This window comes from Camarhynchus parvulus, chromosome 11 (genome assembly GCF_901933205.1).
Source record: "Camarhynchus parvulus chromosome 11, STF_HiC, whole genome shotgun sequence".
NCBI lineage: Eukaryota > Metazoa > Chordata > Aves > Passeriformes > Thraupidae > Camarhynchus > Camarhynchus parvulus.
The window spans coordinates 12,082,620-12,226,798 of record NC_044581.1 but is presented as its reverse complement, the minus strand read 5'-3'; the positions used below and the strand labels follow the sequence as shown (position 1 = coordinate 12,226,798).

At 40.9% G+C, this 144,179-nt stretch overlaps 1 protein-coding gene across 1 annotated transcript; it reads left to right on the top strand.

Annotated features, from left to right (window-relative positions):
- Positions 1–24,464: 24,464 nt before the first annotated feature.
- NKD1 (NKD inhibitor of WNT signaling pathway 1) lies at positions 24,465–133,584 on the top strand. Its single transcript, XM_030956198.1, has 10 exons — positions 24,465–24,927; positions 25,068–25,100; positions 25,350–25,507; positions 92,304–92,361; positions 110,687–110,793; positions 113,284–113,379; positions 120,693–120,840; positions 121,851–121,935; positions 125,677–125,807; positions 126,554–133,584. The coding sequence occupies exons 1-10, from the start codon at positions 24,903–24,905 to the stop codon at positions 127,126–127,128; spliced, it is 1,416 nt and encodes a 471-aa protein (XP_030812058.1). The 5' UTR covers positions 24,465–24,902; the 3' UTR covers positions 127,129–133,584.
- The last annotated feature ends 10,595 nt before the right edge of the window (positions 133,585–144,179 follow it).

The window sequence follows — 144,179 nt, the reverse complement described above, 5'->3', positions numbered from 1 at the left end:
TATACAAAGGGCAGTTTGCTGCTACAAAGGGACTTAAATAGAATGACTCAACACTGAAACAAAAGCGGTGGGTAGGGATCACAGTAGTGAGCTTTAAAGGCATTTATTGGAAAGTCTACAGAAGGAAAAATTGAAAAAGCTGCAAAGAGACAGTTCAGCACCACCATGAACAGTCAGTACAGACTCTTTTTTTCTGGAATATACTAAGCTGGTATTACACCTGGTATTTCAACTAAGGTCTAATTATTGTTCTTTCACTGTAACTATACTTGAACTCTTGGAAAGCAATGGACAGATGGTATCAGACTGGAGGGAGGGCAACCACAGCATAAGTAAAGCATCATTTTAAGAGGAGAGTTTTTCAATTTTCAGGTTCAGCATTCTGACCAGTAGTGCTTTCAACATAAATATAGAAGAAACCATAGAAGATTTTAAAGTGATTAGTGGTTTGGACTGACACAGTTATGTTTTTCTTGATAATAGCTTTGCAATTTGCCTTTGATCTTACAAGTGGGCAAGAGCTTGTCCTTTAGGGGAAAAATAAATCTCTATTTCCAAATTTGTTTCTTTCTTTGTACTGTTGCAGTCAGTCTTTATGTACATGTATAGATTTACCAGTCAATCTACAATATATTGTGATATCTATATTACTGCAAATCCTGGATGAGCTGGCCTATTTTGGAGAGCCTTAACATGAGAAATTACACTACTAGAAGTCTAGAGGAAAAACTTCATTGTGATAATCCTGATGGTAAACTTTATTATGCAGAGAAATTCTCAGAGGGTGTTAACATTTGCTATCTCAACAGTTTCCCCAAAGTCTAAAGTTTGAAAACATCCTTGAGATCCATTGCCACTGAAATTGCATAAATCATCCAGAGAAGCCATGCATCTTAGTCTCATTTGCTTCCAATAAAATATTGCTAAAACTGGGAGAGCTCGATTTGCTTCACTTCAAGTGAAGAAAGCACTTTTTCATAATTTACAAGTCAACTGCAGTGTTTTCCACCATGCAATTTTGTGGAAACCAAATAGATTCCAGAAATCTATACCTAATTAAGCACCACTGCTGGGCTGCAGACTTGGGCTAAATTTCCACTAGCTGGAATCAGGAAGGATGATGGAGTTAATCTGTGCATGCCTTGTTCTTCCCTTAGCAGCTTGTAGTTCATAGAAACATGACACTGAATCATTCACTTGACAAAGTGTTGCAGGCCCTAAATACTCATGAGACTCTTCTTGGAGATGCACAGTGAAAGGCTGTGGTCACAATTTGCACCAAAGTAAATTATGAACAGATAGAAAAGTTACAGAGGTTTGGACTAGATGATCTCAAGAGTTCCTTCCAATCAAGATTAATAAACAAACCTGTGATTATCAGACAGCAAGGAACTTGGCAGTATGTCCAAATCACTGCTATTGCAGGAACTATCCCCCTTCTGTCCCTTCAGTGTCTTGCACAAGCTGATGAAATTCCTTCTTTAAAGAAGTTGTTAGGGTCAGTGAAAAATAAAAAATAAAAAATCTAGGGAGTTTTCCAGCTTCAGCTTCTGTGCACTGCTCTATTCCTCCCTGGGGTTAGATCCAGACTTTGTAATTGAGATGGCAGTTACATCTCCTGGTTTTCCTTTTTGCACAGGGCTCAGGATCATCAATCCAGAGCCTGTGTCCTTTGACCCACACAGCTGGGGATCCCCCAGCTGAGGAGACGTCTCTCTGCCCTCCAGTAACTTATGAGTAATAACAGTTTATGACACTGTATAAATCAAGTGATATCTAACTACATATATTTGCAAAAATAAGACTTCAGTAAGCCTACCAGAAAGAGACTGGGATCTTTTCATTAGTTTCCTTGCTTTTTCGCTTCATAAACATTGAAAGTAAATTCCTTTTCCATTCACTATGCCTTCTCTTCCTTGACTACCAAACTGAGGAGCCTGTCCTGCCTGCCAATCCTCCATCCCAGCACTCACTCTTACCTCATTAGGCAGCTGGATGAACTCTGCTTTGCTGAGAGACAACCCCAAAGCTACTCAAGGTTCTGCAAAAATGCAGATCTCAAAACGTATTTCTCCATGGGGAAAAACCCCATCAAATAAATGGTATTTTTTGTTTGTTTGTTTTTAGTCTTAAAGCTGCAGTGTGGTTTGCAGAACCCAAAATGTTCCCTTAATATTTTTCACCCCTGAAATATTTTACTTTCGAATTATATTTTTTTTCAATTGTCTTTATTCAAGCATGTATAACCTAGGATTATTATAGAGGTGTTTACTTGAAAGGAATGTTTCATTTCAATACAGTCTAAATGTTAGAATTTTTTTTTCTTTTACATGGCTCACCACCTTATTGTAGTTCACAAAATACAGAAATCTATTTGCAGTACTTTAGTTCATAAACTTTTTCTTTTGAAAGTCTTAGATATTGCAATCTGTACTTAAATCACGAGAACAACACCATCAGTCTTAATGTTCTACATCTGCCCTGTCCGTCATTGCTGATTTCTGGTTGATTTAATTCTCTTTCCAACAAGCAATTGATCCCTTTGTCCCTCATTTCCTGTGTGACAAGTGACTCCAGTAATGCCCACCCTCCCTGCCCAGCCTGGCAGAGCTCCCTGCCCGTGCTGTGCACAGCTTCTCTCTCACAGGAATTTGCTGTGCACAACTTCTCTCTCACAGAAATTTGCCTTCACAGGAATTTCTCTTATAACCAACACTGGTTGCAAGAGAACAGACTGGGCTCTCCCCTGTGGGTATGGAGCCACTAGTTTTATTTTGATTTGTTGTTTGGGTTTTTTTGCATGTCTGTGTTCTACATATTTGGCCTTGTCAACTGTGTTTACTCTAGAGTAGAAAAAGAGAAGCTGGTCAGAAAATGACACAGCTGAGCAGTTGTTGAACTGCTGGTTGTATCCTTAACTGGGTTATCAGCTCACATTCACAAAGCTGAAACTTGACATTCCTACTTTAGAGGCACAAGGAGAACTTCTGGTTTGAAGTGTATGCTCTCCATATCAAAGTATTTATTTGCGATATGCATCTTGAGATTTCAAGAGGAGGGTTAAACTGGAGTTTTATTTTATAGCTGGCTTTAGGCTTTATGTGTGCTGTGCACACTCACCATGGCATGGACCTTTCCTGTACCAGGGAAGCTCTGAGCTCTTCCACAGCCCATGGTGCCAACTCCAGCTTTCAGGACTCGTTGTCAGAGTGCACCAGCACTTCTGCCTTCTCTGCCTCTATCATGTATATTCTCTTTTCTCATGTGTGGAAGTTAGTCACTCAGAGAAGGCTGCCAGAGAGTGAGGGACATCGAAATAGGAAAAATACCGCTCTGAAAATATCATCTTAATGTTGTGTCCTAGTGTTAAAATTCATGTAAGTAGCTGTCAGTGTGTGCAGAGCTGGAGCTAAAGCTGTTTGTGTGCTGTGTAACATAGCAGGGGAGCCTTTTGATTTGCTGAGCAGCTTTGTCTAGATCCATAGCTGCTCCTTTGCATGCTTAATATTATCTTTACAGTTCTAAGAACAGATAAGCTGTTCTGACCCTCAACAGGATCATCAGATAAATCTTCTTAACAGCTATTATACTGATTATTTTTTAAATAGCAAATGAACTCACAATTTCGCATTAACATTGGGATTATTTTCAAGATACAAACACCCTCAGAAGAGCCTTCAGAGTAAATAGAGCTATTTTCCCAATTTGTTAACTTTATATCATTAAATATAATCTGGCAATAAGTTTATTTGCTCTATCATCCTCTCAAGATCAGTTATTATGCCCCCACAGTTATGGGCTATCATTGGCTGGGTACACCAGACTCGTCTGGAGTGCTTTGTGGGTATCAGCATTTTGCATACTTGCTGCAATGCTGTCAAGCCTGGGGAGTGTCCAGCAATGACAGATGGGTAATTTGTGATTTTATGGAAGCATTTCTATGGTTAACACTTCAGGTAAGCATGACTAACTTATTTCCCATCACCCATTTATTGTCCTATGTGAGGAGCCTTATAAACCAGAGATCTCTCTCTGTTATGAAAGTATATGCTATCTGATCATGAGCTAACATTTTCCATTTGTTCAATACCCCTACTCTGACATGTGACCCTCATGATAAACACCTGATTCCAATCAGCATTACTGCTGTGGATCTGTTCATTGCTTCATCCCAAGCATGTCATACCTGAATCCAGTAGAGAACCTTCCCCTCAACCCATTCTAGGCTCTTAACTAGCTTAGGCAACTCCAACAATCCCTTCCACATAATTTCAGAATTTGTTTAGACCTGCTTCTGAGTAAGACTGTGGCATAGTCAACTAAGATTATTTTACAGCACAGTTCATTAGTATAGATGACTGTTTTTTACCATTTACCTCCAACTGGTTTTCCTTTTCTTTCCATCATGCTCTATGGAAAGATGAGCTCATGCTCTATATTTTGCTAGCTGAAGTTATTTGGAATAACTATAAGCCATTCTTTAAGATTAATATATGTTTTTAAGGAATAGAGTAAATGTAGGCAGGGCAAGATGGTATTGTAGCAGGAAAATGAACATTGCATGGGTAGTGTGAATTATTTTAAAAGGATGTGTTAGGCTTTAATTAGGCTTAGCATGTGGGGTATTTTCCTGTGATGAAAACAGGACCTAAGAATTGTATTTCTGAATCACCATATGGCTAAAACTTTCGGGAAGGTTTTGAAAAAAACAAGGAAATGGAGGAGGAAATGGAGGTTACTTGTCTGTAAAGCAAGTGAGGTGTTAGCCCCTTGACAGAGGCCCCATATTATAGCAACTTTTTCATCTCTGAACTGTGTGAGTGCTTGTCTTAAAGATACAAAACTGTTCAAGTGTCCTAGAAATGTTTGTTTTAGATATGGGACTAGCAAATCAGGTGCATTTCCACTCTACATTTGTTTGTAGAGGTTCAGAGCTGATATCTGCTTTCCTTTGTGAAAGGACACCTTACCTTATATTTGCTGTAGGTCTGTCTTCGTTTCGTAATCACACAATAGAATGAACAAATGGTTTAAAAAAAAAAGATTGCATGAAATATTAATTGTTGGTCATTTAGAAAAACCCATGAACAGGGCTGTGTAAACTAAGACACAACATGGATATTTGTCAGCTTGCAGCTTAGAGACTCATAATAGCAACAGCTTCAGCCAGAGTACTTCTGTCTCAAAAGGCCCAGTAGTAACTTGTACATTGTTCCATATCCCACATATTTATTTCAATTTGAACTACCAGGATTTTCTTCTGTGATGGAAAAAGCATTAAGCATGGTTATCTGAAGAAGAACTGCATGCTGGAGTGGAGTGCTTCATTTACCAGATGATTTCACTGTGACATTCTGTTCCAATGCAGCATCCCTCTTAGGTAAGTATTTCAGCACCCTGTAGGCTATTACAGAAAGAACAAATCCATTGTTCCAGTCAATGAAGTGGGAACTTTGTCAGTTGTATAAATTCTGGGTGTACTCATGGTTTTGATGAACCAGTTCTTTCAGGTATATTAACAGGAGTTAACAGAGGCACAAGGGGCCATCTGGTTTTTGTCTTATGTAGTTTTGTTTGGATGTCTTTACCTGGTAGTTGCTCTGGTTGGGAGAGCATTTGCTGATTTTTCAGTACAGTAATAATGGACAAAGCATTATTGCCATCCCTATATGTAAGCCTGTTTGCATCAAATCTATAAAGCTACGGCAGCAATACATGGTTTCCCCAGATCACAAATTTGTTCTTCTGAAAATTTAAGTAGAAATGTCCTACTGAGCTAAAATCTACAGCCAGGGGGTAGAGTACTATGGAACATGAGCACTCCCTGTTCCAAAGCACCACTCATAGTTCTGTTACAGGCTCAGCCTCCATCACTGGGCTCTGGGCTCACTCTGTAAAAACTTAACTCATGGGCAGACTAGAAAGGGAGCAGTCCTTGTGTATGCATTATCTTGTGTGTATGGAAGGGATGAATGAACTCCTACAAGTGCCCAATTACAGTTTGCTGACCACTATAAGGGTTCCTCCTTCTCATCCAACCTATGCTGAAGTTTTCACCTTCTGGCAAACTCACAAATCAGCTTCCTACACTCTTTAAACTTCTGTGTGATCATCTGGGGACTTGGCCAGTTCTTTTTAGGGGAAAGTTTTTCATGCCAGCAGGTTTAATGACTTAATTTAATATTTCAGTGTTTCCCCTTTACTCTTTTTCTACCAACTGAATTGATTGTTGTAGAAATTGCACAGAAACATCTCAAAGTACCTCAGACTTCTGCTTTCCCAGGATCAGGCTCCCAGTTGTCCTGTCTCAGCTCACAGCAATCAGCTGGCATCTTTTTCAGCTCCAGTTGCCTTCCCATGAAGTTCACTGCTGGGGGGAAAAGGGAAAGGGTCAAGTTCTATCAGCAAATCCACAGCCTCCTGGAATGATTGTTGCTTCTTTTCTCCCCTGATCTTGATCTGCAAGTCCAGATGCATCTGAGTATGTATAAACTTGTTCCTTGCCTGTTTATCCTGGAAGACCTTACGAGTTCTTGAATATGCCAAAAATACAAATTTCCTCGTGTCCTTTGCCAGTTCAAGTGGGGTCTTTTTAGTCCCTCCTGACTTGTACATCTTAGTGATGCTGTGGCCCGTTATGGCCCATGCTGGTTGATTCCAGCATATCAAGGGCTGGTCCTGGATTGGAATGACTGGCGGGGAAAGGATTTGGGACCATCACTGGTGCTAGATCAGACTAGGTGATTGCTAAACCCTCCTGCCCTTTCTGACTGTCCTGTGAGCCATTCATTTGAGTTTGACATTGAACTGAAAAAATACCAGAGCTTGCACTTTGGCTGAGCAGGAACAGCAACTTGAAATTTCTCTGCTTTCACTTCAGATCTCATTGCTAACACCACTAATCTCTTTTTGACCTAAGGGGCTTGCCAATTTTAGCTTGTTTCTATTAGGAGGAGAAGTTGGCTATGGAGTGAATTGTTTCTCTGGGACAAATCTGTTTGGTCACAAGGAATATGCACTGAGCCCTGTTTCCCTGAGCATAGCTGGGATTAATAACAGCACCTACAGACCCAGGCCTTTGTCCATCCAGCCCTCTACCCTAAAACTCTTTTTCTTATCTCTTCTCAGATCATGTTGTCTGCTTGCCTTGGGTTTCTTTTCACTGTCTTCATTTGTTCTTTCACTGCTTCTTTCACGTGTTTGAAAATGCAGCACAAAAATTCAGTGCAAACTCCTCTGTGATTGCATTTTTGATTGAAACCACTTCAACTTCTGCCTGCAAGGATCATCTTATTCCAAAATTTTCCCAGCACTTCTTTTCTTTCAACTGTCACTTAACCAGAGGAAAACTAATGGAAATTATCTCATATTCAGGAGAATTACTTATTTGTCTGATACCAACCAGGGAATTTTGGAACGAGTTCTCCATTGAAATTCACTAGAGAAAACAGACAACAAAAAGTGCCACATTTTTGTGGGCATGTCCTGGAAGCTGGTGTGTCCCCAGAAATATATCCATTCGGGAATTAACTGTGATTTTGGTTTTATTGAGACAAAAATCACAGACAAATGCCTGGCAGGGGAAGGAGTATGAATGCATCACTTCTGTTCACCTCCCAGGAGAGGACTTGCCTCAGAAATGGGTGCCTGTGACACTGAGCTGGGGGTGCCTCACTCCTCACTCTCTGTTTCTGTGCTGGTTTCAGCTGGGGTAGAGTTAATTTTCTTCAGAGAGGCTGGTACAGGCCTGTGTTTTGAATTTGTGCTGAAGAAACTACAGTTTCTTGGCTATCTTTGGGGAAGAAGGTGGAGGAGGATGTTCTTAACAGAGGATGTTGTGTCAAAGATTATGTCCTGCTTTTTTGCATCAGCTGAATTGCAAGTACAAAGTGAGGATGAGCACTGGATTTTCAGCTGTAGTGGATAACCTCTAAAAAGTGGTAGAAAAGAAAATCCTGTGTCTGTTCAACCTACAACTCTGGTCATCTTTAGTTAACTTGCAAACTAATCAAATACTTTGTTTGTCTTTATTAATAATTTAAAATAATTTTTGGTGATTTCACACCAGAGAAAGCAACAGGTAGTGGCATCAAGAGCACAATACAATGGTGCTATTTTAGTGGTTGAAATCATATTTCATTTGACTTCTCAGTGTGAGCAGTGCTTGTCCTTCCCTCAGTGTAGGCACTTTCTGGTTCCCATGGTCAAGAGCTGGAGCTGGCACCTGCCAGGCAGCTTCTCTGTGCCTGACCAAACACAGACTGTCTCACATTCAAATATTACATTTTTATCTTGTCATGCACAACTGGGTCCATTCGAAATGCCCATTTTGGGGAGCTCATAGGAAAGTCAAGGTTCTGCCCATGGTAATTCAGCAATGTTGGGACCCTTAGTAGCTACTAGTATAGAAGAAAAAGAATACTCCAGAAAAAACATGTTCAGTGAGTAAAAACAATAATAAAGAGTTTAACTGTAGAAACAACAGGAAATGTGCTTTTGATCCTCAGAGACAATCAATGGAAGGTGAAAAGAGAAAGAATTCTCAGACAAAACTCCATTTTCTCCAGTTTTGTGCTCATATTTTCTAAGCTCTTGACATTTCTCTACAATGAAAATTTAATTTAGGTTGAAATGATCGTGGGTTTTACTCTCTGAAAGATGATTTGTTTCACTAAGAAGGTTGAATAACAAGTGTCAGCCAGCCTCATTTAATATTTTACATATGTAGCTGTGACCTAGGTTGGTCATATTCAGCATACATCATGTTTCTGATGCAACCCTAGACTTTTCAAGGATTTAAATAACTCATTTATTAAAAAAAAAGGAAAATTAAACCTATTTTCTCCTGGGCATGCTGTTGCTATTTAAAAATCAAACTGAGAAGTAGCACACACATTACTTGGGAAGGAGGGAATCTTTCAAGGTGTTTAGGGTTTGGAATAGGCTCACCAGGATGTACCAAAGAAGTGCTGTTTGAAAAGTGGTATGAACAAAGGAACAGTTTTTGATGGTCCCTATGATTATTTATTTCAGTACTGTTTCTCACTCAGCACTACTTCCCCTGGACTTCTATGTTCTTAATAAACATAAAGCCACTCCTATTTTGGGTAGCAGTATGCTTTTGGCAATCGTTATAAAATGTCTGTCAAATTGGTTGGAGAGAGACCTTATTTGAATTAAAATTTAAATTAAAATTTTAAAATAAAATTTGTGGGGTACCTTTTAAATATTTGATCTGTCCAGCAAGACCAAGGCACACAGCTTTAACCAAATACTGCTTGGGATGCTTTGAATAAGGATATTCAGATTGTAAATCATAATGGAGCTCATTGTCTTTCACCTTGTCAGTAAAGTGATTAGAATCTACATGAGTAAATAAAGAAAACAAAAGGCAAATATGTTGGGGGAACACAATCCTGTCATCTGGAATCCATCCAAATATCAGAAGTACCTGTCCCCTCACTCCTCCTGAGAGACATTCAGACTTTATCACTGTTTCAGACCTTTGTGAAAACAACCATAAATACATGTATTTGGGTGACAATCATAAATATGTGAAATGTACTGCCTACTTTGAAGTCTGTAGTTCAGTCTCTGGAAAAAAAAAAGCTACATGGAAAGAGTTTATAGAAATGTAACAGCAAGGGAAGGAATTTGTGCTGAAGTCAAAATCTCCAACTCCATAAATGTCTGACCATTTAAACTAGGAGAATCACTGTAAGTGCTTCATGCTCCCACACACATCCATTCTCATATTGGATGATTTCTGTAGCCCTTTATACCCATTGTGGCGAATTGCCAGAAAAAGGCATATTTTAGCTGCTCCTTATTAAGAACAGCATCTGAGGAAAATTTCAGAGAACTAGACTTTTAGCTGCATTTCTTCTACATTTTCATGTTCTTAAAAAAGAATTTTTATTGCTGCCAAAGGATCTTCAGCACAAATATCTCCAGGTTTGAAAGCAAGAATGGAGAGCATTGTTTACTGATAATTTGTAAAGTTTTGTGAGAATTTTAGAGCACGTTTTCTGTACAGAGAATGTGCACATCTGCCAGCAGAATAAGGGCTCGTGTCTGAACTGCCAACAGCAATAGACTGCGCATGTATCAGGAAGGGTTTGTCAACTGCTCCCTTCTTTTAATTTGCACGGTTAGTGCTGTGAGGTTTATGCAAGGCAGCTCTCAGGGGAGGGGACTGAAAGTTCTTTGAAGTCCTTTGTGGTGGCTGTCTAATCTGGAGAAGAGGATTACTTTCTTTCTGCCAGAAGCACATGACAGTTTGGTAATTAATGAGCATCATAAAGTTCTCTTTTTCTATTAGATACCCATTAGTAAACCTGGGATGGTTGTCATTTTGGACAAAACCATGCATATCCTCATTTTATCCCAACATCAAAGGGGATCTCCTACTGTCTGATGCTGAATGCTCTAATTGTGTTTGTGTTTGGTGGAGTTGGTGCAGAATGCATCTGAAACAAGCCTTGACATAAACTGTAGGTCCTGTGATTGGACACACAGCCTGAGCCTTCCCAGAGCTAACAGCTTAAATGAGTGGTGGGTTTCTCTATTATTTTAAACATACTGCTCTCTTCCTCTCCTGTCTGCCTGTTTATGCTATTTGTTTTCCTTTGAGAATACGGGAATTAACATACTTTCCACATCCATATCATGCTGAAAAAAGGAAAGCACTGTGTTGGGCTATTTCCCTTTCCCCTTTTGATATAGTATTACAAAAAGTCTTTCTTTAGGATTTAAGAGCATTTCAGGTATTAAAGCTCTCTTGGGTTGTCTTTTTCACATTATTCTGAAAGTACAGAATGGTTTCCTGTTCTTTATATTTGGCTCTTTTATACTGAAAGAGTTGAAAAGTCCTAGTCTGTGGACTTTTTCTTTCTGAGAAAATGTCACCCTTTCTTCCAAAGGGTCCAGTTTCTGAATGCAGTGTAGTTTCTTCAACTGCATTTAATCTCCTTTAGAAAGAAGAAGAATGGCTAAGCAGCCTGTTTTATATATTCTGAATTTAAGATTTTTTTAAAGGTCAGATGCTCATCCTATACTCAAAATCTGTGCCGAATGCAGGCTGGAAAGAACTCAAGGATATGCAGCTGCCTTTTCTATGCACAGGGCTGGACCAGAAAGCTCCACTGTAAAGAAATGTGATGGCTTCAGAGGGACTGCTCAGTTGTGAAGCCTAAAGAGGAATATACATACTTAAGATTCCTTTTGCTTTGTTTTCTCTTATATTATTTTATCTTTTTAATAGGATTATGTCTGTACTATTTGGAATATCTGACAGGCCCAGAATTCTTGTTCAGGGTCAGGCTGGATGCTGTACGTTGTGACTGTTAACTCAGGATTAGCAAAACAAAGTATTATTAATTTTTGCATCTCATGTGGTGAAAAAGCCCTGGTGTCCTAACAAAGGAAATGTAAAAATCCGCAGTATAAAAACACATAAAATAAAGCTAACTGGCTTTAACTGGCCCAAATGTTTAGCATAATCAGAGGCACCCTGCAGTATGGCAGTAAAGGAAACTGACAGAAATAAATGTTCTTCCTTTACAGCAAAACTGAAATAGAGACACTGAATTTCTGAAATGAAAGTGTACCTTCCACACTAAAATCCCTGGGAAGATGAACCTAGGTCAATAAAGAATCAGATTAATCAGAATTTGAAAATGTTTTTTTCAGATGATATCTTAAACCCTTAAAATAAGATTAAAAAATATATACAATCACTATATTTGTTATATTTAGGACCTGAATTTTTTGATCATGTTTTTCTGAGTCATCCTTGCTCTTAGAAGATGAAAGGGATAAGCAATACCATTGAAGATACAAAGCAACTTGTAAGCATAGTCTCTGTATTCTCTCACATTTCAAATTGGAACTGGTCAGAAAATTTATTGTGGACCTGCTCTTCATTGCAAAATGGCAATCAATAGAAATTCTTCACTTTTGACAATGCTCTATGTATTAAAATACTGGAGCAGAATACTTGAATAGACTTGAAACAGAAGTTCTTTATATTTTTGGAATAGAACATTATGACCTTGTAAAGTAGATTTTTAGCCCATTGTTTAAAATTAAGAAGACAAACTCTGTTGTAATAAGAAAAGTCTAAAAATCAGAACCATCAGTTTAAACCTAAAAAGAACTTTGAAAAATTTATGAAAATAAATAAAGAGTTTTTTCCTCACTTAGAATGAAAAAAGAAATTATGGAATTTCCAACATAGCAGAAAACCTACTTTCTGCACAGCTCTGGTCCCAGCTGTAACCATGACAAAGGCTTGGACCATTGTAGCAGTTTGAAACTCTTTTATTTGCTTGTAATATTTACTTTTGTCTAATTTTCTTTAAATGAACGCAGAGAATCACATCTGGATTCTTTTAATTGCTGAAGTGAAAATTATGGATGGCTGGGATAGTTTGGGCTCCTTGCAAAATCAGTCTCCTGCCAGTTTGTACACAAAAGACCATTCCATGTTTACTTGTGAGGCTGGTACATTGAATTTGAGATTGGCTCTAGACACAAACTTCAGTGTTCCACACTGCAAACTCCAGCATCCCAGGCAAATGTGAGGCTGGGGCTGGAAAAGTCAGAGCCCAGCTGGTGTCTAATTAGGCCAGGCCTGGGAAGGGCAACAGACAGGGCTTCTGCAAGAGTATCACAGGCAAAATGTGGGTCTGCTGCTGAGTGAGGAGGGGGCTTGGTGACAAAGGACACAGAGAAGGCCAAGGTGCTCACTGAGCTCTTCAGCTCCTTCTCTCCTGGTAAAACCAGCCTCCAGCTATCCCAGGTTCGTGGGGCCAGTGAGAAAGTCTGAAGCAGTGAAGACTCACCCTCAGTGAAAAATGTCAGGTTAGGGGGTGCTCCAAGAAGCTGGATGTACCAATCCATGGGAATTGATGGGATGCACTCATGGGGGAGCTGGCTGATATCTCTGTGAGGCCACTCTCAGCTATCATTGAAAGGTCACCACTATTGGGAAAGGCTTTTTGAAATAAAGCAAATGTGACACATATCTTCAAGGAGGACAAAAGGGAGAATCTGAGAGTTACAGACCAGAGCTTCATCCTGATCCCAGGGAAGGCAATGGAACAAATACCCTGGAACCCACTTCCAAGCCCACTTAGGACAGAAGGTGACTGGGAGTGCTCTGCAGTGATTATGAAGGGGGGAAATAATCCCTGGCAAACCTTTCTGTAAGAAAGGTGGATGTTGCAGAGGATATTGTTCATCTTGACTTCAGTAAAACTTCTGACAGTGTCTAACACAGTAGCATCCTTGCTGACAGAGGGATGGAGGAGCGTCTGGATGAAGGCACAGGCAGGTGGGCTGAACCTTGGCTGAACTGCTGGGCTTGGAGCCTTGTGATCAGCTGGAGGCAGCCCCAGTGCAGTACCCAAGGAACCAACACAGGAACCGACACTGCTAAACCTCCTCGTTCATGACCGCGGGGGCCTATGTCAGCTTTAGGCTGTTAGTCCTGTTTGGCCTGATTTAAGACTGATATATTTAAACTCCTTAACTATTTGTCAGGGTGCCATAATTCTGAGTATGATTCCATTGTGTGGAAGATGAGCTATTAAAATATTAGATGTTATAGTAAAGAGAATATAGAATTTATAAACAAAAGTTCTATTATCCGTCTCACTGGTTTGTGCTACAGAAAAGAATTTGTGGAGAACCATAGGGTATTCAACAATAATCCAACAGCAGGGAAGAGCTGAAGTATATTCTTTTTCCATAGAGATTTATGCTGATTTGTAGAATTTTAAATCCAGTTTTATTAATGCCTTCCCACTCTCAGTAGGAAATACTCAGAACATATGAGGAAACTGTCTTATGAAACAAGATTTTATTTTAATAATGTGGATATTATTGTACAGCTACTCAGACATGAAGAGACTGAATAGTACCTCATGGGTCTCTTGAAATCAGTATGGAGCCTCCAGACCAGCTCAGTGGCTTAGTTGAACTTGGTGCAAGAATTTTCTTCCTCTCTTCTATGGGGACTACACTAATTGAACTTCAGTTGGTCTGAAACACTCATGATCCACTTTATTTTTTTGTGGTAGGTAGATCAAGAATTGCTGAACAGGGCACTGGTCTCTAACAATGACCAAAAGCAGATGCCTGGGGAAGAATATAATAGGGTTAACATATCATGATACTTCCACTCAATCATCTCTCAGTCTCTCACAACTTGTTATTCGGGGAATTCTTGAGTCTGAAATTATTTCTCTGCATTTAGAAACTGTCACTGGATTTCCCTTATGTTGGTTTGCCCAAACTTTCCTTGAGCCTATGTAAGCTACAGTACTCCCACTGTTTAGTTGGCTAGGAGTACCAGAGGAGCAGAGATTGCAGAGCTGTTCTTGCATGTGTTTGTCTGCTTGAGCTTCATGGGAATGGCTGATTGGTCACAGCATTTTTCTGGACAGTATCTTTCTGCAAAAGAGGGCTGATTACAGCAAGCCCTAGGACTGGAGCAGTAAGAAACTTTTTGTGGTGACATTCTAACTCCTTGCAGAAACAGAAAACGCTCCTTGAAACATTCCACAGACCCCCAGCTACAACTACAAGAATGCCCTTAACACACCTGTAACTTACACAGTGACTGTGTGACAGATCTGAGATCTCTCACGCTTTTGTACATCCTAATTGAACCTTCTCCAGCATAGTAGCATTTTGTTCCCTCTGATCTCCTGAGTGTTTTACAGTGCATAGCAAGCAGGAGTAGTCTTTTTGTGTTTTAAAAAAAGGAAAGTCACCTCTCCCTTTGAGACCAGGAGGAAAAAGAACCTTAAAATCTTGCTCCATATGCACAAAGTGGAATGCATCTCAACTTTAGCTATCTACAATATCTTCACTTGATCTGGTCACCTGGTCTCCCCTTATAGCCAAGGGAGAGGAATAACCTGTTCATCTGACCTATTTTAAGTGTCTATATTAAGGTGAGACAAATCATGTCCTAATAGGTACTTTTAGAAGATGATTCATTTCAACTTCATAGAGACATATAAAATAGGTCACATGAATCACCCATTTCTCTCCATTGACTGTAGAGGAAGATAAATTCTATCTAGTATATGTTCAGGAATTTGTATTTTTTAAAATCTAAATTTGGATTAATAAATAAGACACTGTTCTCTTATTGTGTGAATGTGGTATTAGCAGCAGTGACCCAGCCCCAGTCCTATACCTGCCTCATGATACTGAAGGAGTCTTACAGGGAAAGATTCTCTTAAGCTATTGCAAGAACCTTCTGCAAGGGAGGCTGTGAGGAAGTGCAAGGTGTGTGGTTTATGTGCCTGAGTTCTTTCACTTGTCTGCCTTTTGGCTGCCAGAAGAGAGGCAAAAGGGAAAGCCTGCTATGATGCACCCTGCCTTGCAGGACGCTGCCAGAAATGCTGCCGTGGTTAGACGTGGTCTGGCATTAGTTCAAAACCACCATGGCAAAATTATGAATGCCAGCAGAAGAATTGAGGGCTTGTTAGTTTTATGCAAATCCCAGAATTCCTGTAGCTTCTGTCATGTATTTGAAAATGCACAATATAAAAGGACACAGAAAGTAGAACAGAGCAGCAAAGTGGATCTCCATGGGTTATCTTCATTCAAACTAATGCAGCCTATCTGAATGCAATAATTATGTCATTAATGCCATAACAAAATGTTGCAGAGGTCATGTATTGAGAACCCAAATTAAATCAATGTGCAGTGTGTTTGGTAGCGTCTTGTAACACTGATAGTTAATGATAAATGAAAAGCCAAGAAGTGTAAATTAAATGTTCAGAGTTTACTTGCTCGTTTTGTGTCTGTCCATCTGCCAGTCCTTCAGAAGTTCCCCTGTAGAAGTGGACTTTCATTTTAAGCTCATTTAAGATAGTGTCTTATCTATATGAGTCAGTTTTGTGGTCCCTTTGGATGCACCTTGTAAGAAAAAAACTTAAGTAAATTTTGAAATCAGAGCTGTTTTCCACAGCAAAGTTTAGAGAATATAGGTAAGCAGCAAGGACAATTTAAATCAAGTTGTGTGTGCTGTGCTGGTGGCCTCAATACAGTTGAACTGCTTTAGTGATTTCTGTTTTCCTGATAAGGAATTCCTTGCACACGGGGTTCTGTCCATGTCTCGTCACCCGGAGCGTGCGTGTGCTGTGCTGGGCAGTGCTGACACGCTCTGTGCTCCTGCTGTGTGCCTGCATCTCCCTGGGGCTGGGCCTGAAACGAGTCTGCTTCTGATTCAACAGCCTTGGTAAGCTGCACAAAGGCTGAGCACTGAGCCAGGACTGTGCTCAGCAGCTCACTGTTTGGATCTTTCTGTTGTACTCTGGGTAATTCATCCCCAAGACTGTCTGTGGGCTACAGGCAGCTGGGCTCTGCTGGGTACTGCAGAGCAGAAACTCACACAGGGAAATGCAGAAGGGCAGTTTCTGTGCCTCAGCCCCTCACCTGTGTCAGCCTCTGTATTCCTGCTGCATCACAGGCTTTGCACCAACACCACTCCTGGGTGTGCACAGGGTACCTGAGGGGAAAAACATTAGTAACATGATATGTCATTCTCAATGCATAAACAACATGTAAAAAACCTGATTGCTTATTCTGCTGACTCTTAATGTTCAAAAGAAGGCATTCTTTTATAGCCAAGTTTCTCTTAGAGTGACAAAATACTTGTGGCAAGTTACTGGAGCCAGATATGTACAGTGACATGGTGGTCCAGGCAGAGTTTTTGAGGAAAGTTTTCTTTCCTAGTACAATATGGTTATAAGTGTTTGCCAAAACACTTTGGAATTGTTGTAATTCACGCAGAGCTTAAAAGGTAGTTTTATTAACATTTTTCATCCTTTTCAGATATTTATTAAGTTAACACTTCTTACACTTATTTGTAAGCACAGCACCAACCCTGTTTACTATAGCAACAGAACTTCAATAAATTTTATTTAAAAAAAAAAACAGCAAAACTAACATAGAAGTGCTGTGCTGAACCAGCATACATTGAATTCAAGCCTTTCACGTTTCATGAGAGTTTTGCAAATGCTATCATATTGGAAATCAGGCCTGGGTGACTGACAATGTCTGTAGTTTCAAATATGCTGAAAATACTCCAGAGGGGGAACCTAAATACAAAATATAGGTGCAGATCCTCATTCTTACATTTTCTTCCCAAAGATCATGGATTTGTCAACATGTGACAGTATAAGACTTTACCACCCCATAGTTGTAAATAATGAGACAGTGATCAAGCAACTTTCTCCTTCCTCCACCCCTTGCTGTGGGTTGCCACTTTGTCAGAAGTGACTTTTACACAAGCAGCGTGCTTTGTGTGTAAGGTCTGACTGGTCGTACTTTGTTCCCATGCCAATTGTTTTTCCAGCAATAATTTTTTCCTTTTTCAGAAAGAAAAGAACCAGTGAGTTACAAAATGAAAAATGAAAATAGAAATCCAGCTTCTTACAGTTTAAAAAACCTCAACAACATTGAGCAAGTAGCAGCAGAGTGGAGGAGCTCAGCTGGCTTATCTGACAGTAGCCATTTGCTTTAATGCAAGACATGTTTCTTTTGTCCATGTGCAGTGAGTATCCCCTAGAATGGATATGAAAAGTAATAGGGAATTATATGATTTAATGGTGACCCTCGGTGCCATGCTTTGAACAGACCTGTGATGTCTGTGTTGTCAGCTGTGGAGTGGGGCTCTCTTCAGTCATCAAAGCATTTCAGTGCAGTTTACAGTCTGTTGTTTACGTTATTGGCCAGTGCTTTACTCTCCTGAATACAGTTTAACTATTCCACCGCCCCTGTGATGAGTATTCTTTTCGGCAGCAGCAGTCCTCACAGCCTTGGAACATTGTTTTTGGACACAAACATACACAAGTTATTAGAACACAAGATCAAAGGAGGTGTCCCACTGTCTTCCTTTCAATGCTCCCATTGTGTTTGTATGCTGAAGCCTGCTAGAGAGTTAGAACCAGAGAAGGGGGAGAGGGGGGAAGGAAACCTTTGTACAAAGGTACTTGTCACTGAGAGAAGCCCATAAAAGATGATGTGAGAAAAGACACCAGGTGGAGTATAAACCACCCTTATTGTTAAGAAATGCAAATAAAAATCCTCTCCTATATTAAAACTTTCTTACTTGTCATTTCTTAGATGCTAAAGGAAAGATTCTGATTATTGAAGTCATGGCAGTACTTTCTACTTTGCTTTTTTTTCTTTTTATGTGTAGTACACTATACATGATGTGGAAAAAAAGTTTTTTTTCCTGTTTCTCTGCATATTGTTACAATAGTTAGCAAATTTCATCTCAGCAAAATATCCACTGGAAAAAGAAAACTCAGGAAAATCACACTTTAAAATATCTGAAGGATTCCCTTCTATAGGGAACATCCATAGTTTTTGATTAGCAAATAAACTGCAAGTTCATTTTATTTAGATAGAACAGAATTTCCTTGGGGAAATGATGACAGAAAAAATCCTGCTAATTTTGTATGATCTTGGAATTTCTTCTGGAGAATCTGCAATCAGATTCCAAGAAAACAGATTCTAGGTCCAGCACCCACTAAAATATACTGAAAAAGCCAATTGTTTGTAAATTGCTGGGAAAGCCCTGGCCTGGCTTCCACAGCTATAGAGAGATATATGGTAGAAGGAGTCTCACTAGTTTTAGGCAGCATCAACTGACTTTTTCACCCTTCTACTTTTGTGGTGAGCTGAAATCTGGATTACTGAGTTAGCTATGCAAAGGTCTTTGAGAGAGAACTTGCAGGACATAACAGGTGACAATTAGGAATTCACAAATCAAAGCATTTCTTAACTCAGGCCTTCACTGAAGGCAGTTGCTGATGAGGACCTTCAGAGTAATAGAGGGAGAAAACAAAGATTAACCCGGCAGGAGCCTTTATACTCATCATCATGGATTCTTCTGTTTTAGGACTTCTAAAACTCATTTTCCTGAATACAATGGAAAGAAGAGGTGATAACACCTGAAAAGGAATATTTTAGTGGGGGCAGTACAAAGGACAACTGGGTGTCTACTGGTGGTTGTGGAAAACAACTCATCTACCAAATCAGCACTTGTCACCCTGAACTACCAGCCCTTAAACTCAACATCCATCTCTAGCTGATGGGTTTTCTTGGCTGTGAAGAGAAGTGAAAGGGAAAATACTTTAATCATGGAAACTATATCCACTGGAGTATGGAGACACGGTGGTCTTACAGTCTGGGACTACAAAGCTTGCCAGGGTTTTCTCCAATCTTCATAGGCTCTCAGAAGATTTATAGGAGAAATCTCGAAGAAGGCCTGGAAAAATTTCTCATGGTACCTGAGCATGTGCAATATCTGGCAGATGATGTAGTGAATGTGCTCATTTGTGATAGACATCTTTCTGCTGCACAGACACTGTCTGAACTTGCTGATCAGTCTTCCTTCCCCCTCTAGGGTCAGAGCAGTTGCTGACATCCAAGAAAAACCCAAGGAAAACCTGTGAAGCAAGTATGTTTGGAGTTGAAAGGATGCCACAGTGCAGACTCATGCCAAAGCTTTGAGGCAATAAGCTAAGGCTGCAAAGTTGCTAAAGCCAGGAGGTGCTAACATGCCTGATTGCAAAAATGCTTAAGGCAAAAGTGCTGCAAAAACTGCCAAGACCAGAGGTACAAGGACAAATGCCCAAAAGCTAAAACAGTGTCTTGTGACAGGCATCCCATTTATGTGTTGGGAATGAGCAGTTCAAAGCACTCATGTGGTCACCAAACCAAAATTTAAATGTTCAGAAAACGGTTTGTGGCCCTAAATGCATCATCAGGGTAGTGATTGAGGCAACTGTTGGAGAGGTATCATTGCTGTGGGCAATTATTTGCTGATGGAGTAAAAGGGGTTTGGTTGGAACGTGCTTGAAATGGAGGCTGAGTGTGGTTTGTGACCATCTGTGATTCCGAGAGTGATGAGGTTAAAAATTCTGTATCAGCTGGATCCTGGAAATATTAAGAGCTTACATATGATCCACTGTACCTGTCAATGCTGCTGAGAGCATATATATGTTTTTCCTTCACAACTGAGCAACATTTTCTTAAAACAATTCTGTTCAATATGGACTTAGATTGTTTAACGCAGAGGAGGAACCACACAGTTTCCACTTTACTGTTTCTGTGTATCTTTTTTTTTTTAATAATAACATGGGGCTTTTCAACTTTAAAAAATACATATCAACCCTCACTTATTCTGCAGGTGGTGTAGCATGACCAGCATGCCACTTCCAGGTGGAAGAGAACAGCACCCACCTGAGACTGTGGGAGGCCAATACCAGCCTTCTTTCATCTCCAGCTGGAGGGATCATGGCAGGAGAGCGCAAGAAAAGGAAGGAGATAAAGCAGAAGAACTGGAAAGCAGTATCTTACCACTACCCAGACAGGAAAAGCAGTGTGGTGCTTTCATCTATCAGGTAACTCTTGCTATTGCAACTCTTGTCATTAATTTTGCTAAGCTATTGAATATTGAGAATTAATTCCTAGAATGGTCTTATTCACTTGCTCCTTTGCTAAGAAGCATTTGACATCATCAACTGCTTTATAGTATAGCAAGGTTCAAAAGGGTTTTCCATCTTCTGAGGAAATTGAGTGTGGTCAGCCCTAATGAAAGGGCAATGAATAATACTCTATCTCATAGCTTTCAAACTTTAAGAATTCCACTGAGGTCACTGGGTTGGAGATCCTTTAATCATTAGTACTGTTCTGTGAATGGCGTACTTGACTCTCATATTTTACTAGACGTCACCACTTAACACACTTCTGGCCCCATGGAAGGAAAACCAAAAATCTTTGTATGCCTTGAAGTCCCTGTAGTTTGAGGATCATTACATACCTCACGGCTAACCGTCCAGTTACCAACTGTGAGACGCGCTGCCATCAAACAGCCAAGCGAGTGACCTGTAGGTGTGAAACAGTGGGCTACAACACCGCCCCCCGCCCCCCAAAAAAAAAAAAAAAAAAATACCATTAACACCACTATTTAACCCACCTATACAAACCAAACAAACCAAGAATGGCCTTATCAACACCTGGGCCAGGGAACATGGCATTGAATGGATATATCATATCCCCTATCATGCACCAGCTGCCGGGAAAGTTGAACGGTGCAATGGACTACTTAAAACTACCCTGAAAGCACTCGGGGGGGGGACTTTTAGAAATTGGGAAATGAACCTAGCAAAGGCCACCTGGATGGTCAACACCAGAGGGTCCATAAATCGAGCTGGTCCTGCCCAGTCTGAACCACTGCACACAGTGGATGGAGATAAAGTCCCTGTTGTACACATGAAAGGTATTTTAGGAAAGACTGTTTGGATTACTCCCACCTCAGGCAAAGATAAACCCATCCGTGGAATTGTTTTTGCTCAAGGACCTGGTTGCACTTGGTGGGTAATGCAGAAAGATGGAGAAAGCCGTTGTGTACCACAGGGGAAACCTAGTCTTAAGTGAGGACTGTGTGTAAGGTTTGGGTTTTTGTTTGTTTGGTTTTTTGTGATACAGATGGAAATAGGAAAAGGGGTGGATAATGTTGAAGATTGCATGCAAGATGTTTTCCATTACCATCTGTATGGCTGATTACCTTGTCAAGTGAGCAGTTTGCCTTATCTCTCTCTTTGAATGACCACATTCACACCTTCCTCGGGAGGGGGCCTCCGCTGATAACAGACTATTGAATATCGGTGCATGACTGATAAGAACTATAACATCCCATTGTGAGATGCTCCGCCCAGAGGGAGGAGCCAAGCACTGCTACCCCATACACTCCAAGATCCTGAAATTGCAGTTTCAGTTTATTTTTCTCCACGAGATTCCCCAGAGGAACAGCAGCTACCTTTTCCTCCTGGATCTTCAGAGGAAGACTACATCCTTCTCTACAGAACCCCCTTGCTCCAACAGAACCACACCTGATACTTCAGAGGACTGCAGCCACATTTTCAATCGGACTGCCACTAGCACCCTGACCAACAGGGTGTCAGGTTGGGTTCTGACTCTGTCAGTGTTGTTCCAGTGGACTGTATTGTTTATTTTACTTTTTATTTCTTCCCTATTAAAGAACTGTTATTGCCTGCTCCCATATCTTTGCCTGAGAGCCCCTTAATTTAAAATTGTAGCAATTCGGAGGGGTGGGGAGGGTTTACATTCTCCGTTTCAGGGGAGGCTCCTGCCTTCCTTAGCAGACTCCTGTCTTTCCAAACCAAGACACCGAGTCAAATCTTGAGGTTCCTGTTTAGTTGTTATACCATGCTAAATTCTCCTGAAATCAACCGGAATTTGATGTCTGAGCAAAACCATGCTAAGAATGCAAGATTTGTCACTTTGAGAGTAGCTAAAACTTTCTCCCAGGTGGAGGAAGAATTAGCTGCAGTTGTGATTCATACCCAGAATAACGTCACCAGCTTGTCATTGTGTTACTCCTGTGCCCAAGCAAGTCATGAATCCATTGTACATGGAGTCGGTTACTGACATTTGGGATTCTTTTGTCAGATTTGCTCTCCTGTGTTGGTTCTGCAGGGTAAGTCAATGACTGTAATGAGAAAGGGCTTGCTCTAAACTCTAACAAATGTTGTGTATGTGAAGGCAGTTGTGCACAAGAGTGGCTGTGTTCTGAATGCAAGTTCCTCAACACAAGTAGACCTCTGTAATCTGCTGTGAAAGAAAGCCAGGGCTTCTTCCCCTGCCCACTTCAGCAGACCTGCTGAACTTGAGACATTTCTAAGGCCTTGTTTTATTCCCAAGAGCTGAATGTGACCACCATCTCGCAAGATAAATGGATACGCCCATCCCATTTGGGTTCACTTATGCTAAGCTGTTCTCTATTTCTCATAAACAGTGAAGATAAGTGATATTCCAAATAAAATATTTGCTGATGAAGTTTTAAATGGTACTTGTGTATGTGCCAACCTGAGGTATTAGGATTTAGAATTTCTTCATATGGATCAGAAAATTTTTACAAGTTTTCCCAGTCGAAGTGAAGCTCATGCTCCAATGAACCGGCTTCATCTAAATAATTTTCTTCCCCTCTTTGACCTCCCCAAAACAAGAGACAATCTTCAAAGGAACAAATATATCACCTTAAATACACAATATAAAAAATGGGCCAAACAAATTATTAAAATACAGAAAAAAGAAATTCACAAAAGATGCATGTTATTAGCTAGTTGACAAGCAATGATGCTGTTGCAATGGCTGCATTTCACAACGCAAGGGCTTTCTTTGCTAGACAGATAAATAGTTGGAATAATGTGAGAAATGACTTTGCAATCATCCAAAGAACAATTTGGGTTGAAACGGTTCATTTAATGGCATTGCATTGGCTGTGCTGTGCAGTTGTTTCATACCAGACCTTCACCACATCCATGTGCTTTGGAATTCCTTCTAAAAATGAGCTCCAAGCCTGACCCTCCTCTCCCGGTCCCAATTCCCTGCAGAAGTGTTACTACATATGCTTTGAATCTTTTTTTCAGATGAGCTCCCAAGTCTAACTCCTTCCTCCCTGTGCTTGAAACATATGGATTTGAAAGCACAGATGTGGCCTTGAAGTTTTTTGGACCAGGCCCATCTGGGTCAAAACCTACATAGTTTGACTAGTAGTTTCTTGAGTGAAATTCTCAGAAGTCTTCATTTTTTCTTGTTCTGAATCTACTATGTACTCCCTTTTATCTCTCCTAGTTGAACTACAAGGATCTCCAGGGAGATGTGATTTTCATAAACAGAAATATAATGACCAGCCAGAGGAAGAAAGCAAATTTTTAATGACTGTGAGAACTATCTTTATGAAACAGCAAGTTTCCTTTTAGTTTATGCTCTATGTAAAAAATACACCATTCATAATTTGGAGAAGTAGGGGAGATTCCTTGTAAATCTCATCTACTTAACTAATAATGAAAAAAAGCTGAGAGAGACTTTGTCCTCCTGCTGCCAACATTTTGAATCACTGAGAAAGGGTTCCGGACCTGACCCTGAGAACTGCATTTTGGCATTAACAGTGACTTCATTAGGACCACTTGAGTGCGAAGGGATGCCCGTGAAAAACAATTTGCACGACTAAGTCAGCAGAACAACTGCTTTTCCAGACACGCTGGCTTCCTCCGCGATCCAGATACCGCGGAGCGGGGACCGGAGGGGCTCAGCAGCGCACAGGGCTGCGGGAGGCGGCGTGCGGGGCGCCCGGAGCCCCGAGGGCGGCGGTGCGGCCCGCGGCGGAGCCCGGGGCCGGCCCGTGCGGGGACGCGGTGGCTGCAGCGGGGGCGCGGCCCGCGGGGTTCCGGCGGCTGCGGAGGGCGGCGCTGGCGGCGGCGGGGCCGGGCCGGGCCGAGCCGAGCCGGGCCGGGCCGGGGGCAGCGGGCGCCTTGTCCGCCCGGCGCTCCTGGGGCTGCGCGGAGCGGAGCCGGCCCCGCCGCCCGTGCCTGGCTGGAAGTGAAACGCGCCCCGGCTGCTCCTTTTTCTTTTTTCTTCTTCTTCTTCTTTTTTTTTTTTTTTTTTTTCCTTTTTTCCTTTTTGAGCCTCCAAAAGGCTCACTCGCCCCTTTCATCTGCCGCCGCGGCCCAATGGGAAGGCGGAGGCTGCCTGCAAGTGGTCTAATCTCAATGAGGTGTCAATCATGTTCCCCGGTGGGTGAAGTAAGGTCTTTTGTAACCGCCTCTGTCTTTGGGAAAGAGAGGAGAGAGGAGGAAGGCTGGAGCGGAGAGGGGGACGCCGGACCGTGCTGCAGGAGAGGAGCTGAGATTTGAGCTCGCTCGTGTGTTAGCAGGGAGAAGCGGAGCACATGGATTTCTAAACACGCTGGGATTTTATATATCTACAAATAATAACAACAAGCGAACCTGACCCTACTGAAAACAGTCAAATGAATCGTAATTGCAGATCAATGCAGAGAGATGGGGAAACTTCATTCGAAACATGGTTAGTTCCTTTCACTTGCTACTTCCTTAGCCCCTTCCCTTTATTCGGATTTTACTCGGTTTGTTGCTGTGATTTTATTCTGGTGTCTAACGATCTTCCTTTATTATTTCCCTCACACACTTTCCTCCGGATCTGCCTAGCTGCCGTTTGTAAACCCAGAGAAAGTCCAGAAGGTAGGGATGGCTCCTCACTGTTAGTAACTTTGAACGCCTTCCCCCGGTCCGGCCGGCTGCCCCCGGCCCCCTGCCCTCTCCCCTCAACTTTCCGCCGCGCTTTGCTCTCTGCGCGGCCGCCCCGGTGCCAGCCCCGGTGCCAGCCCCGGTCCCGGCTCCAGCCCCAGCCCGGCCGGGCGCGGGGATGGCCGCGGGGGTCGGGCGGGCTCTGCGGGCGGCTCAGCGGCGGCATTGTCTCCTCTTTTCTAGGTGATAGTTTTGCGGTGAACGCCTCTCTGGCTCGCAGAGGGCTGGAGGACTGGATGGTGAAGCAGAAATACTCCGGGGGCAGCAGCAGCGGCGGCAGCAGCTCGGGACTCCAGCACGGCTGCCAGCACCGCGCCGTGTGCAGGCTCTCCAGCGCCAGGGTATGTCAGCTTCCTCGCTGCCCCCCCGCCCCTTCCCTTTGAAATAGTGAAAGGCAAAAGCTCTTTGTACATCCCTCTTTCCCTCCCAAGGGGCGGTTGTGCAAAGGAAGGTTTTCTTTGCCCTAATGTTGCTCCGAGGCGCTGCCCCGTGGGTGGTTTCCTTCAGTCCTTTGATGAAGTTAGAAGCTGCAGAGCAAACTTGGTGAGGGTACAAAAGCCAGAGGAGTAAGGGAACCTGACTGCTGGTGTCTGGGCAGTACGATTAGAACAAAACCTTTCACAAACAGGAACAAACAATCTCGGGGGAAAGCCCAGCACCCAGCCAGTGTGCGATAGCTTGTGAGCCCTGATTAGTGCACAAGTTTGCCTGTGACATTTTTGCAGTCAAGGAGAAGTCCCCGAAGAGTTACTGTTATTTATTTGCTCTTTGCTAATAACGTGAGGCTGACTTTCTCCACCAGAGTTACTGTGCCAGTTGATTGTCCTGGCTGTTTCACTGGTCACTTACCACCCCTTCTCTTCCCTTCAGTCCTCCATGTAAAGCTGGGCTGGAGGAAACGTTTCAATTGCCGTTTTCTTTTATTTATTTTTAATGTTGTCTCTTTAAACAAAGAGGCATGATGGGAGGTAAACAGACTTAACATTACTTAGATACGGTCCTCATAGTGTTTCAGGGTGTGATCCAGAGCTTATTGATGTTTACTGAAAGACTCCCATTGACTTTGGATCAAGCCTTGAAAGTTTCATCACTGGAAAGGTAACCTGAGAGATGGGGAGATTGGAATCTGTGCTTCCCAGCAAGCAGTGTGGCTTTGAAAGCACAAGCAGAGCCAGGGCCACCAAACCTCCTGCAGGCTCTTTGCTTTGTCAGCTACCAGTTGTATTGTCAGAAGCCTGGACTTCTTGTGTCTCAAGAAAAATTCACTTGCAAGTCGAGAATGCTTCATTTTAGGTGGGATGTGTAAGTGAGTAGAAGATGTGTAGTATGGGAAAAGCTAATGATGACATTTCATATTCCACCAGTATTGTATTTTGAGGAGCATAAATTGTGTGAGAGTCACTGGAAGTAAAGACAAAGGGGGTAAGGTATTGATTTGTTGTAACTGATGAATATAATCACCTTCAACTTGCAGGTACGATTGGTTGAAGTTATTTATTGTGCTTTACTACGAAACAATATGTTCAAAGAAAGAAGTTCTCATTAACAATAGTACATGCTATGATACAGAGGCAAAGAGTAAGAACACCTGTTTTTAATTATTTTCTAATTATCCCAGTTTTTGTAAGTCACGTTTTTTACACATGTTCTACCTTTCACATGTATGTTTTCTGGAAAAGAAGCTCAACTCATCAAACTAAACATAGATTTAATATACAAGAGTTAAAGGTGAAAACTCTGACTTTAGTTTGTGAAATGTATTTTCTTCCACAAAGTTGGTTTGCTTTCTGAAAAGAAGGAGAAAATATCTTTTGTCAAAGGTCCTTTCTATTCACAACCCCCTTCAGTTGGTGAGGTCTGCTCAGCTAGAATGACAGTAGAACAGTATTTCCCCTCTTACTCAAGAGGAAGTCCTCCTCTTGATGGCTCAGCAATTAGCAAGCCATTAACTAAATATTAGTCTACAGTTTTAGTACATTATAAAACTGTAAATAGGTTTAAGTGTGTTTAAAAGCACTGTTCCCATGAGGCCTTTTACTGTCATCCTTATAGAGATGTTTCGGAATGTTCAAAAATATTTGCCATTTATTGCCTAATGTATTTGGTAGTATCTGTGTGCATGTATAGCCTGCTTGTTGATTTAGTTTAATTGTCATCCTGTCACAGGCACACTGTGACAGCTACATTAAAGTTCCTTTAAAATACGAACTTTTGGAATATGGAAGGATGCATTTCTAATCCTACATTGGAACCAGATGTGCCATATGTACAGTCATTTTGACAAGGATTACGGAGTCACAGCTATTGACTCCATAACTGAGACTGCATGGCTGCTTCTCTTCTGAGATCTCTTTGATCTTGTATAATTATACCAAGATACAAAGGGAATTGTAGCGTAACCTCTTGATTCTTTGGTCTCCTCAAGATGTAGAAATAGCAGTTTCTTCTGCTAATGGTTAGTCATGGGGTTGTGTGGGACAGTGGTGTAGTCCCCAGTAGTGTACTAGTGTTGCACTTGAATTTACCTTACTGCCCTTGAATCTTCTCCTTACTGCTTCAAAATTCATCCTAAAATGTTCAATAAGCTTACAAGGCTCTGTGGAATGGTACAGTTTTATTGTGTCACAGGTGAAATTGTGACTTCTCAGTAAAACATAGTTTATCCCCCCAAAATAGATCCCAAGTTATGGTGTTTGTGACTTATGGCAGAAAGCTAGATCAGACACTGATGAAAATATCTGCATTCACAGAAACATACAGCCGTGTTAAAAAAATAATGGTCCTAGAAATAATTTTCCTAGTAGGAATCCTTAACCAGAGCTTTGTTGATGATGGTTTTGTTCGTATGTAGGGCCTATTTGGTGAAATTCAGTTTACTTCCAAAGACCTGTTGATGGGAGAGGAGAGCGCCTAGCCTGAAGAACTCCCAAGACTGAAAATTCAAAATTTGAATAATTTTGATTAAAACTTGGATGTGATAGTGCAGTTTGATTTATTTTACCGTCTACAAGCCAAAAAACCTGTCTTGGTTGTAGCTGGAAGGCTGTTTCTCTCAAGAACAGACAGTGAATTGTTCTGCTAAAGTCATCCAGGGGAGATGACACTGAAGTTCAGGCAATTCATACAGTATTTTACAAGAGGAATGAGTGACTAATACAGGAAAGCAGTAAAGTTTCATTTGTAGTCCTCTCTAGAATGCTTGAATTTACAATTGTTGTGGAGGGGAGGTCTTTACATCACTCCCACTCAAGGAGAGTTCCATTATACATTAGACACCTTTCCTTCTGAGTAGAAGTTCTGAGAGTTTCTCAGTTGGAGAAGATTTCCCTCAGCTGATGCGTTGTCCCTGTCGTGGCTTGTCCATCTGTCTCTCCCCTCCAGTTCACTGGAAGAACAGTAATTAGTGTGCAGCTGTTGCCAGAAGTGCTCCGGGAAGGCTCTGCTGGTGGGTGGTTGGGTGAAGGCGTGGGCCGGGGCAGGGAGGTGTCGCGGTGAGCGCTGTGCTGGGTGGGAGCTCCAGGCTCATTAAACCATTGTCACCCGCCCGGCAGGGGCTGCTCTGCTCCAAGGGTTTTAATGACTCCGCAGGCCCTGGCTGGCCCGCAGCTTCCACATCGTGGGGGATTAAAGGGAAAAGGAATTCTGTTGCATCCATGAAAAGTATGAGGTCCAGAGTCATCTTCTGGTTTCAAAGCTAATTGAAACCACTGAGGCTGTAAATCTGCTAGCAACTGAATACACTTCTTTTGCTGCTTTATGAATGAGTTAACTTGTATCCAGAAAGGTTTTTCTGATACTGTGGATTATCCTGTAAAATTCTTAAACTTAAATTTATTCAGTGTGTTTACTTTTACAAACTATTTTTGGAAATCGACATTGTTTGCAAATATTCATGTATTTATTTATTTAACTGAGAAATGGTTCTGTGCTAGAGGGGGGAATATTAAATATGACATTTGCTTAGTTCCATTTACTTTTATCTTCAAAGCCATAAGAAATTTTACTAGGTTCTTGTGCGTCTCATTGACATCTGTGCTTGGGAATGGAAAAAATATCCTATTTTTAATTAGATTTCAAACCAACTCTCAGTGAGCCACATTGTAGGTAATCATTTTAGGTAAAATAGAAATGACTTTAGCTTACCACTTCCACTGGGCTCGTTGGTACTACTGATCCTCATGTTCAACCCTAATTGATATTAATTAGAGTTGAGTATCTGGTTTGGGACTGACACAGTATGAAATTCTGAGGCGCATCAGTCCTTCAGAGGTGGGGCTTGTTCTCCATTTGTTCTGTGCCTGTAACTGCCAGTGACATTAATGGGCATTCCTTGCATGGCTGAGAGGAGACAACACCAGTGTCAACTTCACTGCTCCTCTAGTATGATCAATCTTAAATCAAAAAAGAAGCCCTTCCCAGTCCCCCACTGTTAAATAGTGTGTGTGTGTGCGCATATTAAAAATACATCACCTTACAGAAGACAGCTGTAGGTCATTCATCCAAAATGAAAACCCTAAACAGAAATGAGATTTTTTTAGTGTTATGTACATAGTACGGCTTAAAGGCTGTTGAAATGCAAGATTTAATTGTAGCACTACTTTGGGGTCATTTAATGGGTAAAGTAACATCTGAAAGACTGCCTTCTTACTGGTATGGTGACAAGAGCAATCAAAGTTTCCTTGGATGTTATCTTGTGTGATTGCTTGAAGTGATCTTTTTAACTGAAATATTTTCAAGTCCATTAATGTCAGTACTATATAAATAATTATTTTTATTGACTCTGAAGATTAAAATAAAGAACAGACCCAGCAGTTCTCGATATTGGTACGACTAAAAAGTATTTTAGTACACAAAAATATTGTCTATGGCACTTAAAATAAAATTACCAAACTTTGTATTGAGAGAGAGAAAAGCAGAATCTTATTTAGTGTTGAAATTTGGTGCCAACAAACCAAGGTAATTTAATTAGTGGTGTACATAGTATATCTTGACAGCTCTGGTTTGGGAAAATTATAATATGAATATTAACAATCAAAGAGTCTCTGAAAGTATTAGTGCCATGGTGATGAGATTAGTGAATTGGCCAATACTGTAGCAGAAAGCTGGATTCCAAGGGAATTATCCTTGAATGATACCAGTTGGTGCAATTAAAAGCCACAATTCAGTTGCCATATGGAAAGTGTTAGGCATCCTTATATGGTTTCAAAGCTGTGTGCCAGAGGTTAAATTGACATATGAAGAAAAGCATAAATTAAATATTTTGTGTTATGAAATTAAAAGTTGACTTTGCCTGAGCCATATGGAGGAGGTAGATGGAAGACTGTCTGTATTTCATCAGCGCTTGTTTTATAGGTGTTTCAGATTTAATGTGGTGCGCTTTTAATTTGGCATGTTGATTGGAAAGCCGAATGGCCCATGAAGTTTCTGCAAACAATCTCATTAAAGGAACTCTTTTTTTGATCTCTAACAACCCTCTTTCTCCCACCCCTGCCAAAGTGGAGTTACTTAGGTTGGTGTTTGTAAGAAGAAAACATATTCTCTGTAGTAGCTGGGTCAAGTCTTCATCTGTGTCTCTTGGGCTCCTGATAGTCCCTGTTGGCTTAGTGAAACTTTAATTCTTCTGATTGAGAAGGCCTTGGTTGTGGAGTGTATTCACTTCTGTAACCTGGGATGAAAAGCAACAACAATACGTTATATTCTTTAATATCTTAAATGTAAATAATGTAGTCCAGACTTCACACTAAAACTTTAGTTATAACAAAAAAGAGACGTTTATAGCGCATGATTGTCGACATAGGGGAATGTTCTTTACAGCAGCATTCATTAACAGAAGGGTTTTCTGTAGGTTTTGGGATCTGTAATAAGACCCAGGAGGAGCTCAGTAAGTAGCTATTTGTATGCACCCTTCAGAAGAAGATCTCAGTTGACTTTTATGGTTTCTTTTGAGTTGAGTTATGAACAGAGGAAAGAGAAGTCTCTTGAGTACTGAAACTTTGTAGGAGTTAGTTTTTCCAAAGTTGGGGAAATAATTGTTCGGTGATGATATTTAAATCAGAATGGAACATTGCTCCCAGTGCTGCAGATGTTGGCCTTTATAGAAATCCTTGCAGACGGATTTTGCGTCGTGAATGTCAGCATCAAACCTTGGTTGGAAAGGAAATGGTAGATGTTCAGACATACAAAATACTTGAAGTTGTTTTTTTTGCTTTTTTTTTAAATGGAACTACTTTTTCTTCATATACCACTTACTTTGAATACTTGTGAGTTATCTATAAATATCACATAGTTTGAAATCTTTTCATGGAAAATGAGGTAAAGTTTTAGTTAAAAAAATTAATGTGAAGGAAGGGTCAAATATACTTTCTCTGTGAATTTATTTAGTCATATCTGCCAACATTGGCAGCAAAACTAAGCCTGTATTTATTCCTACAGAGTAACTACAGCTATGGGAGACTGAGTTGGACTATATTGCATTCAAGAATTATTAACAAAGTTCCAAATGCAAAATCTTCATTGTGTCTGATTTCTGAGCCAGCAAAGCGTGTTTGTATTGCAATATCTCATGACATTTCTCATTGCAGTGATGGAAGGCCAGTAGTGTTAGCTGTGGTGGAAGGGCTGTGCTGGCTTTTAGTGTAAGCTAATAGAAAGGGGAAATGATTTGTGTACCTTCAACCACTGCTCCCCTGGTGTCTCTGCAAGGGGTACTGTTGTACAGGGCATTCACTTTCTGTAGGCCTCTGGATTTATTGTCATCCGAGAAATATGGCATGTTTTTTGTTGCCCTGTAACCTGATGTCCACTGTTTAATAAGGCGATCCATTGGCTTGCCATGGGACTTGGCTTTCCAACAGGCTTTTGTGTGTAAGCAAGTGTTCAGCTGGATTCCCTAATCTCTTTGTTTGTGTCTCACATCACCTGATAGGTGCCCATCGTACCTCAGGAGTACTTGTGGTTTAGCCATACAGAATTTAATTGTTTAAGGAGTGCTGCAGTGTCTTTTGGGGAGGTCCTGTAGCACTTTCAGAAAAGGTGGCTGAGAGGGGACCTCATCAATGTCTATCAGTATCTGGAGGGAGGGTGTCAAGAGGCTGGAGCCAGGCTCTGCTTGGTGGTGCTAAGTAATAGGAGAAGAAACAACTGGAAGAAACTGATGCACAGAAATTTCCACCTGAACATGAGGAAGAGCTTCCTTCTTGTGCAGTGACCAAGCACTGGAACAGGTTGTCCAAGAGGCTGTGGAGTCTCCCTTCACTGGAGAGATTCAAGAACTTTCTGGACACAATCCTATGGCCTGTGCCAGGGATGGCCCTGCTGGAGCAGGGAGCTTGGACCAGATGACCCAGATGATGTGGTTCCTTCCATCCTGAACCACACTGCAATTCTGTGGTTTGGCCTGTTGTATATTGTAGGACAATAAATGATCCCATTGTTTTGGTCTGTAAAACTTCTGCTGGTCTAAATCTTTTTGCTCCTCTGATGGCCAGACAGTGGCCACAGGAGACTGAAATGCTATCAGTGCCTGAGAAGCTCCTCAGTGGCCAAGAAGAGCCCTGTAAAAATACACCTAAAGGTCCCAGCAGACACCAACCCCTCAGCAGGGGGAGCAGAAGACCCTGTGGTTCCTTGGTTCAAACCAAGGTCCCTGCCAAACGTACACAGAAGGTAGTTGTTCCTTAAACCTAGGGCTATTGTTAATAAAGTGAACAAGACTTATCAGGCAAGCAGTTTTTCTGCTTTTTGTCAATGCTCCAATAATTTGGTAATTTTGTCCAATAACCCTCCTCAGTCTGAGAATTCAGTGGACTCTGAAACTCCTTGTTGAGTTGACTGATGGGGTGTGGGTGTCTCAATTACACCTTGAAAGGGGACAGCTACCAGCCTTGCTTTCAGTTTGAGTAGGTTTAGATTTAAATGCAGGCTCAGTGGCTCTTGTTTCTTATGTCATTTGCAATGAGAATGCCTTGAGAATGTGAGATCCTCCCTTAAATGTTCAGTTATGTTTTGAACAAAATCTGTGGCATAGGACATTTCAGGTGTCTGGAATTTTCAGCCATGTATCCTTGGACTTCTGACTAACAAATGCAGGCAGTGTATGTTGCTTTAGCTCAGAGGTGGATTGGTATGTGGTCAGAACAGTCTGTGCACTGTCCACCCAGAGAAATACTTTGTATTTTGCGATTAGGGTGGAATTTAATGCATTTGGGGGCATTACTGTGGCAGCTTTAAAAGGATTAAGTATATTGAGGTTCCTATTAAAGTATAACATTGTGATTCAAGATCTGTAAAAGAAAATCATGCATGGGTGTTTGATCTTGGGGTGCAGCCACACATGCTGTGAGGCATAAAATAAGGGGATAGACTCAGTAGGGAAGTGACAGAACAAAGTACCGTCTTGCAGGAGAAATGGGATTTGGGAGCAGCCTCGGATCTTTTGATCCACACTCTGATGCGGATGATGAGTGGTACGGAGGTGACAGATTTGTCTTGGGGGAGGAAGAAGAACGGTGGGTAGTGTGTCACATTGCCCTCGGAGATAGTTTGCTGTCTGATTCCCCAAAGATTTGATAGTGGTAGGTAAGGACTAAGCTGCTTCTTGTCCTATCTTAAACATCTTTCATACTTCCAGGACAGTTAGTTTCAAGAGAGTTAGGCAAAGAGGGTAGTAGCTGTAAGGCTAAGCCTTGTGCCTTGTGTGAATAGGAAGAACAAATGCCTGTTTGGGGGAGTGGGGATTTTCTCAGAGCAGAGTCCCAGCCCTGAGCTCACAGAATAACAAGCAGTCTCTGTATTGCATAAGATGCTGCGGTTAAGCCTATATCAGTGTTTCTGTAATAAACTGCTCTTTTTGAAACAATAAATAATAATTTTGCCTGTGAACTCTCCAAGTCTCTCTCTGTTCATGTAGTGTACGTGTGTATACACTACGGACACTCATTCCCCTGTAAAGAGAGAACATCACAGTCTAGCAAACAGAATATCTGTCATTCCAGCTGAGCAAAGGTCTAAGGCAATAACCCAAAATATCCTGGAAGAAATTCTAAAAAGCATTGAAGAAATCAATCGTCTGATCCTAGAGGAAGGTCTTTGATGTACTCCTGGTTAAGTTTATACTGGGAGCCTGCCTATTTATGGTCAGCCATAGACTTTCTATATGAAAAGTGGATCAAATAATTTCATAAGCTCCTGTAAAAAAAGATGGTTGATAATTTTCTAAAGCATACACACTGTTTAAATGTAGATTGTGGCTTTTAGCAGAAGGCCAGGTGGGGAGGAAAGGCTTTTCAAAACAAGTACCTACAGGAAAATAAATAATACTTTGATATTTTTTCCCATGGAAAAACTGTGCCTCATTTAGCCATCCTGAATATTTAATTTTATTTTGAGGATAAACTTCATAGGTTATCTCAGTTAAAGCCACTTTTATTTATGCAAAGCTTATGTGCAAGGTCTTGTTCCTGATGCAGATATATATGTAAAAGGAGTTTTTTCAAATCCCATAAATAAATTACATTTAAATGTATATTTTTAACTAACTCAGTGCAGTTAGGTAAGACTGTTTGTATAATTTTTAAAAATTCTGCATTATTTCTGTGATGCTTTGAGGCAAAAGTCCTGTTGTAATAGAAGGGAAGCTTCTCATTGGTTTTAGTGGTTTTGTATTGGGTTCTCTGCCACATCAGTGGAAGACGAGGGAAGGTTCAAGAGACTAATATTCTTTTACTCTGGCAGCTACATTGCTGGTGTAATGGCAGTGTATTTTCCTCTGCAGATGCAGTTTATCTGATCATTTTATGACAGGTTCACAAAAGTTTTTCCCAGCTGTACTGCCACTTAAATTCCCATTTGTAATTAGCAATGTAATTTCTCAGATAGGTTTAAAAAGCATGTTTTGAAAGAGGCTATTCCCACAGCACTGCTTAATACCCATTAAAATGCCACATTTTTATTGTATGAAGGTGTTTTTTTTATCTAATTAGGTTGGTTTGTTAAAGTATTGAACCACAGTCTCATTTTTTTTTCTTCTACTCTAAGGGTGTTTTCAATCATTTATTTATGACTAATAGGAAGCACACAAAATCTTTAACTGTGGACTAATGCACAGCATAAAGAAGTAAATGAGATCTCTTCCTGTGTAAGCTATTGTACAGGGCTTTACTTTGAAAGACAGTTGCTCTCTGACTGCTACGTGGTGATGTGTAACAGAAAAGAAAGAAAAAAAAACCGCTAGCATTTGGAAAGGAAGTATTGTCATTCATTGATGCTATATAGACTTCACTGGAATTTGGTCATCAGCCTTACCAGGGCACTCTTTTCCAGATGAGTGTTTGATTTTTTTAAAATGCCATATAGGAAAAAAAAAGTTGTGAGAACTCTGTACTGAAATTCAAAAGTAAGGCACACTGAAGTAGCTCTGTGTCCCTGGGCATTTGCTGCTATCCAGGAGGGACCAGCTAGACTGCAGCATGCAGGTGTTTGTGCTCATTCATTAAACATACATATGTTCAAATACAGAACAAACCTCTGCTAAAACAATCGGCCCTTAATCTATGGCCACCTCTGATTTTCTCCATTTTGGAAAGACAGAAACCAAAGGCACTGCAGTGGGAAGCCCCCTAGATTTGTCAGTAATTGAGTAACAGACAATGGGTAATGTCCTGTGGGAGAAGCCGAAAGGCTGTGAGGTCCCTTATTAGCTCTGCCAGAGTAATCTGACCCTCCTCATGTGTTTCTGATGGCAGCACTGGCAGTCCTGCCTCCTCAAAAATGAGGAGAATTTCACCACCACTGGGGAAAGTAGGAAAGCTTGTCAAACACAGGGGAGCAGAATGGTTAGATGAGAAAAATGCTAATGATGTGCCTTTAGGGGTATGTTTTAAGGAAGGAAAGAGTCCTGGCCTGGTGTGCAGTCGAGTGTCTCCTGATACCAGCAGGAACCCTGTCCAAAGGCAAGGTGAGGCTTGCTGCTTCCACAGTCTCAACTGACAGGGGCTCTAGTCAAGCTCATCTGCTACCGCACATCAATTCCAGTATCCAGCAGGGTGAGGATTGGGCAGCCACTGCTGCCTTCAGCTAGAGACTCTTCTGAGAGGCACTCCAGCCTGAGAGTGCCAGATCAGGGGGTGGATGTGCTTTAAATTGGGCTGGCACAGCTCACTGGTGCTAGGGGGCTGGGTGCTAACAGCTGATGGCAGAGCTGGGCAGAGGGAGCTGCCTTTGCTAGAAAAGTCTTCTGATGTTCAGTCTTACCTGTGTGTAGGTGGGAGAGGAAAAACCCCTTGTGTTACCTGGACTTAGCCTTCCACAGCCAAGGATCTTCCTTCTCCTGCCAAGGGCGATGAGCAGCATTCTGTGTCATGCCTGGCTGCATTCCTGACTCTGCTGTGCCTTGTGCAGCTTTGCAGGGTGATGCCTTCCCTCTGTGTCAGCACAGCTGTGGCCGGGGACAGTGGCCTTTCTTCTGCTGACCAAGGTCTGCTAGTGGCTGCCTTTCCCCAAACTTCACATGCTGGAACTGCCTGCCTGTGCTGTACAGAGAGGGAAAGGTGCATGCTTTGCCACGCAGTTTTGTGACTGTGCTGTTGATAGGAGGGATTTTGGAGTGAGTGATCTTGGTGGAGTACAAAGGGTTACGTTGTTGAAGTTGCCCAGGCGCCAATCCACTGGCACACCGCAGGTGATCTCGAGTGAATGTTGTTTAAAGCGCCTGTCCCACGGCTTCACAAATGTGCTCTGACCAGAGGATGTTTTTCTAACTTCAAAGGGCTTCTCAGGCTGGCTCGGTGCCTCACAGACTGAGTCCACAATTCCTCTCTGCTCATGATGTGTTCTAACCATGTGTGATTTTTTTGGTATGTGATGTTTTCTTAAAGAGGCATTGACCTGTGTTCAAGTGAAACTTGCTCTTAAGCTTGTAAACACAAACTTGTCGTGTGGGCAGTTTTCATCTTAACTTGATGTGTGTATTTTTATTTTTTTTCAAGAGCAAGAATAGATATCAAAAGGAGGGATAATTTATAGGGAAGAAAAAATAAAAAGAAATAAACTTGCAGCAGCCTTTTGAGTTGCACCATCCAGAGTATTTTCCTTGAAGATCAAAGTGTGTGTCCTTTGCTGGCCATAAGGAGAAGAGCGTGTTCCCACGTGGGCACTGTGAGTGTTACAGTGGCTGCTTTGTCTGAAATGTGCCTCTGCACAAGTGCAAGGGGGGAAAGCAGAAAGAGAACTTAGGACACTTGTGAATGACCTGATTTTTTTTCTTTTATTCTCTCCTTCTTTAACAATGTTATATTAAATTAAACTGTTAGGAGCATGTTTGTATGTTTTTAAATATTTAAGATTTCTTTTTCTTCTGCAGTACTTTGTAGTGGAGTTTTTGAGGGGGACCACATTTGCTTTTTAGCAGTGTGAATTAGAAATGGCTGAGATTTTGTAGGCCAAATCCTTTAACTGTTGAAGTTCAGTAACTCTCTGTTAATTCTGCTGAGAGCCGGATTAGGCTCTGAAATATCTTCTGAGGTACACTCTGCTACATTAGCTGTGGTTGTGGATCTGGGAAGGTTCAGTTAGTGTTCACCTAAGTTGCACTGGTGGACACTATTTTTTGCATTGTTTTTTGCTTTTAGTAAGTGTAGAAGAAGTAGTCTAGTTTGAGGTTTCAAAGTAATAATTCTTAGTTTACTGTTACTGCTATTATTGATGGGTCTGACTTATTAAAAAAACCCCAAAAACAACAACAACAACAAAAAAACGCAGCAGCAAAACAAACTCTTTCTTCAAAGAAACCAATACCTTGTAAGCCAGACCATAATACTTTCTGTTTGGCAAGGGATTAGGAAGTATCATCTGCTGTGGGAGTAAAACATCACACTGTGAATGGCATGCCGTGAACAATATATCTCAGCTGTGCCATGAAGGTTTGCTCCTCTTGAGTAACAGGACTGCAAACTAGCACTTAATAATTAATCCAGCTTTCAGATGCAGCTTGATCCCAAGGTCTTCATCCAGATGAAATCCTGGAGAAGTTAGTGATGTCTGGGACCTAAGCCCTGGCAGCAAATAACCTGTGCTGCCCTGCCATCCCATGGCTATCAACAGGAACCATCCCGCCACGTTTATTTTGGCTGGTTTTAAAGCAGGTGGCCAGAATGAGTTCCTAGTTTCAAAGTCACAGCTGCTGCTTTGAAATTGTGTAAGAAGGGCTTTGGTTTCTTAACACAAAATAACTGAGCTGCTGTTTAGTATTAGAGCATCATTATTCTGGGAAATGCACTCTTCGTTTTAAAAATATCTTCCCTATGGAAGTTGAAAGTTTATACCTCATGATTCTAAGGTCAAAGAGCTGAAATGGTTCCTAGTTTGACTGATGATTGTAAATACTTAAGAATTGCTCAGTGACTTGAAATGAGTGGAGGTAGTATTAAAATTGATAGCAGTATTAGAAACACAGAATTACTGCAGGGATCTCTTGTTCGCATTAAGTAAATTAAGGGAGGACTGTTTTGGGCAACTATAATTTAAGATTTTTCTCCTTTAACTAGAGGTCTTTGTGGGAGTTATCCCCAAAATATTATATGTTTATGATTAAATAAATTAAAAGACCAAATGGACTTTATACAATCACGGTAATGATGCTGTGATTAAGTAGAAGGAAATGTTCCATTACAAATCCCCATTTTGTCTCCTTGTAAAATTTTATTTTAAAATGAGCCATCTTGGGTGACTTTTTCAGTAGTGTCAGCAACAGTGTCAGCAGAATGGTGAATTTGTGTCGCTGGAAGTATAAAGAGAATTCATGAAGGAGTTTGTGTTAAGCATAGTTTTCTTTTTTATAAAAAAGGACTCTATTCACTGTGGGTTTTTTTCTTCTTTTGTATTCCTTGCCACCTTATGATAGTATAATGTTTTTTGCCTACTTTAAAAATTTCAAGATATATATTTATAAAAAATATATGTCATGTAAGCCTTTTTCTAGTGTAAGAGAAAGTACATTTTATGCAAGGTACACAGCATGGGGCTTTCTGGGCCTTCAATCTCATTTGATCCTGTCTCACAAGAAATGCATCAAACAGGAAAGAGCAAAATGCAATCCCTCAGGCTGGGTGAAAATGTTCTCCTAAGAAAGAACATGAGAGAGGGCTGGTGAGAGGAAAGGCTTGACCTCTCCTCTGAAAGGAGGCCTGAAAGAAGCAAGTGGACAGAGGAGGGAGTGCATCTTCAACTTATGTAAACAGGCTTGGTAAAGGATGGAAAGGGCAAAATCAGGGTTTTGGGGACACAGTCAAAGAAATTAGTTCAATTTGAATGCATCCATTATAACAAAATCATTGACTTGGTTGTTGAGGGGAAGAGGTGAGAATGGGCACATCAGGAGTACAGCCCGTACAAACTGGATATCTGGGATGTGCCCTTAATCGCTTTTTGTTTCAATCATAAAATAATGTTTTGTATTTTCTTGGGACTGAAATTTCTGGTAGCTCAGTCTGCTGGGAGCTGCATGTTCTAGTGCAGCACTTCTTAGAGTTATCCATTTGCACATGGTGCTGGACCATGTTTTATATTCAGGTGTGTGTGGCAGAAAGATCCCTGAGGTCAAAGCTGTCTGTGGTTCAGACACAGGCTCTGATAACAGCATGGGCCTCTCCTAACTGGGCTGCTGGTGATGCCCCTTGGGTCTCTGCTTAGTGGTTGGGATTTTCATGGCTAGGATGTCAGCCCTGTGGTACTTAAGGAGGTGGGGTAATAGGTTAAACACAGCTTTCTTAAACTCTCTGGATTGCAAGGCAGGTAGGCTTTGAAGTCATCTGAGATTAGCAGACTGGTCTGGGCTGGGATGTGGAGCTGGGAGGTGTTTGTGATGTGGGTGGCCAGGCATGGATAGCCACTGCTGTGGTGCTGTCTGAAACTCTGAATTTATGGCTTAAGAGTGAGATCCAGGAGCCATGCATTCTAGTCCAGATCCTAGCTTCAAGTGTCTGTCTTTTCTAAAGTTATTCATATCTTCACAGAGACCCAAAATAGCGAAACACTTGCCACTTGTTTAGTCTCATTTGTCTTCTCTTAGAACCTACTGGTTTTTTATCCACTTTTTCCCACCTTCTCCATCAGAGAAATATTTATAGTTCATTAAGAACTTCAATGTCAGCCGTACTCTTACTTCATTGGTATGTTTTTATGAACAAGCCAGGTATTTATCACCTACTTTCCTGAGCAAAGTAAGAATGAAAAAGGAAGTCTGAATTCTCCTTGAAGTTTATATAATCTCCCCTTGCAAAATAGCCCAACCTCTTACATTGTTTCTTTTGATCTACTGTAATCTTCCTAAAATGTTACTGAAAGGGGCCTTTCTGAACTGTCCAGCTCTTGTTACAATCCAGTGGCTCAAGAAGTCTAATTCTAAAGAGTTTTTCTTAATCAAAGCAGTTCTAACATACACAGAGAAAAGATATTTTACTTCTCAGTCGTGCTGATGAGACTTTGGACAAGGATGTAGAAGGTGGTGAGAGGGATGTGTCTTTCATGTATGAGCTGAATCTCCACTCTCATGGAGGCCTATCCAAGGATTTGTGCATTCAAGTGATGTGGGCTTCCTGCTCTTTGCTCTACCTTGCTCTTGGTGATGAAAGTCAGGGCAAGATGAACAGGAATGTAGGGACAGAGTGTATGGCTGGCATGTGTGTAAATCATACTAGGTATAAAATACAGCATGAGGAGAATGCCAGACTTCCATCACTGATAATAAAGGAAATGGATTACACCGACATAAATTGGGAAGGAAAAGGTTTGTTCAAATTCGACTCAAGACAAGCTCTGATGCACCAGTTAGACTGGAAGCTTTGCAAGGAGATGAAGTTTTTCTGGTGTTTGCTTGAATAATGAAATTACCCTCTCTTGAAGGTTATTCTCTGGAGCAGCAGAGTTTGTACATGAGTGAAATGCATGTCAAAATGTTTACAAAGAGCTGAAGTGGGGTGGTGAGTCAAAGCAGTAAGCTTTTCTTTGCCCTGGCTTTGTAATGGAGAGCCTTATAATGAGGGTGAACTATGCCTCCAATGCGCGGGCCTTTGTGCTATCTGGAGCACAAAGTGGGGCAGGTTTACAGGTTAATTAACACCTCTTCCCTCCTCATTTGGTGCTGTCTGTGGTGCATCACCCACGGTCATGTTTAAAAGGCCTGATGGCGACTGATGGTTAGTGACTGATGGTTAGTGATGGGTACTCCCAAGCTTTTTAGTTGGCCCTGCTAAATTCTCTGCTGCGAATGTCATTTGTTCTTTTAAACAATAGAGCACAGCTAAATATATGGTGCTGAAGAGGCACTTATTGTCCTGTCAGCCTGGCTGCAGTGAGCACACCCCCAGAGCTGCATGTTGCAGCCAGGCACATCCCAGTCTGTAGCTTCCTTGCTCTCACTCCTTGTAAATATGGAGAGAATTCAGGAATATTCTGCCTGTCTAAAGAGGATTTTATGCCCTATTATTATGTATTTAAGGATGATTTCTCTGAATATTGAATTGTAAGGATGGTTTTAATCTAGCAGCTCTGTGGTTTTGGAGTATTTGGTCAGTCTGGCTGGAATCAGGGTTCTTAGTCTGTGTGTTTTTATTGTTGTTTTCAGGGTTTTTTCCCCTCTCCCTTTGGACACGGAAAGCTGTCTTTGCCACCTATGGCTCGCAGATCACACTTTCTCAGTCCTTGCCCTGTGCTTCCTTTCCCTCCCAGTTCCTCAGGCTTCAAAATGTGTTAGATACTTCTATTTTAACAGCTGCTGCCTTTCCTCTAGCTTGATTTAAATGCTACATTCTTCAGAAACTAAGTCTTGGGGGAGAAACAAAGCCACGTGGTGGTCTAACTAGCAGGGAGTGCATTTGGTGTGGAACACCAGGAATCCTTTGCAATCATGTGGTGTCTAGCACACCAAACTAAGACTTGAGGCAGGTACACACCATATCTACTGAATAACCACACCTTGCTCTACCATAGCCACGGTACAGATGGCTAACATAAAACATGTGTAGCATGTGCATATTTCTGGAGCTTAAAGAATTTCTCCTCAAATCTCCTGCTTCCTTACTTGCCTGGTTTTGAGTGGAAAGGCAGTGGAGCATAGCCCAGCTCATGAGCAGAATCATTTAGGGAAGAGGACAGTGCAGAGGCAGTGCTGGCTGTGTTACTTGAGGCAGAGTGGAAATTGGAAAGGAAACTGTGATTCAGTGAATCACAGTCATCTCTCAGACAGCTCCAGGGCAGTGCAGCTCTCTGCTGCTGCCTTGCTCACAGTGGATTACAGGGTCATAATACAGCCCACTATGCTGAAGCAGAAAAGCAGTAAATTCATCCTCAGGAGCTGCTTTATGTTGTCTAGAAATGAGGAATTCCTCTGTGAGAATGTAATACTTTTTATCCAACTTCCCAATTCCCATGCTTCAGCAGTATATTTATCTTCACCATTTTCATGCTGTGAATAGAGGGAGGCCAAGAAACTTGTATAAAGGACTTCCTTTGCAGCCAGTGATATGTGCACTGTAGCATCCTATAAAGTTAACAGGGATTAAGGTGAATGACCATGTGAACAAGGGAGGCATCCCATCAGGAAATATGTCTATTTCTGTGTAGCAACTAAAGCAATACTATCTGCAGACTTTGAATCAAAGGTTTGGGCAGCTAAACAAAGCTAATCCCCCAAGATGTACCATTAAACTCATTTCCTGTGTATGGAACAAATATTGTAGGAGAGTCTAAAAGCATTTTCCAGCCATTGTTAAGAGAGGAGTTGGGGTGTGAGTTATAAAATTCAGATCTGCTTTCAGACTTGCACCATATTTGTGGTTTTTTGTTTGAGCCTGTGTCTAGTTAGCAGGGATATAAACATTAAAATTCACCCATGTGGCTTGAGAGATGTTCTCTGCTAGTAGTGCAAGTCTCATTTTTTTAGCATGTCTTTGTTTTAGAAAAGATTTCTTTCTGCTGCAGTCAGGTCCTTTCTTTTACTAGGCAAATTCTGAATATTCAGGCAAAAAAGGACAACTAGTCTAGTAGAGCAGAAAATGTACCATTAACTGTCTGTTAAAAATAATGTTTCTCTCATATATTCTCTTGAAGTGAAAACTTGTATGTTCTTACAGAGAAGAAAGTAAATGTCCTGTCATGCTGTCTTCTTAGGAAAGCTTTTCTTTCTTTGTTTCAGTTTGATAGCCCAATACATTTCATTACTTAAGTAATTGAAATTAGTTGTTAGATGGTAAAGGGTTAAACTAAACATGAATATCCTTGGTTTTGGAGACCTTCAAACAGGGAAGAGGCACAGTAAGAAACTCTCTAAGCTGCCTGCTCAGATCTGTTAAGCTGGATCTGATTCAGTGATGTGTTTGTAGAGGGGGAGGTTAGGAATTAAATCTGAATTCTCTTCAGAAGACAGTGAGAATCACGTACCCAAAAGTGAACAGGACAAATCAGCTGGGCACAGAAGATGCTTTCCCCGGGGCTGTCACCCATTGTGTCTGTAGCCTGGTGTGTGACACTCAGTGTAATTTCAGACTGGCCTCGCTCTGAGCAGAGGCTGATAATGTGTGAACACGTGTGATGGTGCTGGGATGGTGGACAGGGAGTCCATGGGCCACTGCAGGGTGTCTGCTTTCAGAGGGGGTTTAGTGCTGACTGCCTAGAGTCAGGCTCTGGCTGTTATAATCATGTAGCAGAGAATATTACAGAACCAGCGATCTCAAATGCTTGGCACTTTGTTGTAAATTTAATCTATTTACATATTTCCTGTGCCACTGTACAAACAAACCAGTGGGCAGAGTACTGAAACCATTTTCTCAGGCCAAGTTCCAATTGATACCAAAGAGGTCAGAATTGAAAGTAATTACTCGTTTAGAAGCATTTGAATGTGACCTTTGGAGAAATCATTTTCCTTTTGGAGACTTTTTGCACCCCTCATTAGGGAATTATTGAAAGTGAGTAGGAAATTTCAATGAGTGCAACCTACAACCCTGGCTGAGCTGTTACTTGCTGTTCCTTTTGGAGTATTGCAGAGGACATCACTTCTTCAGAAACCAGCATGGATCTAAAGTATTGTTCCTCTGCCCTCCCCCTTGATCTTTGTGGAGTTTGCAAATGCTCACCTTGGCCCTGTGAGATCTGTGGGTACCAGTGTGTGTGGGGATGCACACTGAGCTGCACTTCGGTGTGGATGCTGAGGCAGTCCAAGGCTGGTAGCGTGCGCAGGCAGTATGCAATATGTGATTGTCTGCCACCATTGCAATATCTTTTTGTTCCCAGAAAAAAACCAAAACCAAAAAGATAATGGGCAAGCTTGAAGAAGTTCACAGAAGACCTAAGGGTGGTTGAACCGAGAAGACTGAAAGGGCAGATTATTTACTGCTTGTTTATGTAGGGAAGCAGATAAGATCCTTTGTTATAGACATAGAATGAAAGAATGAAAAATGCTTTTATTTATCAGTAATTAATGTGCTTACTTGTGCAGACTTTTATTGTGATAGAGTGTTTGCAGAGCAGCTTTTCTAGAATACCTATTGCAATCTGTTTCCATATGTAAACACGCCAGTAAATACTGAATTAGAGACTGAATGAGAATTTAGTCTATACTGTTTGATGCCTGAAAAAAAGGTTACTCAGATCTGTGAAGGAGAATGATAAGGAATACCAGTGGGACTTGGGAAAAATTGGGTGTAAAGACATGGCAGTAGCAGTCTGTTTGAATGTGTAATAATTATTGGAAAGTGGAGCAGGTTTTAGTTCCACTCAGAATTGTTAAAGCTGCAGTTTACATCTCTTAACTTTCTCAAATATGTAATGGAAAAGGGTCTTCAAAGTTCTGTTCATTGAACTCTGTCCATTTCTCTTTCTTCTACTGAAACTACAGAATAACTGTGTGTATCTATGCCAGCAAAATTGAGATGTATGGGATTTTTCTCCTTTTCAATGAATATGTTTTACATGATACCATTTGACATAGAAGTGTTGTTACTTTAGGCATGGCTTTAGCAGTTTATGCTGACAGCAGTTAGTTATAACTCAGAGCTCTGTCCTTTATAAAGATTAATGATCCTTGAAATAATAAATATATTGGAAATGCCAACCCTGGAAGTTGTTTTCAGTTCATAAATAGAATTGTTTGTGTAGGAGCAGACATCTTCGCCTGCTATTTCCTATACTAGAGCAGTAAGGTTTCAGTATCTCAAAGGTGCTGTTGGAGAGAAAAGATCCCTTCATGAGGAATATATGTGTTGGGAAGGGCAGGAAGAGGGTGATGACAAGCCGTTTTGCAGTATCACATTTGCTTATGGCTTATGGGGAGTGCTGCAAAGAGCTTGAAGCTTTTAACACATCTGAGAATTGTTGACTTTTATTCTGGTTGCCATCATTCAGTAGGCAGAAAACAGCTCAGCGGGAACAGGGACCAACAGCTTGGTTTTTGTGGGTGGGCATTGTTTCGAGGGAGAACCAGTAACTTAAAAATAAGTTTGTTACAATATAGTTCTAACAGTAAATTAATCATGACATTAAGGGGGAGTGTATGCATAGACGTTACTTCACAGAGTTGTCATAAATTCTGCTCTTGCCATATTTTAATTTCCAAAGCTTTTGAATCTCAGACAAGGTGCTATAGATGTAGTTATTAAATTCTGCAGAAATATTTTTATTGGGTAAGACATTGCTTGATGATGTAGCTGTGAAAGGCAAATTCAGAGACTAGCAAAAGGTCCTTTATCCATGCATTTAGGAAGAAAAATACCATTTTGTAACACTCACTTATTATTGAAATACTTGTTTTAAATTTGCCTTCTTTTTCCTGAATGTGTGCATATATATGGAGTCACAGTCTTGACAATGTGGGGTTTATTCTCTTTGTTACTGGGTCATCAATAACATCGACACAATAACACACAAGTGAAAACACAGCTTTGGAAATAGTGAATTTTACTCCTGTGTTGCAGAAGACACTTCCTACTGTAGAGTCACCTGAGGAGATATTGCCCTTTTCTAGCTTTTTTGAATACTCTTGAGAGAAGACACTGGGTAGAATATAAAGGAAAGAAAATGTTTAAAAGTTTACACAGTGTATTTCTTTCAGTGCAGAAGTGAATGTAGGTGGAGGCTGAGTTAGACTAAATATTGCTGAGAAAACAATATTCAGTTCCCTGCTTTTCCAAGGTTCTTCCTTCGTGTGCCTTGAAAGGGAAGGCCATGTTCTCTGCACCCTTCTGTACCAAAACACATGTTGCTAATTATTTGGCTTCTCCTAGAGGCTGTTCTTTTGGATGGTGGTTTGCTATGCCCTTTAAGCCTATGGGGACAGCCAGCGTCAGAGGGACCTTTAAATAGGTTGTTTGCGCTGAAGATGTTTGGCAACCAGGCAAAGAACGGAATGGGGTGCTGGGAGAAGCGAAGCCCCCTCATCCCCTCTTATCCATGTAGCAAACTGTGCCTGGTTGGGGGGAGATCTCAGGACCAAGTGCTTTGGAGGCTGCTTTGAGAGCTTGGTTGCAGTTTTGGGCAGATGGTCTCTGTGTGAGTGAGGTGGTAGACACACCAATAACTGCCTGCTCCATGGAGTCCTGTCTGCATTCCCCTAGACCCCACAGTAAATACAAGGTAATTTGAGGCAGCTTATGCCTTTATTTACCCCAGTAGAAGTGTTGACACAAGCTATTACTGTGGAATGCCTGCCATGTAGCCATACTCTCAGATGTCCTAATGTTGAGAAACTAGCCTGAAGCACTTTGCTGAGGTTCATCCAGTAAAATTTCATAGCTTAGTCATTTGCTCCATAAACCATGATAGCAGAGCTGTATCAAATGGCAAGGTCCTACAGCTACTAGCTTCAAACAAAATTTAAGAGTTGTTTCGAGTTTAATTTGATGCAATAATAATTTATATAGTGTAAACACACTAGACATATCTCCTGTTGCTGGGATTAATCAGGCAAAACTCTTGTAAGTAAAATTCTCCTCTTTTAAAAACACAAGCTCTCTCATTTAACCAGTGCTGTTAAACAGGAGTTTAAATGAAGTCCTTTGCCACAAAACAGGTGTAAGCCACTGTCCTGCCCTGGCAGCACACCTTGGTCACAGCTTGGAGACCTAGGGCTTGACCTGTCTGCTCAAACTGCCAGTTGTGTGTTGCAGGCACTTAACAGAAACTGGAAGTGAAATCCCGATTTCATTCAACATTGGCCACCTGATGGATAATAGCTTTCAGCCACCATTAGACTGGACTGAATTTGGAACAGCAGCCTGTTATTGAAAGACACCATTTTCCTTTCTGATCTGCTGAGCCAGCTCGTCCTCCAGGAGCATTTGAAAAAATGTGAGGGGCGGGCAAGAACATGAAATTTTCCTCCCGCTTCAAATGGGTTTGCCTGTGTCTCGTTCTCACACAAGCTGTTTAAGTCTTCAGTTCACTGTTCAGCCTATAGCTCTCAGGTGCCATTTGGCTCCAATTTCTGTGTAAAGTTTTTGGAAATCAGAGATGATTTGGAAGGCGACAAAGCCCTGGAAGACCCTTCCTGAAGCAGGCAGAACATTTCCTTTCTTGTAAGGAGCAAGTGTGTGTTCAGAGAGCCAGCTTTGTTCCTCACTCCCTGCTCTCAACATGCACGATCCAGGACAATTCTGCCAAGAGTTTTACTTGCACTTATGTTAGTGGAAATATCCCTGATAAGAAGGAGTTGTTGTTGAAGTCTTGTGGCTTCAACTGTGAAGGATTTTAATTTTTTTTTTTGCATGGAGACCGCTGATCCATTTGTTGTTACATAAAAATGTGAGTGAAGGTTTATCTTTTCCTTTGAGATGTATGGCACTAGCTCTGGAATTGCTTCCAAGTTTACAAAATGAGTCTGTGGTTTAGACCTCTCTGATAAACATTTTTTTGTTGTTGCAAAGTTGGATCGGATTTTTGTTGTCATGGTGGTTGATGCACTTGGCAGCTTGCATTTTAAATAATTAGGAGATAAAATTGGACTGTACTGGAAATCCAGCATGTCTGGTATTTTTTTGCTTTACTTAGTGATGTTTTTAATCCCCCTTTTAACTTTGAAGACTAATGTTAGGCAGTTAAGAACTGAAGGTTGATAATTTTTTGGTAATTTTTGAAACCTAGATCCAAGCCAGCTTCTCTTGCAATATTTCAGCTTCAACCTCCCAGGACGCTTTGAGATACATCAGTGTCTTTATCAAAAGATGTACGACTTCTGTGGTGGTAGCAGTGTAACATTAAACATTCATTCTAATTTGCAGAGTTGAGACAAGTATTCTGAGGTTCCCAATAAAGTTTACTTTGGAATCTGAAGCTTTGAAAATATGCTGCTTGCTTAATTTCCATTACCAGTAGCCAGTGATGGAGCCTAATTCTCAGATGCATCGGAATTGAGGTGTTTTGAAAGGCATACATTGAGGTGTTGAAGGTTTGGTTTTTTTGTATTTTTTTCCTTTTAACCCTCTTCTTTTTGTTGCCCACAGTAGCATGGGAATGGTGAGGGAGGAAGCAAAAGATAAGGCTAAATTGGGAAACAAGTTTCCACCTTAGAGTCTTTGCTGTATGAAAAGTATACATTGAAAATGTCCTATAGAATTTTGAATTCACATTTAGGAAAAGGATGCTCACTTGCAATATTGTTCTGCACTTTTTAGGAGCTGTTTGTTCCAGTTCTGGCCTACAAGTGACTTCATCTTAGCAGCTGGAGAAGTAATTCTCTGTATCATTAGCATCACATTCTTAAAAAAACAAACAAACCCCCACAAACTTGGTATAACTGACCATAATTTCACAATTACACTCTGCATTCAACAGAGGATTAACAAGACAAAAGTTGTATGATATGGCTTAGGCCATATCTTGTTATTTCCAGGCTTGGTAAAGCAAGTGCAGTTTGGAATCAAGAAATACAGACTGCAAGCATCAGCCTAACTCATATGCAGATTTTTTTTTTTAATTATTGTCTTGATTTTTCTGAGTTAGCCTCTTCAGCCCAGAATAAATCATGTGAGGAAGGAGAACTAGAAGCTAGTCCAGGCTGCAAATACTTCCAAGAAAACATTTTTTGTTAACAGTCTGCCAGCTATGCCACAGGAGGACAATTGTGGCACCTGCTCTCATTTCAAATTCCTGTAGTCATCTTCAAACAGAAAGCACAGAAATTGAGGGACTTTGAATTCAACTTGTTTCCTTTGTAGTAGTGGTCCCTCAAGTACAGAATTGAACATGGTACCTTGCTCTTGTCTGAGCTGAGCCTGTTCAGAGGATAAATTGACTACTCAATCTGCTTTCTTTCAAAGGGTCTAAATTCACTTTATTGTTTTTACAGCTGATTTTCTGTAAAGATTAGGCTTCTCAGTTTTTTCCTTTGGGCAGCATATGGGAGGCCATCCAGATGCATGGGCAACTGGCAAAGCAATTTTATTCTGCTGCTGGTGGCCTTAATTAATTATGTCTAGATTAATTAGCTGATCCATTTGTGGATGCATGTTTGGGGAAGAAAGTAACTGGGAGCATTGTGAGCCAAGAGTTATGGCACTTTCTCAAATATGAGTAAGAAAACATATTCTAGCTGGTATTCTCAGGACAAGTGGGCTCCCTCTTCATGTTTCCTCTGCTTAGAAATACACAGTTTTTAATGGTGAAAATAGAAGCTTAAAAAAAACCTCACTGAAGTTTGAATGGTAAAACTATATACATAAAATCAAGCTGTTTCTTTGTGGAATGTGACTTATGGAGAGGAACACCCAAGTTTTAAACTTCCTCCTTCAAAATTTATGAAAGCCTTAGAAACTTTACTTTTTTTTTCTTTTTTTCCTCCTGTTTTTAATATGTCAGAATCTGTTTTAAGATTTAACTTTTTTTTTAAACACATATTCCAAAGTATGTTTCACAACTTGATTTAATGTAGCTTCCATGTGTATTGAATACAATAGTAACTTCTGAAACCAATATTTCTTTAGAGAGCAGTAAAGTTGTTTCTTCATGACACCAGTAAGTAGTTTTCTTGCCAAGAAGTATATTGTAAGATTTATTAGACTCTCCATTGCCCTCCCCCAAGTAACCCAGATTTTAGCTTCAAGTAAAGCAAACATGTTCAAAAAGTGCTCTTTAACTTTAGGCTAGGCGGATACAAAATAAAATCCTCCAGGGGTATATTACAACTAAAAGATTCACAAGCCCTCCAGGGGGTTTAACTTTTTAAGTAGGCATTTCACAAGTATTTGTTGCATAAACCATTATATGCTCCAGGCTGGGGTTCTTGTAGAATTTTATTTTTTAATTTATTTTTTTTTAATGTAAGGCATTCAGCAATAAATGTATTTTTGTGAAAAATTATCATCTCATCTTTGCTTAGAAGTGATGTTATGTTCTGTTCTTCAAAGCATGTGTTTGCTTCATTTTATATCAAATTCCTTGGACTGTCATTTTAGTCCATTCAGTACCTTGAGGTGCTGCTGAGTGGAAATGGGGATCATCCATTCCAGTTTACTCCCTTCACTCATTTTTCAAAATCAATTGCTTTTGGTCTGCTGCAACTCCATCTTTGGCAGTTGGAAAAACAGATTTTGGAGGCTGCAAAAGTCAGATGACAGCCATTTATATGTTGGTCTTTCATAATTGAATAGTTCAGATAGGCACAAGTGCCCTGGGAAGAGAATATCAGAGAGAGGATATGGGGAGCCCTTCAGTTCTTGGAGATCTGGCCTCTCTTTCTGTATCTTTCCGAGACTTCCTTGTAAGCTTGGGCAAGTCTTGTTTCTGTATTTTGCTTGTTCATCCTTCCCACAAAGATAATGATCCTTTCTTTGTTTCTTTCCATTTCTAACTCCTGGGGCAGAGCCCCTCTATTCCAGAGCTGTAATGTGCAAACCTCTTCTGATAGTTTTGTCAGGACCTCCGAGTGCTACTGAAGTGCAAATGACAAAGAAGTACATGAAGAATGGAAAGAAAGTAATGCAAGACACAGAAAGAGTCCTTTTAAGATTGTAACAGGAGCAATATAAGAAGTTTAATCCAACCTTGAGTCTTCTAGAAGTGAATGAGGAGCTTTAATTCAAAGAGATTTTGGAATAGAAGCCCTTGAGTATTGTAGGCTAGCAAGTGACAAGGAAATGTAGGAAAAGGAGTCTTGATTATCTTTTTAGACAACTTGTTAACTGAACTGTTGCATTTAAATCAGAACGATGATCAGTTCGGAGTCGAAAGAGTAACAGAAGCACTTGTAAGGAGGGAAATGATGTGTCTGTCAGAACAGTGAGATTCAAATATCAGACATGAAGGATAAAGACAGAATACCAAAAGCTTCAGAAAAACAGAAAGGGAATATAAATCCCAGCAAATTTCTTTCTTTCTAGATCAGAAGCCCTTACAGAAGAAAAAGGAGAGCCCTGACACCTGTAAGAATGTCTTCTTGAAAGAGGGGGCCCGATGTATTGTGTGCATCAGAGTTGAGAGTCATGTAACAGAAAGGCTTAGCTCCTTGATAGACTGGAGAGGGATGGGCAGACACTGTCATCTTGTATCCAGAGATATTCTGAGATCCACATGGAGCAGAATAATTGCTAGACATTACTGAATTGAAATAGTACTTGTCTTGAGACTTTAGTGTTGGCAAGGCACTTGAAAACACAAACTCTAAAGTGGTCACTCCCTATACCTCCATTTCCCAGAAAAGCCGAATTCTGCCTGGTTTTTGCAGGGGCATCCTTTTCTCCAACAGGAGCTCATCAAGCTCTGGCAAGAAGACAGATATGTTTGTTTCTGCCAACCACTGCTTTCAGAAATGTAATCCAAGTGCAAGCCTTGCTGCATAAAGTTCAGCACTGTATTGTCTGATTGCCCAAGGACTCTGCTTATGCTTTGCCTCACACAGGAATCTGAAAACTGTTCATGAGAGGGCAGATATGCTCAATTATTGATTCATTCCACATGCTGTGTGATTTTTAAGTCATATTTTGTATAAAAGCACTTGGCTATCACAATCACAGGGACATCAGTAGTTAAACTACCTGGCATCATACCCTTCTGGATTTGTGCACAGCATAAATAAACTGCTCCTGGTGAGGGCATGTGCTGGTTAGGGAGGAAAGAGGTGGGAGTAGAAAGTTACTAGTAACTGGTTTTGGGGTTTTCTTTTGTAAACAGAGGCATGCTACTTGTGATAAATCTCCTTTTTTCCCCCCATCCTGACTTCCGTATTCTATTTTACCTTTCCTGCACTGGAGGAACTAATTATATTAACAGGCTTGTCCTCATCTATTTTCAAGTGTGTTTCTCTGTAATTTCTCTAAGTATTTTGATGTCTATTGCAGATCCTCTTTGAGGTTTTAGTGTTCTGTCTCTGTCATTTCCATTTGTATTCTTGCATTTGGACCTGACAAATTATATCCATTTCTGTTGTGGTTTTAGCTGATGCTGGTTTTCCATTCTATGGGCCAAATAAGCTTCTTGGATTCATATGTGCAGTCCTCATTTACTTCAATCATCTATATATTTTATTTATAGTAATTTTTTTTTTCTCCCAGATGCTCAAGATTTCAGCATGAGAGTAGTATCCAAATGTTGCCACCTCCTGGTCTTGTGTGGCCTAAATAAAGTGAAAATGTGCCAAATATTTTTTCATGTTTATACTTTGAGAGTGAATGTGTGAAAAGGAGAGATTTGTTTCAATGTGCCTGAGGCCTTTATGCCTCATCCTTGTTCATACAACTTGTGCAATTTTTGCAAACTCTAGTTGCATTAATTATGAAGCAAATATGGTTATTAGGAAGCAGTGCCGCTAGTCAAATAATGTGCAGGAATAAGATAGTTGGCAATAAGAACTGGTATTGTTTGAACCCTGTCTCATTGAAAATAACTAAAGTGAAGTCAAATTGTACAAATAAAACTGCTACAGGGTCTTTGAGGGCATCATTGTTACAGAGCAGCTCATACATCGTTCACCTGGGATGGACAGGAATACTTGAATTTGAGAGGATTCTATAATTGAACCTGTCTTGCTTCACAAGTAGAACTAAAGCCCAGTGACTGTTCTGCATGTTTAGATATGCATTTCTAGTCTTAATGAGCCTCTAAGAATTTTGTTGGTTTGTTTTTTGTTTGTTTGGTTTTTTTTCCCAGATGCTTACTAGAAATAAAAGTCCCTGATAAATTCACATTGCAATTTAATTTGTTCATGACAGTCTACAGAGAAAACAGTTCTACAAACTGGAGATTTAGGTTACAAGATCAGATTTTTTCCATCTGTGGGAAATTAATTGCAAACTTAACATGGAAAGAGGAAAACTACCTTAGGTGTCTTTGTGGTCAATGTCTTCATTTCTGTGAATTACTTTCTGAAACAGAAGGAAGCCAGGGTACATTTGCAGCCAGAGAGGTGCCTGGATGCTGCCCCAGCTTGGGCTCCTGAGAGCTCTGCTCTGCAGAGTGCCCTCTTGGCTGCGACAGGCTGTCCTGACAGTCCATGGAAAATCTAACCCAATTTGAGATTGCATTATCTCTCCTTGGGGACTCAGGAAGATTTGGAAGGGAGGCAGGATGATGAACCTCATGAGTTTTCTTTCTCCATGGGTTTCTCTTGCTGGCTATGTGACATGAAGCATTTCCTTACAACTGCAGAGCAGCAGTCACTGCTGTGGCTGCAATGGAAACTCATATTTGTGTTGCAGATCCAGCTAGACTCCTCTCTACATTGACTTACAGGAGGAAGGGGGAAGATTAACCTCATTTCCCTGCCAACCTATTACCTTGAACAGTCTGGACTGAAATCTGAACAGTGGCTGTGGCTGAATTCTTTCTGGCTGATTTCTATGGAAAGCATGGATGTCTCATTTTAAATTTTTCTTCATTTAAAAAAAAAATTCTCCTTGATTCTTCTTTTTTTAGTCACTTGAAATAGGGAATGTAACTTGAAACTGGAAGTAAAAAATTTGCTTTGAGAGATCAAGAGTCTTTTTAAGCAGCTTACTGGATCAGCAGTTGCAAAGTTATCATGAGGCCTGAACTCTTTCTATGGGTTTAAGGGAGGCAGCACAGTGCAGGAGCAAACATCACAACTCTGTATCCTCAAGGGAAGACTTAGTGCTTTACACATACAAGCAGAACTAAATACTGTACTTTGATGTACTCCTCTCTCTTTTTTTATTTTGTTATTGGTTTCAACCTGTTGGGAGTAAGTTTTTCTGCACTCCTGGTTAAGATTTCCCTTGATGTTTTGTGGATCTCATGTACATTATATAAAGCTGAAAAGAAGGACACTTCATGTAGATAGTAAGCACCCTAATAGCTATTAGCTATGGATTTGTGTCAGTGTGAGTTTTATGCAGTCCCACATGTAAAACAGAGTCACCATGTGCCAGGACTGTTGCACTGTGTAATATTTGATGTTTGCCTGACGCTCTGAGCAGTGTTTGGTGGAAGCAGAATGGATGCCCAGTGTCCACTCCACTGGGGTGGGTGAGATGTTGTTCCATGTGTTGAGTAGACCCAAAGGGTCTCTGGTCAGGTCCAGTACCAGGGCCCAGTTTTCAGACCTGCGTGTGGGTTTCCACACTGTGCTTTGTCCCTAGTCCAAGTTTGCTAGTTTGTGTTATCTGTCAAATCTGGGTGCTGGCAGTGATCTCTCCAGCAGAAGAAGATTTTTAGAACTCAGAGTTGTGTGCTGTCTGAGGGTGGGAGCACAGCAAAGACAAGGTGCTGTACAAGCAGCTTCAGCTGTGACTGAGGGTTGGCCACACAAGGTCAGCACCAGCTCTGTCTGGTGGCTCTGTCTGGTTTGCCATATTTTTAAAATCCTTCAGTCTCTATCTTGAGTGTCACATGTGCATTAGAAAAAATGAGGCAAAGGGCTGGAGTAATCCTCTGGGTTCTCCAGGTTATCCCCTGTGGTTACAGCCAGCCATATAAGCACATTTATAAACTGACCAAGATCCATTAAAATAAAATAACCCAATAATGCTGCAGGGGTTTTGATTGCTTTGGGGGGCAGGGAAAGAGAAGATTTCCCAGTTTTCCTGTTGGAAAGGTTCCTCTTAACCATTGGGTCGCAAACTATGTCTAATTTTAGCCTAAGTTACCTTGAAAGGTAGAAACACACCTTTTTAGCAGGAAAAATAAGGCCTCAGAGAAAGAAAACTAATGATTGGTTGTTAGAAGCATCAGGTTTCAACCATTGAAATGCCCTGGCACAAGAGATCCAAATCCTGGCAATGTCTCTGTTTGTCCTTCAAAGGTAAATAAATTAAGCACTGTGGATTTCACTGGCTGGAAATCTGTCACGGGAGTGTAAAATTTCCTTCTGTTCTTTTTCTTTAAGACTGTAGGATAGTCTCCTAGGTTAATAAATACAAATTGCCCTGATGTCCCTAAATTAAATTTTCTCTTTCCCATTCTCCACTGTGTAAGGCATGTTGAAAACTTCCATGATGTGGAAATGGTAACAGCTGAAATACAGATGTGTATGTGAAACACAACATAACAAAAAGGTATTTTAACCTTTTTCCGGGTTAGTTTCAAAGGGAAATTTTACAGTAAAAAAACTCTGTATCTATTCCTTGTGAGGTTCTGCAATACCTACAGTACTTCTTCATATGCCAAAATCTGGACTTAACCAAATTTTCTATTGAAATCAGCAATCTTGCTTAAATAATGTCATTAAAGAGAGTGGGATAACCCAGAACTGATTTGGGATCCTGTGGTGACAATGTATTCTATCAAAACAGACAGACTGTGTCACCAAAATGATTTAAAAAAAATATGACATTTTAGTCAAAATTGCTGAAACATCAGACTTTTACATACTTGAAATAAATCTTTACTTCTCATGTTTTTATCCTTCTTTAAGATGTAATTTTTCTGAAGTTTTGAAAATTCTTGTCCAGCTGTTCAAGTTTTTTGGCTCACATTCCTGTAGGTAAGTTGTGGGATCATCACAGAATGGTTTGGGCTTTAAGGGTCTTTAATGACAGTCCAGTTCCAACCCTCTGCCACAGGCAGGGACACCTTCCATTAGACCAGGTTGCTCACAGCCCATGTTTAAAGTTTGCTTTGATCTTTCCTGGTGTATAGGACTGTATGCTATGAACATTTTATAGTTTGTTTGTTACCCAGAGTAATTGGGACCTGCAGTGCCTGTGTGTGCAGCAGCACTGTAGTGGAACAATGCTGAACTTCCCATGTGCAGCACAAATGTTGCCTCAGATCCAAGGGCTCACGTGACAGCTCCTCAGGAAGGTTTAGCTGTACTTGGCTTTAAAGGGTGTCTTAGCTAATTAGTGTATTAGAACTCATGGGCCACGGCTTGTGAGTTCAGAGCTTCTGCTAATTAAGTTTTGAATGTAATTTTAGTTAAACTATTAAAGCTTTGTCCCAGGGCTGTTCTCATTAAGCAGAACTCCAGCTCTCCTGGATTTTCTTTGTTCAGAGCTCTCTTTGCAAGTGCGTGGAGGCACATCTGGTATTGGCTATGGCATTCACATGGGTCTAAAACTGCTGCAAAAGAAACAATGCAATGAAATTTATCTGGGAAAACAGTGAGATCACAGCATAACATTTCCCTGGAGAAAAGCCTGAACCTTTTTTATGATCTGTCTTAGTACTTAGTACAGCACTTTTAACCATCAAACTTCAGGGTGTATGAAATCCCAAAGGGTGGAAATGGAAATATTTTTTTGTTTAGTGAAGGCTAAGTATACCAAGATAATTATTTCATCTCCTCTTCCAGGAAACATTTAGGGGCACTAAGCTCCAGAGTGTAACATATACAAAAAAGTACAGTAGGTAGTTACTGCAAAGGGGTTCATGGACTGTGAGCCACCTGTGACTTGAGTTTCATTGAAATCTCTCAAAACTGTTATATTTCTGGTGTCATAATATCACTTTGTTTACCAGCTTTGGGCTTTTAATTAAATTTTACAGGATACTTGCCCACAATATTGATTAGGCCCATTATGCTACTTGGGGAGAAAAAAAATACTATCAAGCACAAGGCTTTAAATTTGGCAGCTGCTCAAATTTATTTTTTCTAAGCCTTAATAGGCATGTCCAAATGAACATGGCAATTTCTTTAGAATAGAAATGAATACACTGTTTTGTTGTATCTGAGGTTTGTGTAATGGGCTGTGACAGTTCCTGCTGTGATACCAGGTGAAAACCCCTCTGCAGGGCCAGCCCTGGCCATTCCCACTGGAGGCAGCCGCTCCCTGCAGCACCCAGGGGTGCAGGTGGCTGAACCCCACACACACAGGGAGACAGAAAACTGCCTGGCACAGACAGGGAGACAGAAAACCGACACAGGAACTTGGAAGCTGATGTGCTGTGGAGGTGAAGGGAAATGGTTAATTCTAATTAGAGGCAAACTTTCCCCCTTTTTTTCTCTATGGAGAGCCCTGTGTAGCAAAACATACTTGCTGTTTGTCTTCCTTTTCAGCTCTTGTGTACTCTAAGGTTTTCATCCCACTCTGTGCCTTCTGAACTTGTTTTCTTTCCTTGCTGTTGTGCAGTAGGTCTTATTCCTGATCATTATTTTTGTTCCCTCTGTATCTGCCTTTCCCCAGATCATTCTTTTCCCCTCTACTTCTCATTTCCTTTGTCATCTTTCTGTTTGCCTGTGGAGCAAGAAGCTGCTGCAGTGGCAGCACAGGGATTGGGTGGCTCTGCTGGGGCTGCAGCTGCTGGTCATGCAGTGGTTCACCACCTGCAGGGAGCTGGAGGCAGGCTTCCAGATGGGAAGTGGACAGGGAAGAGCAGAACCTCACTTGGTTTGCCACACCAAATGTGTGGTAGCAAATGGTGCCCAGCCCCTCTGTGTGGTGATCCCACCCTGGGAGATGCTGAGAGGCCATTGCCTGTCCTGGGGTGTTCACCTGTGTTTCTGTGTGTGTGATGAGTGAGCTTTCTCTCTATTGCTGAATTTGGCTTTGAGTTCCTGGACTGGTGGGAAATGAACTTTAGAAGCTGCTCTCCTAGGAAACCATAGCCATGGCCTTGTTTTATCTAAACAGTGGCAACTCAGACTGTTCAGCTCTTGAAGACCTTTGGTCATGTCCAGTGATGATATGTGACTTTACAGCTGGCTCAAGGACCTGTCCTGTTCACTTCCCTCCATGTGAGTAACAGTCCTACCAGTTCTTCCTGAGGCAAGAACTCAGCCCAAGCACCAGCAGCATTTCAGATTCCAGCTCTTTCTTTGTGTTGTTTCTGACAGCACTTGTTGGGACTGTGGCATGTTCTACTCAAATTTTTGGTTTTCTTTTTACCAAGGAGAAACCACACCATTCCCTCAGCTGGCTTGGCAGACTACCCCAGGGAGTTAGCAGTCTGATGCTCTTTGAGGCTTCTGTTACTGCCCAGATTTTGAACCCTTTCATTTATTATGTGTCAGGGAATAGTTGTTGCTTCTGAGACTGCAGAAAGATAGCTCTCATCCTGTGAGCTGACTGTCTGGTTTTGCATGTTTGCTTCATCTAAAGTGGCAATATTGAGAAACAATATTGCATATAAGGTTTAACTATTTCACCTTGCATTGTTTTTTCTCTTCACATACCCCAAGTTAAACAAAAAAAAGAAGATAACGTCTTGTGGGTTTAATTTGTTGTGTAGTAAGTCTGATCTTTACTTACATCTTTGCTCTTAATAATATATGATACTTTTTTGAGGGCAAACAGGTTTTAAGGATTAATAGAATTTGGTTAATGTGAGATCAAACACAAAGACAGCACTTGTCCTCTGACAAAAGAGATGTTTGCTTAACAGAGGTATTGGTGTATTTATTGGATGCTGCCTTGGGGATGAGAATGCAGCTCTTGGAGGCAATAAACCATTCCTCATGTCCTGTCAAAGACGAGCACCTGATGGGTAGGAAAAGCAAATGAATCAGCAGATCTATGTTTGGTGTAAAATCTGGTTATTGAATGCTTTACTTTCTCTAATTGTTGATGCTAAGGTGTGTGATGTTCATGTTGAGGCAAAACCTCACATTAATTTGGTGTGAGATTATTACTACTAATAATAATTGTGTCTAAGTGTTATTTGACATGATAGCCTGAAACTGAGTGGTGTGGATGATTAGAATGGTGTGGATGATTAGAATGGTGTGGGTGATTAGAATGGTACTGTTGGCAAAGAAGATATTCTTTGAATGGTTATAATTGTGCTCAGAGCAGGTCAGTGTACACCATCAGACTGAGGGGAGCCGCCACTTCCATGGAGAGAGAATGAACTGGAGCTGGGCCTGCGTCCCCAGGCTTTTCATGCTCCTGTTCCTTCCCTGCCCTGCAGTGAGACACTGCCTCCAGCAGTGTGTCCAGGTGTGCTTAGTTTCTGGGAGCCTCCTCATTCCTGACTGCTCAATGCAGCCTGGGGTATTGGCATGTCACTGATCAATGTGCAAAAGGAAAGGAGAAGCTTCCCTGGTGTTCTCTTGAGAGCCCAGTATTAAGAAGAGCTCTCTTAAAGCCATGGACTAATATTTTGCTTTTGTTTAGCCATATTAGGTCTTTTAACCAATATTTTCATTTTCTGCCTCTTGTCACTGTCTAAATCTTTTTTCCATCTCAGCCTCTAACCTCATCTTGTCTTGGACATTCCTTTTTCTCTTCCTCTTCCATGTCTGTTCTTTCTCTCCATGCTGGGTCTCTGAAAAACAGCAAAATTTCTTCTGTGTCCTAGGGCAAAATTTTACCATAAGAGGTTTTTGCTCCAGCACACCAAAGCTGCACCTGAGTCTGCCTTTTCTCACTCCTCCTTAGAGGCATGAACTATCCAATATAGAGATGTGGGAAAGAATAAAAATTTAACTTTTCTTTGCATACTGCTAAAACTGCCTGGCATTGTGTCTGTGTCAATTCAAGAAGGATGACAAAGCAAGTATTACATGGAACATTTTATTATACTTCTGTAATTATGTACAGCCTCAGGGACATCATTCAGGAGATGGGATGGAAGGACTTCTACACTATTTTCAATTCTCTATTGAATCCTTCTGTGACTGGAAATAAGTAGTTTAATTTCCTTTGGATCTTTTTCTCCAGTACAGTGTTTACTTTAATGTCCCTCACCTCCTAAGACTGTGTATGGCAGAATAAATCTTCCACTTGTGTTTATGAGTGGGAATACTTGGATTTTTGGACATTTCCAAAATGCAACTGATAATTTCAAAGTTTGCCTAATTGTCTAATCGACTGCATTACTATGGTCATAAAGTTCTCTGGTTTTGGTCATTACAGCTATTCTCAAATCTATCATAGGCTCCATTTTAGAGGAAGTAGGCTTCCTTTTGTATATATCAGATTTGTTTAGTGGAATTAACCATCCTCCCTACCAGAATTATTTTGATGACTTAATCTCTGTGGAATTTGTTAGAAAATGTAATCTTGTTCTTGCATGTGGCACTTTAGTTATGATCTGCACAGCTGTGAACTGGGGTTCCCTTTTTCCTGTTTTACTTCCCCTGCCTCTGCTAATACTAATTTGGCCAAGTGTGGTTTACAGTTCAATTTCATGCTCATTACAGTGTGACATGAATTGGTAGCTGGCTGAAATGGGCATTCAGAGACTTGAGAGTAGGGAGGCTTGCTAGTGCATTCAAAAAATAAACACTGTGAGGATGTTTCTTCATTAGATAGACCTGGGAACTATAAACCCTGGGAATTTGAGAATTATCTATGTACATATCTGAGCACTTAGAGCTAAACCAGGGAAGGTGTGAGATTTCAGCTAAGTCATACCTGTCAAGGGTTAATGGGAGTTGAAGCTGGGCTACTTCCTTTGCAGCAGTATCCTTTTACACACATGCTTTTAAAAACCTGCTAACCAAATACAAGCTGGCCCTCGCTTAAAAACCCATTCTCACTTTCCTGAGGTTTAACTGGAGGTGACTGTCCAAACCTGCTCTTGTGCCATCTGATATCACATGAAAGAATCACAACTACCAGTGCAAGAGGCCACACATTTATCCAAAGGGCAAAGTTTTCCAAGAGTCCATCTCCTAAATGATACCCGAGCTGAGAGCTCAGGATTGTACCTACTTCAGTTTCCCTTAAATTTGACACTTGTATACAAAGTTGCCCCACATTTTATAAATACATGAGAAAAATATTTTCTTTGGTGTTTTTCAGAATTTGCCTTTAACATATATGTTGCTCTCCTTATTAATTTTTTAAAGAGGTCATGTGATGGCTTGAATGATTGACATAAAGAAAGAAAAACGAACAACTTCAAAAGCACCCAAGTTGACAAAAAATGGCTTTTTAATGATTTTGAGTTAAAAAGAACTTCTGCCAAATAGAGGTGTAGGTTTGCCTGTTACAGCCTTCTCCCATGACCAAATTTGTCAGAGGAAACTGTTCTCTTTTAAATCAGATCCATGAATGAGTATCATGAATGTTAAGGAGAGCTGTCAGCCAGAAGAAATTTGGGCTGAAAGAGTTCCACAGGCTACCAGATGTGTGTGAGTTCACCTTCACTTGAAAATTCACAGTTTTTAATCCTTTCCCTGGGACTGGTATAAATGACTGCTCAGATCAGTTTGAGGGATGGATGGGAAAGCCTGTTTAGTTTTAGTTTTTATAGGACATGGTGAATGGTGGGGAAGCCTCTAAAGTCTGTTATCCTACTGCAAGCCCAGCATGTTGCAGAAAACATGTAGTGTCTGAATATGTTTCTTACCAGATAGGGGTAAGAGTTATTTTATTTTATTTTATTTTCTTCTATTATTTTTTTTCTTCCTAAATTATATAATAAATTTTGAATAATCTAGTTAGCTCCAAAAATGGCTCAGTGTTTGTGAAACAGTGAGAGAGTTTGACTCTTGCCTTTAATTTAAGCACAGCACAGGCTGCTAACAATACTCTGCTTCCCAATGAAGTAATTCACCTTGAAGATGAGAAGTGGAAGCACATTGTTTAAACAGCTGACTGGATTGCTCAGAAATGAGGCTGACCAAAATGACTTGATGACTTGTATCTGAGGACTAGATTATTAAACAAGCTAAGCATACAATAATATCAGCAAGAGCTGTCTGGGGGAATCAGCCCTCATTGCAATGGGGATGTTATGAGCATTTTTAAAGCAAATAAGCATATTGAATCAAGCAGTAGTGAAAGTAGTGCTGTGATTTGCCTTCAAAATTGCCATTAAAGGTTAGGAATGGAAATGAATGGGAAAAACAGCAGAGCAAAGAAAGAGGGTACTGAGGGCATGAGTGATGTCTTCAAATGAGAAAAATAAATGTGCTGCATATGACACAATACAGAAAAGTGTTCTGGATTTGCTACTGACTTGAGCTATGAAGAGTTTTGTGGCTTTTAACTAAGCTGGAAAAGTTTCAAATCTCAACTCAGTGAAGCTGCAGTCAAAATCTGCAGTACCTACTCAGCTAAATTGCCATGGTTTTCTTTATTCTAAGACTTTCAGCTTCTACAGATAGGATCTCCATGTCTAATTTGACAATGGTTTTGTCATCTCATTTAAATAAAATGGGCACAGGAAGATGTCCAGATTTTATAGTACTCCCATGCAGAACCTGTGTTTGATCCCTGGTTGCCCTTTGTCTTTACCAGCACCCCTCATCACAGCTGCTGAGGCGCTGTGCAGTGCCCTGTACTCCTTGTCATGTCTGGAGCTCAGTTCAGCTCAGCTAACTTTAGATGTCTACAAGGTAAATGTTGACATCTGAGCCAGCCATGCTGTCTCCTTTCATCAGTGGCGAGCGGCAGAAGCTGCAGTGAGGTCAGTTTGGAGGCTGGGGCTGTTTCTGGGAAGCCGCGTGAGCAGGGCTGTGTGATGTGCCGGCTGCGCTCCGGCCGCTGCTCTGGGTGCTGCTGTATTTATAGACCTGGGGTGAGAATTTTCTTAGAGCATGGAGAACGCTGTTATTTTTGAATATATAGCAGGAGGTAAGTAAGGTAGGATTAGCTGCTCAGTGTCTAGCTGCTTTGAAATTTTACAGTTAGTTGTGCTATTTTAACCAGAGGAGATAGATCAGGTTTCCATGGGTAGACTCATGCCCACTCTGTGTCCTGCAAGTCACTGTCCAAAACTGTCACTGTCTCTCAGGGGAAAAGAAAACCCAACCATGTCCAATGGCCGAGAAGGGAGAAATTTAACAAAAGCAATGCTGTGGTAAAAATCTGGGGGAGGACATGTATATGTATGAATGGACAAGAGCAGATGACAAAAAGAGGAGGAAGGAAAGCTGCTGATTGTCCTTTCTTTATTCATTGCTTTAAGGAAGACCTTTAAGCTGGAGAGCAAATTGGAATGTCAGCAGGCTGACACAAAAACATTAATCTCATCTATCTGAAAAGGGGTAGATTTAGGAACCTTTGCCTGTGAAGCTTGGCCTCTGTTGCACTTTGTTAAGTGTGGTGTTTAAGGGACAGTGTGTTTGTGTGTACACATGTCAGAGGGAGAGAAAACAGAGGACCAAGGACTTATCTTTGCAGAAGCAGAACATGACACCCATTATCAACAGTGGGTGCATCTTTTCTGCAGATAGGGGGGCTTTGTCCATTGATCATTGTGTTCTCTATGTTTTCAGTGTTTGCCTCTGTGTCACAGAACTGGATAAGCACTTGCAGTACTTCTCAACTTTGTGTTAAACTCTGACCTATCCCATATCTCTTTGTATCTGCCTTTTACATTGAACAGACAGAAAATCCTTGCATTTTCCCCAGCAGCACAGCTCAGAATAACAGTTCCACTGTATTAGAAGTGAGACGTGTGTATCTGTGTAAATAATAACAAGCTGTTTTGGTTTGTGGTTTTTTGTTTAGGGTTTGTTTTGGTTTTTTTGTTTAGTTCTCAGAATGGTTGAAAATATTGGATTTTTTTTCACCATATGTATAATTAGCATAAGGAAGAAGTAATAACCCTGTCATTTTGTTGTGGAAGGATTATTTTCTGAAGGTTACAAAGTAGGTGAGGGTATAAGAAATCCTGGGTTCTCTCATTGGTTCACTCAAATTCTTTAACTTCTGCATGACATACTTTATCTCTCTTGAAAATACCTTAAAGTTTTTTAAACCCCCTCGCATCCTGTACCGACCTATCACTTGCCATCACTGCTCATACCATAGCTACTTCTCATGTTTGTCTTAGAAGGTTCTCCCAATGTGTGTAAAGCAGTTTGTAGTTACTTTCAGTCATGGATCTCAATACTTTCTTAGTATCCTCTTGGTGGCAAGGTATTTAGGGACAAAATTTTGTCTGTTGAATAATTTTCCATTTGAGAGTGAGTAATACCAGTGCTAGAGACTTTCTTGAACAAAAGATGATGTCAGCCTCTTGCAGGAAGGAAGAAGCCTTGCCTGTATTTCAGTGGCAGAGATAAGGGGAGGGGAAAAGAATTCCTTCCTTGAATAGTTGTGCTTGAAGTAGGAGGAGCTCCTGTCAGTCAGATCTTGAGTTGCTTTATTGTAGCCTGCTCTTCCTCTTTGATGCCTTTTTTTCCTTTAGAGCCCTGTAGTTAATTAACTCACTTGATTAAAAGCAGAATGTCCAAACTCATGGGTTGCCACACTTGGGAAGTTTAGATGTCCTGTTTAAAAATAGGCATCAGCACCTGATATGCCTTTTGAAGACAGCAGGAGCCAGTCCTGCATGAGCTGGCTAAATATAGTGGCAGCCCCAGCACTTGCCAGAGAGATTAATAAAGGGAAGAAATTCCACTTGGGCAGGTAGGGTGCAGCGGGTCCAGATCTCCCTGCTGCACTGTCTGGTGGTGTGGGCTCTTAGTTAAGAGAATTGCTTTGATTTTTAGTTTTTCAGTATAGCAGTGTAGAGAAACTTGTTCTGTCAGATGTTGTCAAATTGTGATCAAGAAGGGGTTTATATCTCTTTTACTCAGTTATTACTTGGACAGAGCAGAAATACTTGAAAATTGCTTTTTTACTTCACAGCCACTTGCAGAGATCAGCCCTGTGCAACCTTCACTTAGTGAAAGAGAAAATTAAATGATCCTAATTGCACAGTGCACCATGACTCCATGTTTCATCTTTCTTTCCTTTTAGTCTTATTTTTCCTACCATTTCTCACAGACCTGTTTTTCATTTCACTTGTATTATTGCAAATTATTGGTATCAGCTGGAAGGGAGGGGTGATGAAGACGAAGTTAGAGCAACTGGTGTGGTAAATTACTTAAAGTTTAATTCTGCAAATTTATTTCTTGTGTTTCTTAGTTTAGGCACCTATTTTAAGTCTGTGAGGTTTGGCATGTAGTAATGTTTTGATGTGTGTTGACTCTTGTACATAAACACAAACTTCCCAACTGTCCAGAAAAAGAAAAGCTAATGTGGTCAAAAGGCTGAGATTTGAAATGAGAGATAGAAACATGGGGAAGAGCAGAAATGGGAAAGATTAGCCATAATAAAGATGCAGGAACTTCTAAAGGCTGACAATTTGGAGTTTTCACTAGGTAACCCATCCTTTGAATTCAAGCTAGAAAAATTTACCTTGCACCAGCCAACAAGAAGCCCTGAGTGAAGGGGTGGGGGGGTCCTACTGAGGAAGTTTTGATCTCTGTGATCAATATGAAGTTTCTTTGCCTGGCTGTACACTTAACCCAACCTTCCACTTCTGGACAGAGTGCTGCTGAGCAGGATGTCCTCACACCTGCCTTTGTCTGTAGGCAATACCAGAGCTTCTGGTAGCTTCCACAGCACTCTTACATTTCAGAAGTGTGAGCAGTTACTGTCCAGGACGGTTTGGAACAGCATCAAACAATCTCCTGCTGCTTAGGAAAAAATTGTAAATCATTCATGTGTCATGCAAGGTGTAAAATAAACTCATTGTTGGCCTGATTTCAACACAATGCTTTACAACAGTTCACTGTCATAACCCAAATTCATCAAAGATCAATCAAATGCAGCAAACAAATCCAACATAGGCCCTGAAAAACTGTCAGAGACAGTGCCCTTCTGTGAGTATGGCACCTTCAGCAACTGAGAAAGAGAAGGTTGATTATTTACCATAATATTATCTCTGTACAGATATAAAAATAAGTTGATATAATGACATTTGGCCCTATCATTGCATTTGGTGTATAGCAAACAGCATACGGGTGACGTGTACATAAAGCAAGTCCCTTGGGAAAGAGCTTTACCTGAAAAGAAAGTTTTAACCTTGATTTGTAGGGTTACTATTTGAAGTAAGTGATGTGAACAAATCTTTCACCTTTGCATTTGTAGATTATTTCATCTCCAAAAATCTGATATTTAGAAACACACCTACTTACTGTGTACAGATGTTCTGATCTGGACCCTCTTCAGGTGATAATTTGGCCTCTTTGAACTTAAAAGCTTTGATTTTCCCTACAGATCACTTGAAGCTGAAACAGATGCCTGCCTGACCAGGAGGGCATGCTGATGAACACCAGACTGTCTAAACACTAGTGAGAGAAGGAAAGAACAGTGATATGAAAGGGCGAGGGAAAACATACTTCAACAAATTTACTATGGCCTCTGGGTACATGGTCAGAATACACTGAGAATTAATTCAAACACCCATAACATAACGGGGGCACTCCTCTCAGTGAGCTGTGTCCTGTATTTCCTCCCAAGAGATGTATGATGCAGGCAGATCCAACCTTTCAGGTTGGGATTTCCTTTAATTTTTGGGCTCAGATTAATGAATATCAGTTTCTGATAGAAAGTGTTTACCAGTGCTGCCTTCTCATTCCATACTGAAATATGCCGTTGAAATAATCCCTGTCCAAGAATGAAAAAATAAAGACAATAGAGATATGGAACTACTAAAGATGGTTGGTTTCAGCAATTGCATGGGAGAGTTAGGATCCAGATGAGTACTGAAACCCCCTGTGATAATGTAGTGCAGTTGGGGCAGGGTGGTGCTGACTCCTGGGGGAAAGCTTTTCCTGTGGGATGCCAAGGAGTCCTTGCACAGGGACAGCCAGGAGCCTGGCCAGCACTCACAGGCTCAGTGCAGTGCTCAGAGTGAGGGGCTCCCTGTGTAGGCATGGCTGCAATGCCAGTAATTGTGGTTACTGGCCTGTCACATTTCAGGAGTGAGTAGACATGGAGGATAAAATGCCATATTAAATGGAGTTAGATGGAGGCAGGAAGGAAGAGCTTTATGGCCACTATTGAGGAGGGCAGCACATAAAGGATGTCAGGCTCATCTACTTTGAGGGGGTCTTCTTTGTGCAAAATATTCATACAGAAGTTAATTCTCTCTATAAAAGTCTTCTCATGTTGGAACCTCCTAGACTGTCTTCTTAGAAGTTTGACTTTTGGGAAGATTCAGTAGAGGAAAACTCCCTTTCTTTTGAGAGTATGTGCTGGTAACATCTTCTGAATACCCAGCTGCTTAGTTTTTTCTTTGTACTTACACCATTTTCCGTTTTGCAGAAGAAGATTAAATATTTTAAGTGTGTTGTATCAATTTTTTCTTAAAGAAAAAGAACATATGGTTGAAACTATGCAAATTTCAGGTTGACCTGGGTGGTGGTTGTTATTCTCCTGAGATGTTGACAGTATTTTTATGGTAGCTTCATTTTATACAGATATTATTGAAACATAGAAAACCTCAACTATTCTGAGTTTCTTCAAACTCACATTGTCTTTTTGCCTGTATTTTCCTTCAAAGTAGTCAACTCTAATGTCTCATGAAATTGCTGAAAGTAACTTTTTTCAAAAGACATTTGTTCTTAAAAAAATATTTTTTCCATTGTCTGTGTTCCTAAAACAGTAATTCCCTTTCTGAACTCTTGAGCTCCTTTTGCTTTTGTTGAAAAACTTGGCCAAATCAGATTTCAGGAAAAGAGAAAGAGGATAGAAGATCAAGAGAGATAGGAAGTATTTAATGGTGTGTTTTTAAAGAAAGTGTTGTATGAAGTGTTGTACAAGGATGCTGAAGTATCAGTCTGAGTTCCTGTGTAGTTTCTAAATGTGTGTGTTTCATGAGTTTTACGGTAAGGAAATTACATCTTTTAGCAGGAGTTGTTTCTTTGGAGCCTCTCCCAACTTTTCTTTGGGTCCCAAAGAAGGTGTAGAGAAGCTTTTGGAAATTTGCAGCATTCCCCTGTGCTAACTGTGGGACAGATAAGTAAATCCTGATAGACCAAGACAAATTACATTCACTTGCCTGTCTGTAAGAGACAGTAATATATTGGAAAAATATTTCTTTGCCAGCACCTTTCCCGCTTTGATTCATCTCGTTCCAGCAGCTTAATCATGGCCATTTAAATGTGCTATTGCAGATATTAATTCAGTTTGACGCATCTATTTTCCATATGCTTGGGAAGGAAATCTCTTTCTACTGGTTCCCTACTTCAAGACACAAAGCAAAACAAAATACAAAGGAACGTTATGTGATTGGTACCAGCACCGGATGCTCTATTTGTTTGTAAGTTCTTGTTCTTTTTGAAATAAGCTGCAGTGGCAAGAGAGGCCTTTAGACAATCTGGAGGGGATATAAAGAATGTGTTTTGTTTATACTGAGATAAAATAATTGAGCTTTTCTGTTGCTGCCTGAAAGCCATGTCTCCAGTTTCTGGGACCTGTTTACTGTGTACTGTGCAGAGCCTGCAGCCCTTCTGGAGCAGATCGGGACTCCCCTGGCCTGTCTGCTGCTTCCTTTTTTATGGCTGGGTTTTTGAGCAGCACTGGTATGCCCCAAACACCTGCCAGATTTGCATATCATTCTTGCTTGGCTTGAGCATCCACTGCAAAGTTGGCACATGAACTGTGGAGAAGCAGGGCTAGTGTTTTGATTGTACGCCAGAGCCTGATACTGAAATAGGCAGCGGGAAGGAATCCAGTAATTGTTGGCCTCTGATCAATGAAAACTGTCGTTAGGCCAGTAAATCGTCGGTATGTGGGCTTAGTTCTATATATCATCTCTGGGCTGGTGTCACCCTGACTCCAGGACGAGAACATTATCAACATGTCATCAAGTCTGCCGGGAGCTTTTTATTACTTTTTCTCCCTTTGATTTATATCCATTCTCAGATTTCACACAGGTCAGGTTTGACAACACACTGGAGGGACGTTGAAGGGATTGTTTCTTTGGCACAGAAATAGATTTGCCAGCCCCATCTAGCAGGAAGCCCCTCTCCCTCTTCCCTGTATAGTCCAAACTGGTCTTCCTCTGGACTGAAGAGCCTTCCTCCTCATTGCTAGCTGCTGTGGCAGGAAGCAGAGGTTACCATTATCTCTGCTCAGGCTGTTTGCTGAGATTGTGATGAGACAACACTTGATTAGCTTTGGCCTTGTCCATACACAACAACTTTAGTTTAAATAAACTGCTACTTTAATCTGGATTGAATGGTGAAAACTCTGTTGTGGGCATTAAGGATTCTGGCTATCTTTTTTATTTGGCTTTAAATGATTCAGAATCAATTAAGCCACATAAAAATAAACCACATGAAATAAATGTCCATGTGGCTTTTTGCACTTGAACTCTGTTTAAAACTAAGCCTCCTGTTTAAATCCAGCAGAGCTTCCTTTTTCAGACAAGCCCACAGTAGTGCTGTGGGAGTAAGGCCAAGCAGCCTCTCTGGAGTGTGCAGATGTACCTGCTCAGGAAAAACTTCCCCCTCTTCCCACAGGGAAAATTAAATCTGTACTGGCTATAAAAACTGCAGCTTCTGTGGCTTTGCTAATGTTTTTCTAAACAGCTAAATGGATGGTCATTGCTATGTGTGCGTGTGGGATAATGTAATTGATTCTTTAGATAACTTTCTGTGAAATAAAGGTGTTTTCTGCATTAACACCTGCAAGAAAGCGCTGTTAAAGCAATAGCAAAATAATAGTAATTGGGATAAAAACCTAAACCTGCTTTTAAATGAAATCTTGGGTATTCACAGTGTAAAATAAAGGCCTTATCTTTGAGTTGGAGATGAGGAAGTACATGGTATTTCTTCAGTAAATTTTTCCCTTATTCCTAGCAACATTCTGTATTTTCAAGGCCAAGTGAGGCTATTTCTCAGTTGCTGCTCTTGAGAAGGATTAGTGTTTAAAAGTATGTGGTATATACAATTAGAGCCTATTGTAGCATTAAGGTTTGAATTCAATTCCTTTTGCATGCAAGTAATGACTGAAATCTGGAAAAAATCATAACTGAAAAGAACTTGGCCAGAAAATACGGATGTTGCCTGTTGGATTACAGAAGCAAGGCGCAGCACATTCAGAGTTAAGGCTGAATGCCCTAATGCATTCAGTGTACCACCCTAATGCTGTGGTACACCAAGGGATTATGTGCTGCTGCCTTCTACATAGAGGCACAGCGAGTCCGGGTACAGCTAAGAGTCCAGGCTCTGATTTTTTCCCAGATTTAGCTGAACTTGAAATCTTCTGCTTAAAATAACTCTCTGTGGATTCCACCCTTGAATGAAGGATAGCTTTATTTAAAAGCAAAATTAGATAAAAAGTTGCTGGTGAAGGTGAATGGCTGGCTTTTAACAGGCTGAGTGGCTTTTCTGGATACCTTTTTTTTTCTAATGAGTAAATCCTCATTAAAAGACACTGTTTAAATCTGATCATGGCCCCATTTCAGCAAAGCACTTAGTGTTTCCTGAAGTATGTGGGAAGTCAGTGAGATTACTTACTTGCTTAAAGTTAAGCAAGTGCAGTACCAAATTGGGATGTGCATGAGCACAAGATTAGTTGCTACACAAATATAGACCTTATTACCCAAAGTTAAATATTTTGAATTCTTTTTTAATCTTCTTAATGGGAAAGTGAGTAGGCTGCCTTGAAACTCCTTTCTTGCCAAATTCCATTTCTTAAATCAAAGCTCACATTTGAATTACATGACCACAAAAAGCATTATAAACTAATAAACCTCTGAATTTGTTTACAGTTGTGTAAATTGAAAAACAGACAAACCAGCTTAAGATTTCTTTGTTCTTATTTTTCCTTTTTTTTTTTTTTTTTTTTTTTAGCATTTGCTCTCAGGCTCAGCCTTTGAACCGTGTTCTTTCCTTGGCTGTGTTTCACTCTTGCCTAGGTCGAGCAGGCAGGGAGGGCTGTGACAGCTGCCTGTGCTGAAGTGCAGAGCCAGCCTGGTTACCCTGCACACAGACTGCTCAAAGGAGCTGCAGTCTGCTGGCAGTGCAGTTTCACATGTCCAAGTGACAGACCTGCCTGCCCTGGGCTGTTAGCAGAAGGCTTGACTGCAGCCTTGGCCACAGAGTGTCCTGGTGTGGTGACCTGCTCTGTGTACAGTTGGGAAACTTCTCCTCAAATTCCCCTCCTGCTTCCATGAGATGAGCAGAATGCACACTGCAAGGGGAGCTAGGGCTCTGTGTGCAAGGGCATAACAAAAATAAACACAGTGACCAAAACCAAAAAAGAGCAGAGGTCTCTAAACAAGCTTTTGTGTGTTATCTCCAGCAAACGTGTAAGAGAATTCACAGCGTGAATCTGTGTAGGTATGTGATCAGTGGCATGTGGGCTTTAAAGTCTGGTGCAAATTGTATTTGTTAATATTGTCCCTTGTAAATTCTGTCCAGAAAGTGAGATTTTGAAGCTATGATAGTTTCCTGCTCCATTTATTTATTTATTCTTAAACTTTTGAGTTTGTTACTCTTTAATGGAAAAGACACTAAAGCAGAGGGGAAGGAGCTTTGCCTATCAAAACAGACCTATGGAAATATCCCTAGCTAAAATAAATGGAGCTTTATTGGGTACATTCAGGAATCAGTCAGGATGCAAAGGAGTACCCAACCCATAACAGGGTCAGAAGCTGCAAAGTTTTCTTTGCAGGTGTTGTGTAAGAGATTCACAAAATTAAGCTGTTAACAGTGATTCTGGTGCCACATTACAATGGATAAGTACAGGTTATGCAGAGTTATTTGCCATAAAAGCAGATGAACTTGAGCTAAAATGCTCTGGGTTTAGCAATTTTAATTTCAGTGTGAAATCCATATACTGCCAGCCTATGTGAAACACCTCAGCCCATCCTAGGGCAGAGGATTTTTAAACTGGTGTGCCAGAACTACCCCACAGACTGTGGTTTGTGATCTAAGACAGGTTGTGTTGAGGTTTCCCAAAGTCAAAAGCTTGTCACATATTAACAGTCCCCCCAAGGGCTTCCCAGCAGCATTTGAGTCTCCAGTATCTGTCAATTCAAATGGACCAGGAAATTGTGTAAAGTTCTGTTCCTGTGCCCTGCAAACCCTCTGTATCTTGTTTGCAGAGCCTGCAACAGGTGAAGTTTTAGGGACACTCCTCTAACTGAAGCTGCTGGGGTTTCTCCTTTGGCCCTGGAGAGCCTGGAAAGACTGTGGGTTTACCATAAACATCCTAGCAGTTCATTTTTCCATCAACTTGATTTGACTTTCAGGGCCTTTACTTCTATGATATGTGTTTTTCTAGCCTGTCTGTCTGTGCTTTTCCTACCTCTCAGGTCTTTCTTGTTTTCTAGCATCCCTGTTATGGATTATTATGTTTGAGCTGTGTCCCTGGAGACAGTTTCTGCTTTCTGCCCCACACACCACATTCAGGGGTGAGGTCTGTGCTGAAGCACTGATGTAAGAACAGCTCATTGAGGATCTTTGGGGATTGCTTTGACATGGGTGCTCAGGTACTGCTGACAGTGCAGGGCAGCCTGGGGGAGCTGGTGCTGGGTGAGGACCTGCACTGTCAGCTGCCCACGCTGCTCCAGCAGGGGGACAGAAATTGTTGGCAGAAGAAAGGTTGAAGAAGGGTTGGCAGAAATTTGTTCAGAGAAATTTGACAAAGAATTCATCTGCCTCTCTTTCCATAATGTAAGTTTCTGGAAGAGCTTTACTGAAAGACATCATCTGTGGAATTATTTTCTTCATATCGACTTTTTCCTTTTGAATTCTTGCTAAATTGTTTTGGTTTTGTTTTTGTTTAAAACAGTTCCATGTATGTACTAGGTGTTGATACCTAATCTATATTTTACATATACATGATCTGAGGAAATACCATTTACATGCCACAGAAATTTTTCTCACTAGGGCAGTGTTCTGAGTGCTTTCTGGTGTCAGCCAGCAGCCCATCTCATTTCTGTCAGATGAGTAGTATAATTTGTTCGTAATTTCTTGGAAATATTAGTCTCCACTGGATATCTGTCTCTGCATTGCACCACATTTTGTCACACTCCCAGCAGTTCATTCTCCCTTGGATAAGGCTGTGGCCGTTGGAACCCATATTGTAAGAAATTTGGAACTCAGAAATGGCTGTGAGCTAATGATCAAACCCTGCAGATGCTCATGTGTGTGCTCATTTTGAAGGGAAGCCCCTGCAACTCCAAATCTAGGAATACCCTTAAGAGTTAGACCCAGGTTGTTGAAATTCACAGTAATGGCCGTGGCTTTAGTCTTTTCATCAGGTGACAAATGTTTGCAGGTTGTGGCCCTGAATAAATCAGGAATAAATCATCTGGGCTTGTTCTTCATGTACATACATCCCATCTTCCTTCCTGCGGTAGTCCTTGCTGGTTTCCTTTTATTGCTTTAGTCTTTCTGATTATTCCTTTTTCACTGTATGTGCTATTCTATACACTGTGTATAGCCTTGTTTCTATCATCACTTTTAAATCTTGCCTATATTACCATTTAGGCTTCTTGTACCACTTTGAAGTTTGTTTTTAATGAGGGATGATTAACATTAGTATTAGTGTGATGCAGTACTGGTATTCTGATATCTTATATCTCTCTTTCATTTATTTTAAGCATTCATTTTAGATGATTGATCCAGCAAATTTAAATTTACTCCTTTAAGGAGTCAAGTTGGTTTCAAAAGAACTATTAATTTGAGTAAGCATGAGTGCCTGTGCAAAGGTTTCCATTACTGGGTGCATTTAATTTCTTCTCTGCATCTGTTTCCCAGTCTTCATGTGTCTTTAAGCCTTGCCTCTTAACTTCCTCCATCCTCAATGCCTATTGTGTTTTTAAAAATAGCAATAATTTTAAAAAACATTTAACTTCTCCTAGATTTCTTACTTTATCTTCTTCTGTTGTCATTATCCTGGGTCTGTGGGAAACTGCCCTGATCCTTCAAAAGCAGTCAGTTGGTAGTTTCCAGTAGTAACTGTAAGGTGATAGTTGAAGCAAATAAAGGCAGATTGACAGCAGTTCGTTTGGGATGAAAGACAATTGTAGTCTAAAGTGAGATCTGCAAGGCTTGACATATGGTCTAGTGCATTAACCTGCAGCTGGCCATGCAAAGCATTGGAAATAGGGTCTCCTTCCATGGAAATCAATTATAAAGCTTCCATTTACTTAAATGGGAGATGTTGCAAATCCTCAACGTGTATTTTGTATATTTGCACACATCAGAGTAGACCGACTCATACATTCAAATTTCTGTTCTAACATTTTCAGGAATTTTGTGTTTGCCAGTGCAATGCCCAGGTGAGTTAGTGTGGTAAGATTGTTGGTGTCTCATCTGGGAGAACGTGGAGGTGAGCTGTGAGGTTCCAAGCTATGCTCCTCATTTTCCAAAGTCCCCAATTGCCCTCTTACTCCACTCAGTCATTTCTCTTTTTCTCTCTCATAACTTTTTCTTTTAGAAGCAAGAGAGCAAGGCAGGCTTTTATACAAAGCAGGTAAATAGAGCAAAGTCTGTAGAATGCTTAAGGCTGGTTGAAGTGAAGAACACCACTTTTGATAGATAGTTCAGGTATTGTTCTCTGGTTTCTAGGACCTGGAAGTGGGATAGATCTAAGGAACAAAGCAGCTGGTTAGGGACAATTGTTGACCAGCCTTGCGTCAGTTATGTCTGTGAGCTCCAGAAAATTCTTCACACTTTGTGCAGCCATGTGCCCTCAAACCAAATTGTGCAACAGAAAACTTGGTAGAAATTGATAATGAAGTAAAAAGTCTGTCATGCAGTCAGAGCATCCTCAGACTGTATGGGAAGAATTAACCAGTCCTTGTTCTGGTTTTCCCAGAGAACACTGAAGGTTGTGCATTTGCAGTATTGAATCTTAAATTTTGTGTCAATCTGAATCAGATCTGCATTTAGTTGAAAATGGCAGCATATCCTAACTGGAGAACAATAACCTTTCTATAACTGTTGTTGGGATTTATGAGTGAATTTTTATCTTAAGGCAATACTTTGTTCAGCTATTGTACATGGCTACCGCTCTGGGCTGGGGCACTGTTAGCAGTAGTGCCTGGGACATCTGGAGTAAATTTTAATAGTATCAGGAGGACAGACTGATCAAGGTTTCAGGTCATTTGCAGCCTTGTGCTTCCTTCTTGTGTATAAGGAATTTCTTGCTCACTGCCCTCTTTCTTTTCTGTTGCAATACTTTTCTTTATGGTTGAAGAGGAACTGTAGCCTCCCAAGAGGTAAAGAAAAAATGAGGAAACTCTTCAGTGACTAACATGAGCAGACAACTGATTCAGTAATGAGGTTCATTAAATGTGGTGTAAATAGTGGTGCAAATGCCTTCGTCAGGCACGTGGCCCCTTAGAAGACTTTGGAGCCAGGATATCAGGATATTTCCTTTCATCATTAGGCCTTTGTCGAGGTGCACTGTTGATTAGGAGCACAAATGTCAGGTTGTCAGTGTGCTGAGTTGGGAAAGCATGTCTGAACAGACTGCCAGCAGGAAAATCACTGAGCTACACTTAACAGGTGAAATAAGGGAGGAACTGAGAGAGAAAACCACTGTTAATGGAAGGCAGCTGACTGGGGAAGAGTTGTTGCAAAAATCCTCATTATTATTATTTGTATTATGATAGATGTCATCCTCTCTCACTGTATAGTGTCTTCTGAGGAGAGACAGTGCACAGTAAACTGAAGGTTCCTTTTTGCACCGTCACTGAGGCTCTTCACCAGTCACTGTTGCAGACACTTGGGATGCTCTAAGAAAGATCTTTTGCAAGGTGCTTTTCCCCATTATATATTTAAAAGGTAGAATAACTGTCCTTGCAGACAGTAGGGACACTGCCTGGCTACTTACTGAACTTAGACATGAGGATAAGTCCAGAGCAGTACAAGGGAGTAGAACGTAAAAGCATTTTACAGTAAAGTCAGTAATTTAAAACCAAACCCCTGTTGTATGGCTTTTTGATTTCCACTGTATGTCAAAAGAGAGTGACCGACTATATTTCTTAAAAGATAAAACAGGTGACACAACTTTCCTAACACAGGGTTGTCACAACACAAACCTCAGCAGAGAGGCAAGATGGTGTGCCTGGTTTCCATGCAACCACTCCTGGTTCTGTTATGGTGTACTTAAATATTGTGAGGCTTATCTGCCCGTTGCTGGCAGGGCAGAGTCCCAGACCAATGCTCACCTATGCTGTCACATTCATGGGTTACTGTGTCATTTGGAAGTATTGGCTTGTGCCTAAAAGCATTTCTGTTCCCTGCAATGCAGTTAGAACCAAAATTTGTCCTTGCAGTTGAGTTAGAAATATAAGCTATTGCAGACCAGGCTACAGGCAAGTGTTGCTTGTACTCAGATTTTGAGACCTTTAATACAGATGTCTTAATCTCTGCTTGTTGCTTGTGACTTACTTGGTTGTGTTGGCCCCCATGGGCAGTTCTGGCCCTGTCAGTTATTGTATTTCCACAGAACAAAACCTCAGGTGCAGACAGCAATTGGCACCACTAGACCCTGTGTGTGGCAGGAGCATGGCAATGATCCGCTTGGAGTGGAGGTGGCTTTGGTGTCTTTGTAAGGTCCTGAGAGAGAATGTGATGCCTGAAAAATCCTTTTGGTTGAATCACCCTCCATGGTCTGTGACACACACATGGCAGTTGAGGTGCTTCCAATGGCTTCCTGCATCTTTCCAGTGTGTGTTCCTGCTTACATAGAGCCAGCAGCCCGTGCAGCAGAGTATCTGTGTCTGTGCTGTGCCTGTGCTGCTGACAGCTGGGGCACTGCTGGTAGGGTGGGCTGCTCCAGGGATGAGGGATTATACAGCAGCTTGGAGTGGGAGCAATGTAACCGTGTTGGCTTTGTGCATGGTTAATGGAACAACTTATTCACATGGCTCCTAGCCCTTATTTTAGTGATTTTTAAATAAAAGCTTTCCTTTTATAAAGGATGTTGCTGGTTCTTTTAATGCACCTATTTGCAGGAATGGTTTTCATTCTCATCTGCTTTCCTCCCTTTTTTTTGTTGTTGTATGGTTTGTTTCTTTGGGTTTTTTCATTTGTTTGTGCTGAGACCTTTTTTCCTTTGCAATTTGATTGATCTTCCTTCTTTCAATTTCACATTGGCTGCTGCATATGGAACCCCGCCTGGCTTTAGCTGAGACAAAATCGACTGCACACAATTTCCCTCTGACAGCTTGTACAAGAGCAAACATTTCCGAAGAGCTGAAAGTCTAGAAATTCAATCAGCGGAAAACCTACTGTGTGGAACAGCTTTGCTAGTGCTACAGCTCCCTGCTGGGTAGAAAAGCAATCCAGTTACAATAAATCCTTAAGAGTGGAGTCATTTGGGTAAAAGGAAAAACAAAAGCTGGTTTATACAAACTGATTGGAGTCAGACGTTTTGACTTCCCATTGAAAAAGGAGTCAAAGCCCAGGCTTGCTTGGTAATTTAAAGGGGAGATTGGCTCCTTTTATCTTTCTCTAGGCCAGAGTTCTTAATATTTTGCTTGTGGAAGAAATATGAAGAGTTTTCAATTTAAGTTAAAATATTTACATTGATGTCGATATTGATGCTATAACTGACTAGAAAACGAGTTGGTCTTTAATGTCCAGTGAAGGCACAATTTTATTTCCATCCACTCTGATTTTGTTCTGCTGCAGTTACAGAAATGTGAAACTAGGGCAAAACTGGGATCAAAATCAAGGTTTGCATGTCCTGCCAGGACAGCTTGGGCAACAGTTTGTGCTATGCTGCTGGTGTGTCATGAGCTCATTGAAGCTGTTGATGCAATCTGGGCTGCCTGACAGACTTTTCTGACTGAAATTAAGAGTTGTGCCTAGTGAGAAAGATTTGTGTTAATTATATTTCATTCTTTAAATACAATCTATTAAAAATTAGCAGCATTAAAAAGCATTTGGCATGAAAATAATGTCAACAGAAATGACTGTGATGGAATATTTCCCCTAATTTATACATAAAAATTTAAATGAAGGTAGCTTGGAGTAGTAAAGTCTCCTTGTTGTTTTCCTTTATTTTCATGATTATTTGCACCACTCCTCTTTTTGTGCCTTTCTTACTGGAGCATATTAAAAGCACCACCAGGCTTGAATTGAAACAGTCTTTCTAAAGTCAAAATGAACTCTCTGGAAATGCTGAGACTGTCTTCTTCCTTTAATGCCTTTCTGGTGTTTACATAAGACTAGGTAAAACTTTTCTGGGTAAATGTGAATTTTAAAATGTTGCTGTCCCTTTATTAGTGCAAGGGGCCAGTCAAACCTGCTGCTCTCCATGTAGTCTGCATTGGGTTGTCATCCTTCTCCCTCCCCTCCCAAATGTGTCTGGTCCTCATGGAAAACATTAAAAATTGTAAAAACATTGTAAAGGATTTCCACGGGCCTTTATGTTTAAATAAGATGTTATAAATCATAGCAAATGAGTACAAAACCTTGCCACAAAGATGGAGTTAAATTGGTTTAAAAAAGAAGGGTGGGATGGTAACCTGATGAGACTGTTTAAACTCCAGTTTCTGTCACAATCACGTGCTGAGGGCTCTGTGGATTGGTGATGAAACTGAAGTACCCTGAGTTTCTCTTTCAGCTTTTCCCACCCTCCATGGGAAGAGAAAATATCTGTTGTGATCCCAAGTGACTCCACTTTTGTCCAAGTGTTTTGTGCTAGAGGAGTGTTTCCTATACCACCTGTGTAAAGGGAGCTGTACCTTTCCAAGGGGGCCTCACTGACAATCTGCCAGCCCTGCTGATGTGCTCAGAGCATGGAAATGGTGCTCTCGTGGCTTTTGACAACATCCCATATCCTTGCTTTGACTGGCTTCTCACAGCACTGGCTTTGGCCTCTCCCATTGTGTGTGGGGTCTGATGCCAAGGCCAGCTTTTGTTAGGGACCCTCACTGTGTCTGAAATCACACATAACATTGTGCCTGGGGTCACACCCCTGTCACTGGGGGTTGATCTGGGAGTACCTGGGAGCCCTGGGCTGAATGACACAGCTTTGCTGCCCAAGACCTGAGCACGCACCTTTCTCTGGGCTTGGTCACTGCAAGAAGCTCAGTGGGATCTGCTCCACTGCAAGCACCTGTAGGTGGTAAAAAATAACCCCCCATGTGCCTTTGTGGGTGTGTTCCCCTGGGCTGGGGGGGCTTTGTGTGTCTGTAGCACCGTGAGGAACAGGCTGTGCTCCCTGCCAGGGTGTACTGCACAGGGGTAATGGCTGAGCAATACAGTACTGCTAAGTAATACAGTAATTCTTGTTAATGGAAATAGGAGAACAAGGCAAAAAAGCCTTTGAAAGAGGTCCTATAAATATTACCTCCCTCAGTGCTTCAGCAACCCAGGCTTGGCTGGGTCACTGCAAGTTCAGTTTCTTTGTTTGAGGACAAGAACTGTCCATATTTGTGAGGCTCCATTATGTTTTTCTATCAGTATTTCTTGAGATAAAACTTAGTATTTGGCAAAATTCATCTTTTTTCTGTTGTTACAATGCAACAAACAAAACCTGCACTCTCCAACACACACGATCAGAAAACCAGACATTTTCCCTGAAATGGTGAAAAACAGCCTCAAATGCCCTTCCAAGGTCTTTGGATGTGTCTGGGCATCATTCTGCCCAGCTCAGATGACAAAACCATAGCCACTAAAAGTAACAGATACTAAGTTTTTGGTTTGGGTGCGGTATTTTCCTTCTAATTATTAATTGCCATATTTTTCATCCTAAAGGCCAAATTATTTTGCTGTCACAAAATAGTCGTGATAGGGCTGAGCTGAAACTAAAACCAAGCCTGACCAGGAAAATGAAAACATAACATTTATGTTCTATTGTATATTTCACGATTCTTGGGGGTTTTTTTCCTCACTGCGTTCTGGTACACGTGGGACAGAAGGAGCATTTAATCAGCCCACACTGGAATATTCTGTTTGACAGGGGTGAAAGACACAGACAGTGCACACAGTGGAGTCCAAAGGCAGCTCCTGGCCCAGTGCTGCCCTGGTGGCTCAGAGCCCTGGCTTGGTGGGGCCACTGCCACCAGGCAGCCCCACAGCTGAGAGAGCTCCTGGTGGTCCCCACTGCTCAGCTGTCCCTCAGTCCAGAGAGGGTGGGGAGTTCTGAACAAACTTAGAACCCAGATCCTAAAGGTGCGTTATTTTGAGAGTTTGGTAAGGGTTTGAATTTATGGCATAGAATTCCAAATCTTCTGATTCCCTAAGGGCTCAGTAGTGTTTGGTATTTTTGTGCCATCCCCTGTCTTCTCCTGATGTTTTCCACCTTGGCCCCACTCAGTCACAGACTGGATTTGAGTTACCTGAGCAGCTCTGCTCCCTGCTCTCCTGCTGAAGCTTCCTCATGCTCTGCAATGGTGGATGACCTCAGTAATACAGTATTTAACTTACAAAGCCACAAGGCTTGAGGATGCCTTCCTTCTGACTCCCTAGAGGAAATGACCTATCCCCAAACACTGAGGCAGGAGAGATAATAAGGAATAATTTTACAAGGAACCACATTATATCCTCAACCAATCTGATAAAGGACTTTAGTTCTGGTTTTCCTAAGCTGTTTGCCAGTGTGTTTGAAGGATAATTATTTTGCAAAGATGATGTGAATGGGAGTAGCAGCAGCTAAACTGGGGAGACTATTGAGCTGCTACAAGGAAAATTTTCATGCAGATGTGAGTGGATGCAGTGGGGTGTTTGCAAGCGAGCAGCAGTGAAAAAGTAATGTTTCACATATTGTGCTTTTGTATTTGGTTCAGAAAGAGACCGTGGGTTGTTGCTGCTGCAGTAGGGCTGTCTTTGTTTCTCCTCTTCCAACTAAACCCCTGGAAGAAAAACAAGCAGTAGAATACACCTGCTTGTCTAAAACCTTTAAAACTCTTTGCTTTCTAGTTGTTAGATGAGAGATGTCAATGTATGCCTCCCCCTGATGTTTTCTTTCCCATTGTTACATGCTTTGTGTGAAATCTTCAGTACAGTGGCGGGAACTTTATACAGACTTATACAGTAACTGCAGTGGTGGATTTTTAGGAGTTTGTATATGAGAGGAGAAGGGATTTAACATTGGTGTTATATTCTTGTTTGTTGTGATTTGATATCCATCCCGATGGAGGGCAGAGAACCACTGAGAGAGGTGCTGCCAGGTGTGGCTTCCTACTGCTTTTTAATTCTGTGATCACAGAACACGTGATTCTGCAGTCCCCGCACAGACGAGTCTCCCACTGATTTCAATGGGAAATTTGCCTGCATCAGGGATAAAAGAGTGGGCCCCAAGTTGTGTACAATGATGCAATCTGATCCCCCTGCTGTGGAAATTGATGTAATCGTGTTCTCGCCCTCCCCCCTTTTCTCAACCCTTCTCCCTACCAACCCCTGGTGACTCCTGGGGGGCTTCTCACCAAACAGAGGGAGGATGCAGCTGTGTGCTGGAGCAGCAGAGGAGAGGAGGAGACCTGCTAGCAAAATTTATGGAGGGTTGTATCCTAGATGTAATCGTAGAAAACAGCTAAGAACCTGCCTGCCCTGAAAAACGCAATCACCTGCTTTTGCTAAATGAGGGGATATTTCTTGTTTTTAGTTGTGACATTCGCGACACATCCTCGTCATGTGTTTAAGGCTGATTTACAGTGCTCCATGAACTGAGCAATCTCGTTGCCATCTGCATTCATTCTGTGCAGAGGGACAGGGTTAGCTTTTTCTAGGGCTCTCTGTATTGTTATTGTTGACAGTCTCTGCTTTTCAGCGGTGCTTTTGTGCCCTGGCACAGTGCAGGTTGCTTGGGAATAGTGAGCCTTGAGAATGCTGCACTTTGTTGTTGGGCAAGCCGGGCGACCTCTCAGATGCTTCCTTGCTTTGCCATTTGTATGGGGTTTGGGCTTATTTTTTTCCTTTGGGAATTCTAGGCTCAGCTGAATTTGTTCTGTGTTTTGCGGAAGAAAGAGCTTGTTAAAGAATTCCCTGATGACTTTGAAGTGAACTATTTATTTTCTCTCAAGGCTTACTCAGTGTAGCCATTTGCCCCCTCTCCTCTGTTTTTTCACCCCAGTGTTTCCTGAGCTACAAGCATTCTTGGAATATATTAGTTGTAATGAGTTATGTGGGCATCAGAAGTTTTCTTTGAAACTATATGGCATCAACATCTGTTAGCTCTTAGAGAACAGAGACACAGACAAAGGGGCTGATGGGGGGAGGGAGGAAAAAGATATTAAATTCTGGAGTATGAAGTCTCGGTCTCAAAGACTCAGGGGGAGGGGAAGGGGAAATCTGCTAAACTCCGTGCTTTGATGTGGGCCGCTGGCCCTGCCATTCCATTTATGGGAATGTGCGTGGCAGACGGGCCTGCACAGCTGCCTGCCCGGCCTGCTTTGCCTGCCTGCTCTTACTGCCTGCTCTGCCCTGTCTGTTCTTACTGCCTGCCCTGCCTTCTCTGCCCTGCCTGCTCTGCCCTGCCTGCTTTGGGCTGCCTGCTCTGCCCTGGGCTGCCTGCTCTTACTGCCGGCTCTGTCCAGCCTGGTTTGCCCTGCCTGCTCTTATTGCCTGCCCTGCCTAATCTTTCTGCCTTCTCTTTCTGCCTGCTCTGCCCTGTCTGCTCTGCTGTGCCCTGCCTGCTGTGCCCTGCCTGCTCTTTCTGCCTTCTCTGCCTAATGTCCTGCCCTGCCATGCCTGCTGCCTTGCCCTGCCCCACCAGCCCAAGCACACTCTGTCACCTACCTGCCCAGCCTGCAGCCCAAATCCTGCCCCAGCCCTTGTTGCTACAGTAACATTTTCAAGGAAAATCCCATATGCTCAGTTTTTAGCAAGTGAGATAAAGAATTGGAATTTCTAATAATAGAGGCAACTCTTGAGTTAAAAATAAAATGTTTGGAAGGGAACTTTTTATTTGCTTGTAATTCTCCTGACATCTTTGTGAATCAGCATGCAATTGTTCATCTAAATCAAGGTTTTTAAACGGTGTGCATCTGTGGTTTTTTATTGCCTGTAATTAAAAAACATGTGTTTGTTTTCATGTATTCAGCGTCAGTCACCAGTCAGGCATGGTCACAGATGCTGGGCTGCTTACAGGAATCTGTGGAGATAGGTTCTGCTTTCTCTTTTGTCTTTTTATCCAGAGCCTCCGGTGCTTGTCCTACATGCCAGGCTGCAAAGGAGAAAAGAAACCTCCATGTCTGTCTTTTCCTCTTGTTGGCTCTGTTTTTAGCCTTAATGTTGAGGGCATTGTGCTTTGCTGGGACTTCCTGGCCCATTAAAACCACAACCAGTTATAAAATGATTAGTTGACATACCTGGGCTCTTGGGACAAAGAGGTGGTTTAAAAAGGAATGTGAACCATCTGTTTTGCCAGCACCTCCTGTTGACAGATTTATGGCTCAACATTAGCATATGTGTCCAGGGTCACACACCTGTGCTTCCTAACAAGGTAATATTATTTAGCAGGGAATGTTTTCATCCTGAGGATTCAGAGCTCTTTGCAAAGGTGGGCATCAAGAATTCCGCTTTACAGTTGAAAAATGAAGGCACAGAGAGATTTAAGTGATTTACCCTACACCACACAGTGAGTCTGTGGTGGAGCAGTTATTGAATCCAGGTTTCCTCCAGCTGCATAAATACACGTCATCCATTAGCAGGAAAAGCCTTAGAGCTATAAACATAATAGAGGACCATTGATTATCATTCTAGGGGAGCTTTAAGCCCTTATGCTGTATGAAAACTTGAGCCTTAGAGGAAGACACAGGCTATTCTCACAAGAAAGGCTCAGAATGCAGTATGGTAAAGCTGTAATGACCACTGAACTTGGTGATCACATCTTAAACCAGAAAGTTATTCTGTCCTCAAGCTCTGTAGCCATTTTCTACAAGCTTGCTTCCCAGTGCATGCCTGGATACAATCACCTCAGTGCACTTCAGTCTGTCTGTTAAAGAGTTTTTTGGTAACCAAATCTATCATGAAAGGAGGTTGAACAAAAAATCAGATTTATTACACAGCTACACCCATCTGTCTGCTGTGGTAAAAAAGCCTGAAATAAGCAATTCAGAGAAATCATTGAGCTTCTCCAGGCTGGAAGGGAGATGAAGATTTGTCTTCTTGCATTCATGTCCTTAGACATGTTCCTCAGTATAATCTATGTTGAAGATGAGATCTTGGGGACAATTGATTTTCCAATCAGCAAGGAGATTAGAGGATAGTCAGAATGAAGTAAGGTAAATAGCTGAATCTGTAGAGTGAGTTCATTTATTCTTCTGAAGTAGCTTCAAAGTGAATTTAAATATAGCAAAAAGCAGTCATTTCTTGTTTCAGCTCTATTTAATCTCAAAGACTGATGTTCTTTTTTAGTTGAAGATGGCTGGACCCTTCAGTAGGAAAGTAACTGCTGATTCTGTGCATCTGTTCTAACAGTTGCTCTCAATTATATGGTCTCTTATCTGGCAGAAGCCCTTGAAAAACTGTGTTTTATCCTATCACCTTAAAAATTAGAAGCCTTAATAGTTACAGAATTCCAATAATAATGTTAATGGAAGATGTCACTTTGCAAACACCTAGCAGGGGTTTATAAATATCCATAAAATCCAGCATTAAAACAGCATAAAAATAGTAATGTTCTGTCTTGAAACTAGAATGATAAATAAATAAAAGTGTACCCTAAATTGATCTTCTGAGTATCTACAGGTCTTAACATATATTGGATAAAAGTTTGTGGTGTTTTAAGCTATTATTTCTGGTCTTTTCTTTTCCTCTATATATTTTTATATAGTTAAAGGAATTAATGAGTTAAATGAGCAGGCAGGTAGCCTTTGTCGGGTGCAGGCTGCAGTGACTGACCTCTGAAAGAGGATGCTCATTTGTCCACTGCGGTAGAGGTGACAAACATACTTGCAAGAGCCTGTTCCATTGTTGTCACTACCTGATTTCCACAGGCTGGTGAAAAGAAATAGGTTAGAAATATGAAGAAAGGATTTGTGTTCCATCCTGTTTGAAAGCCTGGTCCGTGTTTGTTTTGGGCAAAAGAGGTTCAGCTGCGTGTTGCTGAACCTGGAACCTGGAACAAAAAGTACCATGTTTCCTTTCTCATTGGGGTGGCCACCATGAAGGCTTTTGTGCAAGTGTCCATCTGCTCTCCATGTTCACTTCCTCAACAGCCTCATGTTCATATTCCTGTGAATGGGCTCTCCTTGAAAGTGTATCATACAGGAACTGCTCCTGGTACCCATTTGAGGGCCTGTAACAGGGATATAAAGGTATTGGGGATGTTTTCTGCCTCATAAACCTCTAATAGTCTGTGATATTTGTGACTGGAGTTTAAGAGTGGGTATTTTTTGCCATCCTGTCTTTATCACCACAGTATTTTACCAGCAGCTGGAATTGCTCTACAGGTGACTTCTGTGAGATGAGACTGCAGGAGTGCCAATTCTGTCAAATTGGTGGACACAGATGTGTGATTTCAAGCAGTGTTGCCATGTTATTGTGGCTGGGAGTTACTGCTCCCAGAGAACAGAGGCAGCCAAACCGAAAGCATTTGTGTTTCACCATTTTATTTTTGGAGCTGGTAGATTAGTGTGATGTTTATGCTAAGGTCCCAAGGGATGAATTTTGGTATCACCCATTGTGTCCTGCTCTCTTTGTTAGGAGGACCGTAACTTTGGGCACAGAGGCCAACAAGGCAGATAAAGGCAGTAAAATCCTAAGCCACAGCAGTTAAACCCATCCAAGATCATCTGTCACAGATCTTAGAGGAAAAGTTTGTTTTCTTAAGAACTCTACCTGCTGTGATTATATGATGAAGAAATTTTATCTGAGAGATGCATGGTGGAGGAAGAAAAACCTCTCTGTAATGACAGAGCACAGGTTCTTATTTCAGAGAAAGAAAACATTATAGAAGTTGAGTTTGTTTCTTCTGCTGAACAATCTACATTTTTGCAGTTGCAGTGTGTATTTCAATGTGATCTAAAAAGTGGAATCACCTTGACTTCTTCAAATGTGAGCTGGTTTATGCATTCTCTACAGAATGTTGCATCCTGGTGAATTATCTTTATTATTAAATTATCAAGGATGGCAAACTTCAAAAAAGTAAGGCCTCATGACTGCAAAAGAAAAAGGGAAATATGCTGTAGAAGAATAATATTAGGCTTAAAACAAGGCATAAACATGTATTGCTCTCTAGTGGTTTTCTCTATGGAATATGTTTAATTCTTACATGGATTCACCTGGTTTCAATTTTCATTATAGTGAGGTTTGGCATATCTGCTTTTATCTGTGTAGGGCCCTGGGTTTATAGATTACTTATGAACAGAGAAGGAAAGGAAGCTCTTGTCCTAAATAGAGTGCTGTAATACAGGAGTGTGTGGTTTATTTGAAAAAGCTTATGAGGGGGATCTTCAAGCATTTTTGAAAGAGAATATTACAATGAAGTCTTCATTTCCAAATGCCAAGAGAGCCAGATGCATGCCCAAAGCACGTTCTTCTCTTTTGCCTGTAAGTAGTGATTGCACAAAATTGTGTCCATAAATACCTGCTTTCATGTATGTTTGACTGCATGGGTACCTGTGCATGGAAGCTGCTGGCCTGGCACAATGTCCTCTCCACACGTCTGACTATGAGCAGTTTATTTATTTATTTCCTTATTTATTTAATTTTCACGTTTTAGGCCTGGCTATAAACCTGTATTTAAAGAATGATAACCTCAGGATAACTGAGTATCTGCTTCCACATACATTAGATAAACAATAAAGTAGTAATAAAGAAACTACACCATTATTTGAGGTGTCAGTAGGCTTCCTAGTGTTGAGGGCTGGCTTGAGCTGATCATATTTACACTGGCTGTGTTTCCAGTCCATGGGAAATTTCAGATACCCAAAGGGGAAAAAGGTTCCTTCCTTAAACTGTTTTTTGAAAGTCTTTTCCCTCTTTCTGTTCAAGTCTGGACAAGACTAAAAATAAAGTACAACAATAATGTCTGCTTTGGGATTTGGATGGCTTTCCTGAAGCATCTTCAATAGATGAGGTTTTCACATTTTCACAGTCTGCTAAGGACTTGCTGTATGAAAATCAGACTTATTTTGGAAACTTGCTTCCTGCAAGTGAGACTGAAACTTTCAGAATGGTCACTGGGCGCCTGGCAGGCTCTCAGTGGTTTGGTTGAAAGGCCAAAGGGCATCCTCATTCTCTTGAGCCTCTATTTCTTGGGATTGTTTTTTCTACATCAAGAATTGAAGTTTGTGCAGAGGTGACACAGCATTCTTGTTGGCAATGACTTTAAAACCATTTAAAATCTGCACAACACATTAGAATTACCACACATATCTTGTCCCTTGCAGTCTTCTTGTGAAATGCATTTCTTCAACTTCGCTCATTTCAAAACTTTATTGCATCAATATGAGAATAAAGAGAGAAAAACCCATGTTTCAGTCAGATGGTTAAAAATAGGGAGGAAAGGTTTTTGGTTGATGATTTGTCATTCTGCATGTGTTGTACAAAAAAAAAGTATATATGATTCCTCAACAAAAACTAAATTAAGCAGGAAATATGTGCATATTTTCTGCCAAAAATGTGGAAAATTCAGTATCTTAAGGCTAAATCCAGGTATTTTAATGAGGTGTTTGGAGAGGGAGAGAGGTAAAGCGACTTGTTTCTACTTGAGAAGAGCAACACCTTTTAGAAAAATGTTAATTAATGCAATATTGACTTGAGATGTAATACAAGGAGAGGGGGGCCCAGGCTTTAAAAATATGCTTGTTATCATGATAACCCTCTTAAATCAAAGGTTATCCTTTGAAATATCTAATACATGTATGGATGTATCTGTCTGTACTTAACACTGGAGCAAAACTGTACTGAGCATTGTGTTAGGTCAGGCACAGGCTGCTGAAATACACATTGGTTCCTATCAGAGGCTTTGGCTCTTGTGTGCCATAAATGTGCTGGGTGTTGTGGGGGTGACATGGAAAGGCAGAGCCAGGGCAGGGAGGGGGTAACAGTGCAGAGCAAGGTTGGAGCAACCAGTGGATGTAGGGACTGGGAGGCAGGACTGGGGGATGTGACCACAAATAGACCTGTGCAGAGCCTGGAAGGTGCAGTCAAGCTCAGCCTCGAGGCAGAAGCAGCCAGCAAAGGTGAGGTAGGCAGAATGAAGGGTCAGTATTTGACATTTGCAGCATTTTCAGATGGCTGGTGAGAAGGAAGTCAATGGCTGGAAGCCCCAGAGTGAGGGCCTGGCCTTTGTCTCCAGAGACTTGTATCAGGAAGAAGACTGCACAGGGCAGGTAGGGCTGAAGTTGAAGTTAAAAAAATAAAATTTCTATTGAGTTAGAATTCATTGATGTCTGATTGCACAGCAAAGGTGGGAAGTCAGTGATGATTGCTGGACTTGTACCCAGCTGAATAAAAGCCCTGGGGTGTGGGAGCTTTTAAAGGTGTTTTTTCTCCTCATGTATGCAAGTCCTCCTTCTGAGGGAGTTGCACTAATTAACTCTTCTCTCCACCACCACACTCTTAAATCTGAGCTGAGTACAGCAGCACCTATCAAGAGTGGTGGGATGTGTGGGGCACAAGTTCCTTTCTAGCCAGGCCAGGCAGCTGTTCTGGGTTGAGAAGCACATGTTTGAATCTTAGTCATTCACTGTGAGCAGTGTGGATAGCCAACAATGGCCAACTTCTTTATCTGGGAAACTCCTCGTGAGGTAGAAACACTTACTCGAGATGGGTTCCTGTCCAGCAACCCATAGCCATGGCATGCTGGAATAATCCTTCTGTGTAAATGTTTCTTTTCTTTATTCTTTCAAGTGCTCGCTGACCTCATTTATGTAGTATTTCACAGGGTACATCTGGTTTTGGTTGTTTCATGACTCAGTGTTGCAGTTTGAAAAGGCAGTGCTGTGATTTAAAGCACTGTGTCAGGACAGTGATATACAGCTGCCTGTGACCCAAATGTTGTTGCTGTTTGGGCTCTGCTCCTGCCGTGGTGGGTGCTGAGGGCCCTGTGGCAGAGCCTGGCTGAATGCAAAGCTGTTCCTGACTTTTTCATCCCCTCGAGACTGTGTCCTCCTTGTGCTTGAACACACTTGTCCCCACTGTCAAATATTCCTGCCTGGCTGTAGTGATTGCCTCCCACTGGAACTTCTTGAGCTGTGAGTTCTGTTTTACCCATTGAGCCTTTTCTTTCACTCCAGCCCACTTTATGAATTTGTGTTGCTGGGAGTAGATGCACTGTTTTATCTCCTCCAAGGGAATTTGTGTGGGTCACTGGGAGAATATTATGCAGGAAGAGCTGCAGTCAGAATTGTTTTCCCTCATGATTGATCAGCTTTTATACTTTTCTGTTGTGTGAGTTCACATACACTGCCCAGTAACCTTTTCTCAGGCAGGTGCATTCTGGTATTTATCCAGGTTGCAACATCTATCTCAGTGGTGCTAAAAATACTCAGGTAACTCTCTTGCAGTTTATTTGACAGAAAAGTTAATGATGATAAGATGAATGAGAGAGAATATATTTTTCTCCTGCATTTTTTTCACTGCAAAATCTTAAGAGTTGCCCACACCCTTCTCAGATACATGTCTGTCTATCAAAGATAATACATGTCAGAATCTTCCACAGAGGAATACCTTTGAATGGGAGCTGAGGAAGTCTGCTTAAAGGTGTCACTAACTGTTCAAACGATACTCTCATCAGTTTCAGGATGGATTGTCAATTTATGTGCTGTCTAGCAGTTATATGATGGTTCAACAGCATGAAAAACACTTTTTAGAATGTGTTAATTTATAATAATTTGGTTTAAGGCAGAAACACTTAGTGGAAATTTGCTTGCATTAAGTTACTACTTTAACTTAAATAACTAGGAGCTAGAGAAGGAGTGAAACTAGACTGGAATATAAAACATATTTGCTTAAGACCCAAGTAATGATTAAAAGTGAGGAAATAAGGAAGCTAGTGTAATGAATATTAATGCTTCACTCTGCTGTTTTACACTCCCAGTCTTCCACTGTTTTCCTTTGAGTTACTTGATAGTGCATTTTTCATCAACAAATGTATGCTTGTTTTAAAGTGATGTCTTTTGACATATGAAAAATCACAACAATTAATGACTTGTGAGTTTTGTAGAGTGTGAGATTAATGACATTTTAACAGGCAATGTTTGATACCCAGATGCAATGCTTGCCTAGCTAAAATTTTAGGAGATGAAAGCTACCATCTGATTGTATTCTCAGAGATACACCACAAGTACCTACCCATTGCATAGCTGCTGATCAGAAATACAGAAAATAGGTTTTTTCCCCCAAGGAGAGTGGGAATTCCAACACAAGAAAACCCCAAATGAAACAATTATTCAATATTTGGCATTGTGGGAGAGCAGAGTCACTTCTATATATCATTATCTATGGGAGCAGGCAAGGTATGCTCTCACAGCTTAATGGAAAATTGTGACATGAGGGAATTTGATCAAACAAAGAAATGTGTACTAACTTTTAGGTGGTCCTAAAAAATCATCTTTTTGCAGCAATATGATGCGTCATGCCAACATTTTGTGTCTTCTTTTCGTTCTCTGTTTGTTCCTTCCATAATTTTTAGGGTAATGGTTGATATTAATCAGCGCATGCCCAGAAAAAGAGAGTTTTTTTACAGGAACAAAAGTAGGGGTTTTTGTGATGTTCTACCTGGAAAGATAAATCCAGAATGTCAGTTTTTATAGCATTATTGTGCTGTGCTGTATCCCAGCATTCAGGCCAGTTTGCCAGCCTTTCTCAGAAACATTTGTCCTGCAAGGTCTAACTTTACTTCAGGGGTGTGATTGTGAAGAGGCAATATTTTCATGATTCCTGGGCTAGGTATCCAGTATTGTTAGTGAAATCTAATTTTTAACATGCTGCTGCAGAAATTGATACTGAAGGATTCCTAAGATATGCTCTTGTGGCTTAGTTACTCTGTTATAACTGATCTCAAAGGATAACATTTGGGCATGTGGAAGATGAAGAACCTCTGCCAGCTTTTTCAAGAAAAAGAGATGAACTGCCTTTATCGTGATCAAATTCCTTAACAATAAAACTAATGAATACAACCAGACATTAATTTTCATAGGTTACTCCCTTATCCTTATCTTCTACTAAAAGCTCTCCAAGGTCAACTTCCAGCCCACAGGCTGATGCTGAGAGTTCTGGCTCTGTGCTGCTGGTCTGTTTTTGCAGATGCAGCTGGAATGGCTGTGAGTGCAGCACTCCAGTTTTTTGGGCCCATATCCTTCTTTGTCACCATAACTTTATCAGAGGCAGAGGGTGTTTGGGGAGAATCCAGGGAGCTGGACTGCAGTGTAAGGTCGGTGACACTGGTGCTGCCAAAGCTTGGGAATGGCTGAGAGCAGCCAGGAGATGAGGAGAGCTGCCATTGCTTGTGGTTCAGCTGGGCTGGGGTGATGGAGCTGGAAGGGTTTGTTAAGAAGAGAGTAAGAATGCTCCTCAGAGTATTTTAACTGAGATTAGCTCCACTTATGCTCTTTATAACTGCATCAGCACCACTGGAGAAATGTTTTTTGGGTCTGAGATAAGTTTGTCTGCATATCTATGGCATCTGCTTCTGTATTGTTCTAGACATACTGGGGTTGACAGAATTCCATTAATTTCAGAACTGAAGGCTCAGGCAGCTTGTCAGAATTTGTTATCTGCTTTTCTTGGGTGACCTCTGGCATATGGAAGTTTTCTGTTTGTTGGTGGAACCAAGTGATGACATTCCTCTGTGGGTAGTGAAGGGCTTATTTCTCCTTTATCATTTCCATTTGAAGTTTTTAAATCTTGCTTGATTGAAAGAACATTGAAAGACTAAATATTACTTTATAAAATTACTTAAATATGATCTTTTTTTTCTTTCCCCTGTATAGTCAATTCATCTTCACCAAATTTTTGTCCAGAAGTATGTCCAGAGCATTGTAAAATAGCAGCAAATGCATTGACTGCCTCTAATAAGGTGATTGACTTTCCTGGAAAACAGTTTCTGTGTTCTCATTCATGTTATAAATTAATTCTGGCAATAATAAATGCATATTGTTAACACCTCAACATTTTCTATGTAGTGTATTTGTAGTTAATCTATTTTGTTTTACTTTAAACAGGACTTATCTGGGGAAGGCTACAGAGACACTATTGGTGATGAACACTTTCATCTAGAAGGTATTTAAAAACAACATTTTTTGGTTAATATAAAGGAGTATTGGAATAAGTTAGTGAATAAATATGTGTGAGAATGTGTGTATTTAGAGTGCAGTTCTTGATCTACTGATGTGTCATTTGCCTGAAAAAACTGTTAAGATGGAAATAGGATATTATTTCTGTATCTGCTACTACTTGTGTTGGAAAAAGTCACCCAACTGAATCACAGGGACCAAGTGTTTTAATTCAGGGTCTCACCATTATCTCCAGGTATGTCTTCTGACATTGGTAGGAGTGATGGATGTCACTGTCCCTGGCAGAGGTGGAAAATGAGTGAAGCTGTAAGCTCTGGGTTGTGTGGGACACTGCACTCCCTTCTGGCTTGCACAAACCAGCCTTAGAAACTCCCATGTTAATTTCTAGTAAGGACTGGAGACTATTACTCAACACATTTTTCTTGAATATGAATGGAATCATTATTGCCTCCGACAGTTTCTCTTTCCATCTCATCTCCTCCTCTGTGATCAGTCAGTTGAGATGGAATCACTGTTGTGCTGGGAAGGACGTTGGTGCCTGTGAGTGTGGATGCTGCATTCTGCCAGAGAACACATCCAGGGTGCCTTGAGCTTCAGGGACAAGTGGGGGTTCTGAGTGCAGGAGATTAATTTGTTGCTCATTCCTTTCAAGGAAATGAGACTTCAGAAACTCTCTAGTATAACAAGAGGTTGCATGGGCTGTGTGCTGGATTTATATTACACACTAGTGGAAACAGTATGCCCAGTTTATTTAGAGCAATGAACCATGTCAAGCTTAACCTGGAAATTTCGATACTTTTATAATCCAATCATTTGTTTCTGGTATTAAAAGCTTTTGTACAACCAGAACATGAAAGATTCTGTTAAGGATGTCTGCCTTCCAGTTCCTTACCTGTGCAATGTGTTAATTCACTGTGAGTCTTGGATTACAAGTTTCTCTCCTCTCTGTAGTTTACAAAGACTGCATGTCTCATGTGTGCCATAACAGGAATTTTGGCTGGTGCTTGTAAGCTACTGTTAATCACAAAGGCAGACTATACTTGCCATGATGGAGACAGTGTTTGTTGAATGGTTTTGTATTTAACTTCACCACAGTTTTCCAATCTTCCCTTACTAGGACATAGGGTAGGATTTTAGTTTTAGAATTATAGGAGAAACTACTTCAGACAGGATATTAAATGTCAGCAAGGTGAATAATTTCATTTTCTTGGTCTCATTCTATCTTTTCTTGCCTCTAATTATTTTTCTTTGTTGTGTGGCATTATCTTGCATAGCAAACATAATGTTCAATATATAATATTTTCGAACTAGTCAGCAGCAAGATTCTTTTTATTAGAATGTAAAGCCTTTTAGGTGACTGTAATTTCAGTCTGTCAGCAGTTTCACATGATTGCTTCTGATGAGTCTCCTTTGTTATGAGGTAGCTGAGTAGTGAAGACCAGATTTAGATACCAGCAGTGGTCGATCCTTTGTGTGCTGTCACCATGGAAGAGCTGTTCTGTGGCATCTTTCCAGCTGGGAGGAAGATGACTGTTCCCACCCTGTGCTCAGGCAATGCATGCAAGTTGTCAAGGCTTGCTCCTCATCTCTTCTGCTCTCAGATCTCCAGGCTGTGCTTTCCATGCTGGCGACAGTGTTAACCACTTTCTATTTCATTCAGATATTGAAAATCTTATAATTATCAGAAAATACAACAATCATGGTGTTAAATCATCCTTTTTTTGTGTAACCTTTTACTTGCATCATACTTTAATGATTGTGCTAGTACTAGCACAAAACTGTGGTATTAGATAAAGTGAAGCTGAAACAGGATTTGAGATCTTTGATAGGGCACAGATTCAATTCTTAGGTACAAGATGGCAACTGTGGTACCTCTTCTTGCATAGAAATGTTTCTGTGGGAAAATTTAATTAATATGCTAGAACATAGATTGATCTTTTTATCTAAAATAGTTGTTCTGTCTCCATTTTGCTGTCTTGTGATCTTTACATATGTACTGGTATAACACATGTGCTGCATGAATATATGCTCATGTATCATGAGATAACATCAAAATCACCAACAGCTTTAGAGACAGGGATCTGTAACCCATGAAATGGTTGGTTAGACTAAGCTCAGAGAGGACCATGGCAAATACCATGCCCTACCAAATACCATGCATCAGTGAACTGTATTCTGTCTTCATAAATACATGGTAGGGATGAAGAAGAAACATTTCTCAGATTTGCAGAAAAAGCACAGCAAGTTCCACAGTTCTGGTTTAGGGGAATGTTAGAGCCTTCTTTCTCAGGAACTTTATTGGAAAATAAATCTGAGTTTTTAGAAGACTCTCACTGAAAAGGCAAAGTGGCAATAAGAGAAATAATTGAATTCCTTATTTTGTTTTACATAGCCAAGTTCATTACCTTTTTTTTCATTCCCTCTCTTTTCTTTTTCCCTCTCTTAGCTGTCTGAGCAGTACAGATAAAAAGAACTCTCTTTGCTGGATTTAACTTCTGTGTTGTTATGTAAAGCTTGATCAAATCCTTTCGTCTTAACAGACTTAACTGGCCAACAGCAAAAGGCTCGGGATTCTGGGATTAAGATTGTATTTGGTAAGAGGACTGGTGCATTAGTGCTTTCTTTTGAACTATACAAAGAACAAAGTAAACATCAAAAGCATTAAGCCATGAGAGCGGATTGTTGACTCAATGTTGCTGCATGACAAGAGGTTAGAACTCAATAGCAGCAACTCTGTTATTGAGTGCTGTGCAGAGAGAAACGGTTTGACCAGCATTGTCTGTTATAGCCACCACCTGCCTTTGATTCTGCTGCTGGGCAGGTCGCTAAATTGAAATTTCTGGATTTTCTCTTATGTGGTCAGTTGAGAGACTGATTCCTTAGATAAGAGACACCAATGGAAACCTCAGTCTCATATTGCTCTTGCTCTGTTTTCCTTCTTCCACTTTCATTAATAACACAACAATTGGGCGTGCTGGATATAGGTTCTTCAGTGGATTTGTTTGCATCTTGCATTCCGGGTGATTTCCCAGTGCATTTCAGAGCCTTCCACTTGGCAGACTTGGAGTACTTGTGCGATCTGCTGTGGCTGTGTAGGAGTGTCTCATGCTCAAAGTCCCTTGTCCCCCAGTTTATGCACAGGAAGGAGATGCTTCATCACCCTTCACATACAAAGGAGCTCCCATTTTCCCTCCCTGGTCCCTAGCTAGAATAATGGGTTACCAGAACTGAATGGCTGGGGGTGGCTCTGGAAGAAGTCACAAAAACTAGCACAGACATTAGGAGATATTTCCCAGTTTTTGTCGGTGGAGAAGCTAAAATGGCAGGCAGGAATTGAGTGCAGGATCAAATGGCAAGTCACTCTTCTGCCATGGAGACAAGCAGGTGGTTCAGAAAGACATCTGCTATTTGAGTGCTCAATAATGACATCCCACTTCTCCCTCAACTCTCCTAGGCATAAGTAAGCTTCTAATGAATTGTTGGAGAGTCCTGCTCTTGTTTTCCAGAACTTCTTTCACCTCCTTTCCCTTGACCCTTTTAGAAATTTTTGCAGCTATAATTTGTAGACCAGGAGAGCTTTCTTATCTTGACGCCTCCATGTCTCTCTGAAATGAACTGAGGTTTCTCCATCATGTCACTTGGGCATTTAAAAACTTCGGAAAGTTCAGCTCAGGAAGGAACTCCTGATGCAGTCCTCTGATGCAGACTGATTGTATAAAGGGGTGATTTCTTCTTGTCCCAGTACAAGCTCTTTGTAGCCCTCTGGGATACAGCTGCCTTTTGGAGTTCAGTGAAGTCTTGAGCTTCACCTTGATGCCTAAGCTATTGTCCCAACTATTTATGCAATAATGTGATTTCTCATGTCACTGTTCTCTTGAAAAGTATGACCTAAGTATTTCTATTAATCAGAAGTCTTGCATCTCTTGAGATCAATCTAGTCCTGTAGCTGTCAGAGGAGCTGCCTCTTACACTGATAGCAATCCGTTCCCTGTTTCATTTGTCAGCCAAGGGTGATGTCTTGATTATTATTCTCTCAACAGAAGACTGGAGAAGATCCAAGCCTTCCTGGTGCCTTATCTGAACATGATATCCAAAGCCCTGCTGAAAGTACTGACAGAGCTTGGCCTGAATCAACAAATCCAAGTTTTTATATATGTTTCCTAAGACAGATGTATCTAAAGCCCTACATGTAAGATGTTCCCTGTTCTGGTACCAGAAAGGACAAGTTTTTCAGATCATCTTCTTGCCCATTAATATTGGAAAGCCCTCCAACAGAGTTCAAAGCACATGTTGTTGCTTTAAAAAAATCTAGCAGATCTGTACAAGAGCTACTTGTTGCACTTTTCACATATTTACAAGCTGTTATGTAATTTTTAAACCTGCAATTAAAGCATTCTGTATTCAGCAAAGCAGGAAAGTTATTCATTATATTCCTAACATTGTTATATGTTTTCCAACATTTTACTGGTGTGTGCACTCTGTCCTTCACGTCTTCCTTCCCAGCATCTGTGGTTGAGTGGGAGCTGAGGTGTGGTTAAGCAGTGCTCCAGCATGAGGAGCTGTGTTAGTTTTGACTTTAATAAGAACTGATAAGCAAACAAGGGACCAATAACAAAGAATGAACTGGTGGTTTAAGGCTGCTGATCTTATGCCCAGCTCTGACAGCCTGCCTGACCCCCCAGCTGCACGTGCTTCCCCCTCCACACTGATCCCAGACATCCCAGGGTTGGGAGACGTTGACTTCCAGGGGGATGCTTCCCTTGGCTGGGGCTGCAGCAGCAGGGAGGGAGGCATGGGGGAGCATCCCTGCCCAGTGCACCCCACAGTGGGGCTGCTGCTGTATGAGGCTGCTGCCTTTCCTCTCTCTCCATTCAGGAAAGATTCAGTGAAGGCTTTAGTTCCTGGAGTTTTCTCTAAAATTAGTAATTGGAAGAATATTTGTTGGGTTGTCAGCTCAGAGGAAGGGTGATAAGGTATGGTACTTGGGCCCAAATTGTTTATAAACTTGTCAGGAAATGAAAACTTGAACAAGCATTTTAGCTAGTTTTAGCTAACCTTCTACTTGGCTGGGAGACACTTTTTACCATACTTTGTTAATCTCTTAACTCTAATAAATTAATGTATTGTTCTAAACTGAGCTGTGAGTAGGTAATAAAAGGCAGCTATTTCAAATGGCATTCCTCTCCCTAGTTAATGCTTTCAATTATAAGAGTTTTTATTTTTCTAATGCTTAAATATTTTTTGTATTTTATATACATGACATTCCAGTATATTTATAGAAAAGGCATAGATTGCATCTTGCACACAGGCACATTTTCTTTATGTTGGCACCACTGTTATTACCTGTGTGGTACCATTGATGCAGTCTTGGTGCTTTGCAGAAAACGATGGTCCCTTCTCTCTCAGGTTCTTAAACAGAATACCTATTTATCCCTGACATTGCAAATAGAGTGTTGATAATTCTACCTTAAAAGTGCTCTTGTGGTCAGCCTTCTGGGATGTTATATGGGAACTCTGCATTTTAAGGACTTGCTGTTAATGCTGTGCACTTACCATAGTTTTGCTGTGCATGAGTACATGCTATGTGATCACCTCAGGCTGCTGATCACTTGCTCACTGGCTGTATTTTCTTCAGCTCCCAAGAGGTTTCTGCTGTATCCTTTCCTACTACTCAATGTGACATGGAACAACTCTGAAAAATGTCTTTGGCCACGGGGTGACCCACTGGCAGCAGCCAGCAGTATGTGACAAGCAGCAGGTCCCTGCTGAGGCTGGCAGCTGATAAGCTGGGTACTGTGGGCTGGAAGGAGCAGCGAAGGACGTGAGGGTGTGGGGAGGAAGGAGCAGGGGAGAGTGCCAAGAGAAAACTGCTTAGTTTGGCAGTTAGAATAAAAGTCACCAAAGAACATGAGACTGGTAGGATTAGCAGAAGTTTTCCTGTGGTTGTGCACAGATCCAGGAAATTATAAGAAGCAGGTAGGCTGCTTGCCATGAGTGGGAGGAAAATCTTACGGCATGAGGCACTTAAAAAAAAATTAAAAAAATATAAAATTGTACAAGTGTTTCTTAACATTAGCTGTTCCAGTTGAGGGGGGTTGGTATTTGGATCAGAAGCTTTTACTTCTGGAGCTGCTGTTTCAAGTGCAGCCAGGTCAGTAGTGATGAAAGACTGCTGCCATCCAAGGGTTGCCCATGGCCTGTGTGTAATGAGTTAGTGGTCTCCAGGTGTTTCCAAATGAACCTTTACAGTGTGTCTAACAGCTCCCACCCATGTTGGCAAGCAGAGCACAGAAAGGCAGTGAAAAGTGGGCTGTTAGGACACCTCAGAGGGTGAGCTTTCCTCCTCACTGAGCTGCTGCTCTGTGGAGAGCATGTGCTCTCCTCCCTGTGTTCCCTGCACGGAGCATGTCACTCTCTTTAGCTGACACCCACCAGCTCCTACTGGTGCTGCCTAACAGGCTGTGATAGATGATGTGTTTTGTCCGTGGTTTGAGAGTGTTCTGGGTTAGAATCCTCGGCATTAGGCTGGGAAGATCATACCTGCTGTAAGTAGTAGTTTCACGTTAATCTCTGTGTTCAGATCATTCTACGCAGCTGGAAAGTTGTTACATTGAACACAGGCAAGTTGCATGTTTGGTTCAGGAGCAGGCTGAGAATGAAGCCTGGGATTTTCTGCAACCATGTCTGTCCCTTAGAATATGATAGAGAGAGAGTTACGAAGTACAGTACTCAAGAAAGCCTTCCAAACTTACAAGTGGTCTATATTCTTTATGATAGCTGAAGAAAGCCAAATGTTAATAGGGAAGTGAACAAGCCCCTCAGAAAAAGCAAAGAGTTGATCCTTAATGAATATCTTAAATATGGAAAGCTTTAAAATAATATTATGGGCATAGTATTTATAATAATATTGGTTTTCCATGTTCTTTCCATCTACCTAAGACTGGCAATTTTCCTTCTGCTGTGGAGAAGCTAATGATCTTCCTGAATGGTCATTTTAAAAAATAGTCAATTAACAATAAGAATATTGTTTTATTCTCAGCTCTGGGGTAGTCATGAAGTAGTTTGGTAGGAGGCAAAAAACTCACCTGTTGGTAAATCTACATCTACAGATCTCTCAAGCTGCTTCTCTCACAGCATGTGAGAGCCAGACCACCAGGATGCATGTGGGAAGCAGAAGAATGGAAGGCCAAAAGGGAGATCTCATAGAAGGCAGGAGGGCTCTTGGGTTTGCCTTTGGCATCCCAGAGGTGAAGGAGGCATCGTGGTGGGTGTTGGGCTGTCAGCTCCCAGCAGGCTGCTCACTCAGTGAGTGGAGCTCGAGGGAAGGTTCCCTGCAGCAGAACTGAGAAATGGTGCCAGGGCTGTGGGGCTTGTGGTGTGTCCATGCAGCTGGGAAGGGCTGGGTCAGTGCTCTGGGCTCACTGCCTGCTGGTTGGGCTGGGCTGGGTCACTGTCACACAGTGCGGGGTGAGGCAGGCTGGGCACAGCTCTGCTCCAGCTGTGGCACAGCTGGCAAGCCCTGCCCCTGCCCTGCCTGGGGCTGTCCTGCCCTCCTGCCTCAGCACTGCTGGGTGAGCTCAGCTGTGCCTGGGGAGAGGCTGCACCTGGAGAGAGGAGCCCCTGTCTGTGGGCTCATATAGAGCTGCATTACTGTACATGGCAGCAGTGTAATAATGTACTGCAGCTTTGCCCCAGGACATCCACCACCAAGAACAAAGAATGAAATATGGGAACAAGTCAGGAGTTTGAAAACAATCTCTCTGGAAACATGATGAATACCAGTGGTTTCATTTATTCTACTTGAACAAAGGTCCTTTTCTACTTTTAATTTCCCAGCAACGATTATTACCAGTTATTTTTCTTGTAGCTTTGACCACAGTTCATGGAGATTTTATTAAACATATTTTTGAAAAGTGATTCAAAATGCCATTCTTCTCTGACTCTCTTGTGACTCTCTCTTTTCTTTTCTTTTTTTATATTTTTTTTTTAATCCATGTGAAGCCAGTGCATATTTCCAGTCAGAGATTTTGGACTAGATAACACTCTCATGCTGGTGTTCCTAGAGTTATTCCAGTTTTTTGCCCTTATAAATGAAAGAAGTTTTGGCCTTTGATATTTCAGAAGACAACATATATGTTTCAGATCCCTTGCCTTTACATGAAACACTGCATTCATTTTTAAAAACATTGAACACTGCATTTAATAGGCAATATGTCCTGCTGCAACTCCCAAATATTCCTGATGTTGTAATTTTTCTTGTGTTTCACTGACCTGTGGCAGAGGCAGGCAACTGAGCTTGAGTGCTGCCTTTGCTGGGGTTTGGTAGCATTCTGCAGAGGGTTTTTGTTTAGATGCCTTGTGCATGATTCTGTCCAGGCCCTTCTGTCCTGCCCGTAGGGATTTCATGTCTTGGAGTGCCTCATGTGTGGACACACATTATGACAGGATTGAATGGTTCTTGCATTTCTGGGACTGAGTTTAGGAGCGGTTGTTTCATGCAGTTGGCCTGCCTGATGGATGCAGAGTTAGACAGAAGCCTGAGCCTTGTGCTGGGTAAGTTTAGCCCCAGCAATGCTCTGAGCCTGGCAAGCACTGGGGTGTGTGGATGCAGAGCTGTGGAGGCCATTTCCATGACAAGCATGTTGCTTTGCCAGTTGCTGTTCCAAATTCAAAGTGTGTATCAGGGTCCTTTTGGTGTTTCAACTCCACTTCTGCTGCAGTAGCTACAGAAACCCAAAGTTTTACCTCACCAGGCAGAACAAGTGCCCTTTGTTACCTAGACAGATTACAGGTTTTTCTAAAGTCTGCTCTTCATAAAAGCCCAGCTTGAACAGTGGAAATTCTGACTTGCCTCAGATACTGAGGAGACTTTTATAGTTTCAAGTAGCTCCAGGGTTATATTTTAAAAGTTGAATTTCATCACATGTTTCAAGTTTGGTGGAAAAAAAAAAGGCATGATATTTTTAGCAGAAAAAAGTCCCCCCACACCTTTTTTCTTAACAGATGTTTCATCTCAATCATATCCAAACCTCAAAGCACAAGTAGCAGTCAACCTTATTCTCCTGTGGAGAAAGAGATAAAATGTCATTTGTTTGGAAGACAAGCTTTTTTTTTGTAACCACAACTAGTTTGTGAGTAAAAGCAAATAATAAATGCAGCACTGTGGGGTTGTGGAAATGAACCTGAAGCAACATTTCTGCTCTTGAAAGAGCTTGGAGTCCAGCTGCTCTTGTTAGATGGAAAGTCCCAACCCCCAGTCTACAAAAAAAAACCAAAAAAAAATACCAACCCAAAACTACCAGCAATCAGTTTTTTCTTGCTTTATAAATCTGATCCAGCAATCCAGGTCCTTTTACCCATAAAATACGTCATCCAGAGTTCTCAACTTTGTACCAAAAAGGATTTAAAACTGTAAAGGTAACAGAAAGAGAGGAAAGGAATAGTAATTGTAGCCTGAAATATCCAGAAGTAAAAGAGCCACTACCCAAGGAATTTTGAGAGGGCCCTGGAGGAGTGGAGAGCATTTCTGTGCCTGGCAGCCAGGGCTGCACTCCGGGCTCTGTGCTGGCACGGGAGTTGCTGGGGGAAGCCAAGGCAGCCCTGGACTCTGTGCATGGAAGATATTTTTAGGAGGGAGTTACCGTCCATCCTAAGGATGTGGAGGCATAAAGCTGAAGTGTGGTGCTGCAGACCCTTGTTTTGGTATTTTGAGGAGCCTTTGAAGAGAGTGGAGCCATCCAGGTGTGGTAGGACATGGCTGGCAGAGTGGGATTCAGACCAATCCGCTCCCTGTGCTCCTGCAGGACCCCTGGGAGCTGCTCTGTGCCAGCTCCTGTGCCCTGCAGGGACAGCTGCCAGCCCCTCTAGCACATCTTACTGCTCCCCAGATTCCAAGATGCTACATCTGAAGGTAAATTCACAGTGACAGTGTCTAGGAGAATATCACAGATCTTCCACCAGAGGGTTAGCTCAGAGTGGGAAGCTGAATCTTGAGTTACAAAGATGTGAGCTCTCTGGAGCAACAGGAAGGGCTGGCTTCTCCTGAAAGGGTGTTCCAAATGATGTTCCAAACCATCTCCTTTTCTGTGTTTGAGCAGTATGTGGGCTTCCATCTCTGGCTGAGGTCCTTAGTCTCAATGGTGAGCAGACACCTGCCTTTGCTCTGTAGGAATTGTTTCTCTGATGAGATCCTGTGTACTCTTCAGACTTCAGGTGGTTGGGTCAAGCCTTGATAAAATTTATTTCTCTGCATGTTTAGCAGTATGTGATGTATTATCTCAGTACTATTCCTCACCCATGCAGAAATATGAAAAGAGACATATGTGCACATGTATATGCTGGACTTCTGATATTAATCACAATAATGCTTTCCTCCTGTTTGTGGATCATTCTCCATTCTCCTCCCCCCACCCCCCAGAGTAATATGGGAATGGCTGTGAGGATGGGAACACTGAACCTGCTACTAAATATTAACTATTAAAGAGTTGTCAGATCTGTAACAATTCATCACAGCCAAAATAGTGTTACAGCGTAGGTCGACAACATTGCTCTCTCTAACAGGTTAGTGCTGTGAGGGTCAGAGTGACATTCACCCTCATGGGAAGCAATTCTGATGAATTGAAAATTACAGTTCAGATACCTTTAGAGACCCTATTATCACAGCAAAGGTGGTGGAAGCACATTTTTCTTATTGAGGAACCAAGTTAGATGGGAGCGACTTAATATCAAAGACTGCATTATTAATAACATTACCTACTCAACCTTCATTTGAATAAAGGGTTATGCAGGGGCTGGGTTCTTTTCTTCTTTTCCTTTCCTTGTGAATCTCAGGGGGAAAAATCCAAAGAGACAAAGGCAAAGGAAATTTAAGATAGAAAATTCCATATGAGTGTGCATGTCTGCAACTTACACTGAGAATGGATTTTTAAAAAGCACAATTGTTACCAGTTCCTAACTAAAATCAGTGTAGGACCAGCTTTAGAGAAGAGAGATCTTTTTTCTTTTAAGTCACAAGTGATCAGTTGATGTCCCCATCTGTCCATGTTCAGTAGCTGAATTCAACACTTCAGAGGCCCATTCAGAGCCCTGGGACATACAGCACTGTAAGAAAGTGGTAAGTGGTCCATATGACACTGACAGTTTTCACTTAAGGAACACATACCAAGTTAAATGATACAACAGATGGCTTTCTGTTCATGTGGGTTTCGATATGTCCACTGATCAAACAAAAACCTTGTTTCTACAGGTATCATCCTGAGCTATTCTGACCAAAGCTAATGGAGATTCTTCCCTGCTTTCATCATCTTTTTTTTTTTTTTTTTAAACTAGGGGTGGGGAATGAGAAATTATCTTCTTTGATCTCCAATGGGGAAGGGAAAAAAAAGGACTGTTCTGTTCAGGCTTTTGGCTAACACAACAAACAGTGTTTAAAATTTAACTTTGCTTAATTAATTAGTAATTCTGTTTAGTGCTGTCTGATCTTCATCCAAAAGGTATTTTGAAGCTTGAGAACTGAACATGAAAGTGTTTTGGGTGAAGATGGTCAAGTAAAGCATTTAATCTGGCAGTTTCTGTTGATGAAATACAGCCAGTTGGGGAACTAATTGGAAAAGGAAATCATAATCTGGCAAAATTCAGCAAACTCCCTGCTTTTAGCAAACTCACTCCAGATAGAGTGTGGGAAATCTAGGTTTAGTGTTTATGCATGTATGAGTTACACCCTGGCTAGCAGAGAAAAACCATATCATCTTTTGTATCTGCATCTTTAGTACAAAACCTTCCTTGTAAGGAAATAGTAAAAAAATGCACCCCCCTCTTCCCAACATAATAGGAAAAAAAACCAAAAACAAAACCACCAAACGAAAAAAGCCAGACCTAGATAGAAACCTGTGAATCTGCATCAAAGTTTGGAAGTACTTCTACTTAGAAAAGTCAAATTATTGGGATTGGCAAAAGGAATTGAACCTTTAAGGGAGGTGATGTTGCACAGACTTGTGAGTTTGACTACATTTCATTTGGGTGAGAAACTGTTCTCTGAATTTCTGAGTGAATTTCAGTTTAGCTATTCCTCACTGTCCTAGTAGTGTCTTGTCAATTATAACCATGTCTGAATATTTAAAACATATTTTGGTTCTCTGTTTTTGTTGGGATTTGGTTTGGTTTGGTTGGGTTTTCTTGTTTTTTTTTTTTTTTTTTTTGCAAGCTGTCCCAAAGTCTGAGTCACCACCCCTCTGCTCTGTCTGCTCCTGGTCAGGTGCTGGCAGTAGATCTTGTGACATTGTGACTTCTTTTCCCCTATGGTTTGCAGTTGAGTCTTTAATTTGTGTTCTGTCAACAAGAAACCATGAAATAGAACATGGGTTCTCTCCACATTTTCAGGTTGAAATACCCATCCCAGATTGGTAGGAGGCACTGCTAGTACAGCTCCCTCTGAATTGGTTTTGACTTGTCCCACTGGACGTAAAATGGACAATTAATTTCCCTACATTAAGTTTCAGAGAAGGCAGCTTGATCTTTGTTGTTTTGGAGGGTGTGTCTAATTCATCAGCTTCAGCTTTCAGTCAGGGAAAGCTAAATACATGCTTCTGGCACTGCCCCAGGACGAGCCTGTTTTTCTGTGTGTTTGTTCTGGTGGCTGTGGAACAGGAATGTTCCTCCCTGATCCTGTTCTCCCTGTGTTCATTTGCCACTGGAGAAGAGAGCCTTTGCTCAAGCGAAGTTATCTCCATCAGCGGTAAATTTCAGTCAAATCAGTGGAATAAAACAAAGTGTGCTTAATGATGGGGGTGATGTTTCTTAATCCATGGCCTCCAGGAGAATTTAAAAGTGAAATCTGAATGTGAATGTAATTGTTAATTAAAGGACTTCTCCTCAATTTAGACTTTCAAAGATGGTTGTCATTGCTCTGGTTGTTGTGCAGTCAGTGAGGAATGTCAGTTATGAATGAATGTTTATTATGTTTGCAATGAGAAAAATGTTGGCAGATAACTTAGACATCAGAGACCTCAGATAAAACAATGAAATGAATTCTCTTTCTATCCCTTTGGTTCTCATAGTCTCTTAAGTCCTCCTGCATCTGCTAGGTCTGTAAATTGGAAGGGAAACCCTGACCCTGTTGATGTCCATAGGAATTTCACTACTGAGCTAGGCCAGCTCTTGGATGCTCAATCCCACCTGTCAAATTCTGCTGCTGAAGTTCAATTTGACTGTTCTAGACGTGCTTATGACTTCCCCTCCTTGTCTTAATAATCTTTAATTTTTAAATCTTACTTTTATCCTACTCCCTCACATGTCTCTGGTTCTAATGTCTGGTTTGTTGTTCTTTTCCCCATGTACAGATAATTCTGTCCCTTTTCTTCTGGTAGTAGTTTTAAGGAATTACTGTGTAATCCACTCTATCCAAAATGAGAGGAAGGCTAATAATATTACACTTCAAAGGTTTGGTTTCATGTGTGGCAGGTGCTGACTTTCATAGGTGGCATTTTTGTCAATTCTCCAATTTTACCTTCACTCTGGTTTCTCTCAGTAATGACCCTGACATCACTGGTAATGTCCAGTCATAATTCACCACTGTGGAATTGCACAGCTTCTCCCATAGTTGTGCTTTTTGAGATAAGGTGACACAACAATCACATACCTTTGGGAAAGGCTGTCCTTCCAAGGAGGTTCTGAAGTTGTTTGTCTATTTAGCCTGAGTTCTCCTAACTGCTGTGCAAAATTTGGAGTTGGTAGCCCAGACTTGGAGGTTGTTCTGAGTTGTACCCTTTGGTTCTGGCCTCAAGATCCTGTTAATCCATCTGACTAAAATGCAAAGTATGGTTGAAAACTAGAGTGAAGCTGTCCTTATTTGAGAAGGCAGATCATTTGACAAAGCACATGGTCCTTTGCTGGAATGAGCCTTTTAGAAACATGGAATGACATGCCACCTGAGTGAGGGTGAAAGTTGTAACACTCACTTTTCCACCTGAGTGCAGCTGTATTTTGGTGCTTTATTTTTTCTCCCTTATTGTCAGATGCAGGATGGAGGCAAGAGAAAGATATTTTTTCTGCCTGAAGCTTTTACTATTCTGACTTCATTCAATACACAGAGCGCAGCAATCAGTTTACCTCATTTCTGGGATATTTTGGTGATTCCTAAGCAGCATTTTGAATTATTACCCCCTTTCCTTAGGAATGAAAAAAACCCACAAAAAAACAACCCTGAAGAAAGGCTTAATTCTTCTGGGATGAATCTTAATATCTTTAAACTGGTGCTCATTCTCTTACTCTTTTCCTCCCCCACTTCAATTATGAGCAATTGGGTGGTAGTAATTAACAATTGTAGAGAGGAACATCTGCTAATACACTTAAGCCAGTCAGTTTGTTTTTCGTGAAAGAATGGTATTTCACAATTTTTCCAAGTTAATATTTTTTCCTTTATTGTCTTTCCAATTTCAAATATTGTCCAGACCCATTTTTATAGTGTCTTAAGGTTATAGAAGTGAATACAAGACCATTAATAATGAACAAGAAAAGAACATAATAAAGAAAACATATGCAATATTTCAATTCATGAAACATTCTGTTAGGGAACATTGTTTTTGAGAGCATATGGTTATTCCCATGAGAAGCAATACATATTCTTTTTTTCCCCTCCAGTTGTGGATTCCCAAAACAAGAGTTTGTTTCTCTGTGTATTTGTCTATGTAGCACGTTCTTTTTGTCAGGACTTGTTATCTGAGCAGGGAGGTAAGTAAGTATTTTTGCACAGATGATGTATTGTATGCAGACCTATTCCTGATGGCCTAGACTTTGGAAACACAAGTCTATTAATTCTCCACAGTCCTTTGAGATAGCTATCTTGTCTGGTCTGGTTTAATATCATTGGCAGAGCTGAAAGGAAGTTCACATTGTGAATATATCTGAAACCTTGGCATGCGGCTCACTGGTGGATCTCTGTTTACAGGCTGCCAGTTTTAACTGTCCCAAGCAGACATTCTCATTTTATTTATAAGTAGGCTCTGCATGTGTTTGTATCCCTCATGAAATTGAGCACATGTCAATAGTCAAAACTAAGTATAGCAGCAAGATACCAAACACTTCTTCTCTTCTCAGACAAAACAGTATGTATTTTTAAATGTTCATTGGGTTTGGATAAGGCATATGGGGATATATGCACAGACACATTGTTTGATCATTTGTTAATATTATTGTAGTATCTCTATATTGCCCTTTAAAATTTCTTCAGTTAGATTTCATTTTTCTTTGCTGAACGAAACTTGACATCAGGATGAGATCACCAGATTTCCCCATTTCATTCGAGCTCCAAAATGAGTAACTGATTTCAAAGGATAATTCCCTGGAGCAGCAAGGCCAATAAGTTCTTCAGATCAAAGGTCAGCGAAGCTCAAAGAGGATAATTTCTGGCATACAGTATTTAAACTCTCCCAAGGAGTGTACTGCAAGATGTATCCCCTCCTTCTCCAATAGTTGAACCCTTGTTTTTTGAGAAGACTAATTTGTCAGTGCACGTTTTTTCCTCTGTTACATAAATTATACATTAAAGTGAAAGCTTCCTATCTGAACACACAAACTGTACATCCAGAAAGTCTGTTAACCATACCAGGGGAAGGAAGGGCTGCTCCTTCAGCAGAAGGTGACTGTGCTGGTCCTCTCTGAAGTACCTGCTGGGCTCTGGTGCTCTAATGCCAGTGGCTTTCAGCTCAGTGCAGGAGCATGGTGGTGGGAAGGAGGGAATGCTCTGTTGGACACTTTGTTTTGACAGAAAACCCAACAAAGGGCACTGAGGCAAGGAACAGCCACCTCCTGCAGGATCTGCCTCACAGTGCTGTGCCTAATGCAGTCTGCCATGCCATTGTCATTTGGGATTGTCATTTGGGATGCTGACTCTCGACAGATAGAAGATAACTGTAGAAGTCTTTTGGCCATCGTGTACTTTTAAATATTTAAAAAATGTGTGATAACAGAAGTGGATGTTGTTTTTTTTCCAAATGGCTGTTCACTGTCCCAAAGAAGCTAGGGGTCATACCAGCCCAGCTTTCATTTATTTCACATTCCTTGGAGCAAGGCTGGGTGGGATTGCAAAAGCTTCTTTTACAGAAGTTTTTATCAGGTTATAACTGCTTGTGGAAAACCAGTCACTGGTGCAGATGAGGCACTGAAAATCTGGGGCTGTGTCTAATAGCTGTGAAGAACCATTATCAGTGTAACTGTCCTTGTTATGAAGGCCCAGGTTACTTTTTCATTTCTTGTTGATTTTAGAATGTAGCAACAAAGCTGGACTGAAGTAGACAAACAAATGTCTTTTGTAGTATGGGGGTGTTTTTGTCACCTTAGTTTTGAACTTCTGGGAATGTAGAGTTATGTTCAAAGGGCAAAGTGAGCATAAAGCAAACAGCACTTTATCAGATATACTTCAAAGTATTGGAAATAATATTTATTTTAACACCTGTCTTACCTGTGATAAACACTATACAAAAGCCTCCTAAGAAGCAGTCCCTGCTCATCCAACAACACCAGCTTAAAAGAATCAGGGAAGAAACTGCTGTGAAGCAACTTTGTCTTCTTTTGTCTGACCTTCCTACTTAGCTTGTGTTTGGTGTAAGGAATCCTAACACGACTTAGAGTAGAAATCAAAGCATATCAACATGTCATTATGTGTACAATAAACACCATCAAATTGGTATAATGCAAATTACATGTGTGTATTGGGAAGCTGGTGTTAGTATAACCTCGAAACCACCAGTAAGTATCACAAGACAGGAAATACCCAAGGTCAGCATTTCAAATTTATTCCCTTTTCTTTACTGTACATCCATCTTATATTGCATACCACAGTTTTGAAAACAAACAAACAAAAGTAATACAATAATGTTAAATTTAAACAAACAAATGTAGTACAGTGTGACAGTGTGAATGTTGGGGCAGAAATCTACTGGAATTTCTGAGAGTATGAAGCAATGGTAATGGGAGTTGTAAGAGTTTTATTTTGGTTTGTGTTTTGGTGGTTGCTTTTGGTTTTTTGTTGGTGTTGTTGGTTGGTTGGTTTCTTGAAGCTATTTTCTATTTTAAACATGAAAGAAAGTCCTGGAAAATGGCTAATGAAGTATCTTAACTTCTAGCATGTTAGTGACTTGCTTTCTTGGAAGAATGGTTGGGAGGAAGCTCAGCAGTGTGGGACACCAGGAGAGCCAGTAAACCCAGTCTGAAATGGGTCACCCTGAACTGGAGGGGATCATCAGTCACCTTTTTTGTAAGGAATCTGACTTGATTGAACTGGCACTTAATGAGATGCTACTGCCAAAGGCATCCCCAAGAAACAGTTCCTGACATGGCATTAGGATAAAGGCTTTGGGTGGATGCAAACGCTGCAGTGCAGGAGAAGAAAATGCTGACTTTAAGACTCATGTTTTTGCAACATTGTTGGGTTTTGGGGAGTTGGAAGGATTGCTGCTATATATAATGGAGTGAGGGCATAATGTTGGCAGAGGTGTGTGGATGTATAAAAAATCATGTCTAAAAGTCTGAGGGTAGGGTTAAAAAGTTTGTGTATATTTTCAAAATGCTAATGAAGATAGAATTAGTTTTCTTCAGATACAGGGTTTCATCATGTGCAAGGCTGAATGCCCCTGCAGAAGCCCAAGGAACAGCTGTTAAGTTCTAGACCTTTGTCTTTTAATCCACATAAGAAGCATATATCTTTCTGTTGTATATCTGATATATGTTGTGATAGATATTAATATTGATGCACTTTATGAGTGCTATTGATTTATGCAAATGTCTGATGTTTTAACTTGAAACTTGAGTGAAATATGCTATTTCATGCATTGAAAAAATGCAGCTTAACCTTTTTGGCAGATAGTGTTGCCTTCTTGGAAGGTACTAAACTTTGTGTGTGTTTGAAGAGTGAAACTGGAACAGAATGAGGGCTTTATTTCAGCTTCATTACTTCACTCACTGCTGGTGAATGTGATGGGTTTTTGCAATATGTCAGAAACTTTCAATATTTTGCAAATTATTCAACTTATTTGCAGTAACAGTTCTGCTATTTTATATTCTCATAATAGTGTGTTTGAACTTCCTGTGACTCTAGTGATGTTTGTAGGAGAGGCTGTGTACCAAAAGCTGTTGGTAGATTGTCTGCTGAAATTATCCCAGATGTGTAGTGAACACAAAAGCAAATCAAGTATAATGATCCTCTCATACAAGTGTGCTGATATCAATTTCACCCTAAATATAAAGACAGATTTGCAAATATGAGACTGCTTTGACATTTCCTTATAAGCATTTTTTCTTAAATATGCTTTTCGCAGTGGCTTTGCCTCCAGAGAAGACAGATGGAGTTTGCAGTGGAGATGAAAAGAAAGCAGAAAAAGAAAGTGACACACGCACAAGTTCCAAGAAGCAACTGAAATTTGAAGTAAGTCCTTTGTATTTTAAAGTTTCACTGTACTGACATAATTATGGTAGAAAAATAACCTGTGGACCAAATAGTGTCATCTGATGCATGTTTATTGCTCCCAGTGTTTGTAGTGGGTACAGGAGGCAGCAGAAGTGGCACAAATCAGTGCCTTGCTGTCAGTGCTCCATGTGAGGTGATTAGTGACACTTATTTCCAGGTTTGGAGAGAATCAAATGATGGTTATTTCTCTGCAGGATCTGAAATGCATAGTAAGAGGAAGCTTTCAGTTTAACCCTTTATTTATTAGGCCAGCTACCATATAATCAAATCTTTAGACTGACTTTCATGTACTATTGCACATGGATAAATCTGGCTAATGTAAAAGATGCCTGTGACAGGTTCTGCAATGCTTGATCTTCAGTGCCCAGGTCTCCAAAGTGGAATAACCCTGACCTGCTACTTGGGAAATCCATCTGGTCACATGGCAGGAGGAGGAGGATGATGAGTCCTATGGGTTATTTCCTTGTAGGCTTGCATCTGTAGAACATCATATAACTGTCAGACATTGTGTGCAGTTGGCAGATTTTGTTTCTGTAGGGAGTGTTTTCATTAATGTGAGTATGGAAACATGCAGTCACCCAGCTAGTGGGTTGTCTGTCTTGGTGAGGAGGAAGATATTCTGGCACCAGCAAAAAATAGCACAAATATTCATCTCTGCACTCCAGCCTTTTGGTGCTGTCAGCACCAAAGTAATGAGCTTTGTGTTCCCTCAGTTGATGATTCAAAGACCATGCAGGCACCTTACAGCATGGCTGGAGTGTTCTTTTCCGTCTCACTCTGGTACAATTTTATATTTTATTGTTTTAAAGCAGATTAGGGGGTGGTAGGTTTCCCATGGATAGTTCAGGTGTTGCTTTTGTGCCTTCTGGGGAGGTGACTTTTCTTTTTTCCTATTTTTTTCCCCACAGCTATAACTCTTTTTCTAGGCCTATTTTATATTCTACCTCAAGTAGCAGACATTTGCAGACAGGAAAGGCATGATAAATTGCAATTAACAGTGCCTTGACATTTGAACGTTGGAAGACACCTGTCAACATGGTTGGTGCCAGAGTAGCTGGAGCTCCACTGTACCAGCAAAGTCTGTGCTTGTTCCCAAGTAGTTCTTGGCATGCCATAAAGGTTAGCACTTGGTTCTAGGCACCGTGACTAATGCACGGAAGGTTTCCATGGCTCTTAACTAAGCAGAGCACATCCTCACATAAAGATGTTATGTTAGGCAGTGTGGGACAGGGAAGTATTAATATGTGGCAAGAAACCAAGTATTGATATTTTTTCCCTTGGTCTACAAATGAAAGTTTTCCAGCAATGTAACCTGGGAGCTAAGAGACTGGTAAATGCTTCAAAGGTATGAAAGAATCAGAAACGCAGTGTTGCGACAAGGGGTCTAAACCTGAGGTGAAAGTGATTTGGCTTTTAAAGGTGCCAGGAATGTTTATGTAATATGAAACTGTGTTTCCACAGTGGAGTGTGGGGCACTTGGCAGCTCTCAGCCGGGCTTGTTACAACTGAGAGGAGCTGCCTTTGAACTCGGCAGGGGACGGGTGCCCATGGCTGCTGAAGGGAATTGGTTTCAAGTCGGAAGATCAGCCAGGTGTTTTGAGGTCTATCATGCTGAAGCTATTTGGGGCTGTTTATTTTACTTGCATACAGTGACTTTCATTTTAATTGCACTGTAACTTCTCTGTTTTGCCTTTTTGTGGCTCTGGATAATTCTGATTGCATGGGCCTTGAGAGGCAGCAAACGATTTGCACCCAGGTGACTGGAGTCAGTCAAAGTGCATCCTTTGTTCTTGGTTTTGGTTTGGGGATTTTTTTCCCCTTTAACAAATTGATTCTTTCAGGTTTCCACAGATCACACTCTCACTAACAGAAGCATAGTTAAAACAAGGAGCAGGTTCTACTCCCGGGTTGTTCTTGCCAGTTCCAAGGCAGGCTCTGTTTCAGGAGCTTCAGTGATGTTGTACTGCACTAACTCTGACAACCTTTGCCTGTCAAATATCTGTGTTGAGGACAGGTCTCTCTGGTGGGGATCTGTTCCACACTGCATTAATCCTTACTCCTGGCCTTGTGGTTTGCCACCTCTGCTTCTGTTGTCTTGTTCTTCCTGAGAAAAGTGTAGTTTTCCTTCTCACATTTTAGTGGGGAATCTTACCATGTGTCAAGAACTTCAGGGAATAGTCTTCTTGTACCTTTTCCTGTTTTCTACAATGTAGTGGAAAGCAAGTTGTGAATTCCCTGAGGTGTAGCCCAGAGGGTTAGGAGTGTTGTGTGATTATGATGGGACCTCTTTGTTGTGGTGGACAGAGATGTGGACAGGACAGGACATACCCTGAGAGCTTCCTCCCACAAGGGAGGGAGGGAGGAAGAAAGCAAGCAGCATCTTACAGAGTCTCCTCTGCAAACGGGCCTTTGCCTTAGATAATCAGCTGCTCTTTGCATGTTTCTTAGGAATTGCAATGTGATGTGTCTGTAGAGGAAGATAACAGGCAAGAATGGACCTTCACTCTGTATGACTTTGATAACAACGGAAGAGTCACACGTGAGGTAAGCAAAGTACAGCTGCCCCTCTATGGGCAGCACTTGCTAACAAGAGAAGTGTTTTATAACAGGAACATTTTTCTACTATGAAGTAGAGGTGTCCTGCCAACTTAAACAGCAGTTTCCATCGACCCTTCCCTCCTAGAAACAATCCCACCAGTAGTTTGCTGTTTTCAGATCTACTGTACCGGTTTTTAAGCTGGTTGTTGTTTAATATCTGAGATCAGCCTTTAAAAAGTAGTACTGGCATTTGAGGAGGAAAAATATCTGAAACAACTGAACAGCTAAACACATTGTCAAAATAAACCCCTGCAAATGTATATTGTTCTGGCTTCTCTCCTGCTTTTCAGAGTTAAGCTAACCAAATAGCAAGGTTGCTTGCTGACATTCTTTCCAGCAGTACTAACTATACTCTTCTATTGTTTTTATGAATATTGGGCTGATCTCTGCCTTTTCCCTCCAAGTATAAATAACACTGATGATGTTCTCTGGAGGACCATAAAGAATGGCTGTCAAAGCATACCTGTGTTTATTTTTTATTATCAGGATGTCTTCGAGCCAAATAAGAGGATGTATAGATTAGGCTATAGTCCTTTCTGAGAACTATTTCTGCCCAAATTGAATAATACTTCTTCTAGAAGAACGTCTTTTACTTGGGATTTATGCTGTGTGCTGTCATTGATTTTTGTGATGTGTGTTTACTGGCTCCCATGCCTTTAGATAATCAACTGAAAATCAAAGGCTTTTTTCTCTCTTAGATCTGATGCTGGTGCCTGTGACAATTAGTAAAAACTGTTTGAAAGCAATAGGGCAAATACTGAAAGTGTAGTGGCCTTAGACACCAAAAAGTCTGAAGCAAATTTCTTTTGACATTGCCAAAGGTGGTGGTTGTTCAGGGTTTTTAACATGTATTTGAACATCATTACAAGGCTATTTTTATTATCTCTACTCTGATAGTGCTTTGAATAGTCAAGTGAAATCTGTGCCCCTCATGCACAAGAACAAGCAGATGAAAAGTTGCAGGCTAAGTCCAGAGTTTGAAATAGGAAGATGAGATAGAGAGGGCAAGAAGGACAGATGAGGTGAGGAAGTAGTATTGTATTTGTTAATGTCTGTGGAACAGAGACTAGAAAAATGAAATAACTTGCTTGAAGTCTCACAAGAACGTAGTGGCAGATTGAACCCAGGTCTTTCAAGACCCAAGGCTAAGTCTTCATTACAAGATTATTGTGACTCTCAAAAATAGGGGAAAAACACACAAAACCCAAACCCACACACATGGGTGTCTTTTACATTCAGGCATGGAATTCCCATTAATGTCAGCGGGGGTTCCATGTGCTGAACATAACGAGAATATGCTTTCAAGTATGTATACAATAATTACTTGTGATTATGTGGTACACCGAAGAGCTTAATTTGACTGTACTTTGAGAATATGTTACAGCCAAATTCTACCTCACCCTGCTACAAGAGCAGACTACAGCTTAACTGAAACCAAATCTGTGCAGGGATTGAATATTATACTCCTCTGAGGTCTGGAGGTTGCTACATTCAGGCTTGAACCTGTGCCAAAAAAAATTCTTTCAACCAAGGGACCAAATAGGTTGATAATTTTCAGCTCTTTACATGTGACCAAAGATAGAAATGAGAAGTATGCGCCATTCCAAATCTTCCCCTTTATGTCACACACTTCTTTTGCAAACTGTTCCAGGGCCATTTGTATAAGCCATCTTCTTGGTTATCTTCTGTTGAATCCAGGTGCAATTTATGAGGGTTTTTTTTGAGCAAGAATGACCAACAATAGCAGCTCATAGATAATCCTGGCCACAAAAGAGGAATTTTAGTCTCTTAATATGACATAGAATCTCTTGTTCTCTTGGCCCCTGGGAGATGGGCAGACATAGTGTGCCTGATACTGTCCTTTGCTAAGCAACTCTGTCCTGTTCCTGCAAATGACTTAACGAGGGGGAACATTAAACATTTGAATAGTTTCAATTAAAATTAATAAGAGACATGTTTTCAGTTGAAAGTATGTGAAGTACCAGTGCCCTTTAGTGAGCTGATAAAAATGCATTCAGAACCAGTCAGCTTTTCTTAACAAAGGTCCAGTGTTCTGGTGAGAAAAGCTTAATATGGACCTTTTCTCCTTCTTGGAGAATTTCCCTTTAATGTCTCCTGGATTTATATCTGGATTTAACAGAGAGATTTTTTTCAGTTAGTTTTTTACCTGTAGACCTGGAGGTGCTTTGCAAAAAGAAGTCAGTAGCATTATTCTTGCTTTTCACCACATTTTAAAAGTGAGACAGTGGAAAAGAAGTTGCTTGCCCACCCATATCCATTTCATTTGATTCCAAATCATTGTGTTTAAAACATTGTACCTCATGTCCAGAGACTTTCCAAAGGAATCCAGAGTTAAATTAAGTTTGTAAGACACACATAGGTGGGGAGAAATTTTACTGATGGATTTAATTGGCTTTTTCATTCAAATGTATAAAAATTGTAAATAAGGTGTGTGTTTAGTTGCTACAACTTCCCTTGGGTTCTACAGAATGACAGATCACTGCTAGAGCATTCAAATTCCATTTTAGTGAAATTTCTGCTGGATCTTATGTCTTCAGAACTTAATGTGCTTTGATTTCCTCCTAGAGTCTGTATGACTTATTCTATAGTCCTTATAATTAGAAATTCACATCTAATCATGCTTCTTGAAGAGATAGACCCGTTATGAAAGCATAATTATTGGGATGGCAAATTGTAAATTAACATTACTGTATGTTATTAAACTTCTGCTTTTTCTGTCATAAAGATGACCAGTTCTCAGTCCTTTTTGGTTTAGTGAGAGATAACTTTTCCTGCTGTAATATGTATATTACAAAACTTGGCTAATAACACTTCCCTTCATTCCATAAGCCATAAGAGGACAATTCATTATGTACAGCAGGCCTTTTTAGAACTGACAGCTGCACTGTAATTATCCACACATGAATATTTGTAATCGGACTTGAAACTTGGATAATTGAACTAATGTGTTTTGATCTGTGAGGTTTTATATTGAGCTCTCTGAATGTAATTATGCTTCATAAACACTAGCTTTTTTTTTGCTTTTTTTTTAACCGAGTTCTTCCTTGTAATATTGAGTTTCTTTGGTGAGCGACTGCACAGGAATAAGCACAAAAGAAAGTTGCTTGTCAGAACAAAAAAAAAAAACCCCAAAAACAACAACAAAAAAAGAAATTTCTTCTAGAGCAGCTTTTGAGTAGATAGCAAGTGAAGTTCCTTTTGCGTTCCAAATAAGAATGATTCAAAAATGTATGTGATCAAACAGAGCTGATGTTGCAATAAAAACATCCTGCTGTATGTCGAAATCAGACTACAAACAAAGTACAAATGAGACATTTGTATTTATCTTTTTCCAAGGGAAAATAATGAACTGATATTGATGTTTCTCTTCATGCATTTTTAATGCTAAAATTGTTCTTTCTATCTTACATTAAATACCCAATTTTTCCTCATATGTTTCCTTTGTGACTTGTTCTTTCCCTTTTTAGATTCTTTTACTCCTATACTCTGATGAATAAAAGAGTTTGAGGTTATATCTGCATTCAGAGCTCAGCACCAAGTCATTGACTTGGGGAAGGATATTGGTTTTTTTGGGTCCACCATTTATCAGCCTGACCCTTATCTTGAAGTCTGTTGGTTTTCACTGTGTTTGTGCTAACTCAGGATATAGAAAGAACAATGGAACCAATGGATAGAGCAGCAGTGCCTGTTTGTATCTGTGGCCATCACTTCAGTCATTAGAAATGATGACTTCATGTCAAATAGAAATATTACGAAAAAATATAACTTTCTCTCTTGGTTTTAAGGGGAGTCAAAGAATTCTCTCTCAGGCAAGCTACAAAGACTCAAACTGAATCTTTCAGTTTTATTGAACTCTTTGGTTTTGGGGGTGTTCTCTGGGGTTTTTTTGGTTTGTTTGGGTTTTTTTTTTTTTTTTTTTTTTCCTGAGGGAAGACTGGTAGTTTAGGGTTTTTTGGGGGTTGTTTGTTGGTTGGGGTTTTTTGGGGTACAAATATCTCATTCTGTTAAATTAATTCTAATGGAAAAAATCTATTAATGTCTTCTACAAAGATCTCTAATTTGCTAACTAGTCTTGTGATGATAATCTATGTTAATATGGGAAAAATAAGGTCATCCCTGCACTACTAATATTCCTTAAAACCAGAAAATAATACCTGGAATAGGGGCTTTCTCAGTCTCACATATGTTCTGTAAGGAATGAGCAATACTTCAGTGGTCTGGTTCTTTTTTCAGACCCATTGGTTGCTCTGAATGTTTTACATTTCTCTGAACATTATAAATTACTGTAAATCTCCTACTGGAGAGCCATAAAGTATTCTGCAGATAGATGTGTGAGAGCAGCATACATGTGTGGACTTAACAAATAAAAATATTTCAGGCAATCTATTAAATTTTCTCTTGTTAATATACTTTTGTTGCATTGGTTGCTTGATAAAAAAGGATGGGATTTTCACCCTGGAAAAACCAACCATGGTGTTCAATAAGCAAAAGACAAATAAATCTGGGTATGGCACGTGCTGGCTGTTTGGATATTACTCAGTGAGCATTTGTTTTCCTCTCTGTGGAAAAATAGAATAGTTTCAGTTTTTGTACTTGATTAACCTAGAGATCCCAGCAGAAATTCTTCATACCAGAAGCCCCTCAGAAGTTAGGGTCATGCAGAACACTTCTCTCTAAATATAACCCATTTGCTATGAAGGAGAGAAATATTTTTGTTCATTCTTGTTTCTCCTTACCCATTTAATATAGTAGTCTAAAAATACACTTTTTGTGGGGGAAGGGCCAAGCAGTCTAAAGCAAAACAGTTGCAAAATACCATGATTTGTAAAACTCATAATTCTTTGTGCATAAAAGTTCGATTGTATGGTAGGTGGGCTCTGAGTCATGCTGGTTTATTTATCAGACAAGAGGAACATTTAACTAGGTTTTATTCTTGATCTTTGATGCTAAATTTCTTGAGGATGGTGAAATGCACAGGCTGGGGTGTAGAAGGTAAAGCTGTCTCAATGGATTTAGGCAGTTTTTTAATCAATTTAAATACAGATAATGTTCAGTGGGACAGCTTTCAAGGGAAACAGGTCTGCTGGCAGGCTATCGGAAGATGAAAATACTTTTGGGGTAAATATACATGTAACTATAAAATACAGAGTGTGTAACATATATCTTAATGGTCTATTGCTACCAATTTGACAAGAAACCATTACCATATTAGCTGCCAAAACAGGGCTGTGAGAAAGGAATTTTAGTGGTAGTTCAAATTTCATTGACAAAGATCTTCTCAGTAGATCAGTGCCTCAGAAATTCATGTGTTATAATTGTGAAACAATAATTGTGAAGCAACAAGAGGCTCAAGCTGCCTCGTGGCTGGTACCTGTTCAGCCAGGACCATGGTACATGAGACAGAACAACCCAAGCAGCCTTGTTTGACCAAATCAGAACTGTCAATTTGCTGAAATTCCCAACCCCAAATTAGGACCACAAGTAAATGAATCCTGTAATGAAAATGTTGTTGTCAGTATTTAGGAGATCAGCATAAGCACTGAGTGGTTGCTCATGGCTGTCCCTAACCTCGATCTTGGGACTCATCCAGTGTGAGCACCACGTTCTGCAGTGCCAGAATGCAGGAACTTCAGGGCTGCATGTTAAACACATAACAAAATGCAGAGGCAGCAGTGTGTCAGTCCACAAGGGTGCTGAGTTCTCTGTGCAGTCATTTCACAGCCTGGACATTAATTTGGGTTAATTTGGGCCTGTTTGGCTGGGACATGCAACTTGTCCTGATGTGACATGCATGTGCACATATTTGTGATTTGCCAAGTATGTGTCACACAAATGCCACATTTTGCCTTCCCTCACAGCCTTTGGGAGTAGTTTTTAAACTGCTGAGTCAAGCAGCTTGTTGAGAAAGACCCTCACAGAACACAAGAGGCAGATTGTCAGCCAGTTAGCAAGTTAGACCTCAACCCTGAAAAAAATCATGTAAAAGGGCAGTGGGGGATTTTCTGTCTATGGTTTTGAAGCTAAAATAGACTGGATGTACAAACATCTGGCTTTACAAATATCTGGCATAGCTGAAAAAAGGGAAAAAGGGTAGATTATTGTGAGTGAAAGAGTTGATAATAACCTCTTGATAGCAGCCTTGTGTGGAAAGATGACACGTTGGCTAACCAACACTTGTCCAGGAATGTATGGGAAAAGCCCCACTCACCCACTGAGTGCTGAGTGTATGGAGCCCAGTTAAGAGTAAATACTGTGCTTAAGTATTTTGCTGAAGGAGAAGGTTTATCAAAGTCTGGGATTATAGCACAATGTTCCTGGAACATGACTTATGGAGGGTGTATAAAATAACAGATATAGCTTGTTTGTCTGTTTATGTGCTTGCCTGGGTTTCCTCTTAGATGAAATAAAAATTGAGCCCTTCAAGCTGGCTGTTGGATGTGGCTCTGTCTGGCCACATTTAGAGATCTAGCTAGATTTCAAATTACAGTGGAAGTGTGAGAATGGAGATGTGTTAAAAGAGCTGTGAGATGTCCACCAGATTGACACAGAGCATTCTGTCCCACACTCAAGCTTTAGACAGGGATTGTCAAGAGCATGGAAAGCAGCTACTGATAACAGCCCATATAGATTCTTGCAGCAATGAGAGAAAAAATACATATTCTGCTCTCTTCTTATGAATTTTGTCTTGAATTGACAGGTCTGGAGAAATTCTCTTAAGTGCAGGAAAGTTAGAGAGGTTACATGTTAAGACAAAGTCTGGACCCCCTAGGATTTAGTTATTCATTCTTCCTATTGAGCTGGAAAACCATCTACTGTAATATCATTGGTCCTGGCCATAAGGTCAATATTTCCCTAAATTCTGTGTGAGTAGAAATTAGTATTTCTATGTCATCTTTAAAACTGGTTCCATAATGAGGACTGTGTATTGACTTCTAAAGTGGTGGGGGGCTCCATTAGGGCATACTAAACTTTGAGCTGCCCACCACATGTTACAGGTGTAACTTTCCTTTGCAAAGGAAAAGTTGTAGAGGTTTTGAATTTTTATAGACCTGACTCTTAATGAAGATTGTAACACTTCTGATTGTAACTGTGCAAGCTGAAGTCTTCTAAATTCAGTGACTTCTGAGGATGCCTCAGCATTTAATGGTGCCAAATCCAAAACAATTGTAAGCATTGGAGCTGTGGTTTCATGCCATTTTCACAGTGCTGTGTTCTTCTGTGTTTCAATCCTCCTCCAGGACATTACCAGCTTGCTTCATACCATCTATGAGGTAGTTGATGCATCAGTAAACCATTCTCCTAGTTCCAGCAAAACTCTGAGAGTGAAACTTACTGTGGCACCAGACAGCAGCCAGAAGAAAAAGAGTATCTTGTTAAATCATACTGGTAAGGATGTGCAATCACCCATTGGAAAAATACAAAAACTTCCAGAGTCCCTTGAAAATCCATCTCTATGCTTTGTTAATACAAATACATATATACTTAAAGGCAAATAATTATGTGGGTCTTTTAAACCCCATGAGCCTGCTTTATGATCTTGATTGTAAAATTACCTGCCCTCCTTTCAGAGTCTCATTAGGAAATGAGGGTTCCCCCCTCTAATGGATGGCTTCTTTTGGAAGCAGCAGTAACCCAAATGTGGTGTAATTGTCTTTGTGCACTGCAAGGCAGATCTAAGGCTTTCTTGCACCACTCTATCTCTGCTGACACTGCAGCACTTGGTTTGTGTGGGAGGAGGTGTAGGGGTATAAAATGTTTCTTGCCAGTGCATAGCTACCAGTGCTGCTGGGTAAAAATAAACAATTAAGCATAAGGAAACTTAAATAATCTGTGCATAAAAATTGTACATTTTCTGTGCTGGCAGAGTGTGCCCTTATAAAAGTGTTTGTACCATGATGGCTCGTCTAGCTTAACTTCACTGTAATAATAATTGTATCAGCATAATTACTTCAGTAGGTAGAGTAGTACTAAATTGAAATACTAGAAGTATTTAAAATAATACTTCAATAGAAATTGTAGGCATCAGGTCTAAAAGGAGAGCCTGGTTACCTCAATTTTAATAAAACAATCACTCCCTCAAGAGCAGACACAGGCGAATTCTCACTGCTGGGCAGCTCTTGGTGCATTAGGACAGCACTGAGCCTTCAGTGTGAGTGTGGCTCCACCTGGGCTGCCCCATGGAGTGCAGGATAAACCCAGCCCTGACTGAGATGCTGCAGTCCTGGTCACCTCTGAATAAAATCTGTCCTTTGGGCAAAGCAGGACTGGGAAGGTTACAGGAAATGATGCATCACATCTGATGTACTGACCCAGACAGAGGTGTTTGCAGTGTGGAATGTTGGTTGTGCTGGTCAGCAAGGACAGCAGTGTGACAATAATGTGCTTTCTGCTGGCAGATTTGCAGAGTGCCAGGCACAGAGCTGAAAACAAAGCTAATGAAGAAGCAAGAAGCTCTGAGAAGAAGCAGAGGGCTTCCCTCAGGTAAGGGGAATGAACCCTGGCTCCTGACAGGCACTCTGAGGAAACCTCAACCATTGATTCCTTGCTTGCTTGTTTTATTTCTAAAAATTATTTTAAAATAGAAGAATTTCAGGAGTTTTCATTGTGGACTTAAGAGCACATTCCACAGCTGGATACTTATATTAAAACAAACAAAAAAGAAAAAAAAAATCCTGGAATTTTCTTTTTCTATGAGCTCTTTGGAGGATCTGAATTGTCTTTTTTAGATGCCATCTGCAAATAAGTGAGGTTAATAGCAGAGCTTTTTGGCTAAAAGTGTCCTAAAACCTTTTCCACTCCTTAGAGGCCATCTTCTGCCTTTCTCTGTCCTCCTTCCAGCCCATCTTTTTCACTCATCAACTCAAATGGTGCCAAGCTTTGCATGGGCTAACTTGGTTACCAGCTCATAACCCAGCCAGAATGCTAACAGGTCATCTTGGTGTGTATTTGATATATTTTAGGATTTTATGTTTCATAGCAGAAACTGCTTGTAAGGCAGAGGGAAATGTGTGCTGAAATGTTACAGTAATGACATTGACTCATTAGTTATGTTTGTTTCTTCAGCTGCAAATTTTAAAAAAAAAAAAAACAACAAACTTTTGGCTTTCCTTAGATTTAGGGATATTTGTCTGGATACATAGCAAATTTATCAGGAGAAGGAGCATTCAGTCTTATTGAAACTGACAAGAGAACAGTACCTCCCTTTTTTGGATGGAGAAAAAATGCTAGTGAGTTATCCCAGTCAGCAAATCCCAGTACAATCAAATTTCAGATTAAAAGAAGAATAAAATTACTATTAATCTTGTGTCAGCAACTCTGCACAGAATCTTCTATGAACTGAAGAATACTCTGTGGTTTTACTTGCTGGCCTAGATGTGGTGTGCAGATTCCCTCTGCCCATTAGCAAAGTTTTGCCCTGTGTGAATTCAATAGATTGGTTTTGTTTGATAATCTAGTGCAAAAATCCCTTTTCAGTTTGAAGTCCCCTTCTTATCCACCTTAAAGTCCTGGCTCTGCAAATGTGGTGTTTTTATGAACAGCAGGCATTTCCAATTCAATCCACAGTCATGGAAGCATCAAATGTTGGGCCAAAATGTTTGTCCTTCTCCTTCCTTTGGTGAGAGGCTTCCTCACAGAAAAATCTGTGTCTTGAGCTGAGTAGATCAGCATCAGACAATGGTCAGCAGTGCCAGTTTTTGTTGGATCCCACTAAATGTAGACAGGATAAAGAGTGTGCTGTTCACACTGTGTGTGTTTCAGGGATGTTTGTGCACTCTGGCCAAGATGACAGTCCTCAGGAAAGCTGCTGAGGCTCAGGTCAGAATCTCACAATATTAATGCAGTTGCTTCCCCTTTGAAAGCAGTGCTGAGAACTTGTGAGAAGTGCACACATTTCACATGTTCAGTCACTTAGGGAATTCTAGGCAAGATGTGATTAATACTCAACATAAAATGGATAGAAGTGTTTTTATCCTGAAGGGTGGGAGATAGATGGGTTGGATTTTTCATTTGCTGAAAGCTCCAGGCAGGAGTTTTCACCTGTAGGGCTAATATGAGTGTCCCGTTAAGTAGCTAGATTCATGGCTAGATAGCCTGGTTCTCCCTGGCTGATTTAAACTCTGTGTTCTCAGTGAGTGAGGCTCTCAGGGGATGTCCCTGCATTTTCTGCCCTGTGCTCTATTCCCCTTTCCTGCTCTGTTGTTTTGTGCCATCAGGGTGACACATCAGCGTGGGAATTTTAGACAGGACTTCCATACACCCCACAAACACTCCAGCAGATGCCCTTTTTTATTAAAACCAGAACCATACCAAGCCCAAGCTTTTTCACTAAACCAGAACCATACCAAGCCCAGTAACAACACTGTATTTTTACATGGTTGGTGTGTGCCCAAGTCCTCCCATGTGTTTGCAGGACAGCCCTGAGGGCCTGGATGCCAGACACTCCAGTTCTCAGAAGTACTTGGAGTTCCTTTGACACTGGAGCACATCTCTCATCAGTGTATAATTGCTTTGCTGTGTATATTTGCATGAATATTGCTGAACGTCATCTTGCATGCAAGAAAGTTATTAGAATGTAGGGCTGTGGCACTACTGGCATAATTTTTTTTCCTCTGTCTTGATGAAAGATTTAATTTATTGCAGTAACAAAATAACAGGTTCCCTGTTAGCTTCATTTCCAAGAGCAGTGCTGTATGCTGTGTTGCTTAATTGTGTTGGATCAAACTCAATGATGTTTTTTCTGGGTTAACTGTGAATTGTCTTCAGCACATGTGTTCAAGTCCCAGTGGTTTCTGTAGGTGATTCATGCCTGGCAACTGCAGTTATGCAAGTTCTAGCCCCAGAGATCTTTTATGTTGACATGCTAAAGTGTAACAACCTGTGAAGTTGTGTCTGATACAGGAAAGGTACTGTTGGTTAGGTATCCAAAATGTAGAGAATATCTGGACATTCCTTTTTTTTTATTTTTTGAGAGTAGCCCGTCTCACTTTTCAAAGCTGACTAGAATTTTTAAACTTTACCTGCTTTCCAGGCAGACTCTCCTCCATTCAGGAGACTCTACCTCTATCAAAGTAGAGCAAAAATGCTCTTCCAGTTAGGTCAAGTCTTGTGACTTTGATAAAAGACACTGCAGACCTGACAGAGACACGAGGGGCCTCAGTTCTGTAATGTCCCTGAACAGTACAAACTAGACCAGGAAAGGCATTTGTGCCAAAGCTCAGGGGATCAGCAGCCTCTGGAAACTTAGAAATGTGTTAATAGACTAAAAGCAGAGTACTGGGCACCATACAGTAAGGAGCCCTTATTTAGCAACTGGTGTAGGATACAAGGCCAAATTCTGGTGTTGGGCTGACATCAGTGCACTTGCACAGAGAAATAGCGAAGCCAATCTCGTGGTCTTGGAGACTGAGTTGTCTGAATGACAAGCAGCAACTTAATCAAGGGTTTTCTGCTTATACTGTTTGTTATATTGAAAATATTGATCATATTTGCAGACGTCCCATTTAAATTGTTGAATAAAATTGTTTGGCATTATGGGCTACAATACTGTAAACTTCTGCCTGATTTTTTTCTTCCTCATAAATGAATGGTATTTCAGATATTCATTCTCAGGAAATAGTTCTGCTATAAATAAAATTGCGAAGCTGAGCAGGAAAAGGAGTTGGGATTCTAAAGCCAGCGTCTGATCTGACCTTATTAATTATATTTTGGAAAGCAGCAGTTACCTCTGAGTGTCCTACCAACACCTTCTCTTCCCAGGCTCTCTCTGGTTACTACACCTGTGCTGTTGCCTGACTTTCTGAAGCAGGAGCACATGGACATTGATCTGGATTAGCCCTGCACTTCCTCACAGTGGTGGGAATGGTCATGAATCAAACAGCAGATTTTCTTTGGTGTGTCCTAATTGGAGAATTGGTTGAATGATTTGGCCCTAAGACAGAAAGTAATAAATGCTAGGAGTGGTTTTATTTGCTTTTGCACATGTGATGCAATTGGAAAGGCTCCTTTGCTTTGCAACACCAGGGTTGATTTATGTGAGGGGAAGGAACAGTCAGTTTGGGCCCATCGTCATAGCAGGTCTGGTCATCCACAATTTCAAGCGTTTGTTGTTTCTTTGTGAGCACCTCCTGTCACTTCAAAGGGTCCATTAGTTGCTGGTTTGCAGATGGTGATAAGAACTTTAAAGAAGTTCTGCTGAATGGTAATTTTGCTTCCTGCTGACAGATACCACCAGAGTGAGAACAATCCAGAGCAAAGTGGGTGCTATCGTCATTGTGTTGATGAGAACATTGAAAGGAGAAACCACTATTTGGATCTTGCAGGAATAGAAAACTACACATCAAAGTTTGGGCCAGGTAATTTATGTTGTAACCTTATAATCTTTTGTTTCTTCAGTTGCATGTTCCATGCCAGGGACAGTGAATTGGGAAGCTGTGTGATTTGTCTGTAGTGACTCAGGAATAGGACTGTGAATACTGCAAGATAATTACTGGTGAAGGTGGTATCACTATAGAGTGGGTAATGTGCTGCAAGGCTGCTTTGATGTACATGTTTGTGTAGCTAAACTTGGAGCTGAGCCTAGGAGAACAATCTTTACATCTAAATTACTAAGTTTAGTCTACGGGTGAGGTAAGGATTGACTTTTGGATGTTGGAGCTTGTTCCCAAGATGAGACCAGCACATATTTTATACTCACTACTGACCCAAAAACAGGAGAATGTGTGTTTGTACCCGGAATTTTGGCTGTAGTCCCCACATCAAAGAGATTTGGATTTCCTTCATTTCCCTGCCCTCTGCCAGGGTTTTACTATTCCCCTCACAGTTAATTTGATGACCAAGAGTTGGTAACATAAAGATTTTTATACACACACACACACACACACACACACACACTGTGTGTTCAGTCTTCTCTAGATAGGTATTCATATTTGTGTATTATTTACTGGCCAGAATTATTAAATGTAATTAAACTAGACAGCTATAATTGCATTCACTTCCTTAGGAAAAATTTGTTCTGCCGATAATGCTATCCCTGCCAACTGCATGCTACTAATTAGAACTTTGAAATACTAGATGACTAACTCAGCTTGTTATTTCCTAGGATCTCCTCCAGCAGCTCAAAAACATGACCCACCAGGCAGAATTGTGAATCAAACTAGATCCCGTTCTCATGAGCCTGAGACCTTCCATGCTCATCATAGGAAATCTCAAGTGGTGGATCCAAACCACATCAATCTGGCTGAAGGTTCCTATGCCAAGATTGCAGAAATCCAGCAGCGGCTCCGGAACCAGGACTCCAACAAGCACTTTGTGAGGTCTCCCAAAGCCCAGGGCAAAAATGTCGCCCCTGTGCATCCTGGAAGGGCAGTTAGGAATAAACCATTCCAAGGGGTGCCCTTGCCTATGGCTTCCCCAAGTGCACGGGTGGGCCAGAACCTCCCATACCTTCCCTTGCAGTCCCAACAGATCCACAAGAAGCATAAGCAGAGGGCAAAGGAGAATCACCAAATGTGCAAAACCTTCCAGTCTCCGGGGACAGTTGTGGAAAAGGAGCACGTGAGAGACCTGCCCACAGTCATTTTATATGAAGGCCAAGTGGGACAGATGATACAAAGACATGAGCACCACCACCATCATGAGCACCACCACCACTACCACCACTTCTACCAGACATAGAAGAGATCCCACAACATCCTCCAGGAATCATCCCAAATGAAGGAAATGCGTTCTTGTGATACCAGAACTAAGGCATTACTATGATTAATATTATCATTACTCCATTAATATTCAGCTAGCATATATTTTAGAGGTTATATGGAACTCTTGAAACTCACCCTATTTATATGTTGTGGAACCGCATAGCTTACTCAAACACCTTGTGGATTTTTTTTTTTTTAAGTGGCTTGTAAAACAGCAAACAGCCATAGCTTTTTGAGCTGTGATTTAATACAGGTCGTCAATGCACTTCTGTACAAGTACTACTTCAGTGTACTCACAAAGATACTTCAAACACTCCTGCAGACATCCAGCTTTCCACTCTGCTGTACGCCGGCTGATCGCACACAAGCCTTTCATCAGGGGAGCAATGTTCGAAGGGTTGGACTCCAGAGATACTCAGATAATGGAAAATACAAACAGCTGCTACCTCTAGTATTATTCAGATTTTATTTTCTTTTTATTGATTGTAATGTGCTACAGGGGGGAATTTTAATATACTGTGTTCGTGTAGCCTGTTTGTGTTCACATCCTTTCAAATCATCTTAATTGCAAGGAAATATTAGCTAAACTTGTCAACAGGGCTACATTTGTATGACTTACACTTTATTTTCTTGGAGATTCTTCATTGACACAAGTACAGTCTGTTATATACTGGGTAATATTTAAGTATACTTCTTTTAATTTTGGTTTTTTCTTTTGCTTATTCTCCACTCTGTTTGGGGTACTATTTGAAAAGAGAAGGATGTGAAATGGGGTTTTCCAAAGCAGCACTAGACTTTAGTGCTTGGGCCATAAATATCATTCATGGGGCTTTGAGAAGGAGAGGGGTTGATTTGGGGGGTTTGTTTTGTTTAAATCCACAGTTCTTTGTTATGAGAAAGAATTGAGGAAAATATACTTTCTCACTTTAAATGTTGGCAAATATATATAAAATATAAATATAAATATATATATATAAATATGCACACTCTCAGGTACATTTTGTTGTGTTTTAGAAATCTGTGGTTTGAATATTAACATTATATTTGTTTTTTCCACAACAGTGACTTTTTAGAAACATATGCCATGGCATTTTCTTGGTGCCTCCAGTTTGAATTTCCCAAGCACCTATCAATTTGTGCTTCTCCCATTTTAGAGACATGTATAAAAGTATCATTCACAATCTTCCTGGATTCTTCTACTTTTTCCATATCAAAGGGCTTCCATTCCATGAAGGAGAATCAGATCACACTCACAAGACCTTAATGGTTGCTGAGAAATTTGAAGGTCAAAAGAAAATTGGAAAAAAAAAAAAAAAAAAAAGGTCAGTGCATTGACGTTTTGCTTTCTGTGGAGCCCAGATTTAAAATAGATTCAGTTGGGTTTTGTACAGATCACCATTTTGCAGGTAGAAAGTGACTGGAGAACACCTACATTTCTTTTGGAACATTAAAGTAGAGAACTCCTACATAAAGACATAATTGTTCTATAAATGTATTTGCTTTTGGTTTTAATTATTTTTAATGTTGTGGTATTTTGTCAATAGTATATATTGTAAAATGTAACTATCCGACATTGTTATAAGCCCTTTATGATTGGGGTATTTTTTGTTTTCTGACTAGAGTTTTGATCAGGCCAAAATGGGGTCTTACCTTACTGCTGACCAGGTTTAGGGGAATGTTGTCCTTTCTAAGAACACAGAGACATCACCTTGTAAAGGACAGGGGAAGCTTTGCCTTCTCATGGAATTGGAATGGAATCACTACTTCATGGTAATTAGGTCCGTCTCTTGTCTCCCTGGATCAGCAGATGTTTAGACTTATTGTCCCCTTGAAATAATCTGGTTTATTTTATTTTACTTTTTTTAGCTGTCAACAGCGTGTTCTGTAAAATCTAACAAAATGTTTTTAAAATGTGTTTGATCTGTGTGACAACTATACTGTTCTGTTTATTTTAAAATTCTTAAAGTCCAAAAATATTTATATGCAGAATTTTCTGTGTTGAGAATATGAAAAGGCCACGAATTTGGTTAGTTACCACTGAGTTGTTCTAGTCTAAGCCTTTTTTGCTGCTTGTGTATCATTCTTTTTCAATGTATATATAATTATGGACTGCAAAAAGAAAAAAAAAAGGCATTTATATGTCTAGTAGAAGGAATAAGCTTATTTATATTATAGTGTTAAAAAAGTCTGATGTATTCAAGTGACTTACATTATACCGCATGCAAACACGCAGTGTACATTCCATCTAAGAAGGGATGCCATGCTATTTGTTTTGAAGAAGTAATTAAAGCTGTTCTCTTTTCAGTAGAGCATATGCCACAAAGACTGAGAGGTGGAAGTTGTTCTTAGTCAATTTTTTAAAATGCAGATTGTTACTGAAAACCAGAAAACATTGTGGAAAACTCGAGCGCTTTCAGAATTGTGGGGTTTTCTACAAAAGGGCAGCAAAGGGGTAAAACTGCTCCTTCACCCAAAGATATTTTGCTGGGAAAAGAAAACAGCACCACTACCAAAATCCATCTGAGTGAGAGGTGTGCAATGCTGGCTGTGCCAGGTGGACTCTGATGTGGAACACGACTGACCATTTGTTACTGCCTGGCATTGCTTTGGTTTGGTTTATTATATTTGGACATTCAAAAGGCAAATTCTGCCTTGCTCAGAGTCTGTGAAAAACAAATGCATTTTAATAACATGGCATCCCCTTATGAAAACCTTACACCAGCCATGTATGAATATACAGTATCTAAATACTGTGTTGCAGTTGTGTTATGTGCATTATAAGTGTGAATAACATGTAGCACAGTTTCTTTTCACAAAACCTTAAATTTCTGTACCTTTTAAATATGTTTGCTTTTCAGTATTTTGTATAGTAAATATAGATGGTTTTGACTAAATGCTTTATTTATTTAACAGCAAAAACTGTGCCAAGAGAACCCCCTGTTAATTAAAGTTTTACTAGTTCAGAAAGTATATTTCTTTCTTCTTGTTGTGGATTTCAGGGGCCTGTTGCAATTGCTGTCAGTGCTTGCAGATCCCACTGATGAAAGAGCTTGCATTAACATTTTTGGGAACAGGATCAGGAAATTACGTACGGGCTGGGTATGCTTTGGTCTAATATTTAAAATATCAGGTTTCAAAGTCAAATTTCTTGTCCCCTGCTGTTGGACCTGTATTCAGTAACTGATATTTCATCTTGCTATTAATTCTGAAAACTTTTCCTTAAAAAAAATAAAAATATTGGTTTAGGTTGTTCAAAACCATAGCTGAATCAAAATTTGAAAGAGTTTAGTTTCTGGTTGATCAAAACATTTACTTCCAAAGAAAAACATACCAGAGTTGAGTATATTGTTAATATTGAAAAGTAAAATGGAGTGGCATTAAGTAATTTCAGATGAAAACTCCAGACTTTTCGCTTCCTTCTTCTGTTTTTACATAAGGCAGTTCAGCAAAATGAAGTCAGTCCTGAAGTTTGCACTATTTGTGAAAAAATTAAATTTAAAAAGTTTTGCTCATCTCTACCAGCTGCAATTCTGGGGAGGGCAGTGTTTTGAAAATGAGGGTTGCTAAGATCTTCTCACAACTTCATGACCACAATACAAATTAACCTAAGCTAAGGCTGTGAAGTAAAATCTCTGTCCCAGTGGAATCTCTGGCAAGGCTGCCAGGTTCCCACTGGCTGCAGGGTACCTATTATTTCATTCCAGGAAGGTGGGTTTGAAATCTACATAATGTGCAGCCAGCAACTCCTGTATTTGTTTTTTCTGCATCTTACTGCTGATGGATTTGCTAATAGTAAATGGAAGTTTTGCTGTAAGAGATCAAGCTGGTAAATTAATTAAGATTAGCAGCAAATACTCTTTACACTGATGTCATTGGAGGCCCTCAAGGCACTTCCAAAAGTCTTTGAAACAGCCTCATATCGTTTGGTCATTGTTAGAAATGGAGAAATGGAGGCCCAGTTCTGCCCTTGGATGATGAGGTACAGATTCTCCTGGCATATTGGCAGAGCAGCCCCAAATATATCACCAAATACATGACCTCTATTATGGTTTTTCTACTCTAGTCATTGTGAGGATAGAACAGCAGTGTTTAGCTGGAGAAGTACTTTAAAGCTGTGTGTGTTGTGTATGTATGTGTGTGTATATATATATATGTGTGTGTGTGTGTATATATATATATATATACATATATATATGTGTGTGTGTGTGAGTGTGTCCTCTGGCAGAAGTTAGTGAGTGGAACAAGATGGATTCTGACAGAGGTGATTTTTTCTAAAGGGATGAGCACTGTGTGTGCTCAGCAGCCCACAAGTTGCCACATAAACACAGAGCTCTGATGAATGCATACTGTTCTCCATATGTCATCGTGTACCTCAATTACTGAATGACAGATTTCATTTGTATTCCAATTAACAGGAAAGTTGGGCCCCTTTGGGCCTAGATTATACTTGAGAAAAATTCATCATGCTAGAAAATTTGCAAAAACATTCACCATAATTTTTGCCTGGAGTACAGGCAAGAATGTTCATGTTTGGAAACATGTCAGCTAATCAAGTCTCACCTTTAATTACCTTGATGCAATTCATCAAGATCTGAAAGTACATTTTCAAACATGACTTATTCATGGCTTTGCTGGGAACTGAGTCTTATTCAGCATCCTATTAATTGTCAGACTTCTTTGGTTTTGGTTTTGTTTGTTGTTTTTTTTTATATATACCAGCAGAAGCATGTTTGAAAACCCATAAACTAAAAATTGAACTTACTGTGTTTTCTAAATAGCTTCTGGAAGAAGATATCTTTCCTAATGCACTTAACAGCAAAACCAGCCTCTATTTATGACATAATAATGTGTTTTGTTTGCATATTTGAACAGATGTTGAGTTGATTTGATTTGGAAGGGTCTGTTTTGGGTTTTTTTGTTGTTGTATCCACATTTAAAATGTGCTTTAAATGGTCTAAAAGGAACACATAGAGAAAAACAAATTATATTGAAATTATTCAATATACATTGAAATGCATCCTATTTGAAGCTTGGATTGTAGTTATTAAATAATGAGGTTTTCAGTGATGCTTTAATTTACTTTCGTATTTCTAGATATTTCTAGATAATTCAATCCTAAATGAGCTGAAATTATAGGAGTCACATGGATGAAGTCTTCTAATTTCTTTGGTTTAAACTAGCAGGATTTAAGGACTATTCAGGCAGATTACTGTGAGGGTTAGAGCTGTGAAGAAAGACTGGCAAGGGAAGGATGGAAAGATTTGAGAAGTGTAGGGATAGCACAGAAGTGTCCAACAGAGGGGCTGGGGGAGACACACCAGGTGCAGGAAAATCCTGTATGGAGAAATTTTTATTCATACTTTATTCATATTCATATTACTTTTATGAATCTCTTATGGTACAGTTTTTGCTCATAAACAGCAACAGTAGTTTGTAGAATGCTTTTCACTGGGAAAACTTGAAAGACTTTCTTTAAGAGCTGAATTTCCAGCGTGCAGGGGGAGGCACAAGGCCGGAAAGTTGCAGATAATCACTGGGACTGTGGCAGAATAAGGAAGGATCCCTGAGTCCCTGTCCAAGCTGAGGGAAATGGTTTTGGAAGCAGAGGTGTTCCTACAGATGTTTTGAATATTCCTTAGAACACATTTTGAATAGTGACATCAGTTCTTTTTCTCTTTGATTACAAACACACAGAAATTGGTCAAATGTTACCCAAAGTTTCCATATCTGTCCTGATTTTTCTAAACAGTAAGTTCTAACTATGCTTGTGAAATCTACTGACACAGGATAATCTTTATACCACAAGGAATGACAGACAGGCCATGTTGGTTGTCTCATCAGGCTGGTGTTCTGGGGTCTGAGAGTTGAAAGTTCCAGAAGATTTTTAAGGATGTTGAAGACATAATTTTAAGGGGCTTCATAAATTTGGCAATGGGCAAACATTAACAATAGCAGGCACAGTGGTAATGATGAGCATTGTGCTTTCTGGTTTCTAGGACATGTCTGTGAGGTGGGGTGTGTGTCTTCCTTTGAGTGCCTAGTCCATAGAGACAAAGCTGCCTCTAATGACTACCAGCTAAGGGATGTATGTACTCCTTTGGTGTTGATTTTGTGGATGAAGATATGGGGTTCACATCCTTCTGGTGCTGAGCGCTTAGTCTTGCATTTAATCCTTCCCATTCTGTTCTATTCACGAAGTATAGCATGCTGAGGCTTTGTGAATTTTCTAATAAAGCACCTAACAAACTGGGCCAAATTTGTTTTCAGCTTCATAAATGGAAGCAGAAGAGCCCCATGCATGTCTTGGAATTTGGACCTTACAAATGCAGTTTGCTATGATTCATCATTTTTTCTTGTACTAATTTCAGATATTTGATAAGCTCTTTTTATGGTTTACAAGTTTAAAAAGACAAATAAAACTTTGTAGATTAAACCATTGGTTTGGAGGTTGTATTTTGTCTGCTCTCTGATGATCTGTGAATAGCCTTTTTTCTTTGGGCTTCAGCTTAAACCTACAGAGTGACTTTGGAGTGGGTGTTTATAGTTCTTTGCTTGCTTGTTCACAGGGTAAGGCTGTTGATAGATGAATAAAGTGCCACTTGAGGTTGTTAACAACCATGACTGGTAATGCTAGTTCAACTAAGATAAACAGTGAAATGCTACAGCAATTAGCATTAAGGTCTCACTTGGCCAGTGCTGATTTTCAAAGCCAGAGATAGGAGCTCTACAGATACCCAGGGCTGGGAGGTCTGGAGCTGCTCTGATCCCATGGCTGGAGGTCTGGAGCTGCTCTCATCCCATGGATACCAGGTCTGGAGCTGCTCTCATCCCATGGCTGGAGGTCTGGAGCTGCTCTCATCCCTGCTCCCAGTGCTGGGGCTCCTGTGTGGTGTGTGCACACAGCATCTCTGCATACTCAACGTGCCAGTAGGAAGCAGGAATACAAAAACTGTAATGTTTCAGTCCAAAGCAATTAACCCTCTCACCCTGCAAGGAGTGGAGGGGAGGAAAAGCCCAATTATAGAGACTCTGAGTTTCCAGTAAGTGCAAAAGTATGAAGGGAAGCAATAAGGGAGCACTGTGGGCCTCACATTCCACTGGTCTCTTTACAGCCTTTTCAGGGAATGTTTTTTACTTTTGATGTCTATAATCACAACTTGCTGTTTGAGTGTGCCATCTGCTAGGGCCACAACCCTCAATGGCTCTGAGCATGTGACTTCCATAGGTTTCACTGGAAATTTTGTGCAGCTTTACTGGATCAACAGAAGTCCTTCAATTTATACTCTCATGTGATCAGGGCCCTGGGACACTCAGAGTTTGCACTGGTCAGGGACAGGTTTTTATTAGAACTTTCCTGGTCTAATAAATGGATGCTAAAATAAATTAATTTAAAGATTACAAACTTGATATCTTACAAGCCTGAAACACAGAGTCATTTGAGCTGGTAACTGTGAATTAGAGCAAGTCATTGTGTTTTCAGGAGCAGGGCAAGGCTTTAATTCCTTTCTCTGCTAAAAACATCATCATTGCAGCCCCTTTTGCTATAACTGAATCAGGAATTCGGCATTCACAGGATATTATGTGTCTGCTGATCTTTCTAACAATAGTTAATGCAGTTTGTTTGACTTGGAGCCTGTGTTCCTTTGGATATTGCTCCTGTAGCCTGCAAAGGAAATCCCCTGCACAGCAGCTCTCACCAGGAGTGTCCTGCCTGCCCTCTTACTCACCTCCCCAAGGGCGTGAGGATGGAGCCACTCCAAAGGAATGGTCCAAGATTGCTTCTTCCTGGCACACAGGAGGTGTGTTCACTATGCCTGTGACACCCTCAGGGGAAACTGAGGAGCCAAAGCCATTGAGGCCAGTGGCTGCTCCTTGTCCTCAGGAGGGGTGTCAGTGTCTCAGTGTCTGATCACCCCCTCAGCCCCAGAACTGGGTTTCTCTGGAGGCTCTGGCACGTGTGACAAGCAGGTGCAGGAAGCCCTTAGATTCCCCAATACTCTTCCATCCCTTTAGTCACTTTAGAAAGATGTCACCATGAAAAGAACTCAAACAAGACAATTTTTTTGCTGTTGACTTTCTGTTGTGCCCTTTCATGGGTTTAAAATCCACTTATCTGAAAGTGTGCAGTTACATTCTGTCCTTTTTCATCATTTAAATGCATCTTCTTGATCTGAAGAAATAAAAGCAATTTAAAAATTAGAGATTTTGTTTTCATATGTGCTGCCAAGTCTGATACTGCAAAGTAACTGCTGAATTGGCACAAGCAGTTTGAGAGAGCCAGCAGATTTAGGAAGGGAGAAGATAAACCTTATTATGTTTCTTTGCCAAAGGAGAAAAGAAACGATATTGACTTAAATGTGGGAAATTTAAAAGGGGCCATATGTTCTCACTTTGTGCTTTGTTTCTAATAGATAGACAGAAATCTTTGAAGTGTGGATTGGCACAGTAGGGTGCATGCTTCTGTAGAGAAAAGATGCTAAATGGGGAGGATGTGAGGGGGCACATGAAACTCTATTAGCCATGCAACAGCAAAGAGAGAAAGGCAAATCCAATGATAATGTACATCTGTTTCAGGGAATTTATAAGCTTTGAACATTTTTTATGTGCAGATAAGTGGATCCTTTTCTTACCATAACTTAGAACTTCAAAGCAGATTGTGTGGATAATGCAAATTGCTGAAATATGAGATTTTCCTACAAAGAGGTTTCCAAAAAAAAAAAAAAAAAAGAATTAAGGCTAATTGATGCCACAGTCTTTTATGTACAGTGTAAAAACTCTACAAAAATTGATTTTTATGAACTAAGAAATTGATGAAAAAATATTGAAGTCTGCTGTTTGCATTCAGGGACTGTAGTTTGAAACTGAGTTTCTGTGAATTAAACATTTGTCTCTGATACTACTGCAGCAATATTGTAACATAAATTAAGATATGTAACCAAGCTGTAATTGTATCAAAGTCTGGCATGTCACAGGAATGTAAAACTTATGAGTGTGGCATGATGTGCAGCACCTGACATTAACATCACTGTCAAGGTAGCAAAGCAGGGATTTCTGGAATATGAGGAAAAAAAATGATTACAAGAGACAAAAACTAATGGGGGGAGGCAGGAGGTGGAGGATACTGATATGGTTAAAGCCCAGGAGTAGATGAATGTGGAACTTCTTAACTGCTCAGAAAAATTAGCTGCTCTCTGAGCTGGGGGGTTACAGCCAGGCCTGGGGATGCCAGCTGCATTCCAGCTGGGAGATATGAATGTCCCAGCTGAAAGGCCAAGGCTGTGACACCCTGTGCAAGAAATCACATCAACCAAGGGATTTTGAAGACCTTCATTTATTAGCTGCAGTGCACAGGGGCATTCCCTTGCTCCCTGGGCAGACTCGGGCTATAGAGCCAGCTTTGTCCTCCTTCCTGTGCTGTAAATGGGGGGGCTCAGGCTAAACCTGATGCTGAACACAGAGGCAACCAGGAGTGGGAGCTCATGCCTCATTCCTGAGTCTTTCCCCAATTTCGGCTTCATTGGCCAGCTGGGCATCTTCAGCAGGTATTTTTTTCCTGCATTTTAATATGAAGGGATCACCATGATCTCAGCACAATTTTGATCACTGTGTACAATGGCAGGCTGTCAGAAAAGTGCCATGTCCTAAAATAATCTATATCCCTTCATACTTCATGTCCAGGGCTCACTCTTCTTGCACCTCTGCTGAGGTGGGAAGCAGAACCAGCTCTCCTCACCAGTCCTCTCACCTCATGCTGACAATGATTCCAAAATGCTTCCCCCTCACCACAGCAGGTAAGGCTGCCCTGAAAAGGATTGGTTTTTGGGTCTGAAGGGTAGCCCTGTGATGTGATCAGCACCCTGAGACTGTGGGATTCCTCCCAATCCCTGGCCATGTGGGAAAACTCCCAAGATGTAATGAAACCTCATTTACCTCACGATCTGGGCTAAAAGGTTTTGTTTTAGGCAACCAGCAAGGGCTGGCAGAGGATTCATCTCTAGGCAATCCCTCCTTTCCTGCTCCAGAGAGGACCCCAAGAGCAGGGCAAGGGCAGCAGGCAGCGATGCTGGGGCGAACAGCTGTATGCCATCAGACTAAAGATAGCAGCATGAAGCATGTGGACTAATTAAGTTCCCAAGTGGCAGCGTACAGAGTGTACAGCCCAAACAGAACAGGGCCTTCTGCTTGTTTTGATCAGCTCAGTTTCCTCACTTTGATGACAATAACCGCTTGGTTTGTGCCTGGCTGCTGCGGGAGCGCTCCCAGCCCAGCTCGGGGATGCCATCCCTGCACCAGCACTGCCTGCCCTGCCCTGCCCAAAAGGGCCCTCAGCAGCACCAAGGGTCAGGGGAAAAGCCTGGAAAATGCTCAGAACTTTTGAATTAAGTTTCTTGCTTTATTTTTTTTTTCCAGTCAAGTATAATATTAGACACTTTCACCCTAAATAGGATGAAGTGGGCATGCTCTGACCAGCTTAGCACAACAGGATGGACTTTAATTTTTTATTTTCCCTCCTCTGATGTCTTTCAGCCATTTCTTTTTTCCTTCAGGGGGCCCAGCAGACTCCTGGTTAGGTCTGTCAGCTTGGCTTCCTAACTGGTTTGTTGCCCTGGTAACTTTTGATGTAGACTGCATATGAGCCAGAATTCACCACACCCCCCACACCCTCCTGCCCCCCTTTTCTTCCTCACAGTTCTGGGTGGAAAACTACCTTAAGGATAAACATGAAGAGAAAAATTATTCTGAAAATCATCTTCCATGTGGAAAATTAATTTGTGATGTTTCAAATCTCTTGTGCTCCAGCAGGAGGCAGAAGGGACACTTTGGGACAGTAATCCCATCCACTGCTCCAGCAAGTTCCAAGAAAGGCTCGGCTCAAGTGTGGTTTTAGAGCAGGTTAGAAGTTCTAAAGCTTGAGGGGCTGTGACAGGTTTGAATTGTTTGCTTGTAATGATGCTCAGCTAGAGACTGAAGGATGAAAATGTGGAGAGATGCTCTTTTTTCTAAGTATAATAGTTGTGGAGGGATAGAATGTAAGAAAATAAAGATAGTGCAGAAGGCAATCTCACACCTGAGGAGTTGCAGCTGTACTAATCACCAAAGATTAGGAACAGGCCTGCTCTTAACAGGGCACAGCTGTGTCCAATAAGAAGATGAGTGCTACAGAAGAGTGGGTTAGCTGGGTGAGGAGAGTTGGAGTTTGTTGGCTGTGCTGAAGAAGGAGTCAGAGCTGTGAGGAGATGCCCATGAGAAATTACCGAGAAGGTATGGAACTTTTGAAATATGATGAAAACAAAGTCAGCTTTAAGTTTGTCTTGCTAAGCTGCTTCAGTTCAATTCATAGGACAGACTTTCTTTTACTCCAGTACAGCATCCAATGAACTCTGGAGTTTAAATTTAGCTCTATTTTAATTCCAGACTTGATCTCTCAGCTGAAACCTTGAGTTTTTCATTGCTGGCTACACCATGCCTGATCACCAGCAATCCAGTTATGATGGGATGCACACACTTTCTTTATTGTGACCTTTTTTCCAAGATGTTCCTGATTTATCCTTCTAACAGTCCCATTTTTCAGTCTTTGGGATCTAAGTGCTCAACCCAAACTTTTTAAACTACAGCCCATGAGTAACTGACTCCTAGAGGGAGCTGTGGCTGAACAAAGCTACATCTTCATGCACAGGAGACCTGATGTCCTGAAAGCTGTCAGGCCCTGGAACAGACACACACAGGTTGTTAGCCTGCTGTGCTGGGGATGAACCAAATAAAATATTGCTATTGTTTTTTTTTACAGTAAGAGCCTTAATTGCTCAAGTATTTTGTTAGACCCAGCTAAGTCCTTAATAATTTTGTTTGATACTGTAGTACCTCAATTAGAAGTAAGTGTCAGGTCTTCAGTGCTGTATTGGCCATTTACAATAGATTGATATTTTTTTCCCCTCTTCCTTGTTTGCTAATTGCTGATGGAGCTTACATGTCTAAGGTCTACTTCTGAGCTTCTTTGGTAAGGAGACAAGTGTGTAGATATTTTTGGATGGATGTGTGTAATAATTCAAAGTCTGGTAACATTTCATAGGACTTTAAAGACAGGTGAAGTGGTTTTCTCCCAAAATTGAAGAAGTGCAACTGGGGAAAAATAAATGAGAATCTGACATTACAGTGGTGCTATGTCCTAGAGCTGTAATGCCAAGCAAAAAAATACAACCTAGCCCTTGTTTTCTGGAAGGTTTCACAGAAGTGTTTGGGTCACTGCTGCGTGGTGCTTGTTATCTGCCAGCATGGAGGAAATGGACCAGTTTCCAGAGTTTACAGCTACAGGAGATCAGTTCATTATGCTGGTAATGAAGGGGTTTATTTATGAAATTTTCAGAGATCATGATGCAGCATAAAGGCCCTAAATCTGTGCTGCCAAATATTGTAAAGAGGCAATGCTAGCAGGTATTTCAGCATAGCAGTGCAGTTCTGACAGCAGCCAGTGTGGCATGGGATAAACTCCTGAGTGTTGAGAAGTTTCTTCCCAAGGCTTCTCAGCAGCCAGAGACTGCCTTGAGGCAAACGGGAGACCCTGCCCTCTCCAAAGCTCACAGGCTTTGTCCTGGGTCGTGGTCTCACTCTTGGGATTCTGGTGATTCTTTTTGCTCTTATTGACTGCAGACTATTTAGGCTTCTACTTTTGTTTGTGGCTGGTTTAGTCTCCTAGTATGGGGTGGAATTTCAGAGTGGGTGGGAAGCTTTGCTTTTGCTCTTGGGGAGCTACTGAGCGAGGTCAAGCAAGATCCTGGGGTGTCAGAGGGTCCTGGCAGGGCTGCAGGGAGAGCAGGAGCTGCAGTCTCTGCTGGCTGCAGCTCACCAAGTCCTGGGGCTGGCTGAAACCATGCCTAGAAATAAGGCCCTTGCAGGCTGGGGCATTTCCCTGATGCCTGACCACATCAAAAGTGGTAGAGAAGTGACTGCTGCTGCTGCAGACAATGGTGTAGTTTGTAGTTGTGGGCATCTTAAACTGGCACAACTGCATGAGAACTTACCTTTACTGTCCCATCTCTAGTCTGCTGCTACACATCTTTTACAAAACCAAAAAGGGCTTCTTGCAGTTGATACTGACAACTATTCCTTAAGAACAAGCTAATGCTTCGTGAGAATATTTGTGGTGATTTGAACAGACCTTATTTTGGGCTCACTAAAAAAGGGGCATAAGTGTGGCTTATAGATGGTGTGCTTTCAGTGTTTGGCCTGCAAAACAAAGGCATCACACAGGGTTTCACCTGGCTAATGCCCCAAACAGCTCTTTTCGTCAACATCTGAAAACAACAGCCTGAAACTGGGGCCATGGTGCGGGACTTGGGCAGTAGCAACAAAGCAGGTGGGAAGTGAATGTGACACTGACAAACACTTAAAAATGTTCAACCTTCAAGCACAGCAAAACACTAAAATGTAAAATTTCTTTTGCTGGGAGTGATATAAATAACATTGAGAACACATTTTTTTTTCTGTTAAATGTTTTAATCCTGGTATTTTTGCCAGTTATTAATGATAGTGAAACTAGAAATATTCACTTGTCTCTTAGAGATCAACAGATCCTTAGAGTTTTCTAAGGTAGCCTGAGTCAGTGCTTTGACAGGAAGGGAAGCTCACTGGAATATTGTTGAAAGCAGAGAGCAGAATAACAATGAATGTCAGGAGCACTGAGGGTTCAGAGGAGTTGAATTCAGAGGGCAACAGTGACAGAGACTAAACTCCAAAAGGCAGAAATAAAAAGATTAAGTCGCACACACAACTTTATATAGTCAGAAGGTGCTATAGAAACCTGCCAAGTCTGTCAAAAAAGCCTGTACAAACAATGGTATTTTTGGGCAATATCATTCTCCTCAAAATCCACATTAATTCATGAGAGTTTTCTTTCTCCTGACACTCAAAATATTTGCTGGAAAACCTCTTCTGTTCTTTTGCAATACCTGTCAGCCAAGGGGAAAGGACTGATGCTCTGAGGCTTCCATTCTCAAACCTGGCACATTTCAGGAGCTGTCTCTGAAAACTCAGTGCTCTTTGGTCAGAGGCATCCTTTTCATTTGTTTGGCTCTAGCAGCCCAGGTAGGGTTTTTCATCTAATGTATGTTTGGATTGTATAGGCACAAAGGACAAAATATAACCATATACTGAACCATCTTTCACCCTTGGTGCCTACAGACTTGCTCATTCTACTGCTCAGTAATGGCAGTGAAGACACAACCTTTACAATAAAATGGGCTCAGGTGCTTGTTTTGTTGAGAGGCACAAACTACCTTTCTGATTTCTTCAATATTTCAAGTTGCATTGACAGCTTATAGGTTTGGATCTTTGCAAGAAACCAGAAGGGGTCATTTGGATTGACCCACTGTGTGAGTGATTTGCTCTTTAACCTTGGTCCAGTTTTAGCTTGGTTTCTGCATCTTTCAAATTAAGCTTCAAACCATGCCATTGGTGGAGAAGGGCTTCCTCAAAATACAGTCTTAATAAAAGGTTTATTTGGTGCAAGCTTGAGTGGATAGATAGTGGATTGCTGGCAGTTTAATGAAGGTAAGCTAACGAGGATTGTCTCTTGGCTCCCTGGATGCTTTGGGCCAGAGGAGAAGGTTCATTGTGAGTGGAGCTACTTGGGTTTCACCCACACACTGTCTCATCTGTGAGCTTTTGGAGAGCCATCTTCAAAACTCCATTATTCATTTCTTTCTGAGGCAGGCATTGACGTGGTTTATGCCAAACTTAAGTTTTAGGTCAGTCAGAACTTCACAAGCTTGAATAAATAGAAGCAAGGTAGGCAAGGTTTAGCTATTAAACCTCTCTGTGGCAATGCTTAGCTACCTGGCAGCATTAGGATCACCTGGGCTCCACTGAGCAATAAGAGCAGAGCAGCAGCTGTAGAGGTGCCACCTGGGCAGCAGAGTAATAGCCCTGGAGGGGCTTCTGTGGCAGTGGAGGGCAGTTACAGGATTAGACACACAAAACCCCATCCAAACTCGCAGTAAAATCAAATGGCATCTTTCCTTCCGCTGACAGAAGCTGGATCAGGCCTCCCATGAATTGTAATGAATAGTTATATTAATCCACTGCTATGTAGCTGTGAAAATCCTGCATCCCCTTTTCTGGGATGACGGTGCAAGGCTAAATCACCATGGATATTCGATTGCATTCTGGCTCATGTAGCTGTAAGAGCATTACCAGGCAGCATTTTATCTGAGACAAGTGCTCTCTACAGTACTCACAACAAATCTCAACTTATTGAAACTCCAGTGATTAAATGTTTTACAGATCCCTGCAACATCAGAGGACTCTATGCAATAGGCATGGCTGCTTTCAATATGATCTCATAGGGATGTGATTACCATTTTGGCTCTCTTCTCACAGCCATTTAAGTGGACCTTCAAGGAAGTGTAACCCTTTCACTTTCAGATTTTTTTCGTATGCAAAACACTTGCTCAAGGGTAAAAACCTTCAGTACAAAACCTATAACACCAGAGCCAAAGAGCCAAACTGATCATATCTGTGCTGGTCTTGAGCACAATACAACAATAAATGACGTTAAAACAGCTATTTGTGTTGTTTTGGAAAAATTCTGGACCTAAACTGAAAATAAAGTCTTTCTATAGCAGAAGGTCTGGACTAAACACATTCCTCCCAAATTGGTTGTGGTTAAGTGTTTGACACATGTTCTTGTGTTGGCACCAATTATTGATAAAATTCTGTTTGAAAGGAGTAGCCAATGCTGCAGTTTGTGCATAGTCCATTCACATCCAGTTACTTAAAATGTAGTTCTTGCAGATAAACAGTGTGACCAAAGTTTTCATGCCCCTCCTTTTGGAGCAGGCACATTACAAATGCACATCAAAGAAAATGAGCTCTGTTCTGACTTACAGTCTGGGCATGTTCCTGACAAACCACATCTGATGAGGAGTCTTAAAGAAATAGCACAAGCAACACTGCCGGCAGCAAAACAACAAAAGGGCTGGCCCCTTCCTCCAGTGAAGGGAGGCTGCTTAATCAAAGGATTTTGTGCCAGGGAGGGGGACTGAGCACTTTATGTTGGAGCAATGCAGTCAAATGATACATATGCAATGACCTAGCTTGGCAGCATTGGAACAAATCACATTTAATTACGTATCTTTTCGTCCCATGATATTCTTCTCAGTTCCACTGCAGTCTGGGAAATCAATAACAAATGTTCATTTTGAATGTCTCTGTTCTCTAGCCTCGGACTAATTATGCACATTCCTTCTGTCCTTATAAGGACAGGGCAGCTCTTCACTTCAAACAATGAAAGAGAACACGCAAAGCAAACCTCCCTTCCCGTGCTCGCAACAACAGAAATGTGAGCTCTGAACCAGATCTGGCCTTTCCTCTTGTGCTCTGTGGCACCTGCTGACAAGGTATGCCCGGCCTCCTCCCAGGGTTATTGGCACTTTTTGTGTCTGCTATGGTGCTGAGGAAATCACCTTTGATTTCATGATCAGAGTGAGCTGCTGAGCCAAGTGCCCACAAGGAATTGGGACAGCTCTCTTTTATTGCTGGCTATTTGCTACCATGGCCAAACCAAATAACATCTCTCATTGCACAATTCCTTTATCTACAGCATAGGAATGACCTTGTTTTTCTAAATCCCTCTCAGTGACCTGTGAATGAAAAACACAACACGTGCATGCACTATCAGCATCATTATTAGTGAGGTGATGCTGGGGGTCCTGACACTCCGAGTGTGCAAAGTCACAGGTGAGAAACAAAAAAGCTCTTTAAATAAAGGGTGTGTTCAAACCACTGTAGTTTAGGCCCTGGGGCCCATTTTTAACAAACTGCGATGAGATCTGGCTTGTTTTCTTACTGGGAACAAAATGTTTATACAGGTTTGGTGAAAATGGCAAAGATTTTCACATATCCATAGGGAAAGCAGTAGTATTTCTTTAAGGGGAAAAAAAAGAGCAAACTACAAGTTCCCCTGGTCTTGGCAAATCATGAGGCGTTTTTCATTTTGTAACATCAAAGTCGGCTCCTCTTCTTTGATGTCTT

Bases quoted from the DNA above. Each gene is read 5' to 3' on its own strand.
- NKD1 (XM_030956198.1), top strand. From the start codon at position 24,903: ATGGGGAAACTTCATTCGAAACATG. The intron at 24,928-25,067 runs GTTAGTTCCTTT...GGATCTGCCTAG, and splicing joins GAAACTTCATTCGAAACATG to CTGCCGTTTGTAAACCCAGA. The intron at 25,508-92,303 runs GTATGTCAGCTT...TACTTTAAACAG, and splicing joins GCAGGCTCTCCAGCGCCAGG to GACTTATCTGGGGAAGGCTA.